Source organism: Hyperoodon ampullatus (assembly GCF_949752795.1).
Source record: "Hyperoodon ampullatus genome assembly, chromosome: 15".
Taxonomy (NCBI): domain Eukaryota; kingdom Metazoa; phylum Chordata; class Mammalia; order Artiodactyla; family Ziphiidae; genus Hyperoodon; species Hyperoodon ampullatus.
In genome coordinates this window covers 50,909,521-51,053,699 of record NC_136928.1, presented here as the reverse complement: position 1 = coordinate 51,053,699, position 144,179 = coordinate 50,909,521, and the positions used below count along the sequence as shown (strand labels likewise).

At 47.2% G+C, this 144,179-nt stretch overlaps 1 protein-coding gene across 1 annotated transcript; it reads left to right on the top strand.

Annotated features, from left to right (window-relative positions):
• Window positions 1-41,655: 41,655 nt before the first annotated feature.
• EPAS1 (endothelial PAS domain protein 1) lies at window positions 41,656-127,952 on the top strand (the record flags this gene model as incomplete). Its single annotated transcript, XM_079720711.1, has 16 exons — window positions 41,656-41,762; window positions 89,965-90,155; window positions 98,658-98,809; window positions 99,231-99,315; window positions 102,735-102,853; window positions 102,957-103,162; window positions 112,904-113,010; window positions 119,309-119,456; window positions 120,107-120,321; window positions 121,404-121,606; window positions 122,159-122,269; window positions 123,708-124,192; window positions 125,108-125,234; window positions 125,418-125,535; window positions 125,775-125,948; window positions 127,709-127,952. 16 exons carry the CDS (start codon window positions 41,656-41,658, stop codon window positions 127,858-127,860), a joined length of 2,700 nt encoding a protein of 899 aa, XP_079576837.1. The 3' UTR covers window positions 127,861-127,952.
• Between the last annotated feature and the right edge of the window lie 16,227 nt (window positions 127,953-144,179).

Genomic DNA, 144,179 nt, shown 5'->3' with positions numbered 1-144,179 from the left:
TCACATTGAGGTGTCAGTGACTGATAACAATCAAGTATTAGTTAGCCTTTAGGCAGGACATCCCTTGCCTTCAAGGTGAGCTGGGGGCCTTCTGCCTCCATGCCCCATTCTATCGCTCCAGATAATAGCTGCCCCCTATAAGACCATCTGGATTCCTGGGAGGCGCTCTAGGCCTTCCAACCAGAAAAACAGGGCATTCCAGGGCCATAACTAGCTCTGGGCCTGGGAGCGGGGCAGTGTCCCTTTAATTTGCTGCTGGAATTGGGCAGCATCTGAGATCAAGACCTTTTGAAATATTTATCTGCTTGTTATTTATCTGGACAGGGTGCGGGGGAGAGCAGAGGTCCTGGGAACTATGCCCAGAGCCAGAGAGAGTACAGGGAAAACTTGCTAAATTTGTTTTAATAACTTTTACTGTCCTTTTTTTTTAATTATAAAAGTAACAAATGCTTACTAGAGAAAACCTGGAATATACAACAAAGTATAGAGAAGAAAACACATAACCCATAATCCCAGAGCCCAGAGCTATCCAATGTTAAGAGTTTGGCATATATCCATAGAGAACTCTTTTTTAAGAACACACACGTGCACTGTGTGTAATTATATATAGTGTTGCATCCTGTTCTCTTTCCTTAACATTATATCATGAGCACATTTCTATGTCATCAAAAATTCTTTTAAGACATAATTTGGAATGGCTCCATAACATTCCCTCATTGGCTGTCTCATAATTTATTTAACTGATTTCCTGTTGTTGGATATTTAGGTTATTTCCAAGTTTTCATTTTAATGAAGAATAATGAGACTAGCAACCGTCCACAGATCTCACATTTCTGATAGATTTTTAGTTTTATTTTGACCAGGAAGTCAACATAGTATAGAGAAAGGCACACTATTTTTTCTTTTCTTTTTCTTTAATTATTGAAGAAAAATTTGCATTAACATAAAAGTCACCATTTTAACCATTTTAAAGTGTGGAATTCAGTGGCTTTTAGTACATGCACAATGTTTTGCAACCATCACCACTATCTAATTCCAGAATATTCTCATCACCTTGTACCCATTACTCAGTCACTTCCCATCCCTGACTCTTCCCAACCTCTACGACCACTAATCTGCTTTCTACCTGTATGGATTAAAGCACACTATCCTTGTACTCAGAAATGCCATGATTCAAAGCCTGATTTACCCACTGACTAGGCTTGTGTCTGTAGAGAGGTTACTTACCCTTGTTCAGCCTCAGAATCCTCATATGTAAAAAACTGAGCTCTTGATGACTTAAATGAGATACAATAGGGGAAAGCTCATGGCACACAGTAGATGCTCACTAATTTAAAAACTAAAAATATCACAGCTGAAATGGACTTTTGGAAATAATGTAATACAACCTATTTATTGTACAGACGAGGAAACCAAGGCCAAGTGGGAGAAAGTAGCTGCATTCAAGCTTATGCTAGTTTGCATGTGTGTTTTAGACTGACAGTGCTCGGCTTTTTGTGAAAAATATAGTCCCCAGTTCCAATAATTACAGACAACCCTCAGGCCCAGAGGCCAGCAGCTTGCAGGGTTCCCCAGGGGTTCCAAAGCTGCTGGACTCAGACTAGTGTTGAGAACCCAGGCGGTACCATCGTCTCTTTTTGTGTTCCCAAAACACCTGCAAAGATGCTAAATAAACCAAAGATGGCAGCCTCAAAATATCACTCCACATATTACTTATTAGTTACAAGGGGAAAAAGGTAACTTTACAATGGAGAAACCTGGTTGAAACCACCTTAACAACGTGGTCAAGCTTGGCATCACTAAGCATGGGACAAACTGACGTCATGTGCCTCCTGATGTGATGTACTGAGAAGGACACAGTGTCATCCATGCAGTATTTTTACCCAAAATATCTGACCTTCTACTCATAAAGATATATAATCAGGCAAACCCAGAGACTGTCTCCAAACAACGGACCTGGGACCCTTCTTCACTGCCCTGTCATGGACAAAGAAGGCAGGGGACCCATTGAATAAAGGACACTAAAGATGTGTCTGACTCTGGATTAGATCATGGATTTTTTTTAAAAAGAGTCACAAAGGATATTATTATGATAACTGGGGAAGTTTGAATATGGACCATATGTTAGATACTATTATATCATGTGTAATTCCTTGAATGTGATGATCATATTATGTTTGCATAAGAATACAGCCTGTTCTAAGGATATACCTGCTGTAGTATTGAGGGATGAAGGATCATACGTTTGCAACTTATTCTCAAACATCTAGCAAAAAAGAAAGTGTGTATGTATATAAAGAGAAAGAGAGCGAAATAAAACAAATGTAAAATGCTAGCAATAGGTGGGTCTAGGTGAAGTTGGAATATGGGTATTCATCTTACTCTTCTCTCAACTTTCCTGGATTTAAAATTTTTCAACATGGTAAAGTTGGGAAAAATAAAAATTAAAAAATCATTTAATCTAGCCTGTAAAAAGGTACAAGTGAACTTTGCAGTGTGTTTTAAAAAATTGAGCCAGTACTTAAAAATTGAGGAATTTCACTTAAAATTTTTACTTCCAGTTTCTTTTAAAGAACTATCAAATCTGGTCACACTAAGCCCATTTTCTCAACAGGGCAGCAATTGGTGCTGCTGAGTGGTTTCCTTCTACTTTAAAGGGTCTCCCCATTCCAAGGACACATGCCTAGGCTCTTACGCTCCCTGACATTGACCAGGAAAGCCTTGATGCTGGGGAATTTGCACACCAAGGTGTACATGGGGAAGGAAGGGGTTCTGGACCAAAGCCCTCAGAAACCTACAGAGCAGGTTGGGTTGCCAACACAACCAATGAAACCAGGAGGCCCCTAACAGCATGATCACGGCCCTCCTCCCAGACAGATGATTCATGGAGGATGGGGGCTGAGCCTCCTCCTTCAGACCGGGGGCCCTCCCAGGGCTCTCTCCTCACCAAATGAGGGGTTTTCATGAGAGCAGAGACCATAGGCTTCTGCCTTTATGTTATTTCCAGAGAAATAAGGGCATGTAGCCTTGACAGCAGCACCCAACTAAAATCTCAACAGGTTGAGATTTTAGGAATCTCAACCACACCAACATCCATAATGACCACTCCTAATAAAATATATTGCTCCGAAGCCTGTGGGCTATTGGTAGCCAACCCATCACCATGGTGCCCATCGTCCTGGCCAACCAATCACAGATCAAAGCAGGCTGGGGCAAGAGCAACACCTCCTGTCCTCACAGAAGATTATGACACTTAATTGGCTAAGATGAATCTAATTAGGGGACACATATACATGCTTCATATGACCTCATCATAATAGGATAATGTCCTTGACACTGGTGGAAGAGAAAGAAAATCCCGATGCTGGTCTCAGCTTCACCACTGACTCACTCTGCAAGGTTGGGTGAGGCATTTAACCCCTCTGAGCCCTCACATACCTCATTGATCAATTGCAGATAATTGTCCCTGCCTTGCCTACTTCACAGGGATGTTGTGATAAGAGAATAATAGGTAGGAAGGTTTTGGAAAATAGGAGTACTGAGATGTATTTATTTACTATTTAGGGAATATTTTGTAATTTTTTCCCCCTAGAGACATTGTCCACACTCCAAGATCATCTAGTCCTTTTTTTTTTCTTTTTTGCCTTTTTTTTTTTTGCCATTGTCTCTCCTTACTCCAAACTTTTCTTTATTCCATCCTGGAGTTCCTGAAACTTTCAGGAATGGCTTTCCTTGAAGGCTGTAGCCCCAAAACATGTACAGATGAGGCCAGGACACTTGAGCCTCAGGCTTCCACAGGGGCAGGAGTGGGCCTACCTGTCTTTCCAGCCCATGACTCTGCCATGGACCAGGCACCAAGTGGGAGCATATTACATGTTTGTTGACTGAGTGAGTGAGTGACTCAGGGATGTAGGTGGGCCCTGCCTGAGGTGGGGAAGGAAGGAGGCAGGAAGGAGCCAGCAGCCATGCTCTACACAGCAGAGGGTAGAGAGGAAGGTTCTGGATTTGGGGCTGAAGGGCAGAGAGGCCTTCCACTCTGCTGTGTGGAGAAGCCTCTGGTTTGGGCAGCTTCTCTCCTCTCACACCTGCTGACCTGGGAGCCAGCTGAGCAGCATAGAGTGGGTTACTTATGGTCTGTAATCAGGCCATTAAGAAGCCCCTCACCTGCCCTGTGGCCTGATAGGAGGGGCTTCTGCAGCCACCACTCTTGAATTCACTGGGCGGAATGAAAAAAGCTTCACCTTAAAGCTGCTCAATTTCACTCTTCAGGTTTGTTGGAAATTTCTTTGGTGTGGGAAAGACGTGGACAGGAAGAAAGACTCTCAAGCCCACAAAGCACTCCAGCGACAAGTAAGGAGGTAAGAAACAGATGAGAAAATGAGTGGTCGGCGTGGGGCTCAGGGGTAGCACCAGGCACTGAGGGTGCTGAAAGAGGCTCTCCTAACCCAGCCCCCTCCCCAAGCCCCCACCCCTGAGCACATGGGGCTTCCTGCAGCATCAGAGAAGGAGGATAGAGCATTAGATGGTGGTTGTTTGAAATGAGCTTTTTTAAGAACAGTTTTTTGCATGTAGGTAAGCACACACTTGTGATAAGAGTGATTTTACTTTTAAGTTACTTTTTCTAAATCCTAGCCTTTTCTAAAAATTTTATTGAAATATAGTTGACTTACAATGTGTTAATTTCTTCTGTATAGCAAAGTGACTCAATTATACATATATATATTATTCTTCATATTCTTTTCGATTATGGTTTATCACAGGATATTGAATATAGTTCCCTGTGCTCTACAGTAGGACCTTGTTGTTTATCCATCCTATATATAATAGTTTGCATCTGCTAATCCCAAACTCCCAATATTTCCCTCCCCCACTGCCCTTCCCCCTTGTCAACCACAAGTCTGTTCCCTATGTCTGTGAGTCCGTTTCTGTTTCATAGATATGTTCATTTGTGTTGTATTTTAGATTCCTCATGTAAGTGTCTAAATCCTAATCTTAAATGCTTCAAAACAAGCAAAGGGGGCTTCCCTGGTGGTGCAGTGGTTGAGAGTCCGCCTGCCGATGCAGGGAACACGGGTTCATGCCCCGGTTCGGGAAGATCCCACATGCCGCGGAGCAGCTGGGCCCGTGAGCCATGGCCGCTGAGCCTGAGCGTCTGGAGCCTGTGCTCCGCAACGGGAGAGGCCACAACAGTGAGAGGCCCGCGTACCGCAAAAAAAAAAAAAAAAAAAAAAAAAAAAAAACAAGCAAAGAGTTGGGAAGAAGTAGTAAAAAAATGCAGGCTGTGTCGGTATGCATGCAAAATTATAAAATAAGTCCTTTACTCCTCAAATAATTACCATTCCCCCTTCTCCACCTGACCCGCTCTGATGGGATCTCTTCTCTGAGGCAATCCTATATCACCTATTCTGCTCCTCATGTGTGAAATGACTCTCTTTCTTCTTGTATTAGTTATTTCCTTCGTGTGACAAGTGTTTATTTATTGAGGACATGCCATGTGCCAGGCACGGGCTAGGGATACATTATGAACAAAACAGGTATAGAATATAAGCCTTATATGGCTTATATTCTGGTGGGAAAAGACAGGCACGTAAGGAAAGAAAGAAAACATCCTATTTTTATAACGTGTCAGATGGTGATGAGTACGATGGAGAAACGCAAAGTTGGAAAGGGGAGCAAAAGTGTGTGTGTACGGAGGATGGGGGCTGGGTTGGGGGGCCTCACTGAGGATGGGTTTGAGAAAGCCCTGAGGAGGTTGCAGAGTGAAACACTTGGCCATCTGGAGAAAGAGTGGTCCAGGCAAAGGCAACTACACGTGCAAAGCCTCCAAAGCAAGAAAGGCCAGCGGGAGCAGTGGGGGCCAGTGTGGCTGGAGTGGAGTGAAGTGGGGTGGGTTAGTGGGAGATGAGGTCAGAGCAGCCATAGGGAACCACATTGTGCAGTGCCCCAGAGGCCATCATAGGAACATTGGCTTTTATTTTTCTTAGAGGGTGAGTGGCTTGATGGACTCCATTTTAACAGGGTCACTTGTGCTCAGGAGAGACTGTAGGGGGCAGGGGGAGAGATGACAGCAGTTTGGACCAAAGTAGTTGTGTTGTAGCTGGTGAGACAAGGTCAGCTTCTGGATATGTTCCAAAGCAAAGTCCACAAGTCTTTGAACATGGATGTAAAAAAAAGAATGAAGTCGAGGATGACTCCAACCCTTTAGGACTGAGCAGCTGGAAGGGTGGGGTCATCATGAAGTGAGGGGGAAGACAAGAGGTCTGGTGGGAGTTGGGGAAGAGGAGGCTGGCTTTTGACATTTTGAGTTTGAGATTTCTATTAGACATCCAGGTGGGGATGTCAGGTAGGCAGTTGGATATGTGAGTGCAGTTTTGGGAAGTGGCCCAAGCCAAAGACTTAACTTTGATAGTCATCAAATTTATATTAAATGTGTTTGGGTAGGTCCATCAGGGCAAAACCTACATCTTATTAATCTTTGAATCCTCACCTCGCCTAGGAGTGGCTTGCCTCCCCATAGTAGAGACTCAGTAAATATTTATAGAATATGTGTCTGTGAAATATAGAATATTTGTCTGTGAAAGTAAAATCAGGATTGAGTTGTGAAAACAGTGGCACCCCCCTTCCATCCTGCACAGATAATGGTAAAACCCCAAGATCTAGAATGAGCTGATCCAGACATGAGCCCTTGTTCTGCTGCTTGTAACTGGGTAATCTTGGCCAAGTTATTTAACCTCCAAGTCAGTTTCTCATTTGTAAAGTGGGAGCAATCCTAATGATTATTTACCTGAAAGGATGGTTATGAAGATTAAAAATCATGAGTGTGAAATGTACAAGCACCTTATAGATGGGAGTTAGTTGTGAGAATCAGGCAAGGATTGGTAAAGACACAATACTGTTTCTTAGGCTTGTTGCTGTCTTCCTGTTTACCTGAAGAACTTTGAGTAGGGGCCCCCAGAAGCTGAGACTCAGAATGCAGTGAGCTGGTCTCTGCCTGGCCCCATACTCCTCACTGCTAAAGTTCAATTCAGTACCATTAAATTAAAACCATTATGATACCACCACACATTAGAATAAAACAAGACAAAAACAAAAAATGTAAATACCCATAAACCCTAATAATGCTAAGTGCTGGTAAGAGTTTGGAGCAATTGGAACCCTCATGTTTCTGGTGAGAATGCAGATGGCACAGCCACTTTGGAAAACAGTTTGGCAGTCTTGTATAAAGTTAACCATACACTTATATGATCCAGGAACTCTTTTCCTAGGTATTTACTAAGGAGAAACAAAAACCTATGTTCACATGAAAACCTGTGTGTAGGTGCTTACAGCAGCTTGATTCATAGTTGCCCCAAACTGGAAACAACCCAGATGTCCTGGTGAATGAACAAACTATGGTACATCCATAATATGGATGGAGTACTACTCAGCAACAGAAGGAACAAAGTATTGATTCACACAATAACATGGATGAGCCTTAAATGTATTTTGTAAGTGAAAGAATCCAGAGCCAAGAGGCTCCGTATCATATGAGTCTGTTTATATGACATTTCAGAAAAGTCAAAATGGTAGGGGCAGAGAACAGGATCAGTGGTTGCCAGAGTTTAGGAGGAGTTGATGACAGAAGTTGATGAGGGAACTTGGAGGTGACGGGACTGTTCTGTATCATGTGTTTGTGGTGGTAGATACACTATTCTATGCATTTTTCAAAACCCACAGCAGAGAATGTTATAAAAAGTGAATTTTACAGTATGTAAATTAAGAAAAAACCCAACCAGGACGTGGGGTGAACTCAAAATGAAATATAAATTGTAATAAATGAATGTAACTGTATTACAAATGATTAAGATCACCACACTGAAGGGGGTGGAGAAGAAAAGAACTAACCCACATAATTCTGGAAAACAGTACTTTGACTGGGTATCATAAGGCTAAAGAAAAAATAAACCACACAGATAATGTGGTTAGTCAATTTGTTTCTCACAGGGGTCTGCATTAGCAATTCTGAAAATGGATATACTTGGGGTGAACAAATAAGTAAACACATTATAGATAAGGAAAGCCTGTGTTGTCACTGTCAGAGAAAGAAGTTACAAACAAGGGAGAGTAAAGGCCCAAATGAACTCTGTGGTGTTGGACTGGATTCAGAGGTATCAGCACAAACTCACGTTTGTTTGTTTTTGTGGTATAGTACACATAACATTTACCATTTTAATCCTTTTTAAGTGTAAAATTCAGTGACATCATTAACTACATTCGTAATGTTGTGCAACCACGACCACTCTCCATTTCCAGAACTTTTCTTCAACCCAAACCGAAACGCTGTAACCATGAAATAATTCTCCATCACCCCCTCCCTCCAGTCGCTGTTAACCTCCATTATACTTTGTCTCTATGGATATGACTGTTCTAGGTACCTCGTGTGAGTGGAATCATACAATATTTGTTCTTCTGGGTCTTGTTTATTTCACTTAGCATATTGCTTTCTAGGTTCATCCATGTTGTAGCATTTATCAGAATTTCATTCCTTTTCAAGACTGAATCATGTTCCATTGTATATATATATCACATTTTGTTGATCCATTTATTTGTTGATGGGCACTTGTGGCTTTTTTTTTTTTGTAATATATGTACAGATAGATAGCTACAGAAAAAAACACACCTGGCACCCAGATCTTGGTTCCTAAATACCATTCTCCAATAAAAGGTGCCAGGCGTCTTTGGAGAAGTGGTTGATTCCAGGCCTGGGGCAGGGAAAATGCAAGATGAGCCTGAAGCATCTTGTGGAACCAGAGAGCAGGAAAATGCTTTTAAAAGGCTGGGAGCATGTTAAAAAAAAAAAAAAAAAAAAAAGGCACAGGAGCCAGCCTGAAGGAGTTCCCAATAGCCAAAGCTGAACAATTTGGGAAATAAAATTAATAATAATAATAATCCTATATTATCACCACATAACTATGCATGAATTCACTCTGATATGGATAAATAATCAAATAAATAGATAAATGGAAGTGAAAAATAGCCCCTCCTTTCAGAAGAATCCAACTAATAAATGTAGAAAGAATGAAGGAAATAGAAAAGTCACTATTAGAACGCCACAGTAATAGTTGTTGAAAACAGATGCTAAAATTAGTGGGCAAAAGTTCCAGGAGAAAGTGGATATTTGCATAATCCCAAAGTATCTATCGCGAGATATTTATCATTTACAAAGGGAAAAATCATAGTTTGACAATGGGACAACACAGCAGACACCCCCCTAACTAACTTGTCAAAGTTAACATCACCAGGAGTAAGATATGGACATAATGGAGCCCCTGATAGGTTACAGGGAAAAGAGCATATTGGTATTTCTGCCAAAAATGTATAACCCAATGTAAACATCAAAAGACCTCATACAGACCCAAATTGAGGGAAATTCTACAAAATGTCACCATCATGAAAGACAAAGAAAGACAGAAACTATCATACTCTGGACCAGGAGATGAAGGAAGCAGGAGGACTAAATGCATTGTGGGGCCCCAGACAAGATCCCAGAAGAGAAAGAGCACATTAGTGGAAAAACTAGTGAAAATCCAAATCAAGTCTGTAGTTTGGCTAATGGTCTTGTACCCATGTTGCTATCTTAGTTTTGATAGTTGTCCCGTGATGATGTGAATTAGTAACATTAGGAGAAACTGAGAGAAGGGAGTAGGGAGCTCTCCATACTATTTTTGCAACTTTTCTGAAGTCTAATTTGTTTTCGAAGTAAAATGTTTTCTTAAAAGGGAGGACTGAAAGCTTTCCTGCTCTCTATAGGTTTAGGCACATAAATACAATGGAATATTACTCAGCCATAAAAAAGAAATGAAATTGAGTTATTTCTAGTGAGGTGGATGGACCTAGAGTCTGTCATACAGAGTAAAGTAAGTCAGAAAGAGAAAAACAAATACCATATGCTAATGCATATATATGAAATCTAAAAAAAAAAAAATGGTACTGATGAACCTAGTTGCAGGGCAAGAATAAAGAGATAGACATAGAAAATGGACTTGAGGATGTGGGGTGGGAGGGCAAAGCTGGGGGGAAGTGGGAGTAGCATCGACATATATACACTACCGAATGTAAAATAGTTCGCTGGTGGGAAGCAGCAGCATAGCACAGGGAGGTCAGCTCGGTGCTTTGTGTCCACCTAGAGGGGTGGGACAGGGAGGATGGGAGGGAGGCTCAAGAGGGAGGGGATGTGGGGACATGTGTATGCATATGGCCGATTCGCTTTGTTGTGCAACAGAAACTAACAGTATTGTGAAGTAATTATACTCCGATAAAGAGCTATTAAAAAATTAAAAAACACAACCCCCCCAAAAAATACATCTAATGCGTTAGTAGAATGATACAAATGTATTAATTTATAAATTAATGATGATAGATACATTGATGGTGTGTGTGCCAACTTATTTACCTGATAGGAGTTTGTGGTTAAAAAGATTTGGAGGCCACTGTCCTTCAACCTGAGCAAAAAAGATGGCAGATACCTCGAGTGGTCAAAAGTCACAGAGACAGAAAACAGAGTGGTGGTTGCTGGGGGGTGGAAGGAGGGGGATGGGGAGTTCGTGTTTAATGGGTTCAGAGGTTCAGTTATGCAAAATGAAAAGCATTCTGGAGATGATGGTGGTGGTGATGATGATGGTGGTGGTTGCACAAAAACCTGAATGAACTTAATGCCACTGAACTGTACACTGAAAAAATGGTTAAGGTGGTACATTTTATGTAGTGTATATTTTACCATAATTAAAACCAAAACAAGGACTGCAGAGTTTATCACTCGGTTCTGCACTTTCTCGCTTCTACATATTTCTTGCATGTTAGGCTTTTCTTCCCAACAGGGCTTCCTGTGATCTGGAACACAGCTTGCTTTGAGAGGCAGAGCCCTGGGGCTGGGTATGAGTTCATGCTTAATCCACAGATATGGGTGGACAGCTGGGAAAGGTCAGAGTGCAAAGACGAAAATTCTGTTCGCTTGGGGAAAACTATGAACAAGGTTCCATTGAAAGTTATCTTAATCCCCCAGAGACAAGACAAGCCTGCCCTCAGATCTCTGAGGTCTGGTTCCTCGGGGCTCAGGAGTAACCTGGGAGTTGCACACTCGCCCTCCATCTTCCTTCCCCACCTCCCTGAGGGGTCGGGCCAATTATGTATGTTCCTTGGTTCTGTGGGATCTTCCTACAGGCTACATGCTCACCCATCTGTATCTATACATGCACCCATCTGTATAGGCAAGGTTATGCCATGGTAATAACAATCCCCAAATCTCAGTGGTTTAAGACATCAGATGTTTATTTCTTGCTTATTCTGCACGTCTAGCACAGGTTGGCTTGGGCTCTTCTCTGTGTTGTTGTCCCTCTGGGATCCAGGATGATACCGCCGTCACTGTCGGGAACACTGCAGTGACCATGGGTGCTAGCTCTTACAGCCTTTGCCTGGAAACGACCCAGGTCACTTTTGCTCATATTTCATTGTCTAAAGCATGTGGGATGGCCCAGCATGACTTAAAATCCTCCTGCAGGGAGAACATTAACTATTGGGAAAGAGTAATTAAGGCTACCACACTCACCAAGCCCCCCACTAGAGGAAGAAATTTGGGGGCTGGAGGAAACTCCATCCCCACCTCCATCCACACCCCACACACGCTGCCCTCCGAAAGAGCCCTCAGTGCCTCTGCCTCCTGCGGTTGAGGCTGCAAAGCCCAGTTAGTGGAGTCTGTCTGGGGTTTGGAGTTGGTCCTCTCCATGTCTGTTCATTTCCTATTCCATTCCCATGTTCAGGCTGGGTCTGCCCCTAGGGCTGCAAGGGTCCCACCCTCTCCTCCTGAGAGCAGATTCATGGTCATTGATGTGGAGCACATGTGGGTTGCCCACAGGGGCCACTGTGTGACTCATTGGCTTCCCAGAATCTAATCAGCCAACTGGTGATTGGTGATGCACCAGCCTATTTTCCCCTCTTCCCCTACAGGGAATCAGTGGCTGTAATCCTGGAAGATAAGGAGAATCCCTATCACTTGGTTGCATTTTTAAGGGCAGTAGTACCACTGATTTTTCTTCTCTTTTTTTTCTTTTTGAATAAAGTAATGTAATCTTTATTTAAGATTGCTCCCTTAGCAACAAAGAAAGATGTGGAAGTGTGTGATGAGTGTGTATCCATGTGTGTGCCTAATTTCTGTGACTTAGCTTGATTTCACCTTATGCTAATTTAACAAATTACTCAATTTCTATACAAATTCACAGCATTCCTAAAATAACCAATTCCCATTGTGCATTTAAAATACTAATTCTTTTCCAAAAATCTGATTTACACGCAACTTTTTGGGAGCATTGTTTCATTATAAAGCAAAGCCTTGCTGTGCTGATGTTTCTCAGCAAATTCCTAGAACTAGAGACAATATGGAAATGGAAGGTCTTGGATACAATTGGAATATTTGTGACTCACCCAAAACTTGCTTCCCTTTTCGGTTGGGGGATTTCTGGCAGGGAGGAGACAGATTCATTCATTTGTTTAACAAATATTTGTTTTGCTGAGTGGTTTCTAAGAGCTGAATACTCTAAGTAGTGTAGCAGATTCAAGGAAAGATTAGCACCCTTTACTCCCTGTGGCCTGAAGGTCATATTCATTTGCATGACATTCTCTGGTATGTCTTTCTGCCCAAAGACCAGAAATGGAAACTAAGCCCCGGAGAAGTCAGGCCTCTGGCCCTGCCCCACACGACCCTGGCTGAAACCGCCTCGGGTCCAGCTTCAGACTTACTCTACCAGACAAATCGCTGGGCAGATGTAAGCGGCAGTTGCCGCCCTGGCCCTGTGAACAATCCGTACACACCTCCCCTCAGAAGTCATCCTTAAAAGAGACAACTCCCTAGGGCTTCCCTGGTGGCGCAGTGGTTGAGAGTCCGCCTGACGATGCAGGGCACATGGGTTCGTGCCCCAGTCCGGGAAGATCCCACATGCCGTGGAGTGGCTACGGCCTGTGCTCCGCAAAGATACAACTCCCTCTACCAACCCTGTGGCCTGCGGGACCCAGCCCTGGCCCAAAGGGGCCAAATCAATCTGACACGGAGCATTGAAACTTGTGGGCTTCTCTATTTGCCTAAATTAATCCTTTGTTATTGTTTAGCATTAATGTCTTATTAAATCAGGGTGGACTGTAATTGGCCTGTGAGTGCTGGTAAAGGTAATGTCTTTGCAGAGCCAGGCAGAATCACTTTCTGGGTACAGAAGCCAGCACCTTGGTTTGCCTGGGCACGGTGGCAGCAGTGGTAGCTCAGAGCAGCTGTCAGGACCTGGGAGATCTGGTCAGTCACGCTGTCAGTCAGGTGGGACCGTTGTGATGGAGAGAAGCTGCTGGAAAAGGTCAGTCCCTTCTCAAGAGTGAAAGCACTTGTTGCCCCAAAGGGCAGACAATTCTAATACTCACGGGGGAAGACTAATAATACATTGAGAAATTTCTCTAAACCTGACCTGCCATTTGGTTTCAAGATCTCGCGTGTGGAACAGTTTTACAAAGGGGTAGATAAAACAACCTTGGCTCCTTGGAGGCTGATTTAAGGCCCCCAGAACTGCTGCAAGGACACTTGGGGAGATTATCTTAGAATGCCAGCGACAGCATGCCACAAGCAGAGCTCCAGCCTGGCAGAAGGCAGCTGTGGCTGGTGCAGAACTGTAAGTCAGGCAAACTGGTCGACTTGGGACTTTTCTGGGATTGTTTTTATCTCTCCCTGGGGAATTATTTCTCCAAACATAAACACCGCCAGGATCATTTGGGATTTTAAGGTGTGCTCTAACTAGCGCAGTCCCCTGCCTCTGGATAGGATGCCATTTATGCTATGTGGGGTTTTTTTTTTTTTTTTTATGCTTCCTTGCTTTTCCTTTGATCAGGGCCACCCTTTATCTGCTCATCTTCTTTAGAACGTCCCCCTGAGGAAATGTTGGTCCCTCCTCTGTTTTTGCACTTCGTTCACGTCTCCGTTCCAGACAGCACAGTATGGCAGTGGGGAACATAGAAGGCGGGACCTTGAACACGAGCATGGTGCCTGTTACAAGCGGATGCTCACAAAATGTGGCGGAATTAAATCAAATGCTCTGTCCCTGACCTGCCCAGGAGACTTAATGGCCTCCCTCAACTCCTTTCCAACTTCCCCAGCCAATTCCTAACCAAAATGCTTTACCCCGCATCTCAATCCTCTTTCCTTGGAAATAAATGACTAGTTCTCTGTACCTTCCTGGCTGCTTGCTCCCCACCCGTCATCCCTCCCCACAGAGGGGAACTGTGTGAATTGAGAAAAGAATTCAGAAGGAGGGCAGGTAATGGAGCTGACGCTTCCCCCTCTATCTGCTGAGTCTGTATTTCAGAATTTGGGTGGGGAAAACACGGGTGTTGTCTATGGACCTCCTCAAGCCCCATCAGGCCCAGAAAGAAACCACCCAGGCCTTTTCAAGAAGTGTCTCATGCCCTAGAGGCATATGGTAAGCTGGGCGCCCAGAGCCTAGCACCCCAATGTAAAGAGTAGCTGTTTGGGTCTTTAAATCCCTTCCCTGTTGTTCTATGTCCCTAGGGCCTCCTGACATGTATAGATGCCTGGCTGGGTCCCAGGAGCCGCGAAATGTTGAATTAGACACTGTGCCCTGCCCAGTGTAATTATCCAACTTAAAGCTGAGTCATCAGGCAACCCAGATGAAAAACTATGGCTCCTGACTCAGGCCCTCGCTCACTGTACCCACAGCCTTCTGAAGGAAATCTCTAAAGTTGGGGGGAAACAGTGAAGAGCCACCAGGGAGCTGGCCTAGATTCTAGGTGAGGCAGGAAGAAAGTCAGGGCCCCCCAGCACCTATTCTTCCTTCATAATTGGAGTTTCCCCCTGTCCTGCCCACCCCAATGTAGCTCTCTGCTCTGGCCCAATTCCCTGGAGATCAGGAGTACTGGCCAATACCTCCAGTTCACAGCAGACATTCACTTCGGCTGAATTCTGTGCCCAACCCCTAAAATGGTGACATATGGAGGGCCACCTGAACCTAAAAGATACACGTATTTTAAGGATTTAGGTCAGACTAAATTGTCCATTTTCTGAATTCATTGTGGAGGATTCCTTAGCCTTCTATTGCCCTGAGGAGTTGACACCTGACAACTTTCATGGAGCAGTAGTTGGATGAATATTCCTGTAAAGAAGTGCTGAAATTTCTGAGCCCAATGTGGGGCCCAAGTTAAATAATTCTAGGAAGTCACTCTATCTTCAACCAACTCCGTGACCCAGCTGACCAGGAAGTAAACAGCTCTGGGTGATTTTATAGCCCAGTAACCTCAAACCATCATTTCCATGGCTAGTGGATTGATCACTTAACAATCTTTTGGAATTTCAAAGTACTCTGGAAGCATCATTCACATTGCACAGACCTGTTCAATCAGAGAGTGGGAGACCGAGTGGGAGTCCCAGTGGGAGGAGCCAGGGCATTTAGCCTAGAGAAAGTAACACGCAGTCTATAAACATGGGAAGGGATGCCTTGTGGATAAAGGCCAAATATAGTACACCCCAAAGAGCAGAACTGTGTCTGGTGGATGCAGGTAGTGAGCTTCCAGCCGCTGGGCAAGTTCAAAGGGAGGCTGCATATGCATCAGTCAGAGGGGGTGTTTATGTACCCATGAGGGTTGGCTACCAAGTCACTTCCCACCTGTTGTGGACTGAATGGTTATGTCCCCCCAAATGCATATGTTGAAGCCCTGACTTTAATGTGATGATTATTATTTATTTATTTATTTATTTTTGCGGTATGTGGGCCTCTCACTGTTGTGGCCTCTCCCGTTGCGGAGCATAGGCTCCGGATGCACAGGCCCAGCGGCCATGGCTCACGGGCCCAGCCGCTCCGCGGCATGTGGGATCCTCCCAGATCGGGGCACGAACCCGTTTCCCCTGCATCGGCAGGCGGACTCCCAACCACTGCGCCACCAGGGAAGCCCTAATGTGATGATTATTAGGAGGTGGGGCCTTTGGGAGGTAATTAGGTTTAGAGAGGGTAGAGCTCCCATGATAGGATTAGTGCCATTATAAGAAGAGGAAGAGACACCAGAGCTTCCTCTTTCTGCCATGAAGCGAGAGGGTGGCCATTTACAAGCCAGGAAACGGGCACCCACCAAGAACTGGATCAGCCAGCACCTTGATCTTAGACTGCCCAGCCTCCAGAAATACGAGAGATAAATTTCTGTTGTTTAAGCCATACTGTCTATGGGTTTGTGTTATAGCAGCCCAAACTGACTAAGACATCACCAGAGAGTCATTGATTTCATGGAGATTCAAGAGATGGGGGTTGAGTTTACACCAACCTTGAGACCCTGTGAGTTGCTCAGAACATTATAAAAAAGAAAGAAAAGATTTCTCCCTTATCTCCTCAAAAACACAGGAAGAAAACTTTCTGTGGTTTGTAAACTTTCAATGGATTGTGGATGAATAGGAATCTGCAAACTTTCCATGTATTTTCCTGGGAACTGGAGGGTGCTATTTAGGGGTGCTGGGTTTCACCATATCCAAGGAGTCCATGAGCCTCCTCATAAATTCCCCACTCACTCAGAGACTGCAGTGACAGAAATAGACCTGAGTGATGACATTGGCTGGACCCCCTCCTGCAGGAGTCCACCTCTGAGGTGTCATTTTCTGTTCAGCAAACTCCTCCACCCTCTAATTCATGTGGCAACAATTGACCTCTAGCTCAGATGCAGAAAATAAAACATGCAGGAAGCCAAGGAAGTAGGCCTGCCCTTTCAGTGGGAAGAGAAGTTGGTTCCCTGTGTGGGGAGACTTGAAAGATCCTAAGAAAGTGCCTTGGCCTCCCACCCTACCCACACCTTAACCCCTCCCCGCCCCCCCCACACACAGATCTCTTCTTCCCACAGAGCTGTCATGGGTGCCTTGATCTCCCAACTGGTGAAACAGCAGTGCCGAGGCTGGGATCCAGGATATTCAGTAATTCAGCAAACCTCCAAATAATCATCCTGAAAAAGAAAATATGAATCTTGTTGCTCCTCTTTATGTTTATTTGATTTTGAATCTTGAGATATTTTAAAGTTACAGAAAAGTAAAAAGAATAATATAACCAGCACCCACATTTTCACCACCTAATTTAATTTAAGCTAAGATTTTTTTCACCTTTGCTTCCAATCATCTTTTTTTCTGTAAGGAATAAACATTTCAGATAGAGGCACGTGCCCTTCTATCCATGCCCCAAGCCCATTCTTACATTTCTGTTTAGTTTATGTAGCTTTCTGTTTATCTAAGTAAAAATAATGTAGTTCTAAAATTACAAAAGGACACCGGGACAGACACCGTGCTATTTCCAGGGCTAGGGGCCCCACTTAGGGGGTCCCTGGCGTCTGAGAGAGCGCGGCAGCGCCGTGGAGGCGTGGCCTGCGTGCCCAGCTGCTTGGATGGGCGGCGGGTCGACCCCAAGTTCTTTCTCAGGGCGGGATCGGACGGGGCCCCGAGGTGAGGCTGCTTCCTCTAAAACCCCGCCCAGGCTTCCGCTGCCGCGGCCTTGCTGCGAGCCTTTGTGCCCGTGCTGGGACCCGCCGGGCCAGCGTTGGTGGTGGTGGGGGGGCGGTGGGTGGAGGGGCTTTTCTGGGATGCAAGACTGGGCAGCCTGGCAGGGCGGCCCCGCCGAGGAAGCCTTGATTCTCTGAGTGGCACGTTCACCCCGGGCCCTGCCAAGTGCCCCGCTGGGCGGATGGGGGTGTCCGGTGCGGCGCCACGCTGGGGTCCAAACCAGGCCTTGGGGTTTGCCGTGGGAACCCGGGTGCACTCACTCCTTGGCCCCTTCCTTCCTTACATCTTTCTCCTAATCATCACAGCTCCTCTTCGTGGCAAGCTGTGTTGGGCGTCGGGATTACAAAGACAGTTTCTGCTTTCGTTCATTCATTCGCTCATTCACTGGTTCCGCGTATTAAGCGGCTGCGTGTGCCCGGCACCGTTCTAGGTACTGGGATGTACACTGGGAACAAAGTAAAGACCTTTACCTCCTGGAGCTTGCATTCTAGCAAACAGACAGACAATGAATAATGGATGTGATAAGGAAGTATATTATGCAAGAGATGATAAGGGCTATGGAAACAAAGAGTAGAAGGGGTGAGGAAGTCAATAATGGGGGGAGGGGCAGCTATCTGCAGGAAGAGCGTTCTAGGTGGAGGAAACAGGCAGTGTGAAGCCCAGAAGTGGGAGTCTCCCTGGTGGAGGGGGAGTTCTACAGAGATGGTTTTCTCCCTCATCCACCTGTGCCTCACCTGGACTCCCAGAGCTCAGCTGGAAGGAAAACAGTCCCCCAGAGGCAGGTCCAAGAACAAGGGACCATGTCTGTGCTCCAGCGGCTCCCCAGGATCTGCAGAATAACACTTACTCGCCTTGGGATGCCCACAGGTATCCTCTGTATCTGGACCTTGTTCCTCTCTCCAGTCCCATTTCCGCCCCTGCAGCTTGACCCAGGACTGGTGGTTCCCCGGGTGCACCGTGCTGCTTCAGGCCTGGGCATGTGGCATCTCCTGGAATGTGATCCACTTTCCTCCTACCTCTGTCCACCTGACAAGCCCTTACTCTTCCTTCAAGATTCTATTCAACATCACCTCCTCCATAGAGCCTTTTTTTTTTTTTTTCACTTCCCCTTGAATGTTCCAGCCCCATCCTCTGCTGTGTGACACCTGGCACAGACCTTGACTGGCAGGTGCCTGGCTGCATTGCAGTTATGGCCCTGTCTCCCTCACCGCTGTGTCCTCAGCCTTCAGCACCTGCCTGGCACAGAGTAGGTGCTCATAAAGCCATGTTGACTGACTGAGCAGTGCTTGGCTGCCTTGGTCCCCTGTGAGGGTCCCAGGGGGCCTAAGTTAAATATACTCTTGGATATTTAACAGACTGTATTCACAGCTGTGGGCTCCAGGGACTCAGATTTCCTGTGGGTGAGGGACTGGCAGGAGAAGGGCCCTCACTTCAACCACAGAAAATGGCTGGCTGAGGAGTATTGTTGTACGAGAGAATAGAAGAGGCCGCCCCTCTCCCTGACTCCACCCCTGCCCTGGGTGCCAGTCTACAGCTGGCTACACAACTCCTGGAAACCCTGGTCAAAAGTGTGCTTCCTCTCCAGCCCCTGGGAACTCTGAGTCCTCCTGGGGCAGCGGCACTTACAAAGGGTGCAGTGGACTGGCTGTCCAGCCACTCCTCAGCCCCCAAGTCCTGCCAGTCGTCCCTTGAATGTCCCTGTCCTTCTCTTCTCCCTCCCATGTCCACAGTCCTGATCCACTCCCCTGTCTTCACACTTGGGCCTGGAATGTCTCCTGGCTCATCGCCTTGTCTCCACCTCCTATCAGTTCCTACCCTCTCCCGCCAGTGTTAGGATCATCTTCAGAAATTTCTGTTTTCCAAGTCACCTCTCACTGTCCAAGGACAAAGTCTGGACACCCAAACCTGGTGTCCTGGATCCTCTGAAAATTGACCCCCAACTCACCTGTGTACACGTTTTCTTCCACCTCCCTTCACCAACCTCCTGCCAACAGTCTGCTCGCCACCCCTCCTCTCAAGTACCCGCCTAGCTCTGTGCCTCATTTGTCTTGAAGGCCCAGCCTCTCCACCCATCCAGCGCTAACAAATCTTTCCATATGTGAAGCCTTCTTAGACAGTCCTGGCGCAATGCAACTCTGAGCCCTGTATCACTTATGCTTACTACCTACAACAGTCATTTAGTAATCAGTTAGACAGTCGACCTTGAGAGCTTTGAAGGTCCCGTCAGTCATGCAGTTCTATTCTGACCATGTGTTTTTGCTGTTATTTTCCACAAATTTGTCTTCCTTCTTCACTTTTAGAGTAAGAGACTTGAAGACCAGACCTTGCCTTTGTCAGTCTGTATATTCTATGATATAGTAGTGCCCGGCACATGGCAGGAGACTCGTTACAGGTTTGCTGATGGAAAGTTTCCAGACCCCCATCCCCACATATGCCTGTCCTTGGTAGTTCCCCGTTCAGCCACCATACGTTGAGGCTGTCACACATGTGCCTTCTGAAGGGGAGCTGATAAATACATGCATATTGGGGGATTAGAGACTTAATATATTTGTCCCCCAAAGGGAATCTGCATTGCAAGAGGTGCCCAGAAAGAGCACTACTGGACCATCATTTAGCTCTAATGATGGAACAGCATTACCTGCGAGGGAGGAATGGTTGGCATGGGAACCTTTCTTGGAGCCATTCAACCAATACCCTTTTCCCCTACCTTCTTTGCCTGGGTGTTCTGCCTGCCAGTTCTAGACTGGGGAGTAGAAAGAGGAGAAAGGAACTATCCATTTACAAGGAAACTCACCTCTCACACCTTTACTCCATGCAAACCTGACCTCCCTAGATGTCATTCCTGAGAAGAGACCTCATGTGTGGGTTGTGTGGGCAGAGGGAAGCAGGTGTCATCCTTGTTCCTCTGTCTCTGGTCAGCAAGGCTGCCTGGGGCTCCTTGCCTGGAAGGAAGAGCTGGGCCAACAGGCCACTGGGGAGACAAATGTTACTCGAGTGAAGGAGAGCAGGACAGGCTGCCAGTGGCGCATAGAGTGCAGAATGGGAAAGATGGGTGTGGGGATAGGGGGAGAGGAAGGGAGGAATCTGTATTGATTCAACACCTATTGTGTGCCAGGCACTGTGCTAGTCACATTCACATCTGTTACCTCATCTAATCTTCCCAGCGATCTTGTGAGATAATTGTCATTAGCTTCATTCCCCAACACAGGAGTTTATTTCCTCTCACACCCTTTCTCCATTGTTCTTTTTCCTGTTTTGTTTTTTTTCTTTTCTGGTCATAAAGTAATTAGTGTTCATTATAGACATGGTATATGAAAATAATAAAAAAATACAAGAAAAAAAATCATCTGTCATGTAACAACAGATGATTGGCATTTATCTGTGTATATTACAGTTTTTAAAATTCATTTTAAACATGTGATATAACATAGTATATACAATTTTCTATTTTTTTATTGACCTGTATAACAGAAATATTTTCATGTCATTAAAATTCTAAAAAAGCATCTATAGTGTCTTCATGATGCCCCATTATATGGATATACAACTAGCTTTTTAACTTTTCCCCAACTGCTGGACATCTGTTTTTCTATCTTTTGAAATTATAAATAATAGTTCAATAACATCTTTGTACCAACATCTTTCTCTGAATTTCTGATTCTTTTTTAAGGATAGATTTGAAGAAGAGAAGTTATTGAGTCAAACTGTGTAATTGTGATTTTAAATAACAGTTTTATTTTCTGATTTTAAAAGTAACAGTTGTTTATTGTGAAAAATATAGATCGCATAAAGAAAGAAAATAACATCATCCACAACCTTTCAAATTACTATTATAACATTTTGATGTGATTGTTTCTCAGTCTTTTTTCCAATGACATACAACATAAGTGTAAATAAATATAGCTGCATAAAACTGGTATTACACAGTTTATGCAATGCTATATCTTACTTATGAGCAAGCATTGTATTATAATCATTATATTATTAATTATCTTTGAAAATATTATATTTAATAGCTGCACAATTCCACTTTAAGGATGCACCATACAAATCTAAGCATTCTTTTACTCATGGCCATTTAGATTTCTGTTTTCAAAAACTTCCTATTAATAACTCTGGTATGAATATCTGAACATCTGTGAATATTCACCTTTGACCTCATCTCTGATTATATCCTTCAAACAGATTTCTAGAAGCGAAATTACTAGGTCAAAGTGTATCAGCCTGGTCAAAGCCGCTGGTACTTATTGCCAAATTGTGTCCTAAAAAGCATTCCTAACAACCAAGCAGAGACTGTCCATCTTCACATGTCTGTCCATGAAATATTATTTTAGATTAAAACTGCAGTAGCTTTTTGTAAGCAAAATGTGCTTCACTTCTTTAATTTTCACTTTTATGAGTAATGATATTAAACATGTTTTGAAATGTTTATTAGCTACTCACAGTTCATTTTTTGGAATTATCTGTTCATGATCCCATTCGCTTATCGTTTTTGTCTTTGTGTATTTCTTGTTGTTTTAGATGAAATCTTTATATCTTAAGGATATGAATTTTATGCCTATTATATTCATTCATAAAGAATTTTCCAAATAAAGAAGAACATATGTCCATCTTTACAGATGAGTAAACCCAAATTCAATGAGGAAAGTGAATTATCCAAGGTCACCCAACTGGCAGTGGTCTAGTTGGGATTTGAACACAGGTCTTACTGACTCCAGAACTCTTGATCAGAAAAAAAATAAGAGGAGAGGAAATGGTAACAGTAACTGTGGAAACCTTAGTGGTGGTATTGAGTATGTTCTGTGGGATGAGTAGAAGTCAGCTGTTGGAAGGGTTGGGAACACGTATGGAGGAGAAGGAGGAACAAAGTGCTGGGGGACTTGGAAGCGAGGAAGGGGCTTGGCCTGGTGCCAGCTGTGCATCTTTCTATTCATTGCCTCCAAGCTTAGAAGAACATGCTCCTAGCATCCCTTATCCCTTCATAACCCTTCAGAGGACTCACTCCAGCATTTACCCGGATCGTCTCCAAATCCTTGCTCATCAGCACAACCTTTGGTTTGTCCTCACCTGTATGTTTCCAAGGCTTTGAGAAACTCCTTATTATCTCTTGCAATGATATTTAGAGATGGGAGGGGCCTTGGAGGCAACATCCTCAGCAGAGTCCAGAATCTGAGGACTTCTTTGATTCTCTCTTCTTACCCAGTTACATTCATTCCAACCGACATTTCTACCAATCCTTGCTGATTGGCAGGGAAAGAAAGGGGAAGAGGAGGGAGAAGAAGGAAAAACAGAGAAGATCGGACAACTGGTCTCCTGAGGATGGGTGCACATGGTCTCCCAACCAGTGTAGTAGCCCCTTGTCTTCCACGCAGCCCTCACCACCTCCGCCTTTCTGTTCACCTGGCACAGGGCCTGCACGGAGACGGGGCTCTCTAAGAGCCTGTGGGTGACTGAAGGGGACCCAGACTCTGCCGAAAGGGTATCTGCTTTCCTCCCTCCCCCAGGGAAGAACAGACGGAAAAGCAATAAATAAATGTGGTAGTTGAATCTTGCATTCTGGGATCAGACAGATGCCCTTTAGAGCGAGGTTAGAAGCAGGGAAGGGGGAAGTGCTATAGGAAGGAGGAAGAGGGGGAATCCCTTGTTACTTGCCCACTCCTCTCTCATAGCTCCATCTGGACCCATCCTTAGGGAGTTTGGAAATGCTTAAAATTTTACCTTGGCAGTCAACTGCACTCTGGGAACTGGAAGGAAACTTGAAGATTTTGAAGCCTTTGTGAAAGGGGTGATGGAAGGGTAGAGAGGCCACAGTATCCATGGTGGTGGGGAGAGAATTGTAAAGTTCTGCAGGATCTACAGAAAAGGATGAAGAGCACCAGAAATTATAAGTATATGGGTAACTTTAACAGAATAATCTTTCAGTTCTTAATTTCTTGAAAAGACAGTTGTCTAAAGCAAAACAAGAATGTATCATGGGACTTGTAACGTCGTCAAGAAATAAAGTATGTGAAAACAGTAGAACAAAAGATGGGGGAATAGTAAAAGGGAATTATACTGGTTTAAGTTCTTATATGTAATAAATTAAGGATGCATATTGTAATCCCTAGAACAAATACTTCAAGAATAAAATAAAGAGGTTTAGGTAAAAAGTCAAAGAAGAAAGTAAAATTGAATACCAAGTAATAAGTGGTTGACCTAAAAGAGGGCAAGAAAAAGGAACAAGGAACCAAGGGGACAAATAGAAAATAAATGATGGCACTTATTAATTGTAATATTAACCACAAAGAGAAGAAATTAGATGATCCCTGAGGGCTTTCCCAGCTTTCAGTGTCTCTGATTTTAGTTCACACCTCCATGTCAGCATCCAGTCATGGAACTGAGGCATAGTTAGTTAGGGTTACTTATGGCAGAACTGGGATGGGTGTGGAGTTAGCTGGTTCTATAATGGGCCCATCAAGTAGAGGAGACTGTGGTTATGGGTTCGCATTGCAATTAGAGTCGTAAGTTCAGGTGATGACTGGGGGGCGTGGTTGTAAATTTAGAGATGTTACTTCTACCAGGTGGGCCTGGGGTTAAGGCCGATTTAGAGTCTGCTTAGAGTTACTGCTGGATTTGGTTTGTTGGGCAGATCTGTAGGGCGGGAGAGGACATTAGACTGGGTGGGGATGGGCTGATCCAGCAGGGCTCCTGCAGTCTCTCACGGCAGTAATTCACGTTATTCAAGGCATATCCTTTCCCATAGTTAATAACCTTTTTCTCCCAGAACTTTTGTCTCCAGGACTTTTTCTCTCTTTCTTTTATAAATGCAGTATAGCATCCATTGATTCAAAAAACCTTTATTACCTGCTGCATATCAGGCCCCATTCTAGGTGCTGGGAGGGCAGCGTGAACAAGACAAAGTCCCCGACCCCAGCAGGCCAATATTCTGATGGTGGGAGACAAGAAAAAAACACAGTTCCAGAGAGTAAAACCAGGCCAGTAGGTCAGAGTGGCTTGGAAGTCTGGGAAGATCCTGTGATTGACGATAAGGAGGCAGGCTGTGAAGAACCAAGGGGGAGAAGGGATAGCATGGGCAGAGGTCTGGGGATGGGCGGAAGGAAGGCAGCATGGCGTGAGAGGTGGGCAAGAAAGGAGCTTGGAGAAGGAGCAGCAGCAAGCAGGAGCTTGGAGAATACAACCCAGCAGCAGAGAAGTAAGGCTCCTGGGTTGTATTCTACTTCTTTTTTTTTTTTTTTTTTTACATCTTTATTGGAGTATAATTGCTTTAAAATGGTGTGTTAGTTTCTGCTTTATAACAAAGTGAATCAGCTTTGCATATACCTATGTTCCCATATCCCCTCCCTCTTGCGTCTCCCTCCCTCCCACCCTCCCTATCCCACCCCTCTAGGTGGTCACAAAGCACCGAGCTGATCTCCCTGTGCTATGCGGCTGCTTCCCACTAGCTATCTATTTTACGTTTGGTAGTGTATGTATGTCCATGCCTCTCTCTCACTTTGTCCCAGCTTACCCTTCCCCCTCCCCATATCCTCAAGTCCATTCTCTAGTAGGTCTGTGTCTTTATTCCTCTCTTACCCCTAGGTTCTTCATGACTTTTTTTTTTCTTAGATTCCATATATATGTGTTAGCATACAGTATTTGTCTTTCTCTTTCTGACTTACTTCACTCTGTATGACAGACTCTAGGTCTATCCACCTCATTACAAATAGCTCAATTTCGTTTCTTTTTATGGCTGAGTAATATTCCATTGTATATATGTGCCACATCTTCTTTATCCATTCATCTGATGATGAACACTTAGGTTGTTTCCATCTCCTGGCTATTGTAAATAGAGCTGCAATGAACATTTTGGTACATGACTCTTTTTGAATTATTCTAATGGAAGCCATAGGAGGGTAGAAACAAGGGAGTGAATGGTCTCCTTTGAGATCTAAAAGATGACTCCAGCTGCTGTGTGAAGAACAGCCTGGAGCAGTGACAAGAGAAACCCAAACAAAAAGAAACAAAGGGCCGAGAGATAGGAGCCCTGGATTCCTCGACATGCTGTGCAGAGATGTTGGCTACTTCACTTGGTCTCTCTCCCGTGCTATCTGTCTGTAAAATGCCAATAGTGGTATCTATGCTATTTATGTCATCGTGACATGGAGATGGTGCTAGATCATTTAAAAAGTTACTTTTAAAGAACAAAGGGCTCCACAAAAGCAAAGCCTGTGGTATCTTCTTGGCCCCTCGGTATATTAGACACTCACTAAATTCAACTGATGAGGTGGGGTCTATATAATAGTAACTTGAGTTCATTTTCTGCGTGAACACTGTGGCTTCTGAGACTTCACTGGCACAGGGGCTGGTTAGTTAATTTGGTCCATGGGGCCAAATTCAACTGAGTAACCCCAATGCCAGCCAGATCCTTTCCCTCCATTCCCAGGCCATGACCTGATCAGACTGCTTTTAATGGGAAGTTACTGGTCACCACTCGCCCCACTGCTGGTGACCCTCCCCACTGCTGAGGCAGCCCCTGTGCAAGGAAACGAGAACGAGAGCGACACCTGGGACTGATGACCAGCTTGCAGCTGTCTTGCTGCTGAGTTGCTTCATTTTTCCTCCAAGGCACTTTCCCCTTAAGGAGAAGAGTGATAAGAATCTGGTGCTGGCTTCCTCACAGGGGGAAGTAAGATCAACAGAAACCCCTGGGGAAAGGTCAGAGTGTTAGTAGAGTTGTTGCTGCTGCTGCTGCTGAGAAATTACCTCTGTTGTTAGTGGATTGGGAAAGGACCTGTGACACACTGGGAAAAATCTTAGTGCTCCTCCAGCATGTCACCCTTTGCCCAGCCCTGCAGGCTGAGTTTGAATGAAAGGACATTTAAAAACACACACGCGCACACACACACACACACACACACACACACACACACACACCCATGTGCACAAAGAGAAAAACAAACAAACGCAAGAAGCCAGACTCCATCTGCACATACACTTTGGGTGATAGTTAGGTGACTTTTGTGCCTAAGGGTTGTATATGCATTAAAGTTCACTTAATCCTCAAACATCCTTCCAAGTGAGTATCATCATCCCCATTTTACAGATGAGGAAACTGATATTCAGAAAAGGTAATAAATTTGTCCAAGGCTATCAGGTGAGTTGCAGAGCTGGAAGTCCGCCCAGGTCAGCCTGATTCCAAGGCCTTGTGCGCCCCAGTCCTCAGACTTACAGTCCTAAAGCATTCATTGTACGTCTCCTTCATTCTTTCCACGAAGGCCAGCACTCCAGACATCCTGGGAACCCCTCAGGCCAGAGATGATCGAGGACAAGCTCAGACCTCTTGGGACTGGTTTGTCATTCAATCCATCAAGAGACAAATAATCAGCCAGCAAACATTAATTGAGGGCCTGGGTGAGAGGTCTGGCAGGGGAGGCAGAAGGTGTACAAGCCTGAGAATAATTCAAGAGCAAGACACAGCCACGTCTGTGCCCAGTGGAGGGGCAGTGCCGGCCACCGAGGAAGGAGCTGACCAGGGGCTGAGGGTGAGGCAGGTCAGATGGATGGAATAGGGCGGTGCCATGGGCTCAGCTGCCACTGTCGGGAAGCCAGAGGGCCTGAATGCTTCCCTTCCAGGGCCTGGGATCCCTCTGGGGCATAGAAGAAGGCCAAGAAAGGGCCATTGGGGGGGCCCAGCACCCACCTCTCCGCCTTGCTCAAGTGACCCAGGCCCAGACCCTGGACCCATTGTCCATTTTCCCCACAGAGCCATCCTCGGCATTGCCAGCTCCTGGCTGATGACTGGCTGAGTGACCGAGGCTGCCCAGGGCCTGGATGCAGGAACTGAGCTAGGAGAAGGGATTTCTTTCTGTGTGAGGGGAGGTCCCTGAGGAACAGAGAAACTCAGTGGGAAGGACAGATTCTCATGGAAAGGCTGTGTGGGGACAGCATAGTGCCCTCGAATGTGCGGGGCTGGGCTGATGGCTCCCCCAGGTGAAAAGGTGACGGGGTGTGAGGCTCAGCTGAGACGGGAGGCGGGCAGGGAGGCAGAAGAACCTGCCCTTCCTGTCAGCTTGGCCTCCCTGCCAGCTTCCCTCCCTCTCTCTCAACACTATTTTAAAAATGTAACCAGAGGCTTACCTTGTCCCTGCCCATCTGCTCCGGAGGAGGGGAGGCCGTTTACCTAAGCAGCCTTCTGCTAGTGGATGGGGAGGATGAAAGTGGGCCCTCCCCTCTTGAAGGAGGCTAATTTAGCAACAGCAAGGAGCAGGGGAGAGGGGTCTTTCCTGACTCAACTGATTTAAAATAATCCGATTTTAAACGATATCAAATAAAAACTAAGTGGTTTTTTTTGAATTTTATTTTATCTATTTTTAATACAGCAGGTTCTTATTAGTTACCTATTTTATACATATTAGTGTATATATGTCAATCCCAATCTCCCAATTCATCACACCACCACCCGCCCCCCTGCCACTTTCCCCCCTTGGTGTCCACACATTTGTTCTCTACATCTGTGTCTCTATTTCTGCCCTGCAAACCAGTTCATCTGTACCATTTTTCTAGGTTCCACATATATGCATTACTATACGATATTTGAAAAACTAAGTTTTTAAATGTACAGAATTTATAGTGTCCTAGTGTGCAAGATTGAGGTTATTGTTTTTTTGTTTGTTTTTACAAAGAATTAGAACACTTTAATTCTGGATGATTCTATTGTTTTAAGTGACAATGTGCTAAATTAATATTAGTTTTACTATTTTTTATTTCCCTATATATTTACAACTGACAGTAAAAGGGTTTTGAATGTTTTGACAAAAAATTTTAAAGGTGATGGAATGATCATAAGTTTTCCATTAATTATTAAGATCATTTTTGCTTGATTTCAGGTTGCATGATCAATTTTTACAGTCTCACACTATCATGCAAAGCAAAGACAGAATTTATTATTTTTAATTGAAGTATAGTTGATTTACCTGTTGTATTAGTTTCAGGTGTACAGCAAAGTGGTTCAGTTATACATACATATGTATCTATTTTTTTCAGATTCTTTTCCAATATAGGTTATTGTAAAATATTATGTATAGTTCCCTGTGCTATATAGTAGGTCCTTGTCGGTTATCTATTTTACATACAGTAGTGTGTATTTGTTCATCCCAGACTACTGATTTGTCCCTTCCCCCCTTCCCCTTTGGTAACCAAAAGTTTGTTTTCTATGTCTGTGGGTCTATTCCTGTTTTGTATATAAGTTCATTTGTATCTTTTTTTTTAGATTCCACATATAAGTGATATCGTATGGTATTTGTCTTTGTCTGGTTTACTTCACTTAATATGATAATCTCCAAGTCCATCCATGTTGCTGCAGATGGCATTAATTCATTCTTTTTATGGCTGAGTAATATTCCATTGTATAAATATACCACATATTCTTTATCCAGTCATCTGTGGATGGACATTTAGGTTGCTTCCATGTCTTAGCTATTGTAAATAGTGCTGCAGTGAACACTGGGGTGCATGTATCTTTTCTTTTTTTAAAAAATTTTTATTGGAGTACAGTTTATTTACAATATTGTGTTAGTTTCTGCGGTACAGAAAAGTGCATCAGTCATACATATACATATAGCCACTCTTTTTTAGATTCTTTTCCCATAGAGGTCATTACAGAGTATTGAGTAGAGTTCCCTGTGCTGTACGGTAGGTTCTTATTAGTTATCTATTTAGGTTGTTTTCTTTTTAATTGAGGTATAGTTAATTTACAATGTTGTGTTAGTTTCAAGTGTATAGCAAAGTGATTCAGTTTGCGGTCCATTTGTCCTGACATCTTCTCTTAAACTCCATAGAATCTTCTGGAGAAAAAAAGATATATTCATCAGGAAAGAGAAAGGAAGGAGAGGAAAGGAGAAGAAGAAAAGGAACAGGCACAGAAGGCAGGTGGGGGATGGGATTGCCCAGGGCAAGAAATTTAGTGGAAACTTGCAGGGCCCAGGGATTCCCTCTAAATCCACTCTTCCCAGCTCCAGGGATCTCTTCATGCTGCTTCCACCTAAATAAGTCGAGTTGGACTGTGGGGAAGAGTTCAATTTGCCTTTGACCCTATTTAACATCCCCAAGATGCCACGGCCTCCACAGCCACCTGTCCGTGCTTCCAGGGATACACATACAGACCAGGGTCCCCTCCCACGTCAGGGCTGTAATAATTGGCTCCTCGTTTAGAGAGGCATACTCAGGAGATTCTAGAATCCACAGGAATTTTGGTCTGATGCTAATGCCTATTGTGCAAAATTTCAGTACAAAGAGGGCATGAAGGTTTTGTAAAAAATTGGGCTGAACAAGAAAGATAAACTGTTCTTCCAAAGCACTGGAAGAAGTTACCTGGTAACCTGAGCCAAGGGCTGCCCAGGTCAAGGCATTCACACTCCGTTCCACAGATGCTCCTAGAGTTTGCAGAGAAATACTGACCACCGTACGTTGATGTCATTACGCCATGATGGCTACCTAATTATTGGGAACAAACGCGTGGTGGGAAAACTGGCATGTTATGGCTAAAAGGTGAGGGTCCCATCCCATTCCTCACCAGCACACGTGTCACTGTCATCCTCCAAAGGCCCTGTGAGGCACTAATTCATGTGTTCTGAGTACTCTACAAAACCAGTAATAGCTGATAATCTCAGATGGACAAAAATAACTAAACCTCCTCAAAGGGTCTTTTGTGTTGCTTCCATATGCCCTGCCCTTTGCTTTGAGAGTTGTAGAGAGGACTCAGTCCCTACCCTCAGCCCAGAATGCTCTCCTGCCACTTCTCTTTCTAGCAAATTCCTCGTCACCCTTTAAGATCCAGCCAAAATGTCACCTTCTCTGGAAGCTCTCCTTAACATCCCTCACCCCCAACCAGGCAGACAGGATCATTCCCCATTCTGAACTCCCAGAAAAACAGGGTTTTAACTTCTTAGCTGTGGTATTTCATCTGTTTACAAGTTGGTTTCCAGCAGTAGACTGTGAGCTTTAGAGGGGAGGACTGTGTTTTATTCATCATTCTAAGCTAGGTTTCAACCACATCGATGGGTATGAGCTGGATGCTCAATAAATGCTGAAGAATGGAAGAATGAATGAATGAATGAGATTAATTAATTAAACAAAGGTTAGAATACACACAGCCAAGGAGGGTGATGCCTCAAGTGCAATGGAATTTGAAGAGGGAATTTGGAAACTTGCACTTTGTGAACACTATCATTTTATTATGTTTTAAAACTTCTAAAACGCTTTCTACTCTTTTTTTTTTTTTTTTTTTTTGCGGTACGCGGGCCTCTCACTGCCGCGGCCTCTCCCGTTGCGGAGCACAGGCTCCGGACGCGCAGGCCTAGCGGCCATGGCTCACGGGCCTAGCCACTCCGCGGCATGTAGGATCTTCCCGGACCGGGGCACGAACCCGTGTCCCCTGCATCAGCAGGCGGACTCAACCACTGCGCCACCAGGGAAGCCCCCCTTTCTACTCTTAACAGGTAAAGTCAGTGTGGAATTGTCTATGGGTCTTTCCAGTACATTTCTAATTCTGGCCTTAATTATTAAACCTCAGGCAGATGAGCTTCTCTTTGTAATGCTCTCGTACACAATGAACTCTGGGCTCTCTGCCTTGGAGTCATTTACTTAGAGCTTTACCATCAGCATATTTCTAGGTCAGAAGGCATCTCTCTATTATAAATTGCTATCTGATCAGGAGCCTCTTTAATTTAGCCTAAGATAGAATAATTAAGAGGGCTAATCTGCTATGATATAAAAATAACAATTAAGCTAGGGCATGCCAAGCCGCATTGTCTAAAAGCTTTAGAACATCTGTGCCTCCTCTTCCTTCTATTGGGGTACATCATTGAGCACATTGATCACAGCGAGGCTTGCGACCCCAGCATTCAAGCACCAGAGACTACAATTTTCTGAGTGAGACCAAGAGAAAATCCTCAGAGTTTAAAATCTTAAGTATTTACAGGCACATTCTCAGCATTGCATCCCTGGTTTTCTTCAAAGGGCAAAGACAGAGGTATGCACTAGAGAGAAAGGAAACGTTTAAAATGAGGTTTGTGTGGGGAACTTATTTCTTGGCTTGGCACCTGGGGAGGTACACGTGCTTGTATATGTGTGTACGTGCGAGTGTAGTTGGAGGGCATGTTAATGTGTGCTTTAGAAGGTGCCCCTGAAGTTCTCCCCTCCAACACCAACACTACAGAAGGACCCAACACCGGACCCCAGAATCGTGCAGATAGAAAAGGCCTTTGCGCAGCCACTGGAAATCATAAAGGGGCAAACATTTCCCTCATTCTTTGTGTATCAATATATTTCAAAATCAAACTCCTGCAGCGTCCAGATCCCTTAAATGCCATGTAACTATCCTTCTCAATTAGCTTAGCTCCAAAGCCTCGGTTGTCTCTTGCTATCTCTAACTACTTCTTGGACCTGCAGGGGGTTTGCTGGGAACACGTGATGATGACTTGGAAGGAAAGCCATTTCTGAGGTTGTGAGGCCCTTTCCTCCCATTTTCCTTTTCTGAGATTTAAACCTGGAGAGTGGGCCAGACGTGACTATGATGTCTCTGTGTCTAAGCTCCCTCATAGACATGGCTGGTGCTCCGTTGTCTGCCACAGGAGTGCTCTGAGGATGGCAGGAGAACAAGGAGATCAAGAGAATGTGAGGCAAGAAGATGCTGGAGACCAACTCCTGCTAACTCACATTTTAGCAGAGCATCTGCCTAGACAAGATGCCCAGAATGGTTATCTTCCCATGTAGGAAACGGAAGCCCTGAGGATACAGTCTATGGCCTAACCCTGAGAAGCCCAGAGATGGCCTCACATCTCTGCCAGCCTAGGCTAGTGGGGAAGAGACCACCATGTAATTCAGTGATGCGTAGACTATCAAATGGCAGAGCTTAAAGAATTCTAAAGATCCAACCCTCTCACTTTATTATTTTATTTATTCATTTCTTTTTGGCTGCATTTGGTCTTCGTTGCTGCACACGGGCTTTCTCTAGTTGAGGTGAGCGGGGGCTACTCTTCGTTGAGGTGCGCGGGCTTCTCACTGCGGTGGCTTCTCTTGGTGCGGAGCATGGGCTCTAGGCACGTGGGCTTCAGTAGTTGTGGCACACGGGCTCAATAGTTGTGGCTCATGGGCTCTAGAGCACAGGCTCAGTAGCTGTGGTGCACGGGCTTAGTTGCTCCACGGCATGTGGGATCTTCCCGGACCAGGGCTCGAACCTGTGTCCCCTGCATTAGCAGGTGGATTCTTAACCACTGAGCCACCAGGGAAGCCCCCTCTCACTTTAAAGAAAAGGAAACTGAGGCCAGAGATAGAAAATTAGTTGTTCAAGGAACTCATACCAGTCTGTCAGTTCCTTGAGGAATGGAATATGTCTCTTTGCTCTTGGTATTACCAATGCCTAGCAGGGTGCCTGGCATACACTGAGCAGTCAAGAGATGCTGATCAAGTAAATACTGCATATGAATGAATAAGTGAATGAATGAATGAGTACATCAGCCAAGATTTTTAGCTGCACGTAACAGAAATGATCTCTAGTTAATTTGAGGAGAAATCGTTCATTAAAAAGTTCTGGGTACCTCACAAAATCTCTGGGAGGGTTGGAGAGCCAGCCTCAGAGGTACAGCAACCAGAAACAAAGCCTCAAACTGGAACCATAGTTGTCATTGCAGATGACTGTAGTTTGCACGAACTCATGACTCTGGATGCTGATGCCAGCACTGCTGGCATCAAGATGCTGTCACCAAGGTGACACCCACTTTGCAAGGTGCCTGCTTCCCTCAACCACTAGATTCAAAGTCTGGGCGGATGTGTCTGATTCAAAGAACCTGAGTCTCATGTCCATATCCTGAGTTCCAGGGAGGCCTAGGGCATCTGGTATTTTTACTTTCTGTAGTGAAAGGCAGGCTTTGCTTCACAAGGTAAATGAGGAACTCCCCAAACATAGAAAGATGCTACGGTTTAGATGCCAAGGGGCTAAGAAGAAAGAATGTCCATTACCATGAATGAATTAAGAAAACGTGTGGTGCACTTGGCTAACTCTGGCCTCTGTTTGCCCCGTTTGGCTGACTCTTGCTTTAAGATGTCCCTCCCTCTTGCAGCCTCCCTATCACTTATTTCTGGGAGTCCCTGGAGCATTTTCCACAAGTTCTCTCTGTTGCTGCCATTTTCTTCCTAGCCTTCTATAGCACTTCCTGTGATTTCCATAGTTAAGTCCTCCTTCAAAATTGGGTCAGTACCTTTGCCACTGCCTCCTGGGCCCACTTTCTTTTCCTGGGCCACCTCTTGACTCTCTTCCAATGAGTCTCCAACATTACTGTGGCTTTTGATGTCATCCACATGCACAGCCTTGAAGGGACCCAAAGACCCCTAAAACAGTTATGTTGAACAAGTGGGATTTTTTTTTTCTTTCTTCTTTTTTTTTTTTTTTTGCGGTACGCGGGCCTCTCACTGTTGTGGCCTCTCCCGTTGCGGAGCACAGGCTCCGGACGCGCAGGCTCAGCGGCCATGGCTCACGGGCCTAGCCGCTCCGCGGCATGTGGGATCTTCCTGGACCGGGGCCCGAACCCGTGTCCGCTGCATCGGCAGGAGGACCCTCAACCACTGCGCCACCAGGGAAGTCCACAAGTGGGATTTGTATGGTACAATTACAAGGTGACATTATTATTTTCTTCCATTAAACTTCTGATGGACTATTTAGTTCCTATTTTGAGTAAAACCTCCTTTAGGTCCGAAGACTTTTCCAGTCACTCTTAAGCAGTAAAGATGCTCATACTAAATAATAGTCTGAGTCCAGTGTAATAATAAAAACTCCAAGCTTCATCCCAAGTTAAAGCTCTGTCCTCCTCAGCTCAGACCTCCTTCAGCCTGGAAGTCTGTGTGGACGGAGGATAGATGGTGTCTGTTGCCTGCAACGTGGAATCTTGACTTAATAGATTCATTCGTTTGTCCATTCATACACTCATGTATTCATTTGGTCAGCATTTACTGAGTGCCCATTTTATGCCAGGTGCCCTGCTAGGTACTGAGGATACTAAGATATTCCTCACCTGGCACATTTACTCCCATCCCCCTACTACCTTACCTTTGTCTCTCTAGTATAGGAGGGAGGAAAAGTAGAGTAGGAAAGGGTTTTCTTTTTTTTTTTTTAACTAACATGGGTGTAATTCCCTGTGGCAGCTGTTTCCCTTTCGTTATCTTGGTGTGTTTGCTGGATATTCCCCGATGGTCCCCTCTAATTGCAGCCCTCATGGCTCCTGCAGCTGGCCACTTGTGATCTTCCCAGAGTTTCTTCCTCCAGTGGCACTTCCACTTTCTTCTGCTGAGATCTCCTTGAAGAAGTGCATTTGGACAGTATCCTCTTTAAAATCCTAGATGGTTAAGCCTGTGGATTCCACATCCAATCTGTAAACACTGGGCAAGGTAATAGACCTAGTGATGGCTGCCCAGATCCCCCTTCAGAAATGAAGGGCGTACTCCCCCAGGTGCTGTTGCCCAAGGTCATACCTCTTCCCCAAGAGCGGCCAGCACCAACGGCTGATCAGTGCAGAGGTATAAAGTCCTGGCCCCTCCACCTCACTGTAGGGCAACTCTGAAGGGCCATTCCAGCTTCAGAGGTTCCTGGGGCGGGGTGGGGGGATTGGATGAGGTCTTTGTTGAGGCTCCACTCCTCCCTCTGCCCAGTTCAGCTTCCTTCCCTTTCCTCCCACAGGTGCTGATTCCAAGACCACTCCCTAGTAAACCTCCCTCTATGCTCGCCTCCCCCTCACGCTGGCTTCCAGGGAATCCAACCTGCAACATGCACCATCGCCATGATGTAGGTGAGAGGCAGGAACTTCCGAACCCAGCCCTCCCCCTGGCTGCAACAGGCCACTTCGGCCAGCCTCTCACCCATAGGCAATCTCCTGTGTCCCTCAAGCTCTAGGGGACAGGTATCAACCTCAGTACATGGTCTCCAGGAAGCCCCAGTCACTAGACCTGGAGAGAGTGGTCAGGAGGGTCCTCCTTTCCTCCGTGGTACGGGAAGGGGGAATTCCATGACGTTGACAACTCTACCCTCAAGACCCAACGTCTAGTCCTCATCCATATCAATCCAGGCACTCCCCTGAGGTAAGCATTGGCTAAAGCGTGCAAAACCATCTTCAGAAAGCTCTTTCTCCGGGTCTGTATTTTGGAAGGAAGGGGAGTTGCTTCCTCTCGTCTTGGGACCTCAGTTGAAACTGAGCTAGAAAAAGTCCCATTTTAACAACCGGTGATAGGCCAAAGCCACACTACAGGAGTGGGGAGGGTGACTCTGACCCCCATTCTGTGTCATTCTTAGTTATGCAGGCTCCAGGGTAGTGCTGTTTGGCGACCAATATCATCATTTTTAGTGACAGTAGCACCTTCATTTCTGCTTGTGCCTTTTTCTAAGGTGGGGCTGGTATGTCCTTTCTATCGGCTGTTCCTCCCACGTATGTGTGGTTTGACCACCCTGGCGATGGCACCCACCAGCCTGGCAGATGGGCCAGTCTAGGTGGGGCTTCTCTGGGCCCTAGCTGCTTCCATGGCTGGGACTCTAGCTTTTTCTACTTTTTCACTCAGTCTCTCCACCCTCCCACCCTCCATCACCAAATTCTTACAGCACGTATTGTTTAGACTCTATGATTTTTCTCTCAATTCTTGTATTAAAAAAAATTTAAGAATATATAAATTGTATATATCAATTTAAAAATAGTTTTGGGGAGAAAACGGGAATCGTTACTACATTAAAAGATTCTTATTGATTTCAGAAGCCTTGAAAAGTGAGTAAATGTGTGTCTCATTATCTGGAAATGCAGGGTGTGCACAAATAGATTGTCCCCTCCTGGAGGGAAGGGAGCCACTGGTTCTTCCTCTTCCACCAGATTGATGCCCTGAAGCAGGATACATGGTAGCCATGGACCAATGACTCCTTTGCTACTAGTTTAAGGACAGCATGATAGACAGGACCTTTCATGGGCAAAAACCTCATCCCTAGACCTAGAAATGGAAGCCATTAGTCTCTAAGTCATTGATTAGCCAGACTTGAGATGTTGGGTAATCTGTGGTTCTTTAAAACTGGATCCTTCTTATCAATAAGCACTTAGGAATTCAAGTAGGAAAAAAAGCTTGACCCTTTCCTCCATAAAATTCACAGAACTCTTTTTGAAAGATGACAGATTCTGGATTGGGGGTGTCAAAAGTCACAACATTTAATGTTAGATATGGCATATGTCTGTGTGAACTATCCCATAGCTTTGGCCTGAAGCCAGACACGGGAGGGGTAGGGTATGGTTTTCTGGTGCTGGAGTTCAGTGACGGGAAGTGTGAGGATAGATTTTTGTCAAGTCACAACTTAAGAGTTGGTTTCGTTTGGAGGAAGTAACATGCAAGTGTTACTTGTTATTTCAACAGAGAAAGAGCCTGGCCTCTGTGATTGCCCTTCCTCCCATCTCTGCTCCCAAGCCTGCAGGCTCTCCCACCCACCAAACAACTAAATGGCCAGATGAGGGCCAGATGGGTAATCCTTGAGATAACATACCTGGTAGCACAACATACCTGGTAGCACCAGGACTAGTGCGGGGTCTTGCATGACCCTGAGAGCCTCTCTTGCCTCACCTGAGTTTCAGCCCTGATATATGATAATGCACTGAAAGTTGTAAAATACTAAAGAAATAGCCCAGCCTTCCAATATCTCTTCTCTTGGGAGATCCTACCATTCCAACATAATTTCCAACCACATCCTGGACCATACTGTTACTTTAACGGATTACTGAGGTCTTATTTCTTCCATCTGCACACTGCATCCCAGGTGCCTGCTATCTATCAAGTTTGTAACTTAACTCCTTGTGTCTATCCCATCCTCCTAGGGGTGTGCTCTATAGAGGAGAGGAAGCTAGAGACCCAGTCTTGTTCCTTGTTAAAACAAGATGGGTGTTTCCCTGCTGCCACAGCCTTTGTCACCAAGCAGTTCGGTCTATAGTTGGGAGAAGGTGGGAAGATTTGCTGGGAGATGGGCAGTTTGCTCCCATTTTAAGCAGCTTGGGTGCTTTGCCTAGCAGTGCCCTCTGCTGCCCTCTGTGGCCAAAACATCAAGGTCTCTAGAGACACTAAATCCTGGGATCCATCTCTCCCTGCCATCATCTTTTAAAGCTTTTCTCCTTTAGTTCTCCATGGGCTTTAAAAAGTAAAATGGGACACTCTAGCCACAAGCCTGCATCTGGTTTACACTCTCAGCTCCTTCCTGCAAAGGTTGTTGAACTGAATCCTAGAAGAAATCTTAAGAGGTCATTGGGCCCCTCAGCTCTGCAGGCTCCAATCCTTCTGAGAATTATATAGGCTTTTAGCGAAACTCTCACTGCCAAAATCCCAGATTCTGCAAAGTTACTCACTGGGATTTCCACAAAATCTGCGTGGTTGTTTACTTTAGCTTGGGACCTTTCGCTTAGAGGGCAAAAGTCCCGATTAGAAACATGGGCAGGCTGGCCATGAGAAGGATCTATGTTAATAGAGTTGATGTGTTCTTGACTGACACTTTACCTTTCCACTTTTTTTTTTTTTAACACCTAAGAAGTGAATTTCATAAGCTCAACCTTGCTGAAATGTTCTCTTTGGTTTGGAGGTGTTGCTTTGTGACTGGCGAGCACAGCTGAGGACTCAGAGGTTTCTCCTTGCACTGGCAGTGCGTGGCTTTCGGCACCTGAAAGCCATCAAAGCACCTGTTTCTTCTCCCACTCCAGTCCCAAGGGAGGTGAGTAAGCTTATTGCTAATTAACAGAGAACTGTGTCTCACAACTTTGAATTCTGCATTAAGACAAGTAAATGTGTCCATGAGGATCGGCTGGCTGGAGAAGCCCAATACAAAATCAACTCATTCCTGAAACCCACCAGCACCAAGAAAGGGTTCCCTAGAGGAATTTGCAATTTTTGTTTGAATTTCTTAACTGTCAGGCCTGATATTTGGTTTCAAAGTCTGTGTGCACAGTGCTCAGCCACCCTAGGAAAATGAGAAAATGTGCCTGGTTCCTCAGTTCTCCACTGCTTTTTTCGCCTATCCTTATTCTGCTTTCCAATGCCTTCCAAAGGCTCCTGAAAAATATCTCCACCCCTCTTACAGGATGCAAGGGAAAAACACGTTTATTTTGTATTTTGGTGGTGACACAGACTTATACCAAAAAATTCTTATGTATATTACTTTTTCTTGACATTTATTTTTGTATTATGGTTTTAAAAAAGCATAAATTTACCACCTTGACCATTTTTAAGCGTACAGTTCAGTACTGTTAAATATGTTCACATTGTTCATTGTCTAGAACTTTCTCATCTTGCAGAACACAAACTCTATGCCTATTAAACACGAATCCCTCACCCCACCCCCTTCTAGTTTTTTTGTTTTCTATGAATCTGACTAGTTTAGAAACTTCAAGAGTGGAATCACACGGTGTTTGTTTTTGTGATTGGCTTATTTCACTTAGTATAACAGTCCCGAAGGTTCATTACACGGATTATTTTTATATAAAATGTGGGGAAACTAAGGGGGGAAAAGGAACAGCAAGGCTTAGGGTCTCAGGGTGCCACCCACGCTTTCTCTTCAACTCATACCTGTGAAGCCTGCAGGGACCTTCTCAAATGAGCTTCAAAGATTAAAAGCCCCCGGTCCCTTCCAGAAATATCCCTGCTGGATCGGGGCCATGTAGGTAGGGAATAGGGTGGGATTCTTAGGAGAGCAGCTCAGCGAAGGACAGAGCAGAGGCTCCCTAGCGGGCGCGGGTCCATAACAGCGCTTAAAGATTAGCAGCTGGAACAATCCCTGGGCTCTAACGGCCTGCCCCTGGATCTCTACGATCTCCCCACACCCAGCACCTGCAGTCCCTTACCAGGGCTTCAATCGGACCGTGGAAATACACTGGGCAACCCTGAAATTCTGCGATTTGAGGACACGCTGTCAACTCTTATCCCAAGATTACATTGTAAAGCCAGACTGCCTTCTCCAATCCTGAACCGGCCCGGACCCGCGCGGCGGTGGCCAGGTGTTGGGAGCGGGATGCGGCAAGCTAGACCGCTCGAATGACCTCCTCTCCCGCATCCCCGCTAGCTCAGCACAACCCCGCAAGCAACCGACGTGCCAGCTGAAGGAAGAGAAGAGCAGAGACAGCACTAGCTCAGTTTCACTGCACTGTTTTCCGCGGACCCAAAGGCGCAGGGGCTCGGGCTTCCAGCCTCTCTCTTTCCGGACGGCAAAGCCAGCTCCGTTCTGCCGGAAAAAAAAGTGCATCGCCCAGGCCGAGAGCACAGCCGCTGGGGCCCTCGGAATTACCGTCACCGGGCCCAAGGGGACACGCAGCGGGGCGAAGGACGCAGGAGCGCTGCACCGCCGAGCGGCTCTGCGAAGCGCGGGACCCTCGGCGCTCCCCTGATCCCATGGCAGAGGTGGGAGGACGCCGGCGCACAGGGGCACTCCCGCTCCTGCAGCACTCCCGGAGACCGACTCCTAGCTGCCGCCTAGCCCCACTTAAGGTGCGCCTCCCCGGTGCGGAATCCCCCCTAGCTCCCCGCCACCCCGCAGACCTCATAAACAACTTCTGGAACCGCAGAGGGCGGAAGCGGGGCGGGCGGGCGGGCCGCAGCCGAGCGGAGCGCGGGGGCAGTGGGGCGGGCCGGGGTCAGGGCAGAGGCTGCGGCCGCGCTTCCCTATTGGCCGGGACGCCGTGGGCTGCCCGAGCGCGCGGCGCGGGCGGGGCGGGCGGGGGCGGGGCCCTCTGGCGCGCGCCCGCCCCCGCCCGCTGCGCCCGCGCCCCTCGCGCCCGCCCCACCCCCCCCGCGGGCCGCCGGAGTTTTTAAAGTGGGCTGGCGGCCCCGCGAGCCCGACATTCGCGAGCGGTCCGCCGCACAGCTCCGGCGCCCGTCGCCTCCCGCCCCAGCTTTCCTGAGGCGGCCGTACAATCCTCGGCAGTGTCCTGAGACTGTATGGTCATCTCAGCCTCCGCGTCCTCCCGGCCCCGGACTCTGCCAACTCCCGTCGTTTGAGCCACTTCTTCTTTTTTGAAAACCCAGAAGAGTGACTCCTGACTCCTTTTCGAAGGAAAAAGGAACCTCGGCCCCCTTCTCGCTGCCCTTCTTTTGCGTGTGACAGCCTCCTCCCACTCCTTTTCCCGACCCCGCCTCCGCGTGCAGGTTCCTCCCCTTCACCTTTCTCCAACCCCTCCCCCGCACCTAGCTAGCCGCCCGCAAACTTCCACCTGGCTGTGCGGGCGCTCGGGACCTGCGAGCACTCGGGACCTTTAACACAGGCGCGGGCCTCCGGGAGTGGGCTAGGGCCACAGCGAAGGTAGCGGCGGCAGCCCCCACCGGCCCTGGAGCTCAGGTGCTCAGCGTCTCAAAGGGCCCCCGCGACAATGACAGCTGACAAGGAGAAAAAAAGGTAAACGGGCGTCCGGAGCTGGTCCAGGGTGGGGGGTGGGAGTGGCGGGGCTTCGCGGGACCGGCGCGACCGCGAGCCGCTGGGAGAGGAGCGCGGAGCGGTCTTTGAGGCCGGGGGATTGATTTGGAAAGTTTGGCAGGGGAGGGCAGGTGCCCCGTCTGGGGACGCGCGGCTGCGGCTTCGCGATTGAGACTTCTGTGGCCCGAAGGAGTCGGGAATCTGCGCGGGCAGCGAAGCCAGGAGGCCGAGGGAGATGGCCCTAGAGGTCGGAGGTGCTCCCGGGGTACCTTCTAAAATCCATCCCCCAAACCCACCCCCGCACCAAACCCCCGCGGCCAGCATGTTGAAATGTTTCTTGGTTGACTTGGCTCAGGTCAACTTTCGACTTTCTCATGGCCCCCATGAGGGGCAGCACCCACTCCTCTCTTTTCCTCGGGACCCTTGGGGTTCTTCCAAACGAGCTCTGCCGGTGCTGCTCCCCAAACTGGCAAGGGGCTGGAGGCGGAGCGCGGCGCTGGGAAGGGCCCCGGCAGAGCGGCCAGGACGTAGCAAAGGACCCCACTCCAGGGTTCCAGACCCCACGGAAGATGGGAGAAGCCCCTTTCCTGCTCCCGCACCTTGCCTCGGCGGGAGAGTGGGTAGTGGGCTGGACTGCCTCGCGGAGGCAGGTGTCTTGGTGTGTGGGGAGGGGATGGCGACACTGGGCGCTCCCGGCATGTCCCGCTGTCTCTCTCCCAAGAGGACAGAGAAGGGCAGCCACGATCTGCCCGCCTGCCCTCGCCAGCCTCTCAGCACTAGCGGAGAGGCAACCTCACTGCCCTCTCCCGGCGAGGGTGAGAGCGCACGGCGTGGCGCGCAGACGTGGGAACCGCCTTGCCTCCCGCAGTCGTGCGTGGCTTGCCGCCTGACCCCCCTCTCCTCCCAACCTCCCTTCGTGCTGCCCCGTGGGTTGGAGCTTTCAGCCCCGTATTCGACGGCGGCTGGCGGGGCTGGTGTGCGGAGAACTGTAACCGAACGCGCGGCCGGCTGCAGGGCCAGAGCCGCGGGAGATCAGCTGCTGGGAGGCTGTGCGGTGGTTCGGGGATGGGGGACCCAGCCGCGATGGGCGGGGCTGACCGGCCTCGAGCCGGGGAGCCCGAAGAGCTCAGTGCTTGGGTCGATTTACTCTTGTTCCGACTTCCACTGTGGGAGCGGAGCCAGAAACCGTGTATCCTCTGGTCGAAAGCGGCGGTTCCCACCTCGGGGCACCGATAAGAATTTGATAAATAGGAGCGAATCGCGCCCGTTCTGGCCGAGCGCCCGGGCCCTTCGCTCCCGGATCGCTGGGGGGGAGGGGATTGAGCTCGGCTCCCGGGTTGCGGCCGCAGCTCCCCTCCCGCGTCACGGTGGCGCCCCCAGGCTTGAGACGGCTGAGGGAGCCTTGCCCTGGCCGTTCTGGGCCCTGAGACTGCAGCCGTCGCTCGTCCCCGGGGGCCTCGGAGCAGCCCTGGAGTCCTGTGTCTTTGAAGGGCAGCGAAGCAGGGAAGGGACTTGAAGATTCCAACGCATTTTGTTAAACCAGTATAGCCTGCCAATAATAATGACTGAACGATCAGAAGACAAAGTTATAGTCAACTCCTCTGCGCGCGCTGGGCTCTGGAGCCGGCGAGGGAACTTATTGTACATTTTACAACTGTGATGCCTATCGGTGAATGTTGCAATCGCGGAGGTGGGGCCTGATGGTAATCTTGACAGATGTGTGAAGTGTCAGCTTCTCCCGCGCGGCTTTGCGCGGGTCCTGTGCTATTATGTATGTTAATCGTCGCAAGAAACTTGGGAGCAGGGACAGAACTATTTCGACATACCTGGTTGTAGTGCCTCTTTCGTTAGAGATAGAGGGAGCCAGAATCGGAGCAGGAAAAAGTTGGGTAATCAGACTCCGAATTATTCGCTAGAGCGGCAGGTTTAAGAACCACTGTGGGGATTGCCTGTGAGATGCGTAGGAGGCTAGAGGCGGTGGCCCCGCGTGTCTACTTTCTGCGCCTTGCCTTTGGTTTTATGTCGCAGACTGGCAGGGCAAACTGTGTCCCTCACCAGCCGGAGTCCTAAGAGAGGTTGTCCAATTCCTGTTGGGCTAATTGTTTTGAGACATATTTACTTTTCTAGTCTGGCTCTGTTTGCTGGGGGCATGCTCCTTGCAGGACCAAGCTGTAATTCAAATATGTGAACCAATGCATTGAAAGTTGGTGTGTCATGTAAGTGGCGGTCCTTAGCTTTGCCAGAGTGCCTCACAAGTTCGGTGTGACACCTGCTATGGGCGCTTTCAGATTAGGATTCTGTGTATAGGTTCTTAAGATGTGATTCTTCTGGCTCTGCAGAGCCATTTCATCCCCCAAATTCCAGATTCATGGAACATTAGCAATGTTCCTTCTAACAACAGTCTTTCAAGAAGTGGACAGGATTATTTTGTTCCAGAATGTTCATGCATCGATGGAGATGTTAATGTTTAATAAAAAAGAGTTTGCTTTCTAAATGTTGGCTGGCCGACTGGGTTTCAGAGTGTGCTCTTTTAGCCGTGGTGGGCATTCCTAGTGACATCAGAGATGGCCAGAAACAAGCTTGCTAAGGGTGCTGCACTCACTCACTTTCTGCGCTCATCTGTCAGGAGTGAAGTGAAGGTCTCATTAATCAGGGTTCCTAGTTCTGTGAAGAGCTAGAAAGTGTCTGGGCTACTCAATTCCTGATAAAACAATTTCTGAGCCCCTTCCCTGGAAGAGAAAATAGTCTAGAAGTTCTTAGGTACATGGGGATTGGAGAGTGGTTTGGGTAAATATAAGTTGGATCTTTGGATAATCAGGGATCAAAGTCCATTCCCAAAGCCAGACCCAGCTCAGAGCTGCTTTCCAGAAAGCTTCGATTGCTTAGTGTGGGGCCTTCAGTTGGAGGAAGATCAGGAGTAGCAGATCAGATGTTTTCTATCTCTGTCTCCCCCTGCCAACTGGATGCAGTGGTTCATCTGCTAAAATGAAATCAAAGACCACCTGTTTTTCTATTTGGAAGGCAAAAATATTGCTGGACAGTTTTCCTCAATTTAAATATATTTACTATAAATATTCCTTCAACATTTGATGTCTCTTTCCAATTGCATTACCAGAATGCAGGTGTGATAAGGAATTGATGTAACACATTATAGGTTCAGGTGAATAAAATTTAATTCACACAGCTTTCATGAAGTTCAAAAGAATGCTGTGCCTACAGGTTTTTTTCAGCATTGCTGATGGGAAGCTTACAATTATTTTATGCAAGGACTGTTCTCCAGTGGAGCAAATTGCTTTATGAGGCAGAGAGCTACCTGTCAGCAGAGACCTTCAAGCAGCTACTATTGATAGATTGATTCCTGTATTGAATAAGTTGGCATTTTCACTAGGAGTGAAAACCATGAGACCAAAACTGTTTAATTCACTTTGAATGTAAGTCAGTCTGTGTCTCTCTCTCTCTCTCTCTCTCTCTCTCTGTGTGTGTGTGTGTGTGTAGGGTGATCCTCAACTTTCTAGGAATCTATTCTGTAAAATGTTTACAAATAGAAGGAACCAATTAGATAATTCTTAGTGCTCCAGGATTTCAGCCCAATACATTTGAAAATATTTGCTGTCATTAATTATCTCAAGATTTAGGCTTTTCTACTTCTCAGGAAATCTCTCCAGTGGTATTGGCTTTTTTTTTTGTATTTTCCTCAGTTCTGTCCCATACCAACATGTGTTTTCATTTTAGCCTAATGAATCTTCCCTATTGTATTTGGTACTGACCATCATTGATAGTTCATAGCAGGTAGGGCTTTTGCCAATATTGTAAAGTTAGCAATGTTTGCTCTCAGGGTCCCCAGTACCCTTTACCCCCACCCTCCCCAGTACCAATGTCTAGTTTCATGATGAAAACCAGCTCAGCTATTCACGATGTAAACCAATAAAGATAACAAATGTGTATCGAACACCTACTTCCTCTTTGGATAAAATGCTAAGAGATATTAAGAAATAAGGGAATGTGGTCCTGGTCTTCAAGTTGCTTAGTTTGTGGGGAGGGGAAGGACACACAAGGAAGCTTAACTAAAAATACAGTAGCTGGCAGCTTACCTGTCACTTTTCTGTTGAGATCAAATCTTTTGAAGCTAAAGATAAGAAGTTCTTTTTTCTTTTCTTTTTTTTTTTTTTTTTTTTGCAGTACGTGGGCCTCTCACTGCTGTGGCCTCTCCCGTTGCGGAGCACAGGCTCCGGACACGCAGGCGCAGCGGCCATGGCTCATGGGCCCAGCCGCTCCACGGCACATGCGATCTTCCCGGACCAGGGCACGAACCCACGTCCCCCGCATCGGCAGGCGGACTCTCAACCACTGTGCCACCAGGGAAGCCCAAGAAGTTCTTAATAGCATTTCAGTCAGTAACTACACATTTAAGCACAGACAATTATTGAAAAGTATTGTGTGTTGGGGAGTGGGAGAATGGGTTCCTGGTTTTCCCTGGAATCACACAGGGTAGGCCCTGATCACCAGCATGAAGACTGGCTCTGAGGGAGGTCAAACAGGGGGAGTCAGTGTTGAGGGTAATGAGAGTAATGAAAAGTGGGGGGGTTCGAGGGTATCCCTGTGGTGTTCTCTGACACCATAGACAGAAGGGCCCCCAAAGTTGAATGTTTACTCTTCTTTGTACACTTGCTTTGGTGAGGGGCATGGAGGGAGGCTAGGGATAGAGATTCTGGTCCCACTGAGGATAATTGTGGAGATAGCTATGATTCTAGGAAGACCAAGAAGGGAGAAGGAGTTTCTTAATCTGGGCTTTGTGAATGGGATTCAGAGGGGTGGTCCAGGAGCCTCTGAAATTGGCTGCTGGTATTATGGATAAAAGCATATTTTTCCCCAAGGGAAGTCAGTTCAGCTCTAATAGGCTTTCAAAAGTTCTGTGATCTGAAGGCAAGCCCTTGCTCTTGGATGTCTGATTTGGTGACTGACTTACCTTTTAGGATCTTACTGTTCAGGTCTCAGAGAGGTCCTACATTTCACTGCCAGTGTCTCTCCCTGTCTTGGAGATGGGGGAGGAGGTTGGTGTGTACATCTCGTAAAGATTCTGTAGTGCAGCTTAACCTTACCTGTACCCACCTGTCTGTCCACCCACATGTCTACCCTCAGTAATGGGAGGAAGGGGAACCGAGTGCCCTGCACAGGCTTAGTTCTGGTGTGGTTCATTCTTTTTAAAAATCTTTATTGGAGGGCTTCCCTGGTGGCGCAGTGGTTGAGAGTCTGCCTGCTGATGCAGGGGACACGGGTTCCTGCCCCGGTCCGGGAAGATCCCACATGCCGCGGAGCAGCTGGGCCCATGAGCCATGGCTGCTGAGTCTGCGCGTCCGGAGCCTGTGCTCCGCAACGCGAGAGGCCACAACAGTGAGTGGCCCGCGTACCACCAAAAAAAAAAAAAAAAAAAAAAAATTTTATTGGAGTACAGTTGCTTTGCAATGTTGTGTTAGTTTCTGCTGTACAGCAAAGTGAATCAGCTATACATATGTCCCCTCTTTTTTGGATTTCTTTCCCATTTAGGTCATCACAGAGCACTGAGTAGAGTTCCCTGTGCTATACAGTAGGTTCTCATTAGTTACCTGTTTTATACATAGTAGTATATATATGTCAATCTCAACCTCCCAGTTCATCCCACCCCTCCCTTCCCCCACCCCCTCCCCCAGTATCCATACATCCATTCTCTATGTGTGTGTCGCTACTTCTGCTTTGCAAATAAGTTCATCTGTATCATCTTTCTAGATTTCACATATAAGTGATATTATACGATATTCATTTTTTTCTTCTGACTTACTTCACTGTGTATGACAGCCTCTGGGTCCATCCATGTCTCTGCAAATTGCACACTTTCGTTCCTTTTTAATGACTGAGTAATATTACGTTGTATATATGTGTGGTGTGGTTCATTTTGTTACTGCTTCTTAAAATGGCCATGAAATCTTTTCCACGTGTTTTCCATCATTCTCAAACAATTATTGGAGGTCTTTTTAGGTACTAGGAATGTGTGTGTCCTTAATAGAAATTATATCTGTAATAGGACGAAACAAAAAAACTCAAACACTTAGTCTTATTTGTGTAAGCACTGTCCTCAGAACTCTCCATGGGTGAACTCTTTTAATCCTCATAACAAGCCGTGAGATAAGCCCTGTCATTATCCCCATTTCACTGATGGGAAAGCCAAAGTATAGAAACGTGAATTGCCAAAGGTCAAATAGGTAGTATGGGTGGAGCTGGGATTCGAATGGGGCAGAATGCCTCCAGAGCCTGTACTCTTTTTTGTTGTTGTTGTTAGTATGTTTTCTAAACTTTTGTTTATTTTTTAACATCTTTATTGGACTATAATTGCTTTACATTGTTGTGTTAGTTTCTGCTGTATAACAAAGTGAATCAACTATGCGTATACATATATCCCCATATCCCCTCCCTCTTGCGGCTCCCTCACACCCTCCCTATCCCACCCCTCTAGGTGGACACAAAGCACCGAGCTGATTTCCCCAGAGCCAGTACTCTTAACTAGTGATCCACAGTGCCTTACCTTACCTAAGATATCTATAAAGTATCTAGTACCATGCCCAACCCATGGAAAGTACTCTATAAATGATAACTGCTTTTGCTGATGTATTTATAAGTATTATAATTACTTTTCTCTTTTGTGACTCATCACTTGTATGGAACCTCACACGCAGACAGGGATTGAAGATATGAACGGTAGACTTGGAAGCCCTGGAAACTCTAATTTTTCATGGGTTTTCCTCCACTCTGGCAGGAGATGGTTCTCTACTGCCGCCAAGAAGTTCAAAGCTTTCCACCTCCCACTCTTAACAGGTGGCAAGACTTAAGTAATTCCTGTAACCTTCAGACTCCATTGTGCAGAAGAACTTGTTCGAAGCTCTTCCTCTGTGGCTTCTGGAGAGCCATCTCCAAATCAAGTTGCACAAGACTGCCTCTGGCCCTTTTTTGATCTTTTGAAATTGTGAGCACAGGAAGGAGAGAATGGATGGGAAAATAAAGAATAGCTGTGATCATTGCAATATAGTATGGTGCATTTTTTTTAGAGTCCTTCTCTGATGAGCCCCAAGCTTTCACAGCCATCACACCATTGGCCTCTGCACTGTGAACCTCGAAGGGCTTGTTGAGTTTTCCCACTGCTGTAGAACACAATTGCATGAACATATCATAACGGAGAGAGAAGCAAGCCATATTGGCAATTGCACATCACTGTATGTGTGGTGGCCATGCATGGCGTGCCAGTATCTGTGATTTTCAAGTAGAGGTTGGTGCAGTTTGTCACCAATGGTCTGGTCCCGCTATGGAAAGCCACAGAACTGATCTGCAAGTATGAGATCAAGAAGAGTGACGGGGCCCTGTGAGCTCTCTGGAGCCAAGCAGACAGGTGTGTGGAATGGACCAGAATGTTATCTGCCTCTAAGTGGTCTTGTTTTTTCCTATATTCTCAAGAGTACCGGTTTGCTTGACCTCCTTAGACTGTTTCCAGGGGCCAGCTGTACATCAGCAAACTTATAATATGGCATGACCATCAGAGCCTTTACATGTTCCCAGGAGACACATTTTCCCCCCTTCACTTGGAAAAATTCTATAGTTTTAAAGTTACAAGTAACTTCTATGTGAGATAATGACTCTGGGAAGCAGGTCCTTTTCTCACGTGGAAAGATATTTCAGAAAAGGTGGTTTGTCAGTAAGGAAAATTACCCCATTAAAAAATATTTATTGATTTGCCATGCCCCCATCTGGCGTTTTCCCAATTTTACAAAGCCAAGGAAGTGGATTGTTAGAAATCTCTTCTTATATTCCTCCAGTGACTTTCTGCATCCCATATCCATGGTACCTTCGAAGAAAAAACTCAAACCTGAGAGGTTAGTGCTAGGAATCATAACAGATGAGTGATTTTATTGGATGAAGCTGTATAATAAAGCACACGAGTGGGAAAATGACTCCATTTTCTGTACTCACACTTGTAATGTTGGAGGTTAACTAACCCCCATTGCTGTGTTGGCTGCCCACAGATGCTGGGGATACAGCTGATATGATAGTCTTTTTAGAAGTTCATGAATTCTGTAACAGCTTTAGTTGACTCTTTTGGTCTCATTTTCAATCTGAGTCTCCCTGCTCTTGACCTATGAGTGTGGGGAGTCAGTGTCTCACTATGAATAAGGGGACACACGGCCTCAATCTGTGTTCAGAAGCATTTTATAAATCCTTTAAAAATACATTGGTTAAAGTGTATGATTTTTTTTTGGTAATAATCATTTAAATCACTGTGCTGGGTATCTAGTAGTACAGTTTTCTCTCTCTCTCTCTCTCTCTCTTTGTCTCTTGATGCTGTATTTGTATTAACAAATATGTATATTTTACCCTTGATACAAGTTTTTCATATTGTTACCACTTTGAATAAGATTTGTCTTGACTGCCTCTGGGTAGAGGGCAGGGGGAAGGAAGGGTAACACATTATCCTGATTTTATGTTTGAGAAATTGAGCTGTGAAAAGAAGCAAACCATGTCACCTGCAGTGAAAGCTACAACTGGACCCAGGTGTCCTCTTGGGCACCTGTTATAAGCTAATGAAGGAGCATGAGCACAAAGGCGGTGACTCAAACTTCAAAGCTAACTACTCTCATTACTAATGAGTAATTACAGCAAATATCTACAGGCCTCCTTCCTACCTTTACAGCTTCCTGTTGCTGGAAGCACTTTGGAGTATTGAGTAAGATTGTCCTGGAAAATACATCATACGCAGTTGCAGGAAATGGCTTTATGTGCACACACAAAATCAGCTGCTTGTCTCTGTTTATGAATTCCATGTGGAAACAGCAGAAGATTGTGCCTGTGAGGAGCTGTTTGAGGGCCCATTCTTCAGAACTTCAAAACAAAATTTAAAAAATCAATTCTGGATGGTCAAATATATGGGGAAATGGGACTCTGTGATATTTCTACAGAGTGTTCTAGAAATAATAGGACCGTGCAAGTAAAGCACAGATCATTTGATAACCACTCTTTTATGAGTGGTTTTATAACCTCTACACTATTTTTCTGAATGAAAATACTCATGTTTAATTGAGTATGTCACAGTATATAAAATATGCCATGTGGAGAATTCAGGGAGCTAGAATATCATTCACTCTGTGAAGATTCCAGGCTAAACTCCAATAATGCTCCTTCCCTCTATATTTGGTTTAAGAAACACTCCAGTGAAATTGCTTTCTTCAGTGTTTGTAAACCACCGTAACCTTGTGTTTCTCTCCTGTGTTTCCAAGAGTTCTCAGATACTATTTTAGCATGGCAGCCTTCACTCCAGCACTGGCTGAGGTTGATGAAGCTAATTTTGGTGCCCAGGGTAAAGAGAGAGAGAAGTCATCTCCAGAGCCAAAAGGAGTTTTCTGGTGCCTGGGTTCAGAGTTGCATGGTGTTACTGGACACACCACATTTCACCCTTAGAACCTTTATTTGTGTGCTTGCACAACAAATGTTTATCCAGATATTAAGATAAGAAAAGTATGAAGGTCACATTTTGCTGGTGACAAGGGAGCTTCTATAAATGTAACCATATCACCATGCCACAGGAGTCTGTCTTTTCTTCTATACCAGGGATTTAGGGGAATTAGTGGTAGTGGGGCATGGGAGCCAGCCCCTTCACAATTTTTTGGCTTCCTTGCCTTCGCTCTGCATGTCCTGGCACAGCTGACACAGCCCCTCCCATTTGGTGAGGTTCTTTGGGGTGGTCAAGAAGTCAGGGGGAAATCCTGGTCCACTGTGTGGCTGCCCCACTTTCTGGTGCTTTCTGATATTCTCTGGAAATTAGCACCCCCATGCATTTCCCTGCTATCTGACTGGCTGGGAAGCAGCCTGGCCGCTAAAATAGCTTTCCTAGCCTCTCAGAACAGGTTTGCATGGTGCTGATACTGCCCCTATTTTAGGCAGGGTTGTCATGTCCTTGGAGCACAGAGAGTCTTCAGGGTGGGGAAGGGGTTCCTTCTGTGGATTTGAGTGTTTCTCTTGAAGGTCTCCAAAGATTAGCTAGACACATTCAAAACCTGAATGAGGACATGGATCCTTGGTCCAGCTTTCTTCCCAAGGGCAGCCTCCACAGCTGTGGGAATTCATCTCATTGACAATAAGGGACCCCACTCCAGCCCTCTCACCCCATTCACCATCACCCAGTGTGCTTCCTGAACCCCAGATGTGCCAGTCTCCTCGCTCTGCCGCAAGGGCTGGTTCACTCCACGTCCCAGGTCTCCTTCCCACCTCTGCTCCCTCAGCCCAGTCCCTCCATCTAGAATGCTCTCCTGACTTCTCTTTGTACTCAAGTATCTCCCGCTTTCCTAGCATAAGCCCGAGTCCCCCAAGTCCTACAGAACCTTCTGCAGTAGTTCCCACACCAGCACCTCCCCCTCCACTCCTTTCTAGCTCTTGGCGACTTAGGCGAGAGAGCCCGCCTGATTATATTTCCTTGTTATCTAATGACATTTCACGTGTTCTTGTCTTTCCAGCAACATTACATGTTGCTCAAGGGCAAGGATGTCTAATTTTCTAATGTGCCTTGTAAACACCGTGCATATTTTGAGTCCCCAAAATCATGCTTAATTAAAAAAATCATACAATTGCTTAATGTCTCTTGGTTCACTTGGAAAGCCTGGCTCTTGGGCTCTGCTTTTCTTCTTCATGTAGATTTGAGCCCTTTATTTATTTTCCTTTTTTAAAAAAAAAAAAAAGAAGAAGAGAGAGGAAAAAGAAAAAAATACCCACAAGACCATAGGCAGGTCCGGTTGATACATGATTTTACATCAAATGCAAACATTAGGCTAGTATTGTGAAGTCAGTGCTTCACTTCAAGATTGCCCCATGCACCAAGGCAAGTACCAGCCAAACAACAAAGTACTTACTTGCTCTAGGTTAAAGTTTAAAAAAGCCAGGTGGGAAAGTGTGTGTAGGGGAGTACCCACTCTCAGTTTAGAAATCATCTTCCCTACGGGGCCTTCCTGATTCGCAGCACACTGGTTACCCCTGCATTTGTATGGTCTTCGGTCTGTCTTATTACTTGTATGATGCTCTTACAATTTGCTTTTGTGTGTGTGTGTGTGTGTGTGTGTGTCTGTCCCTGATCACCACATAAGTGGTAAGCCCTTCAGGAGCAGAAACCCAGTTATCTTTTTCTGTTCTTTCTTCTCACAGCACTAAGAACAGAGGCCCACATTTGGTGCCCAGTAATTGTTTGTAGACTCAGTAATTCGATCTATGTCATGAACTTTGGGCTTAGTGCAGTGGGTTAGAGATTTAGGCAGAAACCTTTGCTCAGATCAACTTACCCATCCTCCTTGGTCACCCACCATACACATAGTGAAGTTTGTGTGGATACTGTCATGACCGTGTACAAGCATTCTAGGTTACCTACTAAATTCAGGCGCCATGCCATGTAGTGAGGTTACAAAGAGGCATTAGAGTCTAGTCCCCTGCACTCAGGAGGCTTAGAGTCTAGTTGGTGAGTCAAGGAATTCCTAAAATGATTTGTTTAAAACAATGCAAGATGGTTTATGTTAATGGTTGTCTTAGCCCCATCTTTACGATGTTGCTGTCTTGTTAGGAAGTCAGAACTAGCTCAGATAAAACATTGAGCAAACTGTGGAAGATGGGTAGTAATTGAGTGCGAATAAGGGCAAACAGATCTTGTGTGTTGTGAATAGTTTCAGGAAAGGAACTGATCAGCATAGATTAGAGGGAGGCTTAATGGAGAAGCATGAAGAGGTAGGTCTTGAAGATTAGGCAGAATTTGGATAGGCAGATGGGTTTGGGGCATTCCAGCGGGGGTGAACAGCTGGAGTAAAATGAGGTAGGAATAATGAGGGTGTACAGGCCAGTGCTGGGGAGCCGGCTCCTTCCAGAGCTGAATCTGGAGCTGTGTTAAAAGATGGGAGATGGAGGACCAAGCCCAGGCTGGTGTTGGGAAGTTGAGGACATCATGATTCCTCTTTGAGTCATGATGTGATGGAATCTTAGGGCTGCCTTGGGGCCACAGGAGCAGTGCCTGCTTCTCTTGGGAGTTATTTGGACTGGGAGCTGCTCAGGGCATGTCTGTTATCTTCCAGCTGGCTCTAGTGTAAACACCAAAGGGTGGTTGGACGGTGGGGTAGGGTAGTTATACCCACAGCAGGTATAACCTTTCTCCTGGAGGTATTTAGAAGCATTTGAGGTCATGGCTGGACACTTGCGAGCAGGGACTTGGCAGAGATCCTGAATCCCTGAAGAAGTTCCTACACCAGGGCCCAGCAGAGGCCAAGCAAGTCACTTTAGTGCACCCTGTCCAATGGTACTTCAAGGGAGGCCGCTACTGTTGATAGCTCTTGTCTTGGAATTTAATGTCATTGTCGCAGTTGCGTGTCCTGTCTCTTCTTCCTTTTCCAGCCCCTCAGTAATTCGTAAATGGTTGTCGAACTGGGAAATTGCTCCCCCTCCCAGGGAGGATTGCTTTATTCAGTGATGTGCTCATATTTAACACCTACTCTGTGCAGGCTGCTGAAATCTGGGCCTGAGCCCAGGAAGGGCCCTCTGGAGCCAGGTGGATGGGGGCTTCCTCCCCCGGGACTGCAGGTGGTGGAGAGCCACAGAGCTCAGTGCAGCCAGCCCAGACACAGGGGCTGTCTGGGGCCTTGGGCAGTCCCTGGGAAGTGGCCTCAGGGATGTCCTGAGAAACCCCATAGGCCAGGAAGTGGTGTTTACCTTAATCTAGCTAGAGCTAGAATTCCAGTCTAGCATCCACCTGTCCACAGCTCCAGATAGGCCCTCGGAAGGGAGAGGAGGGTGATCTAACCCAGCTAATCTGTGAGGACACCATTAGGGTAGGAAACCTGTGAACTTACCATGTCTATTCCTCTCTGTTTTTTTTTCTTTTCTCTTCCTTTCCAAAGTAAAAGTACTTTTGAAAATAACAATTTTGCCTCTGCGAAACTCCTAGCAAACTGTTTGCCCCACCTGAGTCAGTTCGGTGATGGGACCTGGGCACACTTGGTGGTGGTGTGGTCACAGAAGCCACTGGCCAGCGTTGGGCCTTGAGAAATCCTGGTGACCAGAGCACCCGGGCAGAAAGGAGTCTCAGATGACCCTGAACGGTGATTCATTCTTTCCTGAGCCATTCATCTGAGCACATTTGAACCATTTTCCACACTCAGATCAACATAAGCCTTGGGACGCTGGCCCACCTGCAGCTCCTTGTATGGGTCCAAATGTTACAAGGGTAATGACGTAACAATTCTCCTGGAGTTAGATTTTCTGGGCCAAGGCAGAGTACATGTTTATTTTGGAAAGGGACAAACTTTCACCCACTTGAATTCCTTTGCCTCCAAAATTAGTGTCAGGGGATGACCACAGCATTCCATATTTCTTACCCTTTGCTTTGCCAAACAGATTGTAAATGCCCCTAGGGCCACTTTTTACTTCTTTTGTGTCCCTGGCAAAGCCAGCCTCCATAGGAGGTTCAGAGGAGCTCTCAAAAATCTCTAGGACTCTGAGAGACTGTTCTAGATCTTTTTCAGACTTGTGTGACCTAGAAAGGTAACTTAACCTCTCTCTGTTTCCTATTCCTAAATGGGGGTTAGATACACTAACTGCTTTCTACGAGTACTGTTATTATAAGTTTGATATGAGCTAGAGTTTCAGTAAAACCATGCATTTTAAGAGCGTATTGCACTTTGAAAATAATTTTTGCAGCCAGTATCTCAATAGAAAGACCTTTGAAGAGTATAAAGTACAGACCATTAAGGCAGCGTTATTAACAAGAACAGCAATATAACCATTTGGCACATCACTACCTGTTGGAGCAATTTGACTGCAATTGGGAGGGAATCTTAGCAGACGCTGAAAGCTGAAAGGAGATGCTAGCTCTCCAGCCTTTAACTGCTGCTACCCACAACTGCCCCCAGGGTTATGTGCTCTTGCCAATCATGATTTTCAAGTTTGAGTTGTATTTCTCCCATCTCCTGAGATGGGAGGAAATCTGATAACACCAAGAGACCAAGGAAACTTCCAGGACTCCTGAAAAATGGTCTGACAGTGGATGTGCCCCTTTCCGTGCGTGGCCTGTTCTCCCCCTCACCTGTGGAGACGAGGGTCCATGGCTGCTGCCATCCTGTTACAAGTGGGGATTTGCCCTTCGATTCAGCACCCCCAGATCTCTAGACCTAAAGAGCTGTATCTGCACCACCGCTGCTCGGGTCCCACTTGTTGCTGTGTTTCTCACAAGCAAAACCTAACTAACTATGGGCCCCCAAAGGGACTAAGTGCTGGGCCCAAGGTGTTCAGAAGGTCAGGCAGCTTGTTGGGAGATGTAGAAATGAGGGGCACACTGAGGCCTCAAGAGGCCTGGGCTTCCTGGTCTTGCTGGCAGTGGGAAGAGGCTTTGGGTATGAAGAGCTTGGCTCTGCCACATAGTGACAGTGAAACTTGGCAGGTCACTCCATTCTGGCCTCAGATCTGTCACCTGCAGCATCCCTGACTTCTCTTGTGCCTGAGCTGGCCCTTCCCTCAGCCCCATCTCGAGGCTGAACAGCTGCTGGGGCCTTAGGGCTCAGCTTAAATATCACCTCCTCAGGGAAGTCTATCCCCACCTCCCTCAGTTAACTGCCAGCCCTCCAACCCTCTTCTCCATTTTTTTTTTTTTGAAAGACAGCATTCCCCACATGCTGTCATTCACTTGTCTGCTTATTATCTGTTGCTGCCTCCTAGTTTGTAAGCTTCTTGAGGGCGGGGGCCGTGCTGCCTTGCTTGCCACCATACCCGCAGTGTTTGGGGCAGTGCTGGGCACCTATGAGGTGCTCCTTAAATATTTGTTAAGTAGGGCTTCCCTGGTGGTGCAGTGGTTGAGAGTGTGCCTGCCGATGCAGGGGACGCGGGTTCGTGCCCCGGTCCGGGAAGATTCCCCATGCCGCGGAGCGGCTGGGCCTGTGAGCCATGGCTGCTGAGCCTGCGCGTCCGGAGCCTGTGTTCCTCAACGGGAGAGGCCACAACAGTGAGAGGCCCACCTAACGCCAAAAAAAAAAAAAAAAAAAAAAAAAAATTTGTTAAGTGAAATAATTATTCTAGGGTTGCCGGGTCTTTGTCCTCCTCAACCTGGCATTATCATTTCTTGCGTTTGTTCAGTCAGTGCTTAATTTTTTCCCAAAACTCATGATGTAGGTTAAAGTAGTTGTCATTCTCACCATATAGATGAAACAAGCGAGGCACAAAAATGTGATCGCAAAGTCAGAGAGCAGAAGAGCCCATGTTAGCAGATCCCTGACCCCAGCCTCTCTCCACTGGCTGGTGCTGTCTCTCTGGGCACGTTATTTTTCTGTCGTGGTGATGTTATTGTTTGTCTTGTTTGGCAGTGTTTACACCAGAGGAGTAGGGGCCATTGTGTGTTGGTGGCGACTGGAAATACACAGCAGAGTCCCAGGAGAATGCCACTGTCGGTCCTCACCACAATTAGCAATTGTCGGGCCAGGGGCAGTGACTGGGTGGGAGTTGTTCCCTACGTGGCTGGTTCTGTGTGTTAAAATACCACTGCCTGCTCCTGACAGAGGCAAAAGAGAGTGGGGGGGAGTGGGGGGACCTCAGTCCTATTTCTGCCCAGTCCTGTCCATCCCACTACTTACAGCTAGGGCCTTTCTGCTTGGGAAATGTCCTGTTGTATGTCTAGCAGAATTCCTGTGGCCTGGTGGAAAGGAAACAGGAGTGCTAACCAGCTGGGTGACCTCTGGGCCTCAGTTTCTCCATCTTTAAAATGGGCTAGTAGGTGGGAACCAGTTCCATTGTGAAATGAAGTCCAGGTGGAACCTGGTCCCAACTCTTGTTTCCAGGTGCTTCCTTAGGGAAGGAAGATGGGAGGTTAAAGGTGATCAGTGGAGATTTGGAGAAAGCATCTCCAATTCCCCTGTAATTTCCCCCTCTCCAAGAGGAGGTTCTGTTAAAGTGGAGAGGGGCAGAGACTTGCGAGTCATTACTGGACATGGCATGATGCCAGAGAGCAGGGGCTGGACCCACTTCACTGACAGCAGCAGGACTGGCTCCCCACCCCCCGTTAAGGAGAAAGTGGGTTGAGGTGGGACAGAATGTGTGCTGCCCAGCAGTTTCTACAAAAGGGAGCAGTTGGGGCTTCCCTGGTGGTGCGGTGGTTGAGAGTCCGCCTGCCGATGCAGGGGACGCGGGTTCGCGCCCCGGTCCAGGAGGATCCCACATGCCGCGGAGCGGCTGGGCCCGTGAGCCATGGCCGCTGAGCTTGCGCGTCCGGAGCCTGTGCTCCGCAACGGGAGAGGCCACAACAGTGAGAGGCCTGCGTACCGCAAAAAAAAAAAAAAAAAAAAAAAAAGGGAGCAGTTGTGTTACCAGGCAGGGCCGTGTCTCATCTCCTAATGCCAGGGAAGAAGGAGGCAGGCTTCTCGGGTGAGTGAGAGCATCCTTAACCAGGAGACCTGGCTCCCCACTCTGATAGCATCATGCTGCAGCCGTCATGCACTCCCTCTGAGCCTCGGTTTCTACAGCTGTCAGATGGCTGGTGTAATCCCTGCCCTGCCAGTTGGATTGGGGCTTGGAAAATATAAACTACTGCAAAAGAAGGGGTTATGACTTCTGTGATTCACATATAAATGTGTGTGTGTGTGCATATAAATAAACATATCCGGGGTGCTCAGGGTTGATACTGACCTGAGATGATGGACACAAGCTAGCTGAAAGTACTGAGTCCTTCAGTCTGAGGCAGTGAGAGAGAGAACTGAGTTAGAAAGCTGGTGGCCTTGAGAGGAACAGGCCTGGAAATTGCTGAATGGAGTCATGTTGTGTTTGGGGGGAGGAGGAAAGCGATGTGGGACAGAGGTGAGTCATGGTGCGTGAGTGCTGGGGAGTCACCTTGAACTTGGGCCAAAAAAATAGAAATATTGGGACTTGGGTTTATCTGCCTTACATCAGGTACATCAAGTTCTGGATGGCTGCCCACTGGCCAGAGACCTGAGGTGGCCGGCTCTCCCTTGCCGCCCTGGAGGCTTTCTGCTGGCTTCAGCCCTGCTGAGCAAGGTCCACTTGTCCACTGGAGTTCACACAGACTCCTTGCCAGGCCTGCCCAGAATCCTGTCTCCTCTGACTTCCTGTTCTCTTGCATAATATTTCCTTGCTTCTTGAATGGCTGCCCCCAGTGCGGGGGCAGCTCCCTGACGCTGGTGGCTGGAGAGCAGGATGTGGAGGGAGGATAGGGATGTGCAAACGTCACCCAGGGATGCCTGGGCCTGAGGGAGGAGGGTGGTGCTCCCCAAATTGCTTGGAGGGAGATTTTAGCATAAGGGTAGTTAGGGAGACTATGCAAGAGTATGTGTGCATACACCCCCCCACCCCCTGTCCAGACCCTATAAGTTGTCTCTCCTGTAAAATTATTATTATTATTATTATTATTTTTGTTTTTGCGGTACGCGGGCCTCTCACTGTTGCGGCCTCTCCCGTTGCGGAGCACAGGCTCCGGACGCGCAGGCTCAGCGGCCGTGGCTCACGGACCTAGCCGCTCCGCGGCATGTGGGATCTTCCCGGACCGGGGCATGAACCCCGCGTCCCCTGCATCAGCAGGCAGACTCTCAACCACTGCGCCACCAGGGAAGCCCTAAAATGATTTTTAAAGTAGTTGTTTTCTTCTGATTATAAAAAGTATACATGTTCCTGTAAAAAAAAGTCATGGTACAGAAAGGCATCAAGATAAAACTAAAAATCACCAAAATTCCACCATCCAGAGATAACCACTGTTAACACTTTGACGAACATACTTTCTTCTATAGAGTCACTATGGACATGTAATTGCAGAGTATAATCATACTATATACTGTTGTGGAAAATGCATTTTTCATACAGCAACTTATCAATATTCTCTCTTGCTATCACGGTATATAGATTTAATACAGCTGTATTTAGTTCCACTTACAGATGTATCATAACACAACTCCGATTCATTGACACATCCTGGTTCAGAAAACAAGCTCTAACCAGCCCAGAGATGTTTGCAAACTAAGAAAGTAGCATCTCTTGGTTACGCCTGACCAATGTGTCAGCTCTGGTGTCCCAGAAATAACTACAAATTTAAAGTTTTTATATCCACATAGGCCTTTCTCTAGGCTTAGAGTAATTCATGAGATTACATAGAAGAGGCTGCGGCGATGAGGGCTGTCAGGGCTGGGTATCACTTTGGGTAAGATCATCTCCCAGTGTGGCCCATGTGTCTGCTCTGAGCCAGGAGCCACTAGCTAGAAGAACAAGTTTTTCTTCAGTGATGTCGTTCCTGTGCCCAAGATTTCAAATATGCATCATTTAAAATTTTAATTGGTTATCACCCTCCCCAAGTTTTGTGACACAATCCGTATTTTGTAAAAGGCACCCTTCCTTCTTTACACAATAGTGTATTCATGATATTGAAAACTTTAATGCATATACAGTATCATTCAGAGTTGTGACAGAAGATAAAAACAAAAAATTTTTTTAGCTGAGGTAGATGCTATTAATACGTTTCTATCCCATACCTGAAAGCTGTATATGTTTAAGAGTTGTGGTGAGCTTTTTGTCTTCCTTTGCTGATCCTGGTTGGAAGTGTGGCATTATATTTACAGCAAACTTCAGCATAACGATGACTCCTGTTCGTTTGGGAATCTGTTGTCTACACAGCATTTGTTTGTTTCCTATGAATCATTTTTAAACCGGATTGGATATTTCTTTGATTTAATCAGGAGTTTTTAGTATGAGGCTGGGCTCATTGTCTGTGGTTGGAAATTGCTTGTTAGGTTTACTTTTGGGTCAAGACATTGTTTGCTAGAGCTCTCTGTTGCAGACATTTCTTCTAAATCAAAACACTTGATACTGCTAGTCAGTTTAAATATATTTACTTAAAACTTTGCAGGCATTGTTTAAAACAAAAATTTGCAACAAAATTTAGCACCAATAAAATCCAAGTATCTTACCCCATTTTGTTTATAGTTGTGTGCTCTCCAGGCAAACAATCTATTACAACAATTTGTGTAATTATAGTCTCTCCTTCAATTTATTCACCCAGGATTCCTTTTTTGAGAATTACTGGCCAAACTGTTATTACATCAGATTCTTTGATTGTACTTCTTTGGGATGGGGATAAGAGTTAGAGAGAGGAAATAACATAATGTTTGTCTGCCTTGCAACATTTTCGGTACGTGGACATTTAGCAAGTCCGTTTTTTAATTGCTCCCTTTCTTGGTCATTACCTGATTTTGGTGGGGCCTTTGTCATGTGTGCACATTTGGGAAGTGCGGAGGGACAGTAAGATGGAATTGGTCCTCAGAATTATGAAACAGGACTTTGTTGAAGTTGATACTCCTGTACAATGAACATGGAGCAGCTGTTGGCATGGCAACCCCTACGTGGAAAAGTGCACGCCGCTTGCAGATGACTTTTGCAGTACTCAGTGTTAATCTGATAAATGGCTTTTTTAATAGTAGTTTGTGGGCTAATGGAAAGGTCGAAGCAAACCTTCATTAACGGGAAGGAGGATGGGGATTTTGAAGCCTCTGAGTGAACACATCGGAGAGTCACAGCCAAATCTCCATTTTCAGCTGTGTCTCCTTTTCACATCAGATGTGCTCATAACATGGCAAGCCAAAGTAAATTGAGAATACTGTTTGTCTTGAAAGGGTGTTGCTGCCATAATCAGTTTAGATTTTCAAGCATGCAGAGGTTTTAGAGTCCTTTTTGTTCAGGACATTTACTTTGGTGAGAATTTAGTAGTACTGTAGATGTAGAAGGTTTATATCGTGATATCTTTTTCCTTTTGTGGCCATGGTGGGGTGAGAGTGGTTAACTACTCTTTTGTTTATTGTGGTAAAGTATATATAAAATGTAAAATTTACCATTTTAACCATTTTTAAGTGTTCAATTCATTAAGTATATTCACAGTGTTGCACAGGCAATACCACTATCCATCTCAAGAACTTTTCCATCATCCCAAATTGGGAAGTCTATATCCATTAAAAAATAACTCCCATTTCTCCCTCTCCCAAGCTACTAGTAACCACTATTCTATTTTTCTCTATGAATTTGACTATTTTAGGTACCTTGTAAGTGGAATCATACAATATTTGTCCTTTTTTGTCTTGCTTATTTCACTTTTCATAGTGTTTTCAAGTTTCATTCGTGTTGTAGCATGTCAGAATTTCATTCCTTTTTAAAAATAGATCTTTATTAGAGTATAATGGCTTCACAATACCATGTTAGTTTCTGTTGCACGACAAAGCAAATCAGCCATATGCATACATATGTCCCTGTATCCCCTCCCTCTTGAGCCTCCCTCCCATCCTTCCTATCCCACCCCTCTAGGCCATTGCAAAGCACCGAGCTGATCTCCCTGTGCTATGCTGCTGCTTCTGAAAATGGTACTCATTCCTTCTTAAGGCTGAATAATATGTATGTATATACCTATGTGTATGTATATACCACATTTGGTTTATTCTTCCATAAATGGAATTTGATTTGTTTCTACCTTCGGCTGTTGTGTATAATGCTGCTAGGAATGTGGGCATACAAATATCTGTTTGAGTCCCTGCTTTCAGTTGTTTTGGGTATACACCTAAGAGTGGAATTGCCGGATTGTGTGGTAATTTTATTTATTTATTTATTTACTTACTTACTTACTTACTTACTTACTTATTACTTACTTACCTGCGCCGAGTCTTAGCTGCTGCATGCATGTTCCTCGATGCTGCATGTGGGCTCTTTAGTTGCAGCATGCAAACTCTTAGTTGTGGCATGCGAACTCCTAGTTGCAGCATGTGGGATTCAGTTCCCTGACCAGGGATCAAACCCCGGCTCCCTGCACTGGGAACACAGAGTCCTAGCCACTGGACCACCAGGGAAGTCCCAATTTTATGTTTAATTTTTTACAGAACTGCCTTAGTGTCTTCCACAACAGCTGTACCATTTTACCTTCCCACCAGGGTTCCAGTTTCTTCACATCCTTGCCATTTTTTCTGTTTTTGTTGTTGTTATTGTTGTTTTCACATGAAAGCCATCCTAGTGGATGTGAAGTGGTATTTCACTGTGGTTCTAATTTGCATTTCCCTAATGATTTGCAGTTTATTTGTCTTTATAAATACATTGCCACATGCGTGATGGCCTGTGGGGATGGACATCATTGCACCATTGTTTATACCTGTGAGGCACATGAAACTGTCCGTGCAGTGATGTTTGCTGGGGGTGAGAGAGGAGGGAGGGAGGGGAGCACCGTGCGATTATTATGTACGGCCACCTCGGTGGACCTGTTGTCAAAGTTTGTACTGTGGAACAAGTGAAACAATTTTAAAATAGAGGTCTTTGACACCTGAAACTAATAGAAAATTGTAGGTCACTTATACTTCAATACAAAAAAAATAGGGCTTTGGGACTGAAGGAACGGCAGCTCTTTGGATGAGGTTTAACTAAGACAAGCCTGCTGTGTGTGATCCTTCCTGCTTTAGCATGTTGTGTTGGCATAAGTAGCCCTCATCCCTGAGAATATCATTGTTGTCATCAGCTCCAGAGACCTGAGCCCATCCTCCTTCCTCTCCTTGGGGAGGAAATCCCCCAGACATCTTGCCACAGGCTTGCTTAGGTCTTTGAACCACGCCACTGTCTAATTTCTCCACCTGAAACAACATGCACACCCCTGCTCTTCCCCACCCCATAGGTTCTTGTGCTGGCAGCTTATATTTTGACAAGAAAGGGAAAGAAATTAGAATTTATTGAGCACCTGTGGTAAGCCTGGCACTTTGCTGGACAGTGTGTAGCAGGTGAAAGACCTGACTTCTGTCCTTAAAATAAGTACTACAGGTCTTACCATTTAGTATGGGATTCTACAGTAGGGCTTCCAAACTTTAGCAGGCATCAGAACCACGTGGAGGCTCATTAAAACTCAGATTGCTGGGCCTCATACCCAGAATTTCTTATTCAGGAGGTCTGGGGTGGGGCCTAAGATTTTGCCTTTCCATCAAGTTTCCAGGTGACGTTGATGCTGCTGGCCTGAGGACCACACTCTGAGAACAACTGCTTTACATGGACCCTATGAAATAGAAATTATTCCCATTTACAGATAAAGAGCTGAGTTGTAGAGAGGCAAAGTGACTTTTCTCAGATCCTATAGACAGAGCGCCAAAGCCCAGATTTGAAGCTGGGGGCTCTCACTCCAAAGCCTCTGCTCTTCCCATGATATCAGGAGTGGTAGATGCACAGCCCTTGAGCATCCCTCATCTAATCCACCCCTGGGGACAGGCAGTATTAATCGATCACAGGACCTCTGAACCCAGAGGTGGCCTTGGAATCCTTCCTACTCTGCTCCTGATAGCCATACCTACCAGTCCGTGGGAGCTGAAATGAGTTATTGTACCAACAAATACATCCTCCCTAAAATAGAGACATTACCAAAAAGCAATCTATTAACATCTAAAAAGAGCCCTAACCTGAGCTCAAGTCTGCTCTGCTTAGGAAGGAAGCGGTTGGTGGATTGGGAGCTATGGGAAGCATAGCTGTCCCAAACTGTGCTGGGACCTCGTGGGTCATCAGCTAGATTCTTCATTCAGCACCCAGGCAGGGCAGGACTAGGGGCCCTTACCCTTAAGAAGTTCTCAATCTAGATGACGTTAATAAGGCGATTTTTTTAAAGCTGCCATTATTTTTCTAATTTATATCTACTACATGTTATTCTAAAAATTAGTTATTCCATTATTTGGCACTAAGTTCAGTGATGAATAGAAAATAGTGCTCAATAAATACTTAAGAAAGATAAAGTAGGTGCCAGAGACAGCTGTGTCCTCGCCTGATGAAGTCTTCTAACAAACGGACAGCAGAAATAAGTAAGATTGAACAGGATAACACCTTGAATTTAAATAGCTTCTCTGACTTCCAAAGTCACCCACAGATTTGAAATGAGAGATTGGTAGAAAACTGATTAAACTGGTCAAGGGAATAATTAATTTTCTCCTCTAAAAATTGTGAATTATATGAGGCATCACCATTGTTATATCCCTTGGACACTTGTTTATATATTTTCCAAAGGGAGTTAATGGGCAACAAAGCAGAGTTTTATAGAGGTTAAGAGTCTCCTAAACTATGTATGTGAGTGACCCATGGAAGCTGATTGTGTCAGGTGTGATTCTCCTGTCTTCTAGAATAATCCATCACTATCTTTCATGTTTCTGCTAGCCCACACAATGTCTGACCCTCACCACCACTAACAACAGATATTTAGTCTGTTGCTAGTGTGTGTTCAGGGAGATCTCATCTCACCTGCTGTTTTTTAAAAGCAAGGGCAGGATGAATTAAGTTTTTATACGTCTAGAGTGCCCCGCTCTAGACGTATAAAAGTACTTAGCAAGGCCTATGTTAGTAGATACTCAACAAATATTCATCATCTGAAAATACTACAGATCTCTTTTTAAAAACCTTGGGAAAAAGAAACAGTGTAATTAATGTTCATATGCATACATGTAAGGCGCGCTTGTGTGTGCATCTACCCTATATATCTGAAACGAGAGGGAGCAGGTGTCTGGGTGTTTGTGTGCATGTAGTTTTCTAAGTGATTTGCATTTCAGATCTGAATTGCGCACATTGACGATTAGAGGTTGAGAGGAAGATTAGAGATGAAGTCATCTGTGCCAGGGTTGAAAAGTGCATGAATAGGGAAGGTGTATGTTGGAGGTGGGGAAAAATAACCCTGAGAACAAACTGGTCCAGGGCTGTCTCTGGCCAAGCCAGCACACAATGACAGGGAGCATTTATATTTATTGCCTTGAAGGGCCTTCCTGGGTTTTGCCTTCTGGATTGTTTTGAGAGGAAAGACTTTATGGTATTTAGCATCCCCACCTTTGTATAGAAAACTCAACTCTCTCTGCACATTCCTAATGCCTGTGTTTCTATATGAGCATGCTTATAGTCATGCTCTTTTTTTTTCTTTTTTAATGAGACTTCCTGTGTAGCCCAACTGGCAAAAGGAGGAAGGAATATTTCATCCAACAATATGTCCAGAGACAAGAAAACTTTCCAAGATGCTCTGTGGGTCTTTGATGAAGCTATTTATGGGGTTGGAAGTCAGTCTCATGCAGACACACAAGGACGACTCAACTGGCCACTGAAAGCAATGACCATGGCCATGCAGGTCAAATGAAATAGATTAGTAAGTACAGGTTATTTAATGGTTAAAAAACTTGAACATAGGGCCTCCAGAGGAAAAAAAGAGGTTCCTTCATGATGTCCCCTGTTCTGGCTGAATAGTATACATGCCTTGAGAAATCCACCTTGGTTTGGGAATAGCACATAGATATTGTGCTCAAAAAAGGAGTGGCATCATCTCTGACCACTTCGGTTGTGATGATGCCTTGTGGTGGGCAAGACTGAGGCTGGTTAGAATGAAAAATGGTCATCTTTGGGCAGCTTCTGGATGACAAGATTTTTTCCAGGGTAAGTTTTAAAGCCATGTATTAAATCCAGCTATGTAAGTGGGAAACTAACTGCACCTTATAAAAGGCTTTACATGCGAGGCAGAGTCCTCCATTTGGAGCCTATTTTGTTAAATGGCAAAGGGTAGGGAAATCCAAAACCCATTAACATTTCTGCTCTGCCCTGGGAATGTATTTAGCTGGAGCCAGTCTCGCAGTCTGTATGTACACCTGTCCTGCCTAGTGTGGGTAGAGACTTTAGCTATAGTGTTAGATTGGGGAATTCCCCATTGACAGAGAAGTTGTTTAATAGCTTAGGTATGTTCTGTAGCTCATATAACATTGAAAGAGAAGACAAAAGATCCAGTTAATCCTTAGGGTCAAGTGGACCTTTCCAGATGGAGCAGAGAAGCCCCCCCTAAGGACAGGCCCCTGGGAAGAACCTACTTCCCTACCAGAAAGCACAGAGAAGAAGGCTTCCTTAGACCTGTTTGACCCAGTGCTCTCCAATGGGCAGTGCTTCTGGATGTTCTAAGTCAGAGTCTTCAATGATAAAGGGTTTTAAAATAAGCATTGTATTATATTAGAATATTAATGTTTCTTGACATTTTTAGATAGTTATTTGAGGGGGAGGGTTCTGTTTTGCCCCATCCATTGGAGATGGGAGAGGAGCATATAAGACAGAGCATAAAGAAAAATCCTGCTGATGTGGGTGTTTCCTTGGGGTGAGGCACTGGAAGAGGCACCAAGGGTGTGCTTCCTTCATGGTTAAAGCCCTAATAGTCTCAATGTAAGAATGTCCCATAGGCAGGTGAAGGATGATGTGATTCACTCGGGTGGTGACCTCCTACCAGTTTATCTAAGAATCCAGGTGAATCAGATCAGTAGGGGGTAATTGTGCAGTCACTGGTCAGCCTTCTGTTGCTCAGCAAGAGAATTCTGGCCTGTGGACCAGTGGAATCAGGCAGGCGTTGGAGGAGGATTCCATAACCATCTTCTCTGTTCTGCCATCGTTACAGAAAAGCTCCATCAGGATGTACACCTTCACTTCCAGAATGTTTTATTTACAGTTAACCATAGCTGCTGCCTGGGAGAAAAACTTAAAACTTTAGTAGCATAATCGTTTTCAGAATTTGTGTTAGGGCCTTTGACTTTTAAGACAAGGACACCAAATATAGAAGAAACAGAAAATAGCTATGTATAAGGTTAATAAAAGCCCCTCACCTCCACCCCATTTAAATCCTGAAGAGGGAAAATAGCTGAGCTGTAGTGATTATTTCCAGCAAAGAAAACTATAATTATGGGGCCCAGTTAGTCTTCATAAGGGTCAGCCTTGGAATAGCATGGATGCTATTTTGAATATTTGAGAAAAGGGTGACATTCAATGTGAAATGGAAATGCTTCTGCGCTGCTGGGATTGGGCTAGCTCCCTCCAGGCTTCAGTTGCCCCTTGGGATAGCCCATTTTCCTCTCCTTGGTGGGTTTGGGATACACTTGAAACTCGTAGTCATTGCTGGGACTCCCACCAGCAGCTCCTGGGAGAAGCCGGGGGAGTGGCGAATCTGCTTTTCACATTGGCTTGCAGTCCCAGCTACCTAATATCAGGGGAAATAACACTTAGGTATGTGGATGAAGTCTTCTGTACAGAGTGAAAGAATAAGGGAATAAAAACCATGAATAGGCTGTGGAAAGGAGTGGCTGGGTCACCTGCCTGGGGGGATGAACCTCCCACAGGACTTCATGGTTGTGCAAGAGTTGGGCAACATTTGGCCAGGGTGGAGAGGCCTTGGCAAAGGCATTTGCACTCCTAATAGATTCCTATCTCCTCCATGGGGCAAACAAGTATTAAAGTTCTGCACAGCCCTTTAGGAGGAAGAAATCGATTGCCTTCTCTAGCCTAGCATACTTGATTTGTATTTTCTTGGAGTTTTATTCAACAAACACCCACTGTAGCAAAGGCACTGGGCTGGAGACCCTAGAGCATCAAGAGAAAATGAGGCATTTCTGTTTCTGCCCATAGGAGCTACAGTTTAGTGGGGGCTGGGTAAGGGGAGGACAAGCATAGAGGCGATCGCAGCCAAGGCAGGAGGTGATGAATGCCATGACGGGGAAGCGGGGCATGTGGTTTCAGGGCTTCTGCAGAGGAGAAGTGGGATACAGTGGTGTTGAGCATAGCCCTGGAGCCAGATAGCCTGCATTCAAGCCCTGGATCTGGCCTTATTTGTTGAGGCATCTGGGATAAGTTCCTTAAACACTCTGTACCTCTGTTCCCTCAACTGCAAAGTGGGAGTCATTATAGTACTGTCAGAGGGTATGTTTTAATGCTCATAAAGTTGGTCTTAGCTCTAAGACTAGAAAGGAGGGCCTGTGCTGACCTTAAGTTAGTGACTGACAACCTCCAGGCCTCAGTTTCCTCATCTGTACATTAAAGGGACTGGGTTGGACTGGATAAATGCTAATATTTTATTTATTCTAAAATTCTTTTATTCTGCAATTGTGTGTACATTAAGTGCCTGCTGTGTACCCAGTACTGTGTTAAGCACGGTGGGAAAGAGAAAAGGTAGAATATGTGCTCCCAGCCCTCAGGAAGCTATAATCTACATGAGGAGAGGACATTAATATTCAGGATAGTTTTGGAGAATTAGAGAATATTAGAAATTAAAAACTTGGTCTTATGGGTATGAGAGAATAGAAATAGAGAGCTTCGAGTGGACCAGAATAGTCAAGAGATTTGACAGCAACCATCAGTCCAATATATAGAACTACAAAGGCTGTAGACAAGAGCTCAGACTTGTTCACCAAATCCCAGGATTCTGAAGCTTGGGACATTGCATTAATATTTAAGTTAAAGTTGAACCGTAGGGGCTTCCCTTGTGGTGCAGTGGTTAAGAATCCGCCTGCCAATGCAGGGGCCATGGGTTCGAGCCCTGATCTGGGAAGATCCCACATGCCCCAGAGCAACTAAGCCCGTGCTCCACAACTACTGAAGCCTGCACGTCTAGAGCCTGTGCTCCACAACAAGAGAAGCCACTGCAACGAGAAGCCCGTGCACCGCAACGAAGAGTAGCCCCCGCTTGCCACAACTAGAGAAAAGCCCGCGCAGCAATGAAGACCCAACACAGCCAAAAATAAATTAATTAAAAAAAAAAAGTTAAACTGTAGAAAGACAACAGTTATCTATTTAGGATTTAGACGGAGTAAGATCTATAAAACTCCTTGCTTAAAGCAATAATATGGTCTGAAACTATAAAGAGGCACACCCTGGTTTTCCATGTATTCCTGGATGGTCATTCTGGTAGAACCTATAGTGTTAGTTCACTTGCACGCCTCAGAGTTGAACAGCCTGGGCATCTGGCGGTGTTCTCAGCCCCTTCTCTAGAGGACAGCACACAGAGGTGGCCCTGCAGAGCCCTCCAGCCACAGCTTTGGTAGAGCTTAGTATTCCTCATGCCTCCCTATCAAGGACAAGTTCTGCTCCTAAGGTTCCACACCCTCCCCCTTAGGGACTCTAGGCCCTCTCTCTCCAGCAGTGTTTGCACTTAGGTTTTGAGAAACCCGCCTCCTGCAGCCCTACTATCTCAGTTTCTCAAGGTAGATGTGCAGATTAGACCATTAGTGACCCTGGCCTACACAGGTGACAGACAGGTAACAATAGTTAGCAGATTGATGGGTGCCAAAAGACTGGTATAGACAGTAAGTTTACCCTGTCTAGGAAACTGGGGACACCTCCTGGAAGGGGTGAACCAGGGGCTTGAGTGGGCCTTGGAGAATGAGTGGAGGCCAGGTCAAGTTGGCAGATAAGGTGGGTAGAGGCACCAGGTATGTCCCTTTCCCCCACCAGTGTCCCCCCCCCAACTACTCCTCGCTAAACAAACATGGGAGGTGGCAAAGCCAGTTAGGTGTGGGGGAAGGAAACGAACTAGAAAGGACAGATGAGGCACAAGCATGATCTCCCTGGCCTCAACCAGTCACTGAGAATTCCTGCTCATCACCCAAGCGGTCAGCGATGGCCTGGCTTGATAGGCCAGTTCATGACATCCTGGCTTCAGATGAGCAGACCACAAACCCTCACAGAGCTCTCGGCCAAATTTCCTTCAGAGTAGGGCACCCAGAAATCCTGTGATACATGTCAGCACCCTCTGTGAAGGCATGAGTACATATCGTATTTGCCATCAAAAACACACCTCCACACAGGCACCCACCAAGGTAGGGATGACAGATGGGGTCATGGAGGTTCAGAAGGGTGAATGGTGCAGTGACTTGCTGTTATAGCCCTTTGGAGAAAATCGGAGATGAAAACAGTTTGGAACTTGGGTCTGCTTTCTAGGACAGTTTTCCAAGCACCTTTCTTCTCTCCCAAATTGTACGCTCTCTCATTCTCCCTCTTCCGCTCATTTACTTTCATAAAAAAGTTATTTTTTCCCAAATAAGCAAGATGGAATCAAACTTTGCAACCTCCAAATGTATGAAATAAACATTATTCCTAATGAGCCTCTGGGAAAGTGCTCACCTTTGAACTTGGCCAAGGATTACAGAGGAAAGAAAATGTCTTAAGAACTTGATAGAGTGTTAGAGCTTCCTGGATTTTTTAAGTCAAGTTACATATTACATTTCTTTTCCTTAATAAGGGCAGTTCCAGAAATCCTTCCTGGATGATTAGACCATGTCCAAAAGCGGAGACCTACACTACTGACGCTGGTTTGGGGATTGTCATCTGGGTGCTAGGCAACAACAGGATGGGAGGCACCGTTTCCAGAATGCTCCTACTTGCCTAGGTCTCAGCCCCTACTCTCTGGGTCCTTGCCAGGGAGGAGAGGAGCATGTCGGCTGTCCTAGGGTGAGGTAAGGGGAGGCCTGGAACAGAGCAGGGAGATGTTCCGGGAACCCAGTAGCTAAAAGGTGATAGGGCCGAGGAGGACTCCCACTAAGACGAGCTTTTTTTCTGGACACCTTGCCTGTTCATTGGCCTGTGCTCATCTCTATTTCAGTTTCTAAGAAAATAATAAGAGTTCTGTTAAAAAAAAAAACAATTTTTCTAAGGATAAAACACCACTGGCTATCTCTATAGTCTCTGCCTGCCTCACATGGACTATTGGACATTTTAATTTCCCTAGCTATTCCCTCACAAGCCAAGCAGTTCATCTATAGACATCAAGGTGCATCATTCACAGAAGGACTTATATCCAATTAGGAATGTGTAACTGCAGAACATATTCTGCTTGAGGTCCCAGAACATTTGTGCTGCCCTGGGTTTGTTGTAACACGTAGAAGATATTTTGTTTCCCTTTTCTTGAAACTTTTCCTCCAAGTTTCCATCTTCATGCTTTTAATCATGACCAATAAGCTCCGTGCTCCCTCATCCCTGTGATGGCATGAGCTGCACCAGACACCCCTAGTCCCACAGAGGTCGACAGTACCAGGGCTTTATAAACAGAGCCCAGCAATGTGGATGTCTGTTGCTGAGCTGTTACTGCTTCATGGCAGAGGCTGCCTTTCTCTGCACCCCAGCCCCCAGTCCCTGCACACGGGGAAGTTTAGTACACAGACCCTGAATTGAAAATACCGCCATGAACAGGCTGCCTCCTGTCCTGCACCTGCTTAGTGCAGCTTATCTTTTAAAATAAGCCATCCTGCAAAGAGGAGTTTCCCTTAGTGGCCTTGGGGTTTGTTGGAGGTTCTCTAGAATCGGCAACTTAGCTGTGACCTCAGAAGCCTTGGCTCTGGCTAGGCAAGGTCTTTGCGCCAAAACAGGCTCAGTGCCCATGGAGATAATCACCTCCTGTAATATCCACACAATCCTCTCATTGTCAAAGCACAAGGAATGCAAAAATAGAGGAAATGCCACAACAGGGTTGCCCCATGGTTCAGCTAACCCAGGCTTCTGCTTCTGGCTGAGGGCACCCTGGGACACCTCGGGAGGGACAGTCCCACCCGTTGTTCTGGGTCGGCCCTGATTGGTTAAGGCCCATGCTCCTAACACCTGAGCCGAGCGCCTCTTTACCAGGCCTCACCAGGCCTGATTCTGCACCATCTTCTTGGGAACCCCTTCACCCGCTCTGTCCTGGCTCACTCCTGTTGTCCTTAATATCTCCCTGAGAAGCCCTCTGTAGTCTCCCTTTCTCCTCGCCTTGGTCAGGGCACCCGCTGTGCTGCCAGAGCTCTGGTTACTGACTTCTGCAGCAACAGTTTCAATCCTACACGCCAGGCATGATTCTAAGCACACTGCGTGTGTGTAGCACTTATTCCACACAAGAGCCCAGGTGGCAGGGACTTTGAGAGGAGCTGTTTTACAGGACACCGAGGTTTAGAGAAACCTAAGTGACTTGCCCTGGGTCACAGAGGAAGCGTCTGAGCTCCCAAGCCCAGGTGGTCCATCTGGCCCATGCCCTGGCCTGCTTGTCCATCTCCCTCACTAGGCTGTCAGCTCGTTGTGGGCAGGGACCTGTCTTTCCTCTGTATCCCCCAGTGCCGAGTGGACACTCAATAAATGTTAACTTAATGAAAGCAAAATTTCACCAAACATAAATGCCAGATGGGATTTAAATTCCAAAGAGCCAAACTTCTTGCCAAAAGGCTAAAATGCAGAGGAGTACTTGCTCTTTGAGCTCAGTGATGGTGCCTTTTTTTTTTTTTTTTTGCAATACGCGGGCCTCTCACTGTTGTGGCCTCTCCCGTTGCGGAGCACAGGCTCTGGACGCGCAGGCTCAGCGGCCATGGCTCACGGGCCCAGCCACTCTGCGGCACGTGGGATCTTCCCGGACCGGGGCACAAACCCGTGTCCCCTGCATTGGCAGGCGGACTCTCAACCACTGCGCCACCAGGGAAACCCTGATGGCACCTTTTTAAAACGCTGGTTGCTTTAGGACTTTCTTATACATGCCACAAAGTTGGGGGATGTAGTGTGTATAGGACAGATGGGTTTGTCACAATCTCGAAGGCGATCAGAAGTCACTCCAATGAAACCAGAGCTGCATCTGGCATTTTTTAAATAATTAGAAACAACCAAGCAGGAACACAGAAAAGAGCATTTCTTAGCTGATTCTGGAGAAATGAACCTTATCCTCCTTTGCACCGGCAGCAGGATTTGCAGTGTCCCAGGCACAGCTGAGACACAAGTCATGAGAACCACCACCAGGGTTGCACAGCGCCCCTCTACTCAGGTCTCCCCACATGGGGTCTAATCTTCTAAATGGTTTAATCAAGCCCACTGTGGCCTTTGAGGCTACAGGGACTTTGGGGCTGTTTTTTCCCTGGGCTTAAAGTCTTTCTCTGCTGCTGACTCACATGTTAATTATTGCTTTCCGCAGAATTAGCAGCGCTGCCCCACTCGCCTGCCTGGATGTTATGCGGCTGTGCAGCCCCCGGCCCTTTCCCGAGCAGTCAGGGGGCCAGCGTCCCAAACACAGAAACCAGCCTTTGCTTTAGAGTCTGTGGGGAAAGGGCTGCTGAGGGTGCTCTGCTTGGCCCAGGATTCTGAGGGTTAACCTCCCAGTCTTTTGACCAAAATCTCCTGAAAAGTATAGGCAAGAGTTTCAGTTCCCTGTCACCTGTCAGTGTTAATGGACAGAACTGGTGCTTCACAGAAATAATATCGACTTATTTTCTCTTTGACTGCTGGGCTGGATAATGAAGTAAAAATGACATTATCTCTAATAAAAGTGATTTGCAGCAATCACTGATAGAATCTCAGTACCAGAGATTTGCCATTAGCAGGTTAGTCAGATAAGGGGAGCAGCTGGGTTCTGTTAACCCCCTCCTGGTCTGGGATGTGTGTGTGTGTGTGTGTGTGTGTGTGTGTGTGTGTATGTGTGTGAGGGGGTGGGGTTGAGATTAGGGGACTAGATTTTTAAACATTGACGTTTTAGCTAATGGTTTATTCCAAAGTGTGGGTTATTCTCCAACCCTACTTGCTTACCTTTAGGGTTGTATTGGGTTTTTTAATTGTTTGGTTCTTTTCCCTTAGGATTTTTGGGTTTGGTAGCTTTCTTTCTTTTTCTTTTCTTGGGTTGGCCCATTTTCTCGCCTCCATGTTACATCACCGAAGGGGTGGAACCCTGGCCAAGCCCTGGCATCCTCCTTGCCAGAATTCTGACTCCCAGAAGGTCATCTACACATATGACATGAGGGCTTTGGGCAATGGGTGGTATTGGGCAACAGACTGTTCTGTTGTGTCAGGGAGGTGGAGTCAGAGGCAGAAACCTCCCTGGTCTCATCTGGAGGGTAGGGAAGAGGAGGGAGAGGAGGGGAAGGGGGGGAGTAGGGAAGGAGGGGGCTACCGCTGTCCACGCTTGTTCACCAGTGTCAGTGAAAGCTGACTGGCATCTGGCTCACTGAACACCCCCTGTGATGTGGACAGCAGGCACAGCCAGCAGCTTCATATGAAAACATCCTTAGGGTATGGGGATCTGTTTCCCAGGAACAGCAAGGAGTCATCGGATATTAGGTAACCTAGTGATGAATGCAGCCACCATCACACCTCTTTATTAACCCACTTTCTACCCAGAAAGCAGCAAAGCATTATAACTCTACAATCCTAATCCCACTGCTAGGGGATCACGGCTGGTTTAGCCTTCATCCAGCTCACCGTGTGTATCTGAAAGAGCTAGACGAAATTGTTATCGTTGGGGTAAGATGCAGTGCCAGCCTCTGTCAATACACAAGCAGCTTGAAATTTTGCCTCTGCCCTCAGAGAAGATCCTTGAGATGAGGAATACTAAGGTGACGCTACCTTGCAGTTAAGTGAAACAGCTCAGTTCTCCAGGCATTCAGGGCAGGGATGAGATGGGGAGATCAGTGTGGGCTGGGTAGTGTGATCAGGAAAACCTCTGATGGTGGTGGGCCTATGTTGGTTCTGAAAGTATAGGGTTTGGAATGTAGGAAAGGAAGGATCACATTTCAGATGGGAGAAAAATAGCTGGGTGGCAGGTGGGGAGCTGAGTTATGGGTGGTGGTGCAGAGTGTAGTCTGGCTGGGGCAGGGGGTGTGCTGCAGACTTGTGGCGACTAGGGTTGGAAAGCAAAGCTGGGGCTGGTAGACCTTGAGGGGCATCTAGAGCTTGAACTTCATCGTGAGGACAGTAGGGAGCCACTCCTCTTTTTTTAAATAGCGGAATGACATGCTGAAATGGTTCGGGGGAAAAGGGGGGTGTGCTGGTGTGCTGTTCCTCTCTCTGAGGCCTGATTGGAAGTGTATTCTTCTTGATTAGGGGTCAAGGAGGTGAGGGGCAAGGCGAAACAGCCAGAGGACGGGGGCTAAAGTCTGAAAATAAACGCAACACCACTGGAGCCAGGGGAGGCGTGCACCCTTGGTCAAGTTTGTTTTTCATCCCGTGGGTAGTGTTTGAGTTACTATTCAGCAGGAATGCCTTGCTGAGGTCTCTGTGGGCTGAGCCGAGGCTCCAGCTTGTGGTGGCCCAAGGGTTGCTGCCATATTTAGAGCTCTTAACAAAGGGACTTGTTTCCCCTGGCTCTTCTCCCAAGGAAGAGGGGTTCTCATATTTGCTGTCCCATGTGGCAAAAACACAGCCAGCAGAAGAGGGATCCAGGCTGGGTTCTACGCTGCCCACCACCTGGTACCTCAGCCACTAACTAGTCAGTGGGGTAGGCAGTTACCTGATCATCAGCTTTATTTCCCAGTTCTTTTGTTGTTGACAGCCCTCCTCTGTGCTTGGCATCTTGTGGTCACTCGGCCATGTGTGTTGAGTGAAGGCATCCTCCCCACTCTGACTTTTCCCATCTGGCACCCTCCCCTCCAGCCCGTCTCCTGAACACCGGCACCCCGGCTCATTCCCCAGCAGTGTCTTTGTTCTCATTCCTCCTGCCCTCGTGATTGCCCCCGCCGTAACTGCCCCTCCTTCGAATGCCCCCTCCGGTGCCGGGTTCCCCCCATGTCCAGCCTTGCAGACTTTCTTTGCTCAAACTCCCGTGGCATCCACTGACCACTGGGCCAGTCCTTTGGGACTTGACTCTTCACTTCTCTGCAAGCTCCCTGAGGTCAGGAGTGGTCGTTCCATCTTTCACTCTATTGCTCACAGCCCCAGCACATGAAAAGAGATTAACAAATATTTGTGGAATGAGTGGAGAGAAAAAGCTATTGCTGGGGGAAAAAAAAGCCACAACCCTGTTTCCCAGATTGCTCAATATTATCATTTGAGAGCATGATAGTAATACGGGGAAGATTTTTTGGCATTTCCCATGGTTTTTGATGACTTCTCTACCAAAAAATGGAGCATAGCTTCTTTTTTTTTTTTTTTTTTTTTTTTTTTTTTTTTGCGGTACGCGGGCCTCTCACTGTTGTGGCCTCTCCCGCTGCGGAGCACAGGCTCTGGACGCGCAGGCTCAGCGGCCATGGCTCACGGGCCCAGCCGCTCCGCGGCACGCGGGATCTTCCCGGACCGGGGCACGAACCCGTGTCCCCTGCATCGGCAGGCGGACCCTCAACCACTGCGCCACCAGGGAAGCCCGAGCATAGCTTCTTAAATGTGTGTGAACATCTCACTTCACATTGTAGTATGACAGGGCAGAAATGGGACAAAGCAAAGGCTTGACATGTGACCATATAAACAGGCTGAAAATTGTGGTTCTAAAGGAGAGAAAGGGTCTCTGAGTTCTCTCTGGGTTCCTTTCTCTCTCCTTTCATTTTGCCTTGGCCTTTGCTTGCTTTCTTCATTCTGTAGACAGGGAGGCTAGAAGGGGTTGTGGGATGGGGGGAGGAATGAGAGATCCCATTCAGACCCCCGCCTTCTCTTGCTGTTCTGAAATGCTTTAAAGACCAGGCACCAGAAGTTCTGGCATCCAATTGGGATTAGTAAGGCAGATCCTATGGGTGTTTCACTGTTAACCTATGATCAGGCATCCGTCCTGATGAAAAGGCTAAACAAATGTTGTTTCCTTTGAAATTAAAGTGTCTAAAATAAAGAAGAGAGAACTGACCCTTAAAATCATGTTCAGTACTTGAGAAGAGTTCCCTCTGACAACTGTCTATTCCAGTTTGGGCTTTTTACATTTTTTTCAGCCAGAATGTCTGACGACACTGCCAGGGGAATTTCTGCCCCCTCCTTCCTGAATATACCCAGCGCTGGCCCCTGAGGCAGCCCGGCTCTGTTTTCTCATGGCGCAGTGACTCTTTCTGGCAACTGCACATAGTTTCTCCAACGTTATCACTCCCCCCCCGCCCCCCCAGCCCTTGGTTGCCTTTTGAGGAGCAATTGTTTGGGCAACTCGGTGTAAAGCAGGGGGTTGATTTTAGTTCCGTGTGGTGTGGAGGGGGACTGGGGGACAGGAGGCCTTCTCCTTTGCCTCCCCTGCGGCACCCTGGCCCCCACGAGGGCGCCAGCGCAGGGGTCCTGTCCCCCTCACGCCCGCTCATGAAAGATCCTGCTTTCACCAGGCTCTGGACTCACCATTCATCCTCTCTGCCGACAAGATTTGAGGGGCTATCTCGAGGTGACGCTGGGGGCTGCACCTCAGGGACGGCATCTTAATGACTTGACTTGGCGGGCGTTAGAACAGCCCCATTCAGAGTGAGTTCACTCCCTGTGCAGTTGGCTCACTCGGCCTCTGTCCATAGATGTTCTCTTGTTCACGCTGCGTGAGGAAATGGAGATTTCCAAGTGGGAAGCAGACTTCCCAGCGCTTTAACTCTTCCCTGAGGGGGAGAGGAGCTGCAGAGAACGAAACACAGTCTCAGCTGACCCAGCTGCAGCTCCCGGGAGAGGAGCAAGGTTTTTATCTCACGTCTCCAGGGCTGGGGGTGGAGGCCAAGGCACCAGGGATCACATTTTCTTTCCTCCCTGAGAAGGAAAGGAGAAGAGTAAAGGGCACACTTGAATTGTCCTTACAGTCAAGCAGCAAATATTTACTTAGTTTGTCTGCCCTGGTCCAAGGTCCCATGAAGGATGCACAGAAGGAGAAGATGTTGTGTCTGTGCCCCACCCCACCAAGGCACCAAGGTACTTACAGTCTAGTTATAGCAGCAGGAGGTTTGCATAGAAAAGCCAGCAAGACCCTTTAATGAGGGCCAGTGAGAAATTTGGGCAGGAGGCGCCTTGGAGAAGGGAGTAAAGGTGGCCAGGGAAGTGGCTGGGGGAAGTAGGGCTGGAACTGGCCCCAAGGCATGGAGTTTAAAGAGATAAGAAGGGATGAGATGATAGCGGTGGGGAAGATGTGAAGGGAGAGAGAGGCACCAAAGTAGGGCTTAGTGAAATCCCATAAAGAGATATAAAGAGTAAGATGCTTCCTGGCAGAAGAGGAGACCTGACTTGTTAGACTTTGGGTGGCTGTGGATGGATAAGGACAGCATCTGAGTAGCACTGACCCAGCCAGATGTTGGTATCTCCCTCATGTCCTTGGTCTCCAGATCGCATGTGTCCCCCGGTCTCCTTCTGTTTAAACTGTGGACACAGACCAGTAGAATCAACATCATCTAGGAGGCTGTTAGAAATGCAGAACCTTAGGCCCCAGCCCAGACCTACTGAGTCAGAAACTGCATTGTAACAGGATCCTGGGGTGATTCGTGGGCGGAGTCAAGTTTGAAAAGTTCTAGACTGTGTGACCCCACTGGCAACTGTCAGCAGCGCTAGTTCAGGCCCCAACTTTGATTCAAAGAGCTGGGGAAACACACACACAAAAACATCTTTGAGTGTCTCTGAACTACAGCTCTTCCCAGATGGAAATCTTTTTTTCTAATTAGGAATTGGATTAGAATTTTTATGTCTTCCATTGTTTGTTTGTTTGTTTTGTAATTTATTTTTTGGCTGCATTGGGTCTTCGTTGCTGTGCGCAGGCTTCTCATTGCGGTGGCTTCTCTCGTTGTGGAGCATGGGCTCTAGGTGCATGGGCTTCTGTACTTGTGGCAGGCAGGCTCAGTAGTTGTGGAGCGCGGGCTTAGTTGCTCTGCGGCACGTGGGATCTTCCTGGACCAGGGCTCGAACCCGTGTCCCCTACATTGGCAGGCGGATTCTTAGCCACTGCACCACCAGGGAAGTCCTAGATTTTTATGAATGATCTAGAACAGCAAGCGACTCTGAAGAATTCACAGAACAGAAATCATTTAAGTGGTTTTTATCTAATGTCTCCAACTTGTACCACTTTGTACTAATTATGCTTTAGAGGACTCCAGAAGAACAGATGATGGGGTCCTTTCCCTCCAGAATAGGTGGTCTAGTTAGGGGGACAAAAGCTACAGAAGTAGAGTGAGTGGAGAACAACACAGGGCTGGATGGTGCAGCACAGAGTCTCTGGACTGGGATGCGGAGAGGTCAGCGCAGGTGAGGCCTTCCTGGTGAAAATGGACGGTGGGAGGTCCTGGAAGATGAGTGCAGTTAGGTCGAGGGGTGAAGAGTGTGTCCTCCAGGAAAGGTGTGGCGAGGAGCAGAGCAGGCGCTAGGTCTTAGCCACCAAGGGGACAGTAAGCTGCTCCCCACTCCCTCTAGAGAAAGTGCTTGCCTCATGCTGGGAAATCCACTTTACATCTGGCGCAGGGCACTTTTTTCTTTATCCTTCTGCTGTGCAATTTCTTTGTCAGTTCTCTTGGCTGAAGGCAGTGTTGTAGGAACAGGATGGCTGCATAGGCAGAATGGCTTGAGCCAAACCATAGATTGTGCTGTTGGAAGCTTGTGGGATCCAGAGGAAGTAGGCTGCTGACGGATAGAAGCCTTAAGGAAAACCCTAAATCAGATCGGGTACCAGCTTGGGTGTGGGGAAACAGCCTCATGCCCAGGGAAGTGGCACCAAGGAAAAGAGTCCAGTGAGAGTGAAACCTGTAACCTGTGGTATCTGTAGATGCTGAGAGCAGAGTAGGAACTTGTTTCCTTTGTGAGACAGACATCTCCAGGCGGAGACAAATGATCCCGCTGGGCCCGGTTTGTCATCGTGGGTCTGACCTAGGACAAGAGGGTGGCCAGGATGTCCCCTCTGCTGCTTCCCAGACCAAGAGCTCATCCAATTAAGTATCCTTAGAGGGTTTCACCCCCGATACACCCGGCTCAGCTAAACCTTTTGAACTTGCAAGAGAGATCTGCTTATGGGCATTTTGGGGAAGGTTCCCTGATGGCCGTCAAGAGTATAGGATTTAGGGTCAAATGGTAGGTTTGAGTGCTGGCTCCATCACTGGGCGACACCAGGCATGTCACTAACATCCTTGGAGTCTGTTTCGTCATGTGTGAAATAGGGATGGTACATTCCTACCTCCCCAGATTGTTTCAGGATTAAGTCAGAGGCAGTGTGGTGAAGAGTTCTTTATCAAATGACAAGCACTGCGTGTGGTTCTTTCTTAGCTGTAGCAGCAGCAGCCCTTCAGCTGGCTGAGGTTAATTAGTCCCTCAGCTGGAGTCTGCACAGCGGAGGGGTTCGAGCAGTAGCGGGCATCAGAGGCCGGAGGGAACAGTGGGGAGCCAGGCAAATGCTCCTTGTGGACACACGCTTTCCTCCCCTCTTCATGGGGAGTCTTCTCTATCAGTGCACTAGACATGCTGAGATCGGGGTAGGTGGAAAGAAAACCTTATTTTTACACTGGGGCATGAGGTCCTGCTGACCGACAAGAGTGGCCCTCTTCGCAGCACTGGATTCTCCAGGTTCAGTACAATTGGTCATCTTTCTTCAGACGTTTTAACCTGGACACTGCATGAGGGGAAGAGGAAGCCCGAGAGAGCCGGTCAGAGGGCAGGGAAAGTTGCTGAGACAGTACGCACACCCTGCTTTCCTTCCCCGGGTATCTCCCTCTGCAGCACTTCCTCTGGGGCTCCACATTCAGTAATGGTGGCCATGATCCTGAAGATGCTGTTACCAAATTCATTTCCTCAACTTTCAGAGGCGATCATGGTGAGGAAGCCACGGGGAGCTGGCGGCAAGCTGGATATGTGTCATCTTGTGTTATAAAAATAAAGGGGCTTCCCTGGTGGCGCAGTGGTTGAGAGTCTGCCTGCCGATGCAGGGGACACGGGTTCGTGCCCCGGTCCGGGAGGATCCCACATGCCGCGGAGCGGCTGGGCCCGTGAGCCATGGCCGCTGAGCCTGCGCATCCGGAGCCTGTGCTCTGCAATGGGAGAGGCCGCAACAGTGAGAGGCCCGCGTACCGCAAAAAAATAAAATAAAATAAAATAACTAAATTAAAGGGCCTTCCCTGGTGGCGCAGTGGTTGACAGTCCGCTTGCCGATGCAGGGGACACAGGTTCGTGCCCCGGTCTGGGAGGATCCCACATGCCGCAGAGCGGCTGGGCCCGTGAGCCATGGCCACTGGGCCTGCGCGTCCGGAACCTGTGCTCTGCAGCGGGAGAGGCCACAACAGTGAGAGGTCCATGTACTGCAAAAAAAAAAAAAAAAAAAAAAAATTAATTAATTAAGAAGCAACACCTGATACAAAGGTAGTTATCATAGTGTAATTTATAACAGCTGGAAATAAGAAACTATTTCTGAACATCTGTCAAGTGCATTGTGATCCACCCATACAATATGATATTGCTGGCTGTTAGGAATATTTCTAAAGGGTTCTCTAAAATGTGATAAATGTTAAGTAACAAGCATAAATCCAGTGAGAGCTCAGTTTTTTTCTTTATACCTTTCTGTATTTTCAAAATTGCCTGCACTAAATATGCATTACCCTTATTCCACCAAAGTCTTTTTAAAAAGTGATATCTTAAACTAGGTTATGAGATGGTAGTGCATAATGAAGGTCTATTTCCAATTGTGTGACACATCTAGTGCTGCTTGGCAATGGGCTCTCTGTTCACGTGTCCTTGAAAAAGTCAGAGCTCAGGGGTTTGGTTCCAGCTCCACACATTCCCATTACCTTTCTGAGCCTCAATTTTCCTCATCTCTAAAATGGGAATAACGGTACCTGCTCTTTGTATCCTACTGGGCGAGATTTACAGATTAACATCTAAAGTGCTTTATAAGGTGTAGTGAGTGGTACAAATGTAAAGCCTTATTACTCACTAATATGTTGAATAGAGAACCTCGCTAAGGTTTGGGCTTGTGAAGCTCAGCATAGACACAGATCGTCACTGTCACTCCTGTGCATGCACGCTTTTCCCAGCTGGGCTGGAGACTGCACATGTCCTCAGATGACGTAAGGAGCTGGGTTATCTGGAGCCCCAGATGGGCTATACCTATGGGGCTGCTTGGTAATTGGGTCTGCTGCTCTCTTCCCCAAGGCTGCCTGGGGCCTAGAAGGCCACCAGATAAGCATCTCCAGTGGGGCCCGAGCAGATCTGACCATTAGAGGGCCATGTTGGGTGGGCCCCAGACATTACTGTCAGCTCTGAATGCAGTCCAGGCCCTGTCTTCAGGGGCACAGACCACCAGAGTGGGTCAGGGAGCTGGGGGCTTAGCCTCAGGGGAGGGGAGATGGGGAGGTTGAGAAATGAGACACTTCCCAGGATTCCTCCTTCAGGGCAGGGCTGAGTGAAAATATCTGTTCTTGTTTTAGCCACTCCAGCCCTGACCTCTTCTTTGTATCCCTTCTTTTAGGGCTTTTGATACACTAGTCTGGAGTATTAGTCTTATCTCTCAGTTGGGCTGTGCTCTCTTTCAGGGCAGAGACCAGGCCTCTCACAGAGGTATGCATATTGAAGTGTATTGATGCCTTTCCCCCTTGTGGAGTTCTGTCTGATCTGCCCAGTTTCTCCTGAATTTGCTAATGTAATTTCTTCCATTTTGATTGGCTAACTTTGATGCCCTTTCCTCTCGTATATAATATATAATCTATATAATAGATTCCCCTATGCATCACTACTGTCTTCGGCAAACATCAGAATATCCCAGAAAGTTGGCCAACACCACCCTCTCTTAAAATATTTTGCCACTCCTTTGGAATTGCCTTCAAAGCCAAAGACCATTCTTTTCAATACCTTCAATTGTGGCAAGGCCTTATCTTTGAGGGCATATTTTATTCTTTCAAACAACTGAGACCCATCCACAGCCAAGTCTGGTGACTAAAGGGGGTGGCTACACAGGATAATGTCATTTGGGGTTTAAAATGATGTATGTTCTATGAAGTATTATGATTGATTTTCTTGTGTGATTCTGAGGTTCTTTCTAAAGGACCTCCCAAAATACTTAGAGCAGTGGCCATTTCACCAGAATAAAGTTTGTACCTTCTCCCAAGGTGGCTATTTTGAGGGGTTGTTGCCTTTTATGTGGCCTCGATTCAAGTCTGTCTCCTTACTTTCACCTCCCTCTTTCTGTCAGTCATAGCCTCTGGGACAGTGATGGCCACATGAGCTCCTAGATAAATAACTGTTTGGTTTATGATGGTGACTCCAAATTAGCTGAGTGTGGACACAGTGCATGGTAGGGGGAGAGATGTGGTTAGGTTTAAGAAGTAGATCTGGGTTTCAGTCCTCCAAAGACAGGTGATCACAGGCTCAGAAACCTTCTAAGCCCTCCAGGTGATTCTTCTGCAGGCTAAAGTTGAGATCCATTGCTCTGCAAAATTGGGACCAATACCACTGCATAATTTAAATAAGGATCAGATGAGAATGTTTATGAAATGCACCTAGCCCCAGTGATCAGTAAATATCTGTTTCCTTTTCCTTCCACCAACAAAACAAAACAAAACAAAACAAAACACACAAAAAACAGCCTTTTTATTTTAAAGCTGACTGCTTTGCAACAGTGGTTCCCAGCCCTGACTGCACAGGAGAATCACATGGGAAGCTTCAAAACCCCTTAATAGGCTGCACCGCAGGCCTATTAAATAGGACTCTCTGGGGGTAGGTGTAGAACCCAGGCATCAGTTTTTTGAGGCTTCTCTGATGATTGCTGTGAGCAGCCAAGATTGAGAAGCACCAGCTTTGGTTCTGCTCTAATTTATTTATTTATTTAAATTTATTTATTTTATTTATTTTTGACTGTGTTGGGTCTTTGTTGCTGTGCACAGGCTTTCTCTAGTTGCGGCGAGCCGGGGCTACTCCTCCTTGCGGTGCGTGGGCTTCTCATTGTGGTGGCTTCTCTTGTTGCGGAGCACGGGCTCTAGGCACGCGGGCTTCAGTAGTTGTGGCTCGCGGGCTCTAGAGCGCAGGCTCAGTAGTTGTGGCGCACGGGCTTAGTTGCTCCGCGGCATGTGGGACCTTCCTAGACCAGGGCTCGAATCTGCGTCCCCTGCATTGGCAGGTGGATTCTTAACCACTGCGCCACCAGGGAAGTCCTGTTCTGTAATTTAATCCATGAAGCAGTCAATCCCTAGGTGTAGGGCAGCCACTCGTCCTGATCTCTGGGACCTGAAGCTGGCGTGTTCCTTCCTTCAGGCAGCCCTCGTGCAGCAGTGGCACAGCCTCAGTGAAGGGTCACAAAAGCTCCCTCCCCATTGCATTTGACCTTCATTTCATCCATTTACAGCCTTCTGCGAATTGGCACCAGCTTAGAATTTCACCACCAGCCAATAGACTGATCCAAGCTGGTTTAATTAGCTTCAGTCTTTCTCCTTAACCTGCTGAAATCCATTCTGCTTCTAAGCCTTCGAACCTTATAGGGAACAGGTGTATTGTTTTGATACCCTGATGGCCCACAGGCATTAGGCATGGGAGCCCTAAAAGTAAAGATCAGGAGACTATGGCTAATTAAGCAAGCAACCCCATTGGTGCAGTGGGTGACATCTTGGGGGCCGCAAGGCAGGCTGACCAAGAGCTGATAATGGTTCCATTACTGACTTAAGTAGGGATCTCTAAGCCAGGCTTAGAGCAATAACCCCAAATCTGAGGAGAAAATTTTAAGATAATGAAGCTCTGGGCAAAGTGGTTTTTCCCTGGTTGAGTTATAGCATGTGCATGCTGAAGCTTTAGGACCGTCAGTTTTGTCTTATTTTTTGATTGGCTGCCCGGTCCCTAAGTTGTTTTTTTCCCTTAGTTGGGATCAAGTGTTTCAGAATTTGAGTTTTTAACTTGGGGAGAATACATATAAATTTGTGTATAGGAAATGTCCCCCCAAAATGAGAGAAACTGCTTGTTCTCCACCTGTAGCTTGGAGAGAGACATTCATGCAGGCTGGAACTGCAGCTTTTTTTTAATGGAGCACTGTAGAGTCCCTTCAGATGGCACTGCACCACACTCCCAGCCTTGCGTGATGCAGGCTGCATGCTGCACTGATTCCCCTTCTTCCTACTCACACTCCATTTGAGCTCGGGTATTGGTTCTTAAGCCTACACTTAAGGTTCCAGGTCTTTTTCCGAGGTGAGTGGGTGCTCACCTAAGGGCAGCATCTCCCCCTTGCCCCACCATGGAGTCTTTATGTCACTGTATCTTTTCCAAATCGTCACCCTTCTCGTCTTCCTGTAGTGTACATGGACATCCAGTTGGTGGGAAGGTATCTAACACAGCCTGGTCCATGTTGAAAGTAGACAATAAATAGCAATTTCCTTGCTGCCAGGGGAGAACCTTTGATCTTGGACCCAGAAGAACTCGGTTTGAGACAATGTCTCTTAGCAAGTCACTCTGCCTCTCTAAATCTCCACTTCTTCATCTATTACATGGGGATAGGAGTTTCTGTCTCTCAGGGGTTTTGTGAGACTCACATGAGATAAAGTGTAAAAAATGTGCTTTCTGCACCCCTCAAACACTGTAAGGTATTGCCACTTGTCCTTCTAGGATCAGCTGGCCTCCTGCCTCACTGGGTAGCCTGCCCTGACCTTGTTTGCTGACATCAGCTTGTTTCTTATCTTAACCACCTATCGTGCTTATTGCCTGTGTTTATTTCTCTGGTTCATGGGCATGTTTCAAGTTGTTGGCTCCCCAAACAGACTGCGTACTCCTCGAGATCAAGGAATGTGCACCTCCTCCACAAGGTCCAGAACGGAGCTCAGTAAACACTTCTGGGTCCACCCAAGACACAGTCAGCCAGGGCCACGTTCATGTGGTGTGTTCCGTATACCATGTATTGTGTGGGAACCCCCTGTGGTCTCAGGAGGACCTCCAAGAAAGACAGGAGCAGGGACTTTGTAGAAAGAGCAATTGGAATAAGAAATACATTTCTGAGTCTTTTCTGATGATCCGGAAAACTTAGATAAAATATCTTTTTACAAAAAGCCAGAGAATTCTAATATGCCCATGTCTAGAATTATCATTAAAAACAAATTCTGGTCTATTGCAGTGAATTCTAACACCCATCTAGGGAGAGAAAATAAGGCACAGGTACTTTAGGAAATGAAGCCTTGTTGACCTAAGAAGGGTCAGCTGCATGACCCAACAAACTGATCAAAATCAGCCTGACCAACAAATACACCTGCAGCCCTGAGACAGCGTTGACTTGGCAATGAGCAGCTGTAGGGCCAAAGTCTGACCGTGACTAATGCTCAGATTAGCCTGGCAGTGGGATCATTACTATCTGTCTTGAGGGTTTCATTGGTGGAGAGCTTTCTAGTACTTCCAACCCTTCTACCCTCATCTCATTTGATCCTGACAAAGAAGACATGAGCTGGCTCCCGTTTCAGAGATGAGGCAATCAGGGCACTGAGAATGCATTTTCTCGTTCAACATCAGATAGCTAGATAGTATGTGGCCAGCATGTTAAAACACCAGTCCTCCTAACTTCCCGTGCCCTGCTCTGTTGGCTTGAGAGGCCCAACCTGTGGTAGATGGGGTGAGGAAGTCAACTGGGTGCATCACTTAGGACAAGGCAGGTCTCACCTTTACACTTAGCATTAATTATTCTTGTTCTTCCGTGTTGCTAATTCAATATGGCAGCATTACACATGTTTGTCTGTTCTTCCCAGAGTCAACGTTAGACAGATATCTCTGGGCTGTGTCAAGGTTAACTAGATAATCCAATTAAAGTCATGCTGGTCCCAGAGCACAACTGCAAAAACAAGGTAGCTAAAGTGGAGCTCAGACTTTTAAACCAAGAGACTGCATGAGATTCTCAACCTTTCTTTTTCTAAACGTTAAGATGTTGCTGTTTATTCCTTGCTAAAGCCACTACCTCCTACTGTTAAGCAGTAGAAAGAGTATGTATTGGCCTGAGAAGAGATGGGTTCTAGCCCTAGCTCTGCCACTAATTAGCAGAACTGCCCTAAGTAAGTAATTTAACCTGGTCGGGCCACAGTTCCCAGATCTGTGAAATGGGGACAACAGCAGTGCCTGCCTTGCCCATGTCATATGCAGGGGGTGAGGATGGAATTAGACAGGGAGCACCCACGTGTCTCAGGACTTCTAAGTGTCTGCTCACTGACTGTACATCCTCCAAGAGCTTATGTAGGCACTTGCTTTGTGACCTTGAGAAGTTACAGATGATGTCTGAGCCTCAGTTCCCACGTGTGTAAATATGCTCACAATACCTACCATAATTGTGTTGTTAAGAGGATTATAATGAGGTAATATATGTAAGGTTCTCGGTGCAGCACCCGACACAAAAGTGGGTGTCAATAAACATTTGTGTGGCCAAGAGAACGTAGTAGGAGCCAAATCTCAAAGGCCATTGGCAGACAGAGCACCGACTCCAGACGGCCTTTTCCTTCCCTGGCTCTTCCTCTCTGTCTGCTCTTCCACTTCAAAGAAGGGGCAATGGCAAAGGGAAGCGCTGTGCGTGCAGACATTGATGTAAATGTCACATCGATGTAAATGTGCTGGTGTCTCTTTCACCCAGGAGGCCTTCTCTAGAGGCCCCTAATGGCTGGTGATGCGTTGATGATGCTTCTGTTGGGGAGCACGACGGTTGTGCTGGAGAGTGGAATCCAGTGTCCTAAAGACGCTGGCTCTCATGACACGCAGGTGTGATGGGTACATTTGTAGCATCCTGTCCCCTTCTCACCCTCCCTTCCTGGGCCAGGATGCGTGCAAACCTCGAACAACTGCTTTCGCTCCACAATCAGAGGTCAGGATTAAAATGCAAATGAGAGGGACTAGTATACAAACTGCCACTACAGGCTGGAGCAAGAGCAGGATGATCCTAAGGGCAGGTTCTGAAGGCGTGGGGTGCAGGGACGAGAGTTCTGAGAGCTGGAAGTCAGGGGCAGAGGAGGAAACGTGAGTTGGGTAAAGGAAACAGAAAAGGGAGATAGGACAAGAAAAACAATTTCACTCATTTCACAATTTTTCTGAAGGTTCTTCCTGACCATCAACAGCTGTTGGAGTTTCCTCCTGCAGTCTGAGTCTATGATGCTTGATCCATCCAAGGAGCTGGTTGTTTTGTTTTTCTAAAATGAAGCATGTGGTAAAGTCAAAACAGTGCCTCTGCCCCACATCTTGGCGGTTTGAGAGGTGGTGTGTCAACATTCCGGGAATCCCAAAATACTGAATTTTCAGTCCAGATAACAGGCTGCAAAGCCAAACAAAAGGAGAAGCAGCCCCTGGTTTTGGAAGTCTCAGGAGAGAGGATAGACAGAGCAAGCTGGAGCGGGTTAGGTGAGGCCTTGAGAGCCGTGAACTGCATTGGACACCTTTCAAAAAAAAATAAAGATGAACTTGTTTATTAAACAAGCAATATAGTTTTTTTTTTTTTATAGAAACATAAGAAAATACAGAGAAGCACTAAGAAAAAAATTCCTCCTAACGTCACTGACCTGACACTGTAACAATTTTGAGGCTAGGGAGGCAGGACATCATTGACGGAGAAGAGCCTGGATTCCAGGGCCCAGCTGCCCCGTGCAAAGCCCCACTTCCCCATTTACCTGCGGAGAGGCTGCAGGTGAATTACAGCAGTCTCCCCTTATCCACAGTTTCACTTTCTATGGTTTCAGTTCCCCACAGTCAACCCCAGTCTGAATATATTAAATGGAAAATTCTAGAAATAAGCAATTCATAGGTTTTAAGTCTCATGCCATTCTGAATAACATGATGAAGTGTCCCACCATCCCATTCAGGACATGAATCATCCCTTTGTCCAGTGTATTTGCGCTGTATACGCTACCTGCCCATTAAGTATAGGAAAAAACATAGTACAGGTAGGGTTCGGTTGTATCCAGGGGGTCAGGCAATCCACTGGGAGGCTTGGCATGAATCCCCCGTGGGTAAAGGGGGACCACTGTACTTAGTCTCTATGGACCCGTTTCCTCATCTGTAAATTAGGGGTAATAATAACAACTACTTCCAAGGGCAGTTGTGAGAATTACAGAAGGCAGCGCAGTAGTGCTTAAGACCGTCCCTGGAACATAATAAGTACCATATACGTGACAGCTGTAAGAATAACAGTTATTAGTATTTTATTATATTTCTAGATTTCTTCCTATATAAGAAGTGTTATGTATAATACATTTCCATGAAAATAGGATTATACTGTACTCTTTTGTAACATTTTTACTCTCACGATTATCTTTTCATGAATATATTTGTTACTGATATTAGCTACCATTGACTGCTTACCATTGGGATAGGCCTGGCACTAAAGACTTTACAGAAGTTGGGGGCTTCCCTGGTGGCGCAGTGGTTAAGAATCCACCTGCCAACGCAGGGGGCATGGCCTCGAGCCCTGGTCTGGGAAGATCCCACATGCCATGGAGCAACTAAACCCATGCACCACAACTACTGAGCCTGTGCTCTAGAGCCTGCGAGCCACAACTACTGAGCCTGCGTGCCACAACTATTGAAGCCCACGCACCTAGAGCCCATGCTCCACCAACAAGAGAAGCCACCGCGATGAGAAGCCCATGCAGCGCAACGAAGAGTAGCCCCCGCTCGCCGCGACTAGAGAAAGCCCGTGAACAGCAATGAAGACCCAACACAGCCAAAAATAAATGAATGAAAAATAAATAAATTTATATTAAAAAAAAGATTTTACAGAAGTTATCATATTTGATCCTCACATTAACTCTGTGGGGCAAGTACTGTATTACCACTTTACAGATGAGAAAACTGAGGCTAATCAGGTTAAATAATATAAACATACAGAGCTGGCGAGTGGCCCTCTGTCCTGCAAGGAGAAGGAAGATAAGGCCTGCTGGTAGCCTGTCCTGGCAGGATTAAAGAGGAATCGTGTTTGTGCTCAGTCCTTTTTAACCCTCAGCAGGTGTCCACGTCGGGACATCAGACTGACGGGTGTCTGGCTGACTGTTCTTGGGCTCTAGTGGCATTTTCGATTTTTACAGTAGAAATCACTCTCTGATACGAAATGGGATCTAAGGTCCAGTTCTGGGCTTCATTGTCTCTAAGAGCATTTTATCCAGAAGCAGATCTTCGTCTGGTTCTCCAGAGGCTTTGACACAGCCATCTGGGCCACTGGCCACAGCTTCCTCACCCTTCCCTCTCCGTCCCTGGGCATTCACCTCAGTCCCCAGATAGCCCTGGACCAGGTCCCAGGCATTGCCAGTGGATTGATTCAATTGGCAAGGCTTTGCTCAAACCCCACCCACGTGAAGCCCTGTCGTGGACTCCGTGGCGCGCAGGAGGGGAAGGCGGCTGAGAAGACACGAGACGCGTGAAGGCAGAGCTGACAGTACAGAGCTGACTCTCGGCAGCTCAGGTGACTGGCGTGAGCCCGCGTCAGCTCATCGGGAGGGTCTGGCCGTGCCGTGGGTGGGGAGTCCCGGGGATGTCGTGACCAGGGGTGTGATGGGATGACAGTGACGTGCTAGAGACTAACCCCTGCCTCTCCATGTAGGAGTAGCTCGGAGAGGAGGAAGGAGAAGTCCCGAGATGCTGCCAGGTGCCGGCGGAGCAAGGAGACGGAGGTCTTCTACGAGCTGGCCCACGAGCTGCCCCTGCCTCACAGCGTGAGCTCCCACCTGGACAAGGCCTCCATCATGCGGCTGGCCATCAGCTTCCTGCGTACACACAAGCTCCTGTCCTCAGGTGAGGCTGCGGGCCCCCGGGCTCCTTCCCCACGTGTCCTCGCATGCAGGAGGCGCCACTGGGCCAGAGTTGGAAGATCTTCCTCCCCAGGAACGCCCACTCTGCAAACCTTCCACCCACAGAAACGCCGTCATTGGCGCTTTGTTCTCTTTCGTTGAACATCTTTCCAGCAGTGGCCTTTGCAGTGAATACAGCCATGGGCTGAAGAGCAAGGGCAGGACCAGGGGAGTGCTTGGAAGCTGAGGGGACAGAGAGGGCTGGGAGAATGAGAGCAGCTTTTGCTGGCTCCCCAGTTCCCGTGCTCTGGCTGTCAGACCCACACTCCAGTCTAGGGTGAATGAATCCTTAGGAAGCATCTTAGTGCTTATCCGCCGGCCACTTTCTCCAGAAGCAGAGGTGTGCCCATAGGATCTTTCCCTCTTACTAGCCAGGGTGCCAGGCAAAGTATTCAGTGTCTCTGCTCTTAGTTTCCTCATCTGTTAAAAGGGGTTAAAATACTTACTGCGTGGGGTGTCTTTAAGCATTAACTGAGAGAACATCTGTAAGGTACCAGACCCAGCCACGCTACTCACCGGGGAGCCCCTGACAGGTAACAGTCTCCCCTCAGAACCAACTAATTCTCACCTCCCCTGATAATCTCTGCAAGTCTCAAGTTCACAAAACTTTTTTTTTTTTTTTTCCCTCAGAGCTCACCTTCTTCAAAATACCATTTCCTGTTAGTCCTGACCAGAAAGAGGTGGCCTGGGGATTCTGCCAGTGTCAGGTCTGATGCGACAGTCCCCTCTAGTCTGCCAGTTTCTTAACACAACCAGGCAGCGGGCAGTGCCCCTCCGCACCCCACCTGGCTGTGGCACTGCAGGTGGCAGCATCCAAGGTGATGAGCGGAGGAGGGAGGGCAAGGGAAGGTTCTCTTGTGCTGGCTTTTCAGTGTTCCTGAGTGAGCCGTGTGCCTTGGAGTGGGGTTGACTCTGCCATCCTGTTATGAAGTGGCTATTCTGGGAAAGAAACCCAGAGCAGAGGGAATCTACTGTGAGGCGGGGAGGCCAGACCGGCATGTGCTATTCTGGGCCCTGGAGTACAGGAAGGATATGGGGGGAAGACTTTCAGAAAGTAGGATAACCGCTCAGTGGGTCCAAGGGTTGGAGGGCTAACCCTGGACTGCAAATCTAAAGAGTCTCAAGAAAGAGCAGACAGGAGGGAGAGAACCCAGGGCGAAAACTTGCTCTATAAATACTTTGAAAGAAACAGTGCAAGGCAATGGCAGACTTGTCCTCCTAGATGCTACAGGAAGAGGGAACTATGGGCTGAAGTATAAGAAAGGCTTGGAGATGCCATCACAGGACACGTGTGTACTTTTTTCCGGACACAGGTGAGGGCAGTGTCTGGCAGTGTTGGAATCATCTTTACATCTGCACAGAGTAGGGAGTGGAGGACTTCATGACTAAATGGAGACCCCTTCCCCACACCCAGAAGCATCTCAACTTCCCTGTTACAATACTTGGGATTCTCCTCTTAGACACCGATTTCTTTGAGTTTGTCGCTGCTTCCTTCCACCACCACCACCCCTGTTCCTCCACCAGCAGGGAGCCCCGAAAGGAATACATTAATCCTGGGACATCTCTGTGACTGATTTGGACTTGCAGGATGTTTCTCCTCATTTCACAGATGATGAGAAGTGAGGCACAGCAAAGTTAAGGTTGCTCCAAGTCACACACTTAGCACCTGGAGTTCAAGTCCTTTTGAATCCATGGGAAGAGAGACATGGAGGGCAGGAGCATTCTGCAAACCTGGTCAGGCAAAGATGTCAATGAGGGCTGAGGACTGGGGGAAGGGGAGGGTTCTCCCTTGGAGGAGGAATCAAAGTTAAACAGAGGCACCAGGGGCTAGCCCTGAGCACTGGGGTCTGCAGGAGGTCCTCACACCCTCAGTGACTGTTTCTACCCTTGCTCTTGGTGCACGGCCTTCGTTTCCGAGCTCTCCCATGCATAACCGTCCCCCTCAGTGGTTCGGGGTTGGCTTGGACGGGACACACATTGGAGGCTCTGAGCACATCTGCCTGCATGTGTGCTGGCGTGAACCCCCTGTGTGCCAGATATGCCCAGGGAGATAGGACCAGAGTGGCCACAGTGAGACATCAACACATCCCCTCCCAGGGCGGTTGCAAGTGTGGAAGCAAAGTGCCTGTGCTCTGGCTGGGCTTGGCCCTGGACTGACCAGAGCCCTCAGCGTGTCAGCTCTGGTCCTCTCGGTCCCGAGGAAAGAAATGACAGAAAAGGATAAAAAGTGTCCACATTTGGCCATCTGGTCTGGGCGTCCTTGAAGGAGCAGTTCTCATAAAACATGCTTCACCTGGGGGAGGAGGAGATGGATGGCTTTCTGTACCTTCTCTTCCAGGCCGCTGCCACGCATTCTTTAGACCAATTGTTGTTATCGTTTTTAGGAATTGTATGCGAGACAGGATCTTGTTCTTTTTAAATCACATTTTGCTTCTTCAAAACATGCAATGCAGCGAAAAGGAGTACAGGATTTGTGGACAGTTGGACCTGCCCTGGAACCTCAGTCGGGCTGCCTTCCTTCTCTGCAGCCTTGTGAAAACCTCTTGACTACCTTTGAGCTTTACTTTCTCATCTGCACAAAGAGGATACCAGTACTTACCGTGGACATTGGATATGAAAGCCCTTTTCCTCTTGCCTGCCACATATGGGCCATCAGTAAGTTATAGCTTAAGAGATAAAACTTACTATGAACAAGCAAATTGATTTATAATAAGAGTAGTCTTCTGGAAAAAATGATGTAAATGAAAACCCAGTGTAAACCCTTACTGTCCTCTTACCACCTTCTAGCAATTTCTAGCAAAATGCAGAGTTGCCAAGCTTTCCCAAGTCAAAACAAACCACAGATCCATTATTGAAGCATTTCTAACAAAGGTGAGTGGCGATGTTGGCTCACTTTATGATAGGAAATAGCTGGTTGCATACCTCAGAGTTCAAAAGGCTAAAAAAGACCAGGTTTTGCTTTAGAAAAGTTTCTTCTTTACTTAGTAACACGTTTCCCTTTGATTTTCACAGTAGGCTGTTCTGTGTGGGAATGTTGGAGAGGAAACCTCAGTGCTGAGAAATTCAGGCTGGGAGTCTGGGCGGCCGATTGAGATTTGTATCACAGGAAGCAAACTGAAACAATAGCTTTATGATATTAGCTTCCACGCTGGGCCGAGAACAGAACACACTCTGACGGGAACATCAGTGGAAATACCACTTGATTGTCTTAAATCCTCTTTCAAGAGGAGCTCCGCAAACTGTAACCAGATGAGGTTCTCTCCTGCATTCAGACGGCCTTAAACAGTGGTAGATATGCAGAGCTGGCTTTTCACTATAAAATTGATTTTTGGCTTCCCCCATACTCATATGAGGTAAAATCAAATTCATTTTACATGAGAGCTAGAGGTCAATGTGCAGCAAGCTTTCTAAGACAAATGTCAGGTTTATTATTAATTCACTGGCATTTGCTTAGTGAAGACATCAGTCTTAATAAGAGATTATGATTTTCTCTTCTCTAGACTACTAAGGGAAAGACATTAAAATGTGGGACAAGTGATTTTAGTTTTTTGCCATGACCTTTTCATGCAGGAAAGAGTGAGACCAGAGGGAAAATTGTGGAGGCAGATATGGTTTCTGGTGCCCTCTTAGGCACCCCCGTTCGGACTTCTTTTCCCAGGCTTTCACCTCTATTTTTTTTTTTTTTTTTTTTTTTTTACTGTCTCACCCCCTTGCCTCACTCACCCTCCAAACCAAGGCCTTTTTCTTTCCTGTTTGGTGAAGAGCTGAGAGGCTGATTCATGCTAGGATGTTAATGGCTGAGAGCAGCTAATCGTACAGTCTCTTCTAGAGATGCTTTGTTCAGATCATTCCCTTAACTTAAACCAAAAAAGTCTGGTCAATCAGCAGGTACGTACTGACCCCAGCCCGGCACGACATCTTATGAAGGGTAACACAGAGAAGTGAGATAGGATAGTAAGTTCTGCACAGAATAAAGGAATGAATTTCTAATGGTGGACTTTCAGAGCCCTTTGGGAGGCCTGCAAGGTCAGATAAAACACAGTGCCTTCTGCCAAAGATGTGAGGGTAGCCCAAGCCTACTACCAGGCAATGGTGGAGTTTAAAGGTGGGGCTAATGACCCAGTAAGTGATTCAAAAATAGTTTCCTCATGGCTTGACTGGGTCTGCTTTTGCAGTCAGCACACCCAGGGCCGGGCGTAGTTGTGGGTCTGTGGGCCGGAGGGAAGAATTGGTGTAAAAGGAAAGCCCTTTCATTGATAACTACCCGGTGACACATCTGCACCGGGGGATCACATCGGGGTGGTTTGAAGACCAGTCAAAACACTCCTGGAACTTCTCAGACTTAGGAACAGAGGTAAAATAACCCTGGTGGAATAAAAATGCACCCTGAGCAGCAGCCCTGGGACGATCTGGTCCCAGAGGTCCGGTCAGGAGCCCTGCCACCCTGCCCGCTTGCCCCAGACGCCCAGCTGCTGCTGCTCCTCGGGTCCCGTCCCCCCTCCACCCCCCGCGTGGTGCTGCCTGAAGGAAATGCACGGTGCTCCGGAAAAAGTGCTCCGAAACCTCAGCCCGCGCATATCCTGGCTGTGGGGAGTCATCAAAGCCTGTTTACCGGGCTATTTTTAGCATTAAAGAACCTTGTTGTGCTCCTGGGCCCAGCATGCTGCATCTCGGCAGAGTGCCTCTGAGCTGCATGACCCACCTCTCTTCTTTGGGGTCAGACCCTGAAGGGTCCTGGGAAGCAAGGAACTGAGGCCTGGAGCCCAAGGCAATTTAAAGACCCTGCTGAGGGTTTATGGAGCACCTACTGTGGGTTCCTCTTTATTCGGCACCAAGGATTTCTTCTGGATTGTTGTGCAGCCTTACGGCGGTTCATCTTTCTCTTCCCCACCAGTCTGTGGATTCCCTGAGGGAAAGGATGCTCTTACACCTGACCTTCCCTAGGACAGGACTGAGCATCTAGTAAGCGTCACTTGTTGACAGATGACCTGACTGATTTCCTGCTTCGTGCCCAGCATGGGGCAGACGTGTAGCAGGAGCGCAATAACTATGTAGTGAATGAAGGAATTTTCTATGTGCTTAGCACCGAGTCAGAGATTAATGATCCAATCAGAAGATGTGATGCTCCCAAGAAGGGGCAGGGGAGAAGGCGGAGCCGTCTTCAGCCAGATGATGTGCCTGAGCCCCTGGCCCCTCGGGTGAAGGGTTGCCTCTGGCCCCGCAGTTTCCACCCTCAGCTCCAAGCTGACAGCACGCTGGCCAGGTTCCTTCTGAAGCCCCCAGGAGTATAGGCAGGTGCTACGGCAGCAAAGCCTTCCACAGACAAAAGAGGTCTTGCTGTCCCAGGGTTCCTGGGGGCCAGCCTGCTGGCTTCCTGGCCCCCCAGCCGTTGTGACTTCAGTTCCAAGATGTTCTGTTTCCATTCGTGGGCCCTGTGCACCCCTCTCCCTCCCTCCTGGAGGCCAGCTGGCCAGCTGCTACAGCCAATTTCGCCACCTCCTGGAAGCAAGTGTACTGGGCAAGGATGGAAACCAGTTAGGCTGTGTCGGAACTGTTAAAAAACAGGAAATTTTAAGCAGAACTATTTCCTCTGGGCCTAGTTAACCCAAATAGGGTTGTCTTGGGATTACTCCAGATTTTGAAGTCAGTGTTGCCACTGAGATCAAAGACATTGAAGAGAAGAAAATCTCAGTAGGCCAGAAATCACAGGGCTGGCCTCTGCTGTCTGGAGAAGGTGCTCACCTCTCTGGTGTGATTTTTAACAGTGCTGAAAACCTCTCCTCACCCATCCCCCAAATAGGTCACCACCTGCCAAACTTGGTTGATTTTCCCGGCATTAGGGTCACTCGTAGGACCTTGAGTTAAGGCAGTGATTCTCCACCTGCGGTCTTGGGGCCACCAGCATCCACATCACGTGAGAACTTGTTAGAAAAGCACATTCTCAGACCCCAACCTGAGACCTGCCGACTCAGGAACTCTGGTCAGGGGGCACATCCAGGGTGGCTCCATGACTCTGTGTGACCTGTGCGGTCCCGCACAGAAGGGCCCTGGGCATGGTTTAATGTTTCAACAAGAGGCCCCACATTCTTACTTTGCACTGGGCTTGGAAATCCTTGTTTTAGCAAGTTCTCTTGGTGGTTCCGGTGCACGCTCCAATCTGAAAGCACTGAGTCAAGTCATGGTCTCTCCTGAAGCCCTTGTTTAAATATAGGTGTTAACCCAGAGCACGAACATTGGCCGAGGCACCACCCACACCTGGAACTTTGGTTCACTATCATCAGTTCAGCTAACCAGTTAGATGGCAGGCGCCCGAAGCAGGGATCAAGTGTGGGTAGGTGTGTGGTAAAAAGGCCATTCCCAGACAGTCTCCCCTCCCATAGGCTAGCCACCTGAATCAGGTTATGAAGAGGAAAGAATGTCCCTCATTTCGTTCTACCATTTTAGCAAAACAGAGGGAAGTCACTAGGCTACTACTCTGTATGGCCCAACTCTTGGCTCTAAAGGCTGGCCTGTCCCTGGGCAGCATGAGTGACCTAGGCACATTCACCGATCCTGTGTCCTGAAGGTGGATGGTCCACAGTGGTGCCACTGAGGCCCCTTGGTAGGAACATCTCCTAATTTGGATTTGTTCTTCTTGAGGAATAACAGCATATGGCCCAGAGCTTAAATTTAGGAGCTCAAGGGAAAAGAGAAAAGAGAACCAAATAAATCCAGTGCCCTTGCAGAAAGGCCCTTGAACCTCATTTCACAGCATCCATGTGTCCCTTGCCAAGTGGCCCCTAAATGCATTGCATTTTACATTCCCTAGAACAGTCTCAGTTTGAAAGACTCCTTTTTTTTAGTTAAGCGAATGTTAACGTTTATAAGTGACAAATTATTCTCTAATCCTCTTGTTCTGTAAATTAAGGGAGGCATACTGGACTTGATGTTTGTACTGGCTGAATACAAATTTTTATAAGTAAATGTATATTTGGAGTTAAATAATGAGCTAGGAGAAGCAGGGCTGAAATAAAGTTTGTGGTCTGAGCCATAAGAGCCAAGGGTCTGGGGCCTGAGAGCTTTATTTGCTGGGACAAGAGCTGAGTCTGCCTTTTGCACATAGCAGAGGTATACTTCATAGGCCAGGGTTCCTCAAAGCCCTTGGCTGGGGAGTGGACGCCTTCCCAGGTTGCCCCTAGCAACCACCTCTGCAGCCTGCCACCAGCACAGCAGCAGCCGCCTCACGTGGCTTCACACCTCTGGTCCTCACTCCAAACCGCCTTGCACGCCACTGCCAGATGAATCTCCCCAAAGCAGTGGTCTGAGATGCCACTGCTCCAGGCCACTGGACCCACCTCATGAGGCCAGTCGATAAGTCTGGGAAATGGACCCTCCTCTTCAGCCAGGTGAACCTGTCCTCCGTCCCTGGAGGGAGCGTTCTCCAGGCTCTGCCACCTCCATGCTTTCCAGTGTCGGTCCAACCCACTAGGCCCAGAAAGCCTTCCTTTCATTTAACAGAGTGAGGTCCCTGTTTTTCATACATGTCTTCAAATGCCCTTCTTTAAACAGTTGTCTCTGACCACCCCACGGCAACCCCCCTCTTCCTATGAACGCTTCAGCACTTACTGTCTATATGCCTCTTGGGTGCCCGATTCTGTCAACCTGAAGTTTTTACTTAGATTTGTGTCTCTGTGTGCCACACAGCCCCCGTCCAGGTTTTGAGCAATCTGAAGGCAGTGACAGTGTCATGGAGGGGGAGAAGGGAGAGAATCATGATAGTTCATACGTTTTAGGCATTTTACATACGTATTTAATCCTTACAACTCAAAGAGATGGGAATTATTATCTCTATTTAGCTGATGAGGAAACTAATATTCAAAGAGGTTGTTACTTACTCAGAGTCATAATAGCCCAATAGGAGGAATAGTCCAAAGCCTATGAATGGTTGCGAGTGTGGCTTCTGTATTCAGCTGCCTGAGTCCACTAGCTACAACCTCTATAACTTTGGGCAAATGACTTAACCTCTCCAGGCCTCATCTGTAAGATGAGACAAAAAAAATAGTACTTTTACACCACAGGTGTCTTGAAGATTATATAGCATGCTCAGTGCAGTACCTGATATGCTGTCATTGTTCAGCATCCATTAGGGAAAATTATTGTTCTGACTACTCCTGTAACTGCCTTTGCATCTGTGACCACTACTGCTGCCACTGCCACTGGTACCACAAGTATGCGGCCACAACAACCGTACTGCCCGCAAAGCTCCTGTCAGGGTGTCCTCTGTGCAGTGGTGTTCATCAAATGCCTGCTGCTTGAGCCTGTGGTGGACACTTAGATGGTTGGCAGTGTGCGTTTCCAGAAAAATCCACTTAATGCCTTTGAGCCATCCCTGGCAGACATCCGTCCATGCCAGTCCCATCTGCTTTAACACATTGATGCAAGCTGTCCAACCCCTGTCTCTTTCCAGTTTGCTCTGAAAGTGAGCCTGAAGCTGAGGCTGACCAGCAGATGGACAACTTGTACCTGAAAGCCTTGGAGGGCTTCATTGCCGTCGTGACCCAAGATGGCGACATGATCTTTCTGTCAGAAAACATCAGCAAGTTCATGGGACTCACACAGGTGACACCCTCCTCTGGCTCTTTCAGAAAGGGAAAGCATTTCCACTTGGGGGTAGAAATTAGTGGAAGGTTCTGATCACATCCCTCCTGACCTCTCCTTGCATATGCCCACCCTGCTTCTCTCTGATTTCAAGCCTCAAACCTCAGGAACACACTGAGAACCCCTGGCATTGGGCTTAGCATTGCTGATGGCCACCCTGGTGGACAGCTCTGCCGACTGGATTAACAGAGCCACCCTTGTGAACCACATCCGTCATGAAGTCTGTTACACCGGTGTGTCTGTGGACCTGTGGAGTGGAACATGAGAAGACCTGATTTAGCCTCCTCCCTCTCTCCAAATGTGAAAAGGGGGCCCCGCTTCCTCTTGGAGACTTCTTCTTCAGTGTTAGGAATAATGAAGCCCAACCTTGTTTTTGAAACAGGTGGAGCTAACAGGGCACAGTATCTTTGACTTCACTCATCCCTGTGACCATGAGGAGATCCGTGAGAACCTGAGTCTCAAAAATGGTAACGTATTCTTCACTGCGTTTCTTTCCTTTTCACACCACCTGGGAGGGGATCTGCCTTACCTTTGTCTACAAATGTAGGATGGTTGGAACATGGCCATCATGACCTAAAAAAAACTGACATCCATAAAAAACCCAGCAGAGCCTAGGAGATGAGATCGAGGGCCCTGGAAGGACCCAGTACTCAGAAGGGTCTCTTGCTGGCTCTTCCTGGGGCCTGACGTCACACTCCTAGGGCACTCCTTAAGGTTAGGACACTGTCTCCAGAAGGTTTCATCACCTGAGCATCCAGCATCTCTGCCAAATGACACCACCCAAACCAATCAGCTCATCTGTGCCAAAATGTTCATGGGAACTGTTGTGATTGTCTCTAAGACAGTTGTGTAACAGACTGCCCCAAACATAGTGGCTTAAACAGTACTTTTATTAGCTCTCATGAGTCTGCGGGTTCTGTGGGTGGTTCTTTTGCTCCATGTGATGTCAGGAGGCTGGACTTGGGGGGATGACCAGAGGGCTCACCCACACCTCTGGGACCTTGTGGCCGGTAGCTGGAGGCTGGGGCTCGGCTGGGATGAGGGCATGGCTGGACCTCCCTCTCACTCTGGAAGGTATTGGAGCCTCTCCCTCTCTACATGGGGTCTCTAGGGTAGCCAGACTTCTTACACGGCGGCTCAGGGCTCCCCCAAAGTGCAAAAGTAGAAGCGGCCAGGCTCTCCGAAGGCTTATTCCCGAAACTGGTACAGCACCACTCTGCCTTGTCCTGCTGTTAGAGTGAGTTACAGGCCAGCCCCATTCACTGTGGGAGGGAACTACAGGAGGCCCTGAATACTGGGAGATGTGGCTCATTGGGGCCACCTTTAGAGACTAGCTACCCCGGGAGCCAAGGAAGGAATCTGGCCTCCTGGTGATAAGAAATGGGACAGGTAGTTTTTGATGGAGAAGAGATTTATAAGGTCTCGTGCACTGCACCCTTCCTGTGGGGCCTCCAGCAGATGCTAGTGGATTGAAGGGCCTATACGAGCAGAAAGCACTTTGCAGTGACAATCAGAGCTTGCTGCTTCATCTCTTGTAACTGGGGACAGTCAGGCAAAAGCACAGATGGGCATATTGTCAAGTGGACTGAAGCTTTGAGAAGAAGGGGACTTAATGACTTTCGAGGTCCCTTCTGAACCTGAGAGTCGATCTCTGCCCTGGGCAGATTGTGCCCGAGTCTAGACATCCCCTTTTCTATCCCTCACCTGCCACTGCCATGGGGTGAGTGCTTGTCCAACCTGAATGACAGAGGCAGTGGTATCAAGCCTGCAAGGTTTTGCTCTTATTACCACACATGCTGCAAAAGCAGACACTTCATTGGCCCACTTCTACCCTTGTTACAGACCGAGCCTGCAAAGCGCAGGGTTACCACCACCTCTGCCCACCCCACCACGGCCTCCCCGCCCAGCGCCTCTGCTCTCCCTCCCGAAGGCCACCTGGCTCCGGGCGTGCACAGGCTGGGGAGCACTCTGGGCTGTTCACTGTCTTCTCTGTGCCGCTGAGAAACTCTTGTTTGGTTCTGTGAGGAAGGGGCTGCCAGAGCTTCTGAATCCCTTTCTAAAACAGGTGCTAGAAGCCCGAAAAAACCAAAAAGTCTCTATTTCTTCTCTGCTCTGGAAACCCTTGGGCCCTTGGGTTCTCAGTCTTAGTTCAACCTCTGACCCTAGTCTCAATCTGACCATGTGATCTGAACCGAGTCACTTCATTGCTCTGTTCCTGGGAGTCTTTCTCTTCAAAGTGACAGTATTGGACCAGGCAAAGTCTAGGACCTTCCAGCTCCCAAGTGCCATGATTCAGCAGAACTCTACTCTTTTGATCCGAGTAGAACTTTAGATCTCTTGGTCTCTGTGTTGAGGACTTGGGATCCAAATCAGTGAATCAGCAAAGCCTTTGAAGGTGCCGACCTGAATGATCTGTAAGCACAGGGTTAGTGCGAGCGCCCAGAGAAAGATAAGGCTGCAAGGCTGGTGTGGAAGGCTTTGAAGGCCAGGAATTGGGCCTCGGTCCTCTTCCTTGTAGACAGAGGGGAGCTGGTGGAAGTTTTTGGGCAGAGGTGGAGTAATCTGTTTGGAGCTGTGTTTAGAAATATTAACCAAATGGCAGGATGGGGAAGACTCAGAAGTTAACAGGTCAGGAGGCCATGGCCCTAACCCATGTCACAGCCACAAATGAGTCCTTCCAGCCCACTTCTCAGCACCTGAGCTGGTGCTGGTGCTGTGACCAGGCCCCAAGATACAGGAATGTCTCATGATGTGCAAACCCCACTTGTGGGAATTAGAATTGTAGGAAGAAACATAATTGATTATGGGAGAGATGGTTTTTTAATCATGATGGAGGAATATTCTCTCTTTAAAAAAAAAAAAAAGATTCACCATCTGGTCTGTTACTTAGTAGGCTCTCCTAGGGTTGTTGAAGATAAATTCAAAGGTGCCACAATTCATTCAACACACAGTGATTTGGGGCTGTGTCACCCAAATAAGTCACAGCCCCCTGGGGGTTCAGGTGCAGAAGCTGGTGGCCATGCCAGAGGGAGGGGTGTGATTATTTGAAACAAGGCTCTAGTCTGTTCTGAGATGCTGGGCAGGGGGCAGGAGTGTCCCTTGGAAGGTCCAGGATGGCAGAATTTAGACATGGACAGGGGGGCTCAGCTGGCAGTTACTGCATTCATCACTTTTTTTTTCTTTTTTAAACAAAAAGTGGGAGAGGTTCTGAATGGCAGGCTATTTGGAGACTCTAAGAAAGGAAGCAATCTTGTTTGTCTTGGTGATTTATTTAATTCTGGCTGGGAAAGGATATGATCTGTGTTGAGTTAATCCTCAAGGTGAACTTGCTCCCCACAGGAGATTTGGACCAGCAGTCTCTCTTGAGCCTTGACCTGTGTCACCTTAGGGAGAAAGCAAATGGTACAGCATCCTGAATGCAGCCATTGCAGGTTGAAACTAGGGCACTGGAGGGACAGGAATGAAAAAAAGACAGGGGTGTCTAAGGGACATTTCCAACCCGAGAGGCTTATCCCCTTGGAGTAATTGTGGTCTCGCCCAGACTGTCCCTTGGAATTCCATCTCTGGAACCTGGACCCGCCCCAGGAGAGGTTTGCTGAGATCACGGCCGATGGTCACTCATCGCCTGGCCGCTCTGGAGTGCGAGGTGCAGTGGGAGATAACACACTGGAACAGCCTCGACCCTTCAGCAGTGGGAGACAGGCTGGAGATGAGCGAGCCTTGGCCCACAGCCAGGGTGGCACGGAGCATTCAGGGCAGGCTGCACGTGCTCAGAGAGCCGCTCCTCAGGGAACACACACACACGCACGTGTTGCCCTGAAAAACTGCCCCCCCTCTGAATACAAACACGAAACTTCAGCTGGCTCCCCTACCCTTCTCTATCCAGGTTCTGGTTTTGGGAAGAAAAGCAAAGACATGTCCACAGAGCGGGACTTCTTCATGAGGATGAAGTGCACAGTCACCAACAGAGGCCGCACCGTCAACCTCAAGTCAGCCACCTGGAAGGTAGGACGTCAGGCCTGGGTTGGAGTACCGAGTGCGCCCCCCCACCCCCAACCCCGCCCCTGGCTCTCGGCTCCACGTCTGACCCTCCGCGGCTGGTCTCCAGGTCCTGCACTGCACGGGCCAGGTGAAGGTCTACAACAACTGCCCCCCTCACAGCAGTCTCTGCGGCTGCAAGGAGCCGCTGCTGTCCTGCCTCATCATCATGTGTGAGCCCATCCAGCACCCGTCCCACATGGACATCCCCCTGGACAGCAAGACCTTCCTAAGCCGCCACAGCATGGACATGAAGTTCACCTACTGTGACGACAGGTGGGGCCCGGTGGGGTGCGCGTGCGTGTGTGTGTGTGTGTGTGTGTGTGCGTGCCTGTGGTCGGGGTGTGGGTCTGTGGCATTAATGTTGTATTGCTGGGTGCAGGTCACTGTTTCATCCCATCAGTGCCACCAAGGGGTTCCTCATACCATATTGGGCTGTCCCCTGTTGTCACAGCAGAGCTGATCTGGGGTGCAGCTGCTGTCATGGTGGGTCGCGGTAGTGTGTACACATTCCTCCACATACGTGTCAGCCTCCTAGGAAATCTCCAGGCCACTCTCCCTCCCCAGGAGATGAGGGTCTAGAGATCTCCATTAGCACCCCCAATTCAGAGGCCAGCTGGGAGCTTTGGTTTCTGGCCTGGAAGCTGCCCTACGGCCACGTGGCCCCTGTGTGTTCTTTTCAATGAATGAGCTCTTTCCTCGGCCTTTGCTCCTCCTGTGTCACCTCCATTCCAGCCGCTGTCCAGTCTACTTGGGAAGGCTTTTCAAGGAAGGGAACTAAGCCAGACCCTAACCCCCAAAGCCAGGCCTAACTGGAGATTCTCTTATGAGAGAACGTAGTGGTGGTTAAGAGCCTTGATTCAGTGAGATGGCCTAAGTTCCAATCCAATAGGAAGCGTTCGGTGTTAGCTGTGGTCCTCACCTAAATTGCTTCATTAGAGTAGTTGAAAGAGCACCTAAGACTGCACATGTAATCCATGTCACTCTAGTTTCAGCTTGAGGAGAGGCTCGAAACAGATGGGGAAGAGGCTTGGGTTGTTGTGGAAGGGGCGGGAGGGATAGCTCTGACTCCCTGCTGCCTGTCCTCTGCCCTCCCCTCTGTGCCTGGGCATTGGGAACATGGGCGGATCGGGAGGTGGAAGGAGGAAGACAGGGAAGGATAGATGCCGTGGGCAGTGGCTGCCATCAGAGAGGGAAGGACAGGCCAGGAGCAGGGGCTGGGCCGGGCAGGCCTGGCTCGAGGAGCCGCCACTGCAGTCTGCTGACTAGTGCATGACCAGAGGTGGCCTTCAGGGATCTCACCACCTGACCCCAGATTTCAGCAGTGTCCAGCGTTACCACGTTTGTCCAGAGTCACAGTTTTTGTGGCAGCTCTTTGCTGCTCCAACCTCTCCCCTCTCCCCTTCTAGGGTTTCTCCAGAAACCCTGAGAGCTCAGCTTCCCCTTCTCTATAATGCAGATGAGAATACTGTCTGCACCTGTTTCACAGGATCAGTGTACGATGAGATGATGGCTATGGAAGCGCTTTGAAAACCACAAACCCCGTAACTGATGGGAGGCTTTTTGTTCCTGCTGATGTCTTGCTCCCTGTTTTTGCCCTCCCCCAAAGCTAGTCTCCCCACTAACCTCAAGGGGCCAAGACTACTTCTGGAGGCATGTAGAGGCTGGGAGCCTGGAAGAAGGAGAGACCACTAGCAGGAAACTGCCTCACCTTCCCAGCCAGCAGGAAGCCAAAGACCCCAGGAGAGAGCTCCTGCTCAGCGGCCCCCAGGCCTGCCCACCTTTCTGTCTTCTGCTGCATGTCCCATGGGTGTCTGGATTTCTTCATGGGTGCGGCCCTACTTTCCAGGCTCAGCTGAGTTTCTCTCCCCTGATTCTAGACTGACCTGGTGTTGGCTGGTGCCACTCCAGGTTTAAGAACTTTTGTAAAAGTGTCCTTGAGTCACTCCTGTCCCCAGAGTGCTGGATTCAAGGCTCTTGGAGGTAGTGCGTAGTTCCAGATGTAGAAAGAAGCGCTCTAACCTCATAGGGAGAAAATGTCACATGTGAAGACTTGTGTCCTGAAACTTTGATACAGTCAGCATTTATCATGGCTGTTCATATTGTCATTATTGTGATACAAGGATAATTAGAGAGATTATTCCAAAGGCAGGCACCTGAGAAATCCATGCTGTGTGTAACGTTGTTTCTCAGAGGTAGTCTTTGTATTCCAAGAACCATCCTGGGCAGAAGATACAGTTTTGTAATGTGCACCCATCTCCGTAATCTTCTGAGACAAGAGAAATCCTGCCGCGTAGCCCGCGTGTCTCCAGCTTCGAGGTGGGGTGGGGCGGTGCGGTGCTCCGCATGCCTTAGCCTTAGAGCGGCTGGAGCAGTGCTGACAGTGAAAGCTGCGTGTGAAGCACAGCCCTAATGTGACCCCAGAAGCACTGGGAACACCCTCCTGTCCTAGAAAATAACTCCTCATCCCTAGATAACAGAAAAGAAGGATTTTTTTTTTTTAAACTTAAGACTTTGACCCTTGTTAATGTGAAGGGAAAAAAAATCCTCTGGAAAGGGTAACTTGAAGTTATCCCTCATTCATTATCTTGTTTTGAATGAATTTCAGGTCGTTTCTTGAAAGCATCTAACCTTTGAGTAAAAGGAAGAGGGGACAATAACATGAGCAATTGGGTGCCTAAGAGTGGAGGAGGCCCTCTTCCCAGAAAGGGGAGGGGCCCTGCACTGACTTCTTGGTTTGGTTCAGGGCTGGTAGACAGAGTTGATCCTGGCTTGACGGAACCTGTGATTTAGGGCTTTGTGACTCGGAGTGTGGAGGGTGATATTGCTTATAAGGTTTGCTAGACACAGTGCACTTTCAGCAGAATCTTGCCTTTCAAGAACCTAATTACATGGCCCAAACTCTGAATTCAGAGGTGCTGGAAAGATGGATGCAGAGGCATCTAAAGACACAGGATGCTGTGCCACACAGAAGTTGTGTTTAACGGATTAGCAGATTAGTTAACAAGGGCACAGACATGGCTTAGACAGTTTATAAAGTGACTATTTTAAGTCCTTAATACCTATGTGTTATTTCTCAATTGCCTTGATGAAGACTAGGATTTTTTGGTTTTGTTTACACTTTTTGTACTGGGATGGGGAAGGATATACACATATTCATTCTCTCTCTCTCTCTCTCTCTCTCTCACACACACACACACACACACACACACACACACACACACACACACACACATATATACCTCTTCCAAGATCAATGCTTCAAAAACCAACACTTATATATCATAGCGGGGTGGGGTGGGGGGCATTCCATTTTAATCAGGGAATTCACTAGATTTAATGACATCTGGCACACATGAGGGGCTGCGATTTCCCATAAAGGGGATTTTTCCCAATGGGAAAGTTAGGAAGAATCTGATGAAAATGTACGGCAAGTAGAACCCACAAAATCACTTTTGAGGCTGTTTGGTACTTTTTCTTAGATGTATTGAGACCATAGACATAAACAAACAAAAAAAGAGAAGGATCATGGAGAAAAAGACAGGGGAGAACAGAGGAAAGGGGGGAGAGACAAATAAAATAGAAAAGAGTACTCTAATCTTGTGTTTAAGTCTCAGGTTTCCAAAATCAACTGAACCTGAAACAACTTATTCTGAAACATCTGAAGTTGAATAAAGGAATGCAGATGATTCAAAATGCATTCATCCTGCTCCTCTTAACAAAGGGTGAGAGGACCATGTCAAGTCCTGTATTAATGATCTGAAACAGCAAATATTGTTAGAAGTGAATTCTGTAACAATTTATATGTCAGTCACACTTATGTGTATATACAGTCAATTGCTCTAGATAGGGGGAGTAAAGTTGAGTAGCAGGTTTAAAGAAGAATATCCTGATTATCAGTGTAATGGATGATCTCGTCTCCATTTACGATTCAAATAGAGGTGTTATACTCTGTCTCCTAAAATGAGCAGCCAATTAATGAACTGTTATTTATTGAGCATCTGCTGTATATCTAACCCAGTGCCAGAGACTAATTATATCAAAGAAGAAAAGAGATGATTCCTGATCTCCAAGAGTTTGGAGTTAGAGACATGAGCAACTTAATGAACCATTCACCCAAAAGGAAGACAAAAATTGTTCTCAAGTAGTTTAACTTTAAAACGGGGGTGGTTCTGGGACTTCCCTGGTGGCACAGTGGTTAAGAATCAGCCTACCAATGCAGGGGACACAGGTTCAATCCCTGGTCTAGGAAGATCCCACATGCTGCAGAGAAACCAAGCCCATGTGCCACAACTACTGAGCCTATGTTCTAGAGCCCGCGAGCCACAACTACTGAGTCTGTGCACCGCAACTACTGAGCCCATGCGCCGCAACTACTGAAGTCCGCACGCTCTAGGGCCCGTGTGCTGCAACTACTGAGCCCGCATGCTGCAACTACTGAAGCCTGTGCGCCTAGAGCCCATGCTCCACAACAAGAGAAGCCACCACAATGAGAAGCCCGCGCACCACAGCAAAGAGTAGCCCCCGCTCATCACAACTAGAGAAAGCCCGCACGCAGCAACGAAGACCCAGTGCAGCCAAAAAATAAATTAAAGTTAAAATTAAAAAAAATAAAATGGGGTGGTTCTTAAATTCACATGGAGGCGCCATCTAGTGGACAAAGAGAATAACTGAAAGAAGCCAAGCCATCAAGGAGAGTGGGGCAAATCTATAATGCATATAATCCCACTGTGATTTTGTGTGTTTTATGAGTCTTCCTGTATGTTAGAAATAAATTATAAAAGCAAATTATGTGGATGAGAGAAGTATCACTGGGGGAAAAGTTACCATAACAGTAAAAATTTTAAATTAACAAAGAGGGTCCTGTAATTTTTACAGATAAAGAATTTGAGGGCAACCCTGTTTTGTCATTGGGTTAAGGCAGCGTAGGATGTAATAATATCAGGAGTTACAGTTTGATAAGATGCCTGCATTTCAAATTCTGTGGATCAAATCTGTGATGAATTCTTTTTATACGAAGAAGTTGGCAATAGTGATGATGATAAAAGTGAGGAGATAGTTGAGGACTGTGAAGAGGCTGTCAATAAAATTATAGACAGCCATGAGTTGTAAAACACACACACATCAAAACACCTGAAAAGCAACAGTATTAAAGTCTGAGAAGAAAATAGACTGACTTCGGGCAAATTAATAGTAAAAGATTATATACTTTCATTGTGTACTGAGATACATTTAACAAATTATTTTACTTTTTTTTAGAGGATAGGTGGCATCTTTAATTCAAAGTGGTCTTTCAGACTGATATATTACATGTCATTTTTAGTTTCATATTTAGTGTATTCTAAATATTTTTGCAGACATACACAGTAGTCTTTCTTTACCTATCTTGTGTAAGATGGTATAGTATATTTCTTTAAATCCTTGAGTTAGAAGAAACTTTAAATGCTCTCCTTGTGCATCTGTATCTTCTCCAAACGACGATGTTCTGAAATCAGCCCTAAGAAAGTTTGAACATATTTATGAGAAATGCTTGTATATCATCCTGTCTAATCCTGCTTGAAATACTCCTTGGAAGAGGCAGCTTTACAAATCCTCTTTGGAATTTATTTCGAAGTGTAATATTACATACCTCACAATTCAAAAACTATTCCTCTGCATGATCTGCTTCTCTCCTGCCACAATTCAAGGCAAATTTCCCCTTCTTGCTTGTGGGTTTCAAGGTAATGAAAGGCAGCTGCGGCATTTGGTGGCACTCAGGGTCAGTCCAGGATTGAGCCAGGGCTACCCTCCTATGTATACTATGAATAAATTCACCCCACCTGGAACACGTAACACTGATAGGATGGAAATTCATTATCCATTAACTATGGAGCTGGTTGTATAGATATTCACTTAACCGTGTACTACTGGAGGAAAACACAAGGCAAAAGTATTGTTGTTTAAAGCCAAGAAAATCTGGATAGAAATATATTAAAACAAATGTCATTGAACTCTGTGTTAGTGAATAGTTTGGGTATTATTGGGGGAATGCAGTTTCAAAGCTAAAAACACATACAGAAACCAAAATGAGGTGAGTCAAGTGTTGCCTAGGAGAGGGCATTGCCAGAAGGCAGGAACGAAAGAAAGCAGACCTTAATAAAAGGATGGTTTTATTAGCAAATGCATTCTTTGGAAAACAAATAGGTGGTTAGGAAGTACTTACAACTTTTATCCTCTCAAATAGTTTAAATGCTCTCTAACCGTCCACGATTAGTTTACTGAGTGAATCCTGTACTCCTAGGGAACAGGGGTAAAAACTGCAGCCAGACCTTGTCTGACTCCAGGCTTGGCGTGTGAAGTAGGGAGCTTGCTGCCTCGTCCCTCGTGGGCGGGCACGTGATGGAGCCGGCTGAGGCCTGCGCTCCATTCCTTCTGCCTAGGAGGCTACACGGCACTGACACTGCAGCCCAGCCGGAGAGTCCATTTCTTCCTAGAGCTCAGCCACAGGTAGTCCATGTTGAAAAGGGCCTCGCCACATTTTTAAGGGTAAAGAGCAATGGACGAGCAGTAACTGTCATCTTACATTGTGAGGCAGACCTGACTCTGAAATCCAGGGCCCAGCTGTCTGACCCACATACTTCCTTGGGGCGACAGTAACTTCAGATTGTAACCACCTTGTTTTCCCCTCTACATTCTCTAGTTTCTTTTTTTCTTTCTTCCTTCTGCCTCGGCCTCCTGGGGCTGCCTATCAACGTCTACATTTCTCTCCTCACCTCATCCTTGAGCTGGTTCTTTTCCTACTTTATTATTAAACAGGGACCTCTGTGCTTCTCATTTCTGAAGTCTACTGAATTAAGTCCTTTTATATTTTCTTCCCCTTTACAAAGAGAACAGCACTACTGAGTTGACTTTTGAAATTTATGGGTGACTCCAAACTGATTTTATTTTTTTCTCCAGAGAGTCAGGGCCCCTTAATTAGAATGAAAGAAAGAAAGAAAAAAATAGTTCCCCTGCCCCTGGTGAAGAGAGCAGATGAAATGGTGTTATCACAGCCCAGCTCCCGAGGCTTCCCTGGGACAGAGGGAAATGAGCAGGGAGGGCCCTTGTGTGCCGTGGAGGCCAACCCTATAAACAAACCGGGTTCGTTAGCCTCCCCGCTGGCGTCGGCATGCCTGCAGATTGAGGGCAACGACCATTAGCTTTGAGTTGGGGTTTCCTGGTTTTGTGAAGTCTGACCAGTCGAATGTTCTTCAATTGTGTTTGGGGTATGTGTATTTCCCAGTTTTTATAGTCGTCTGTTTAAAGGCATGAAGGAGGAGACGTTAAATATTTATTTTAGTTGACAAGATAAATGAAGGCTGCTACTGGGAAGAGAGCTGGCAATTCTGAAATCGAGGTTTGTTTGTCCACTTCCAAAACATGCCCATTGTGTGCCTCTGAATGGATGGTACATTAATTAGATTAAGAAATATTTTATTTGAGGCTGATTATAATAAACATTTACTTTGAGCATTTTAAAAGATTCTAATCTTGAAAGAAAGTATAATCTCTTCATGGAGTAGAGTCAGATCTTTCCCAGAACAGCCTCATTTTTGAGGGTCTCTAGGAAACTCTAGACCTAGTTCAGGAACAGAAGTAGTTTACCTGGCACATTGGTGAGCCTGTAAATGGCCAGCCCGTTGTCAGCACAGCCCACCGGTGCAATTCTGATTCCCAGGCTAAGGCTGAAAGGCATGGGACCCATCAGAAAAGCTACGTGGGCATAGGAAAGGACGGGCCAGCACTGTGCGGCCGTCTCCTTGTTCTCCCTGAATCTCCACCTTGGCTAAGGTGCCATGAATGACAGCCCTGGAGGTAGGCTGCCGAGGAACATGTCTGTTGCTGATGAGTTCAGAGACCTCTCTGCTCGGGGCCAAGTGAGGGGACAGATCCTCCTGGTCTGAGACCAACTGGCTGGTGCAGGTGAGCTGCTGGAATCTCACTGGAGAAACCTCCGCTGGGCTAAGTCAACTGAGACCTAAGCTTCTCAGCTCTGTTGTGTTGCCCGTTGTTTGACAAAGGCTTTAACCCCCAAGTCTCACCTAGGCAGAGAATTTGCCTCTTCTCTGCCCACTTCAACACCAGACACACCTTATGGAATGGAGAAAGGATGGATTGAACATCATGAGGGCTGTGCTGAAGGCTGTGTGTGTGCATCACCATGCACTGAGACAGGTGACCATGCTCTAGGAAGAAAAGTGGACCATTAGTGCCCAGGTTCCTTAGCAGTGCTGGGCTAGACAGGGCTCTGATTGTACCTTAGGCCCCCAAAGACTATCCATCCACTGGTCGGCTACTCTAGAATTTACTGAGCACCCGTTGTAGCAGAGGCCAAAGGAGAATGTGGTCCCTGAGCTCGGGACTTGGCAGCCTAGGATGTGGAGAGAAGCATACATAACTCCTTGTGACATTGTGTTTGCCTGTTAGGACTCGATGAGAAGGGGAACCTGGAGAAAGCTCCAGGGCCAAGGCGAGACCTCGAGCTGGCCCTGTCATCATCAGGGCTCGGAGGAGAGAAGGCCTCAAGGCTCTGCGGCAAGCGTGGGTTTGCCAGAGGGGGGAACTGCGAGGAGAGGGGTCTACCGGGGAGGGGGGACCCGCCACGCTGCCGATCAGCTGCAAATCAGACTGCTTGGAAGATGGAGACAAGACCCTGGGGGCTTAGAAGTTAGGTGGAGTTTATTTACTCTGGATGTGGTTGGTCCTAGGTAAGCTGGGGATGCTTACGTAGAGGGGTGACAGAATGGAAATAATATTTTAGGATGATTTCGTCTGACCTGTGCAAAACCCGTATGGAGCGGGAGAGAAGAGTAGAGACAGGAGACCAAGGAGCCACGGCTTCTGCTTTCCTCTCCACACTGTTCCTCTCCAGCGTGGACAGGTGACAGGGCTGTGCCCCCGGAGTCATGTATTCCAAAATAGAGCTTGTAATGGTGAGGATATAGCATCACTTCTCGCTCGTGATAGGCTAAGTAAACAAGACAGTGAGCCGGTTAGAAAAAATGTGAGAGAACAAAGATGATGAGAAATAATGTTTAGGTATGATGTGGGAAAGCAGTTAATCTTGTGGTTCTTGGGCAGGGCTTTGTTTATTTTAATGATTCCAGCACAGAGCAGAGGGTCCTCAGAGAGTTGATTCTTCACGGTTCTCCACATTTGCCTTTTCTCTGCCCACTTCCTATCTAAGGCAGACACCCTACATGGAAGCTGCCTATTTATCAGAGTGTAACGAAGAGGCACATTTCTAGGACTATGATTTTGTATCTGTTCCTCTTGGCACCTCCTGCCCTCCCTCCTTTCCTTGAGATAGAAAGAGCAAGTAGAACCCATGAAGGCAAACCTGACGTCTAGGAGGTATCTGAGGTCACCAGGCACGACCTGAGGGGAGAAGGTTTAAGCGCAGACAGGGCTCTACCTGCCTGGGTCCCTCCTCAATCCTTGGCTAACACACATGCAGAGGCCACCTCCGTGCTTTTCCCAACTTGGGACCACATAATTTTCACTTTTCATTTATATCGCCCTCTGCTAGAATAAGCTGGAATAGTCAGGATGTTCCCATTTTTGTTCTTGCTCTGTCCCCGGACACTTGTGTAGATATCAAGCAAACTGTCTACCCTCTCTGCATCTCTGCTCCCTTGTCTGCAAAAACTGTGGGTAGGGGGCAATGAGAGCCCCTTCCAGTGGTCACTGGAGCAAGGCACATGTGTCTGTTTGGGGATGGGAGGTAGGGAGCCCCTGAACAGGTGCTTTTCCTTCCTCCCAGACACAATCCAGGAAGGGCAGGAAGAGTGGAGGTTCGGTAGACCCACAGTTGCAGGTTGACCACCATGTTTGTTGTTGTTGTTGTTGTTTGCTTGGATGAATGGTACGACCGGGATGTTGGGAGTGTGTTTCATTGAATGTGTGCATTTGAATTACCTTCTACATATAGGTCCTTGAGCCCCTGCTCATATTCATATGGTCTTTCTCTTCCCCCTTGCTTTTTAAAAAAAAATTTAGAATCACAGAACTGGTTGGTTACCACCCTGAAGAGCTGCTTGGCCGCTCAGCCTACGAGTTCTACCATGCACTGGACTCAGAGAACATGACCAAAAGTCACCAGAACTGTAAGTTCCAGGAATGCCCTATATGTCTGTGGAATCTGGCCTTGAGTGGGGTGTGACTGGTGAGAAAGGAGAAGATCCAGTTGCTTCCTTCACAGAGCCATCATCTCGTGTGGCAGACAAGACTCATGCCCTCAGGATGGTTAGAGAACCAAGGCTGCCACCATCCTGTGTGACATGCTCATGCAAATTAGGAAAAGGGCACTTTTGGTAGGGGACACACAAACACACCAAGGCATACAGCCTGGAGAGTGGAAGGTGGGCTGAATCTCAGTCCCTACTTACCACCTCACTGAGCACACTTATGCAGTTCACAGTCTGCTTAACCTATGCAACAGCCCCGTAGAGTGTAATACAAGACAGCATGTAATCAACTTGGGTTATGCGCTATAGAAACATGTACATCCATTCAAAGAAGAGGGCTGGGAGAGTTCAGGAAAAGAGAAGACAGGGCACTTGAGTTGGACCTTGAAGGATGGGAGAGCATTGGTCTAAACAGAGGTAGAGGTTGCACGATACCAACCTAATAGACGTGTTGAGGCGAGCCTTGGTTTTCCAAGAGCTTGCTTGCTGAATCAAGAGAACACAGCTGGGGAAAGCTGTCCAGGCAACCCAGTAATGGCATGTGGAAATTGTGCCTTGCAGCTTGAAAGAAAACCTGAATTATGAAAGGATTCTAGAACAGGGCTGTCCAATAGAACTTTCTACAATGGAAATGTTCTTCATCTGCATAGTCCATAGGTGACCTATGCTGTATATTAAATATGTCTAGTGCAACTGAGGAACTGAATTTTTTAAATTTAGTTTTAATTAAAGTAGCCACACTTGGCTAGTGGCTACCATACTGGACAGGGCAGTTCTAGTGCATTTCAGTTGACTGTGTTCCCAATTAAGGCTTCCCATTTGCAGGTGATCCAAGACAATTTTCTTGAATCCATACAGCCCATCAGCATGCAAGGACTATGGGTTTATAAGCCTATACCTGGCCTACTGGGGGAAAAAGAAATTGATAGGATTGATCCCTGCCCTAAGGGATCTCATTTCTGCGGAAGAAGGAGGGCTTTGGGCTCCGTGGGATCATGGTGGTTCATACCTTCCGCCTCAGTATCTAGCATAGTGTTTGGTACAGTACAGGCACTAAATGAATGACACACCCAAGGGCAAAAAAAAACATATTTGGGAAAGAATGCTTCAAAATAAGTGCCCCCAGTGCAGATCAGGGTGCTGAGAGGATTACAGAAGGATTTCAAATGGATAAGTCTGAGAAGATTCCCAGTGGCCCTTTTGGTCTTGGACTCCAAGGATTAGCTGTGGCCTTGGAATGGCAATGAAGAAAATGGAAGTGCAGTTATTTGTCTGTTGTTCCTAAATCCGTCCATCCATCTATCCCAAGGTTAGGACACCTGAAGTTCAGATCAGCAGGCCATAAGCTGTATAGAAGCACAGTTAATATTCTCTTAAGGAATGAGGTCTTCTCTTTCTAATTGGTTTCTTTGCTTCGTCCTCATGGCTTTTGGGTTTGATCCAACAGTGCAACAGGGCCCCTAATGATATCTCAAAGAAGTTTCTCATTGTGTTCTCCAGCAAAAAAAACAAACAATCCAGCTTCCCCATTCAGAGACCCAGGGATGCGGGAGGGAGGTGGAGGTACTTTTGTGTGCCCGTGGATGTGGCCCAGCTCTAGCCTGCCCCAGCTTTGAAACTGCAGGACGTGGCTCCAGCCTCCGCTCTGGGACTCCCCATGCTTTTCTGGCCCATGGTGGTTTCAGCTCCCAAAGTCATCCTGGTACTGGGACTCAGGGACCTGGCTCTGGCCCAGCTTACCCACTGATTCCCAGTGCCTGGCTTTCTGGGGCTTCCCTCCTTTAGATGTAAAACTGGGGAAAAGCCTAGCCTTCCTTGTCAGCCAAGGGTGAGTCAGAGTAGAGGACAATAGCAAAAGTTTCTGGAAATTCTTGCAGGACAGTATTGTACTTTACCTTCTGGGGTGGGAAAGTAGAGGAAACTGTTGTCAAAGAGAACAAAAATGATGGCTTCTCACTAGGCCTATGAAAATGATTTTTTTTCCTTCTCTTAGAAAATCTTTGATCCTTAAAACAGAGCTGGGGTAAAAAATTGTCATATTAGTTTTCTGCTGCATCCAGGGGAAATATGGTGCAGATTTATTGAATCTGTGGTTTTAAGCATTAGGCACACTTAAAGGTAATTCACAACCCAAATGGAAATCACAGGTTCCCTTCTTCCCCTGATGGAGCCAAGTAAAGCAGCTCTGAGCTCAGAGGCCTCTACTCAGCCAGCCTGAATCCAGCAAAGGGAGATCTTCATGGGGTGGAAATTGGGTTAATGCCAGCTAAACAGAGGCATCTATTTCTGTTTCTCTTTCCCTCTCTTTTTTTCTCTCTCAGTCCTTCTCAATCTCAATCTCTCTCTCCCTCCCTCCCTCCCTCCCCCTCCCTCCCTCTCCCTCCCTCTCTCTCCCCCCTCTCCCTCTCCCCCCTCACACTCACTCTCACTCTCTCCCTCTCTCCCCTTCTCTCCCCCCTCCCCCCTCTCCCTCCCTCCCTCTCCCTCCCTCCCTCCCTCCCTCTCTCTCTCACTCTCACTCTCACACTCACTCTCTCCCTCTCTCCCCCTCTCCCCCCTCCCCCCTCCCCCCTCTCTCCCTCCCTCCCTCTCCCTCTCCCTCCTCCCTCCCTCTCTCTCTCTCTCTCTCACTCTCAACACTCACTCTCACACTCACTCTCACTCTCTCCCTCTCTCCCCTTCTCTCCCCCCTCCCCCCTCCCTCCCCCCTCTCCCTCCCTCCCTCCCTCCCTCCCTCCCTCTCTCTCTCACTCTCACTCTCACACTCACTCTCTCCCTCTCTCCCCTTCTCTCCCCCTCTCCCCCCTCCCCCCTCTCTCCCTCCCTCCCTCTCCCTCTCCCTCTCCCTCTCCCTCCTCCCTCCCTCTCTCTCTCTCTCTCTCTCACTCTCAACACTCACTCTCACACTCACTCTCACTCTCTCCCTCTCTCTCCCTCTCCCCCTCTCTCCCTCTGTCTTTCTTGTTGGGTTTATGCAGATAAAGTTGCACCACAGACCCACACTCATACTGTGGAATAATTGGAGGCCCAGGCTTGAGGCTCATCCAGGTTTACACACCAGCATCCCGAATTTATGCACGTATGTGTGTCTTAGCCTGTGAAGGTTTACCGTTGAAATTACTGGGGAAGCTCAGACCTCAAACCAAATTTAAATAATTGAAAGCCATCATTTCCAAATGGGTTAGTAATTTATACATTGTTACCCTCAGAAGGTAAGGGTTTGGGGGAAGGGGGGTTGGTTTCTCTTTGTTGTGTGAGGACATTATGTGCTCTTAGGAAAACAAGATTAAAGGCCATAAAAAGCCTATCTACCAAGTAGCAGGCCCCTCACCCAGGCTGGCATTAATGAGCAGATGATTAGAAAGCTGGCGTAATTATATTCTACTGACAGAGCAGGCCCTCGCCTGCAATCGCTAGAAATGCAGTTAAAAACCTTTGCTCACTGCACTGTTTAATCAAAAAGAATAAGATCCCTGAATCTTGTCTGCATTAAGAATAAGTTAATAAGTTAATGAATAAGTTAACTCCAGGCACTTGAAATTGTGCAAGAATCATGTCTCTCGGGCATGGGAGCCTCAGTGGGGTAGATAAAGGGAGATGAGGGAGGACAGAGTTATTTCTTTGGCCAAAGGGTCCATTGATGGTTCAGGACAGCAGCAACCACCAATTCAGTCTTCCCAGTGAAGTGTCGCCCGGGGGCGTGTAGTAGGAGGGCCCTGTACTGCGGGCCACAGGCTGTCGAGTAACCCAGACTGTTGTCCTGTGTGAGGTAAAGCAGGTCACAATCCCTCTGGCCTTAGTTCCCTCATGTTAAAAAAAGATGGTGTCTGTCTTCCCTACAGCACAGGATTTTATTAAAAAGATTAGACAATGATGATATGACCACTTTGGAAAATAACTTGGCCGTATCTTATAAAGGAAACATGTACTTACCCTATGACCCAGCCATTGCACCCCTAGCTGCACTCACACTGTATGTCCATACAAAGATTTGTACACAAATGTTTATAGCACCTTTATTCATTATAACCCCAAACTGAAAACAATGCAAACATCCATTGACAGGTGAATGGATAAATTAGTTATGGTATCTCCATGCAGCGGAATATTACTTAGCAATGAAAAGCAAACCAGGAATACTACAACATGAGGGCTCTGGGAAACATGCTGGGTGAAAAGAAGGCAGACACGAAAGAGCTCTGGTATGATCCCACTTACGTGTGAATGGAGAGAAGATCATTTCTATGTATAGTGACGGAAAACAGATCAGTGGCTGCCTGGGACCAGGGGTGGCAATGGGGATTGACTGTCAAGAGGTATAAGAAATTTGGGAGGTTGGATGATGGAAAGTTCTATACCTTTGATTGTGGTGACTGTTACAAGGGTCTGTACAGTCGGCAAAACTCATTGATCTGTGCTTAAAATGGGTGCATTTTTTACTGAAGGTAAATTAAACCTCACCAAAGTTGACTTTTTTTAAATGCAAACAAAGCCAAAAAGACTTAGGACCCTTTAATTTGGACTATAAGCCTGTGGACTGTTTCCACTGAGGGGGCCTTTCAGCAAATCACGCTAAGCCTGTTTCTTCAGATGGAAAACAGGAATAATAATAGATACCTCGTGGTGTCACTGTACAGTGAACGAGGTGAGGCTAACGCTAATCCTGTGGATGCTTTGTGTGCCAGGCACTGTTCCAATTCCTTTGCAGAAATGAATTTATCTTACGAGATGGTTTTGAACCCTGCAAAGCACGATACACATGTAAGTTATGTGTAGTATGGTTACAGTGCTTCCTGTAGCTTGGAGGTGCTTGTTAATTTCTGAACAGGAGGAAATGTGCCAAGAAAAACATAAATGTGAAGGATTACAAGCATGGTTAGTACGAACTGAGCTGCATTCCTCAACCACACAGTGTGGTGAATGGGGAGTGATTCCTGAGCCTACACGGAAAAGTAGGGAGGTTTGTGATGTTTACAGAGAGTCTGCATGTTCTCCCACAGGGCCCCTTGTGACATTACCTACAGACGTGTCCTGTAGACGTGACAGGGCCTGGGCCCTGTACGTGTTAGTCACTTTGGAGCAGAGGGGCTTTTCCTAAGACAGCATTTGTCAGTGACGTCAGCCACATTTTTGTACCTGATAAACCAGGCAGACTTGGTCCTCAGTACAAACGGCTCTGGGACACTGGGGACTAATAATTATTATCATTACTGTTATTATTATCAATACCCCATTTTGCAGATGAGGAAAACCGAAACCAAGATTTCCTCATCCTGCCAGCATGCTTCTGTGATTTGGGGGTTTCTGAGACTGGGATTCAGAAGAATGAATTCCCAAGAAAGAAAGTAAATGGGCAGTTCAGAAAGCTATCAGAAATCCTAACATTAGTAAACTTTCATTTAAAGGGACTTGATTCTTTTTTTAATGGGAGCAGGTAGAGCATTCTGGACTGGGGAAGAGGACAATCTGGGATGCAGGGCCCTTTCCCCGATGTTTTTATAGAGTAAAACAAATGTTAAATGAACATTTAGAGCATTCTGGAAGAGGAAAGAAGTCATACGCAGGCAGCCTAGCTGGGCAGCTGGGAGGACTTACCAGGGCTTGGACGAGGCTGTGTGTAGAGGCTGGCGGGGGGCTTGCTGCTGCCTTTGCTGTGGGTCACAAACTTGCTGTGGCCCCAAAGGCGGCAGGTCTGACGGATGACCTGGAACAATCAAGGATATCTGGGGGTTTCTTTAAACTGCTTTTATTCACAAGCAGAGTACCGATGGTGGGCCTGCTACCAGTGGCTGCCCGAGGACAGGCGTTCTCCACGCTGCTTGGAAGCACCCTGCCGCCTGTAGTGTGAGGCAGAGGAGGCTCGCCCGTTCCCTGCGTGCCCATTTGGATCCAGAGGGCACCCCGTGGAGAGGCTTCCTCTCGTTGACCTTGGGGGGGGGGGAGGAAGGGCAGGTGCTGCTCTTGGTTTCTGCTCCCAGCTGAGCCAGGGGTGAGCCAGCTTGTCAAGGGCTTGGCGGTGGCCACTCCCTCACAGCCAGCCTAGGGAAGTCAGTTAACCTCTCTGGTTACTTTCCTCATGTTTAACAGGAAGAGTTGGGCGAGATGCTCTAAGCTCCCATCCAGCTCATTCTCCCCCATCTTTCCCCTGCACGCTGCCCTCCCCATGGGGTCTCCCTCCCCCACCTCCTGACCTCAGGCCCCATTTCTCCTCCCCTAGTGTGCACCAAGGGTCAGGTGGTGAGTGGCCAGTACCGGATGCTTGCGAAGCACGGGGGCTACGTGTGGCTGGAGACTCAGGGGACGGTCATCTACAACCCTCGCAACCTGCAGCCCCAGTGCATCATGTGTGTGAACTACGTCCTGAGGTGAGCCTGTGAGGGCCGGGGGGGCACAGGCTGGGGTGCAGGGTGCTCCCGAGACTGAGGACACAGCCCAGGAATGCCAAGCCTTTCAGAACCCGGCACCACATCGGCGAGCTCTTTTGCAGTGGGCGTCCTGGGGACGGTGGAACGCTGGGATTTCCCCTTTACAGGCTTTTTCTGCCCCTTCCCCCTTTGTCTGTCATCTGTCATGCCTCTGACCCACGTGGGGAGGCAGCTAGAACACAGTCGTCACTTAAGTGCTTTCTGAATGGGAACCAAGGGAAGAGAACCACGGTTACTTTTTGGGAGAAGATGTAACACCTCTGCTCGGTAGCACCTGGGAAGAAAGCTAGAGAAAGTCATTGCTGGGGTGCAACAAAAGCAAAAGCCTTCAAGTCTCATGCATACCACGCAGCCCACGTACACTATTAACACAGCATCCAAGACAGATAGATACTCAGCGGGTGCCCTCCGCGTCGCTAGCTCCACGACTCCAAACTTCCAGTGCACGGTTCTTTACGGAATGCCAACCCACTGTCCATACCCGTGTTTTTGTCTGAGAGGCTTAGCTATCAGGACTTCCACGTGTCTGGAGAGTAAAAGGGTTTTGCTGGCAAGTGTGGACGGTCTGAAGCTCGCTCTTGTCCCACCAGTGAGATAGAGAAGAACGACGTGGTGTTCTCCATGGACCAGACGGAGTCCCCGTTCAAGCCGCACCTGATGACCATGAATAGCATCTTTGACAACAGTGGCAAGGTGGCTGTGTCTGAGAAGAGCAACTTCCTGTTCACCAAGCTGAAGGAAGAGCCCGAGGAGCTGGCCCAGCTCGCACCCACCGCAGGAGATGCCATCATTTCTCTGGATTTCGGTGGGTGCTTCTTAGCTGAGCCAGGGCCTGTCGAACCCTCCTGGGGTGGGGGGAGGCCTCCCTGGCCACAACTTTTCCTTAAGCAGAGCTGCCACGTGCCTTCCCCAAGTCTTGCTGATCATCCGTTGGTGGCCAGACCCTATGCTGGGCATGTGCACTCCCCGCAGCATAAGACCGTCCTCTTTCTGACCTGGTAAAGCGCTGAGCGGGGTGGAGGGGAGGACGTTTTGGTAGATTCTCCACCGTGGGGAGGGGGGAGCCTGAGACGAGAGAGTGGGGCAGCGAGGGATCTGCTCCGAGGCCACGGGCCTCTTTCCACAGGGTGGGCAGATCTCCACCTGAGCCTTGAAGGACAGATTGCTTGCTTAGGCAGAGGCCTGCTAGGTTGAAATAATGTTGGGAGAAATCCTTCCAGAAACGTGGATGGAGAAAAGATTCAGGCCCGGGAGTAAGCCCTCGAATGCACTTCTTTAAACGTTTGCCTGTCCCAAGGGGATGCGAGCCCTGGTGGCCCCAGCGGAGTCGGTGGCTCTTGCCCCGTGCTCTGAAGGCGGGAAGCCCCTTCTTCCCCATGCTGCAACCCACAGTCACCCCCCCAGCCTTGCTGTGGCCGCTCAAGGAACAGCTACACCTCCCTGTGCTTGCTCTGGACTGGCTCAGCCCCGTAAGGTGTGTTGTGAGAGGCCACCGGGGAACAGTGATCTCAGAGAATCACAGAGAGCAGCCCTGGGACAAGGAGTCACGCAGCTTCCCAGTTTCGTGGCAGTAATGAGGCAAATTGCCCAGTTTTCATAACCTCCTCCTCTACGTTCTGGATTGCCCTTCAGGGAAGAGTGGCTCCTAATACATTTAGTCTCTGAAAATTAAAGGCTCCAGGAGGGTGTTCCCATTAAAGGGAGTCTGCACGTTGAACCCCAGTTGAAGGCCCCTTTGTCCCAGCGAAGCCTCAGCACACGGGGGGCCGAGCCCCAGGCACGCCGCAGGCACGTTTAGGATCACTTGTGCATCCTTCATGCTTCCTCTGCCCTGGGGTGAGCCCAGCAGTTGGGGGTGCGAACCAAGCCAGGCCCTTGTCTCCATAGGGAGCCAGAACTTTGAGGAGTCCTCAGCCTATGGCAAGGCCATCCTGCCGCCAGGCCAGCAGTGGGCCGGAGAGCCCAGGAGCCACGGCGCCCACACTGAGGCCGGGAGCCTGCCTGCCTTCACCGTGCCCCAGGCAGCCGCCGCTGGGAGCACCACCCCCAGTGCCGCCAGCAGCAGCAGAAGCAGCAGTAGCTGCTCCACGGTGAGCGCCCCCTGGGGTTGAGGCCATGGAGAGGGTGGGCTCCTCCTCTGGCTGCTGCCAGATGGCTGAGTGGACAGGCCAGACCCAAGTCCTGCCCTCCTCCTACTCAGTTATACTGGAGCCCCCTAGGGGGGCTGTGATACTTACTTGCCACGCGTTAGAGCTGTGCGCTTGCTCTCAGTACCCATCCCCCCATCTATGTGATAAGGTCCTTGAAGACGGGCCGAGTGGCACACAGCTGTGAGCCCCGAGCTCAGTCCCCATGCGGGGCAGTAACCATCCTGCTGGGGGCACAGAGCCACACAGTTTGCAGAGCCTGGCCAGCCATGCCTCTATCCTGTTTGCTGTTCAAGACAGCCTCATTTTATGACGAGGAGACTGAACTCAGAGAGGTACACACAGCTCCTAGGGGCGTGGCTTCTTTACAAATTCTTATTCCGTGGAATAGAGTTGAATCTGTGGGTCCAGAAACGTATTTCTCCTTCTACCTTGGACTTCTGGGGAAACCAGTGCCGTAGCCTTGACTTGGTCACCTTCCTTCCTGGCCCCCAGCCCAGCAGCCCTGGAGACTATTATCCATCTCTGGAGGATGATCTGAAGATTGAAGCAATCGAAAAGCTCTTTGCCATGGATACAGAGGCGAAAGACCAGTGCAGCACCCAGGTAGGTGGCCGTGGGGAAGATTGGAGTGGCGGGCCAGGCCTACCAGCTGCTGGTGGTGAAGGCTGAAGTCTCTTCTTGCAGCCTCAGCCCTTTGTTGCAAAGACTAGTGGGAATGCTTGGCCAAGGCCACAGTCCCTTAACTGGGTGAGGGTGCAGGGCAACGGAGCCTGTGGTCGTCTGCTTCTCGCACTTCTGCCCTCTGCTCTACCCGTGTCAAAGCCAGCTCTTCTACTTTTAACTCTCGATATATCATGTCCTACTAACTTGGATATTTCTTAATGCTTATGAAAATGAAAACTACAACTGAACCTTTCTTTAAGGATCCCTGCATTTAAAAAGCATACCCAGATGTATACGACTTTTGTAAGCATAGGGAACAATTATTCCCCTTACAAACATTTCCATTTTAGGATTCTTTGAAATACCTTATTTTAAATGCATTTTAAAATGACATCTGAATGACAAATTTTTATTTACACGTAACTTTTCAGAAACTTATTACAAAAGGCCAAACGTCTTGTAAAACCTGTGTAAACAGGCTAGGGTGTGGGTGGACGGGTATGTGGGTCACAAAACCCAAAGGAAAATCATTCATCCCCATTTGTCTTAGTCTGGGTTACTCATCCAGATTTCTACCTTGCCTCCTCAGTTTGCAAAACTTTCCCTATTTCTACCCTGCACTTTCTTCTCTGAACTCCTATAGGATTTATTACTTAGTATTTGGTTATCACTGTCTGCTTCTGCTCTTTAACCATTTCAGGCGGTTGTAATCAGCTGCATCCTCCCAGTGAGGGCTGAAACATTTATTTTTCTGGGTCTGCTTGTGAGAATTCCCTACGGTGCCCATCATGGTAGTGGGAACCTGCGGGTCCATGTCTGAGTCCTTGTTGATCAGAATGACGGTCCCACAGGTAGCACTGGGCCATGGTTGCCCTATGAGCATTCCACCAATACACCCTGGGCAAGTGAGGTGATGAAGACAAAGCTGCCCGTGGCCCCCTGGGAGCCATCGTGCTCACCGGAGTGGGCAGGGATGGCTTCGTGGAAGAGGTGGTGCCTGCCCAGCGTGTGGGAGTGAAGGCGGGGTTTGGACTGGGAGACAGGAGAGCATTTTGGGCTGGATGGGGATGGTGGCACCAGGGAGTGTGTGGAAGGATGCCTGAGTGGAGACTCAAATGACCGGGGATTGGTGGCACAGGCTGACCAAGGGAGAAAATGCACGGGAAGCTGCTGGCACCTGCCGGGAGACAGTGCAGACTCAACGGACACATCTGAGTTTTCTTCTCCTGGGCCCTGAAGGCCTCAGCACGGTCAGGCCATGCAGGAGGAAGGCCTCTGGCAGGGGTGGGGTGGGGAGGACGAGGGGCTAAGATGGAACAGTATCCCTGAGGCAGCGCCAGCTGCTGAGCTGCTTTGCCTGTGGTCTGTGTCTCCTCAGACGGACTTCAATGAGCTGGACCTGGAGACCCTGGCACCCTACATCCCCATGGACGGGGAGGACTTCCAGCTCAGTCCCATCTGCCCCGAGGAGAGCCTCTTGCCAGAGACACCCCAGTCCACCCCCCAGCACTCCTTCAGTACCATGTCGAACATCTTCCAGCCACTGGCCCCGATGGCCTCTCACAGCCCCTTCCTCCTGGACAAGTATCAGCTGGAAAGCAAGAAGATAGAGCCCGAGCAGCGGCCTGTGTCCTTCATCTTCTCCGACGGTGGGAGCAAGGTGTCCCTACCACCGTGCTGTGGCCAGACCTGCACCCCTCTCTCCTCCATGGGGGGCAGATCCAACACACAGTGGCCCCCTGATCCGCCATTACACTTGGGGCGCACGAAGTGGCCCGGCGAAGATCAGCACGTGGAGTCCTTGAGGGCCTCACCCTTGGGGCCCCCCATCACTGCACCCCATCTCTCCATGTTCAAGAAGAGGTAAGTGGCAGAGACCCTTAGCTGCTTCAGCAAAGGCTGTGCTGTACAGGGAGGGGACAGACAGGTGCCCCGAAAGGCACCCCCGCCCCATCACCAATTCCCACTCCACAGGGGTCTGATACTCCACTCAGCCCTTCTCAGAACTTTGAGAGCTTGGGCTTTAGGGGACTCGCCCCTAGGTATGTGAGGCCTCGAGTGGGACACGTTTTATCAGGGCTGGAGGACACCACGAGGGGCCTGCGGCCAGGGAGAGAAGGACCTCGTCCAGGGCCCTGAGCACCAGTGGCTCTCCGGACCACCCCTCAGAGCATCTCGTTTTATGCAGAGCTTGTGAGCTGAGCCGCACAATACCCACACACACAACACAGAGGGGTGGTTCCTTGGCTCAGCCGTGGAAGCCTGGTTGCCCATGCCTTTCCCCTGCCGGGGTCCAGCACACCCTCCCCATCCTGCCTTTCCCCAGCTCCTCCCCGTCTCCCCCCCCAAGTCCCTTCCACCCACTGGGAGCTCACCTCAAGCTCCCAGGGCCCATTGCTTAGGCTTCCTCGGGGCCCTTACCTTCTACAGAGCCCCCTCCCTGGTTCTCGGTGGGGGGCAGTCCAGGCGCGACGGGGCAGCAGCAGCCCTCCCAAAGACTGCTGTCACAGAGCTGGGCGGCTGCAAACCAGGACTGGAGGCTGCCCGGGTATGGGCCGGCACGTGTGGAGGGAGGTGCAGGTGCCCTGAACCCTCAGCATCTCACCAGGTAGAGGGCACTGCGGAAGGAAGGAGAGCCTGGGCCTCAGGCCCACCACCCCGCCTCCAGGACTCTGCCCTTGGGGTCTTGGAGCCGCCACGCCATGAGTGTTCGTTCTGGGAGGGCCCTGGGTGTGTGGGGCTCCAGACTCCCTCACGCCCATCTCTTGGGCTTGGCAGGTCTGCAAAGGGCTTCGGGCCTCAGGGCCCAGACGTGATGAGCCCGGCCATGGTCGCCCTCTCCAACAAGCTGAAGCTGAAGCGACAGCTAGAATACGAGGAGCAAGCCTTCCAAGACATGAGTGGGGTGAGCGCTGCCCTTGGGGAGGCCGGCTGGGAGTGGGGGCTGAGCACAGAGATCCAGGCTGGTGCGGAGGGCCCTCCCGGGCCGGCTGACTGGGCAGAGGGAGCGCTGCCCACCTCACCCTGACGCAGTTTGAGGACCTGGGTCTCTGGCCTCTCCCCTCAACCTCTGCACTTCCACGCCCAGGGGGATCCACCAGGCAGCAGCACTTCACATTTGATGTGGAAAAGGATGAAGAGTCTCAGGGGCGGTGGGAACTGCCCTCCGATGCCGGACAAGCTGCCGAGCGCAAACATCCCCAGTGGTGAGCACAGGCCTGGGGGAAGGCGTCTGCCGGTGGAGGGGCTCGGAGTGCACCCTGGCTCCCCACTCCCTCCCCGCCTGCCCCTCCGAGCCTTGCTAGGACAGGGGGGTGTCTCCACCCCCCCTTCCCACTCTGGCCTGGGTGACGCCGTCAGAAATCTCTGGGCTCCTTGCGTGAAGGAAGAGGGACGTTGTGGGTGTCATGGTCTCTCCCCTCACTGTCTGACATTGGCCTTTCAGATGAGTTCGTCCGAAATCCCATGAGGGGCGGGAGCCAGCCCCTGAGACACTTAACACCGCCACAGCTGCCATCTGCCGTGAGCCCCGGGGAGCCTGTCAAGAGTGGGTTCCCCCCGCATTGTTACACCCCCCAGTATCAGGACTACAGCCTACCAGCGGCTCACAAGGTGTCAGGTGGGTGTGCTCAGGAATGGGGGCACTGTGCCAGGGCCTGCTGGGTTTGGGAGGGTGTGGGCCAGGGGACGGACAAGGCAGCGGGTCTCAGCTCAGCACCAGGATGAACTTGCTCATGACAGGCAGCTGCCTTGAGAAGGGTGAGCCCTCTTTTCCCCCCAAGTACTGCAGCAGGGGCTGGAAGGCCACGTGTCCACAGGGCTCGAGAAGGAACCCTCCACTCACCAGGTGACACCCGGGGCTCTTCCACCTTAAGAGCCCCCGAGCCTATCTGCCTTTTGCTCAGTTCTTCACATTACCGCCTGCCGGGGGCATCGCTCTGAGCTCAGGCAGGAGCTGAGCTGAGGACGTGCTGCTGGGAGGGGGGCCAGGCTGGTCTGGGAAGAGTCACCCTACTGGACCTTGCCTTCTGGGAGGACTGGCCACCTTAGTCTGTTACCATCTTGTGAAATGTAGATGTCACGGAAAGGTTGCTATTTAAACATGAACATAACTTGTAGTTCGGGTGAAACATGCTGGACCCCTGCCCTAAAAAAGAGAAATTTCCTCAGCTATATGGTTTGGGACAAACTGCTGCTCAGTGCTTCAGAGCTTTAGAGTCACAAGACAGGCCTGGGCTAAAAATTCTGCTCGTTACCAGCTGGAGTAAGGACGGAGCAAGCCACACATTTAAATGAGAGGCCTGCATGCCAAGTGTAGAGTTCGTGGATACGTTTGCGTTAAGTTGGAGCCAGCGTTATCATCCTTGCTGTGCACCCAGGAGTTTCCTTGAGTGGAAACTCATCCTTTTCAGGGGAAAATAATATTCTTGTCGTTTCTTAGGGTGAGTCAAAGAAGGGGGGATTAGAAAGGGCTGGTGAGCAAGTATCCGTTGCTACTGTGGTGCTGCAGAGGTGTGAGACCCGCCCCGTCCAGGAGGGAGCAAGGTTGAGTGCGGGAGGCAGGCATGGGGGGCTGGGAGGGGGGCCAGGGATGAGGTGCTACGGCTACGCCAGGGGAAGGGAGGGCAGGCACCTCGCGTCACTGGGGCCGATGAAGGGCTTCCAGGGCCGCCTCCAGAACCCGGGCCTGCTCTTCCCAGGAAGTGGCGTTTCGGGTGCTGGGAGTCTCCCCTTCTCTTCCTTCTCAGCAGGAGAGAAAGAGGGGCTGCCAAGGGTGGGGATCCTGAAACTGGAAGTCAGGCCTTTGAAGGACCCGTGTGTGTGTGTGTGCACACATGTAGATATGCATGTGTGTACATTTTGTGTATGTGCATGTAAATGTGTGTGTGCAAGTGCGTGCAGGCACCAGCTGGTTCAGAGCTCCCCCTCTCTCCGTTCAGCCTTCCGGCTGCCAGTGCACAGTGGGCACGGGTCAGTTGGCAACCCCGAGCCTTACCCAGGCGCTGGCTCACGCCTCCACCTCCCAGGCCAGGAAGCCCTCGTGGGCGCTCCTTCCATCCAACCTCCCTGTCCCCTCAACATTCCCTGCTCTGTCTGCACTGCACACACTCCGTTGCTTGGGTCTCAGCCCCTCTCACCTGATGGGATGGAGACGACATGCTTTCTGCTGGGTCCCTGCTCTCTGCATGGGCTGGGTCACTAGGGAAAGACAGACAACATTGAAGAAAGTGAAATGAGGGCTGCCGCCGAGTCACGAAAACTGGAAATGCCCCTTGCTCTCCCGACACGTCTCATCCATGCTGGGCTCTTATGGAATAGACCCTTTTCCAAATGTTTGATTTAGGGTTTTGAAAATAAGGGCACTAACTCTTCTTTCAGGCATGACAAGCCGGCTGCTCGGACCCTCGTTTGAGCCCTACCTGCTGCCGGAATTGACCAGATATGACTGTGAGGTGAACGTTCCTGTCCCAGGAAGCTCCACGCTCCTCCAAGGAGGGGACCTCCTCAGAGCCCTGGACCAGGCCACCTGAGCCAGGGCCACCCACTGACAGGCACCCCTTCCCATGCCGTCCCACCAGCTTCACGGTCTCCGTCTGTTTTTTTGCAACTAGATATTTCTAACACCAACACACTTTTTACAAGATATACTTACCTGGCAAACTTGCCCAGGTCACCAAGTAGTGAGTGGCCTTTTTCTGAAGATGCTCACTTTATTATTCATATTTTTAAAATACAATTGTTTTACCTGCTATGTTTTGCTCTGTCAATGGAAATGTTCTTAAATTTTATAAGATTGTTCTTTCCCCAACTTCAGTTACTTCTAATTTATATTATTCACGGGTCTCTCTGTCTCTCTCTCTCTCTCACACACACAATATTCATACTAACAAGTTTGGTGTATGTTTGTTTGTTCTCCTTTAGGGAAAGCTTTGGCTTCATTTAACTAAAAGGATTTTGTTGTTGTTGCCAAAGAGAAACAAAATAATTTTGCTTTCGAAGCTTGATTTGTGGCCTCTATCTCTCAGCCCTCCTCCTTTTGTAAAACTAATCGCTGTATTGTAAATTTCAGTCTTTTTTTTTTTTTAAGCCAACTCTTTGCTCTAATTTTGATACAACTTTTGGGGGAAAAAAATGTGAAGGGTGAACTCCATTGTATGTGGTGGTTATCTGTGAAAGTTACACAGTATGGCTTTTCCTAAACTGGTGTTTTTCCCCTGCATTTGGTGGAGTTTTTTAAATTATTATTATTCAAAAACATAACTGAGTTTTTTAAAAAGAAAATTTATATCTGGGTTAAGTGTTTATCATATATATGGGTACTTTGTAATATCTAAAAACTTAGAAATGGAATCCTGCTCACAAAATCACTTTAAGATCTTTTTTAAGCTGTTAATCTTTTTCCTGGTGTTGCTGACACTGCAGAATTGTACAGAACTCCACAGGCCTGTACTAACCCTGCTCAAGGTCTCCCTCTGTTGCCTTTTTGCTTTCGGGACATGCCGTAGGCGTGACACACAATCCAGAAAGTGGAATCATTCTGTGGGAGCACTGCAAGCTGTCTTCTCCTCATGTTCTGTATGTATTATGTATGTATGTATGTATTATTATTACTGCCAAGAGGGTCTGACAGCACGTCAGGGGTGGGGGGGTAGGGACAAATAGGGGAAGCGCTTTAAACTCTTCTTCAGGTTTCATTGCCAGCCCTTCAAGTGCGCTGAGCTATGTGACTCTAATGGTCTTTCATGGGGCACATTTGGGTATTTCCAGAACTACCATGAGATGATTTAGATGGGAATTCATGAAAGAAAGTGAGGATTTGGAAATGGTATAGGGACCCAGTCCACATCCTCCCAGCTCACCACCTTGGAGCCCATGGAGCTGGACTGAGGGAATGCACAAAGGGGGGCTTCTGGTCCTGACCAGCTGCATCCTCATGCCCCTTCCTCAGCCACGCCATCAGATCGCCCTACACGGCCGAGGTGCAGCAGGCAGCCCCCCGGGGACAGCCCCTGGCCCTCCTTGAGGTCTGTCTGTCCCCAGAAGTGATGTGTCTAGGGTAGGAAGTACTGAAAACAGTGTTCTCAGAGCGTCTTATAACTCACCAGGTAAGAGGGACGATGCCATGTGTCTTCGAAATAGCAATCACGTGAAACTTTTCCGTCATGGGTACAATGAAGAAGTTTCTAGAAACACACAAAGCAAAATACAGCAAGCCAAGAATTTGGTAGGGCTGGATGGACTTACTGCCCAAAACGAAATAAAATTTAAATTTCAAAAGAAAAATTACCTAGTCGCTGTGTTGCCAAAAATGTTACTTGAGCACCACAGCCCTGCCTCACGTACGGCAGGCGGCAGAACTTGAAGGGTTACGGACACGTAAGCGCTGGTGTTTGGTTTTCTCTGTGTGTTTGCCTCAGCACGAAGGGCATTTTACCCTTGCAGTTGTACTAAAACACTCTGAAAAATATTCCAAACTTCATATTAACTTTATCTATCAACATAATGATTTCGTGAACATTATTATAAATGTCAAATTCCTACTGACAGCGTTGTTACTATACGGGAGCTTAACTTTATAAGGAAATGTATTTTGACACCTGCTATCTTATTAAAGTCTTCTGATCCTACCACTGCTGGTGGCTCTTGTTTCCTGTGGGTTTCTCATGGGCTACACTGATGTAAAGTGACTTATTTATTTATTAAACAGTTTACAGAAAACGAACATGGGCCCTGATCTTTGTGAGATGACTGAGGCCAGCTGATTGATAGGAATCTGGAGAATGGAAGAAAAGGCTAATGTTAAAACTCGGCAACTAAGACCAGGAAGCCATGCTGCATGGTCCATATTTCTGCAGGCCTCTTTTTCTATGTTCTGTGAGGGACCCGAGGAAAGAAGTCAGGGTTCCTGTCTTCAGAAAATTATAGGAAGCAGTCTGAAAACTCTGCCGCCTACGTGTATTCACACGCCGCACTTTGGGATGAATGCTCTCAGGGGAAAGGAGCAGCCTGAGCTCTGGGGCTCAGAGGGGACCTCAGTTTGGAGGTGGCAGGGCTCACGTGGGCCCTCCCAGCTAGAATGGGCATGGGAAGGGCCAAGATAACCTCAGACGGCGACAGAGCCCGGCAATAGCCCCAACTGGACAGGGGCGTGATGGGTTCCCTAACTCAAATTTTACTTTTCCAAGTCATGGCCCGCTTGGAAAGAGGCACCATCTCCACGGTGGGATGGGGGGAGGGACCCAGCAGTGGCCTCTGCTCAAAATGGTCAGTCCTAGAATCAGCGTTCCCGGGTCACACACTTTGTTCCCCTAAGAGTTCAGTCCACGTGGTGTGGTTTCACACTTACCTTGTTAGCTCACTCAATCCTCGGGCTGAGCAATCCATGAGCACCCATTTCACAGATGAAACTGAGGGTCATATTAAGTGGCTTAGGCAAGTCACACCCTGCTAACAGAAGAAAGAAATGTAAACATAGTGTTGGCTGTGCTTTCTCCTCTCACACCGACCGTGCCTGCTGGGAGGTATAGTTCATGGCAGGGCTCTGTTTTCATTTCCAAATAGACCATTCCTGTCATTATTACTTTAACCTGTAGACCTCCCTCTGGTTCTGTGCTTACTCATCTCTTCTCTTCCCAACTGCCTGGATCTTCAGATTGGATTTTCTGGGCTCTGCCCGCCATCTTGGACTTCCTGAGAACATCATCTCTTCTTTTTCTGAAGCTCTTCCATGAATGACATATTTTAGCTCGTCCTTCAGGAGCAGAGTTGCCTCAAAGCATTGGCAAGCTCAGGACTCAGACCTGGGTGGGTGTTATCCTGACCCCCCAACAATTTAAGTGGGCTGTGGGTCTATGAGGTGTCCTTAGACGAGGCCACTGAACAACCACCTGAAAGCCATGATTGTGTCCTCCAGCCCTTGGGGGTGCAGGGCAGCTCCAAGCTCCTCTTGCTTGCAAGTGCAGCAAGCTGGGGTGGGGGGACACTGAGGCCACTGTCCCTGATGGATTAGAGGAACTCAGCCCCTCCAAAGCACTCAAGCACAAGATACGGGCCGCACCCAAGTCACCCTGCTTCCTTTACGTTTTGTCTCTAGCAATCGGGTGAAGACTCTGATTTAAAAGCTCCTGATTTCAGATTTCACTTTCCAAAATGCAGGTGGCCACTCTGCCGTACACCTGGAACTAACAACAGTGTAAATCAACTATACTTCAATTAAAAAATAATTTTTAAAAAATCCAGGTGGCTTAGGAGTAGGTATGAGCCTGCATGGCCAGGTGTGCAGGGGCAGCGGCCTGTGTAGAATTAGCAATCGATCAGCCGTTGGGGTTCCTCCTGACTCTGGATATGTTCTCCTCCAGGCGGGCAAACCTTGGTGGGACGTGGCACCTTCCCAGAGCTTGCTTTGCTTGGCAGCCTCCAGATGAGAAGTCTGTCTTTTGCGGGGGTGGGGACACTCAGACCCAGAGCTGAGAAAGGAGACAGCCCCACCTGGTGGAGTTCCCTCTGATCCATGTAGGGCAAGATTTACCCGCTCCTGAAGCATGGGCTCTGATGAACGTTTCAAATTGGGCAGGGGGGGTGAACTGTGGGTTTTCCTGGAGATACAATGCAGAGCCATTTCCTTCATAACATACAAGATTCAACCACCTACAGCCCTGCTTTCCTGGCCCCTGCGCATCCTCTGCTTTACGTGAAAAAACTTTTATCGGGAGGCCTGCATAAGAGTGACCAGGTTAGCTGGGCTGTTCCTCTCTCGAGTCAGGAGAGTCCCCAGTAAGACAGAACTGGATGTATTTTCCCAGATGGACTCAAGATGCTGAGAAGGACCTGGAAATGACGTAGCCCAACCCTGTCATTTATTTTTTCAACCTCTTAATTCTAGAGATGAGAATACTGAGGCCCAGGGAGACAAAGTGGCAGGGCTGGGAGCAGAACCCAGGCCAGCATCACGGGGACTGAGCCTGAACTCACCATAAGTGAAAGGGGCCACGTCCTTGGCCCATGACATCAGGTCTTGATTTCTCAGCCAGTGCACAGGCCCTTCCCACACACGGCCCTTCCCACCACCACCTCACAGGCCTGGGCCTTGTCTCTTCCCTCGGGGCACTTTCAGTTCTTCTAAAATGATCATGATCACAGCGTCACCCCATTTCTTCAAAATATTCCTTTGAATTCAGTGGCCCCCGTGGGAACTGCTTGGCCTCTCTGTGACCTCGGTGAAAACTAAACCAACTCCTTCACTTCTAGACTGACTCTTCTTGGCCTCCCAGGCCCCAGGAGAAAAGGGTTTTGAAGCACTTCTCAAATAAAAACCACCCTGGATAACTCAGACGCCCGCACAAGCTGGTGTATAGTGTTGGAGGCCCACAGCCCACATTTTCCCAGGCAGTCCCAGTCACAGATACCGTGTTTCAATGTCACCCAGGTGCGCTTGTACTTGGGCCAAGGACCCCCATCTTGGGTTCAGAAAGCGGGAACCTTATGGATACAAATGAGCCCTCAGTTGCTTTAGGGTGGACCCCAGGTCCTGGGGAAGTTCAGAGGAGGCCAGGACAGATCAACCTGGGCCTCAGGGGTGGAAAATCCTCCCAACCAGCCCTGGGATGGAAGAGGATGCAGAGGGAGGCGGGGTGGGGGCGGGTTATTCTAGATGTGGATGGACGAGGGGGACAAAGGCATGAGGCCAGAATGAGCAGCACGTGCAGAAAACCCGGGGGATCAGGCGGGGTCAGGAGCTGGGATGGAAGGAGAGGGCGGCCTGGCCACTCACAGCACAGGCCTGGAGTCAGACAGACCAGGGTTCAAATCCTGGCTCTGCTGCTTCTAGCTGTGTAACCTTGGGGAAGCCCCTTCATGTCCGATGGCCCGTGTCTGCTTTCCTGTGAAAGGACCATGATAAGTCCCTACCTCAGAGAGTCGAGGCTGGAGATATTAATTTGGGGATTGACGGTAGGTAAACTGTACTTAAATCCCTGAGATTGGATGAACTATACCTAGGAGGTAAGAGCATAGACAAACAGTAGAGCCCTAAGATAGAGCCCTAAGATAGAGCCCTGGGCCATGGCAGCGCTGGTAGAAGTCAGCGAGAGGAGGAGCCAGCAAAGAGGCTGGTGGGAACAGCAACATCTAGGGAAAAAACCAGGATTTCAGTATCCCAGAAGCCAAGAGAGGAGGGTGTTTTAAGAAGTAGGAATAGTTAACTGGATCACATACTAGACTGAAAGGCCAGGTAAAGTGAGGAGGAAATAATGGCTCTGGGGTTTGGCAACATGGAGATCATCATTGACCTTGACTAGAGAGGTTTTGGTGGAGAGCTAAGGACGGAGGTGTGATGGGAGTGGATTGAGGCATGAGCAGGCTGGGGTGAGGGCACAGAGACCACAGCAATACACAACTTCTTCAAGAAGTTTCCCTGTGAAAAGAATGAAATGATGCCATTTGCAGCAACATGGATGGACCTAGAGATTATCATACTAAGTGAAGTAAGTCATACAGAGAAAGACAAATATTATGATATCACTTATATGTGGAATTTAAAAAATGTACAAATGAACTTATTTAGGAAATAGCAACAGATTCACAGATATAGAAAACAAATTTATGGTTACCAAAGGGGAAAGGAGGGGAGGAATAAATTAGGAGCGTGGGATTAACAGATACACACAACTATACATAAAATAGATAAGCAACAAGGACCTACTGTCTAGCACAGGAAAGTATATCCAATATCCTTGATAAACCATAATGGAAAAGAATATGAAAAAGAATGTGTATATTTGTATAACTGAATCACTTTGCTGTACAGCAGAAATTAACACAACATTGTAAATCAACTATACTTCAATAAAATAAATTAAAAAAAAAAAAATTTTCCCCATGAAGGGAAGCAGGGAAATGGAGTAGGGATGGAGGAAGGGGTCAGGGGAAGTTTTTTTAAAAAACATTTAATGAACTTTTGTTTTAGAATAATTATAGATTTACAGAAAAGTTGCAAAAATATTAGAGTTCCTGCACTGAGCTCCCTCTATTGCTAACTTAACTGTGGCACGTACGTCACAACTAAGGAAGCAATATTGGTATGCTTTTATTATCTAGAGTCTGTACTTTATTCAGACTTCTTTAGTTTTTACCTAACATCTTTTTTTCTGTTCCAGGATCCCAAGAGACCACATTACGTCTAATTGTCATGTCTCCTTAGGCTTCCCTAAACGGTGACAGTTTTCATAGTCCATCATAATAGTTATTCACACCTTCTGAGTTGTTGATGACCTTGACAGTTTTGAGGAGTGCTGATCAGATATTCTTAAAGAACAGCATCTTTCAATTTGGATTTCCTGATGGTTTTCTTGTGGTTAGACAGAGGTTATGGGTTTGGGGGAGGAAGACCAGAGGTAAAGTGCCACTGTCATCACCTCATATCAAGGGTGCATACTATCAATGTGGCTTATCACTGTTGATGTTAATCTTTATCATCATTTTTATTTTTATTTATTATCTTGGCTGAGGGAGTGTTTGTCAGGTTTTTCCACTGTAAAGTTACTGATTTTTTAGGGGAAATTTTTTTTGAAGCTGAGCAATATTAGGGAATGTTTCTATTGTGACAGCAGAGAGGAATGTTTCTAAGAGAATGACTATTATGATGGACCATGAAAACGAAATTGTGTGAGAAGGAAAGAAAAAATATGAAGAGATTGATGGCCAATGAAAAAAAAGGTAGGTTCAGTGAATTAGAGGTCTAAATGAGGTCAAAGAGGGGTCAGAGTGAGGTGTAGAAAGAGGGGACCACGCAGACAGTCATTGTCAGAGGAGGGGAAGCTTTTTTTTTTTTTTCCTGCGGCTCTGTGGCCTACACAGCCCTGGAGGTCCTCACGAGCAAGAAGCACAGTGGGCAGCAGGCTGACCCGTGGAGCCTGTGAGCACCACCTCATGGGCTCCAGTACCCCTAGGGAGGGGAGGGGAGTGGTGGGGTGGGGAGGGGGCATGCCCTGGGAAGCCCATGCCCCCGGAGGTGTCATCCTCTACACCATGGTGACCGGGAAGCTGCCCTTCAAGGAGCGCCAGCCCCACCACATGCTGTACCTGATGCGCCGGGGCCCCACCTTACGGCCAGGCCTGTCCCCAGGTGAGCGCCTCCACCCTGTGTCCCTCCCCTGTCCCAGCCCGCACCCAGGTGGGCAGCGAGAGAGAGCTGGGTCCGGAGAGGGGGAAATGGGTTGGTGGCCCCGCTAAGCTTGAACCCTGCACTAGACCAGGGCAGGCCGCCTCACCTCTCTCTGCCTGTCTCCCCACGTGTGAAATACGGGCACCCTATGGCCGTTTATTTATACTTACGTATGACCCAGCAATACTACTTCTAGATATTTATCTTAAAGAAGTGAAAATTTTTTTTTATTATTAGTTTCTGCTTTATAACAAAGTGAATCAGTCATACATATACATCTGTTCCCACATCCCTTCCCTCTTGCGTCTCCCTCCCTCCCACCCTCCCTATCCCACCCCTCCAGGCGGTCACAAAGCACCGAGCTGATCTCCCTGTGCTATGCGGCTGCTTCCCACTATCTATCTACCTTACGTTTGGTAGTGTATATATGTCCATGCCTCTCTTTCGCTTTGTCACAGCTTACCCTTCCCCCTCCCCATATCCTCAAGTCCATTCTCAAGTAGGTCTGTGTTTTTATTCCTGTTTTACCCCTAGGTTCTTCATGACATTTTTTTTCTTAAATTCCATATATATGTGTTAGCATACGGTATTTGTCTTTCTCTTTCTGAGTTACTTCACTCTGTATGACAGACTCTAGGTCTATCCACCTCATTACAAATAGCTCAGTTTCGTTTCTTTTTATGGCTGAGTAATATTCCATTGTATATATGTGCCACATCTTCTTTATCCATTCATCCGATGATGGACACTTAGGTTGTTTCCATCTCTGGGCTATTGTGAATAGAGCTGCAATGAACATTTTGGTACATGTCTCTTTTTGAATTATGGTTTTCTCAGGGTATATGCCTAGTAGTGGGATTGCTGGGTCACATGGTAGGACATGATACTATACATAGAGAATCCTAAAGATGCTACCAGAAAACTACTAGAGCTAATCAATGAATTTGGTAAAGTAGCAGGATACAAAATTAATGCACAGAAATCTCTGGCATTCCTTTACACTAATGATGAAAAATCTGAAAGTGAAATCAAGAAAACAGTCCCATTTACCATTGCAACAAAAAGAATAAAATATCTAGGAATAAACCTACCTAAGGAGACAAAAGACCTGTATGCAGAAAATTATAAGAAGTGAAATTTTTTAATTCACACAAAATCTGCCCACTGATATTTATAGCAGCATTATTTGTAATCACCAAGAACTGGAAACAACCTGAATGTCCTTCAACGGAGGTATGGATTAAAAAAAAAAAAAACCCTGTATTTCATTGATATGATGGAATACCACTCAGCAATGAACGTTAACAAATTTGATTCAAGCGGCAACATGGATGAATTGCAAAGGTATTGTGTTGAGTGAAAGAAGCCAGTATCAAAAGGCTCATTCTATGTAATTCCATTTATATGACATTCTGGAAAAGGCCAAAAATATAGGAAGAGAGAACAGATCATTTCTTGCCAGGGCCTAGGGGTGGGAGAAGTTTGAATATAAAGGGAGAACAGAGGGAATCTTTGGAATATCGGAATTGTTCTATACCCTGTCTGTAGTGGTGGTTATGAGAATTCACACATGGGCAAAAATCACAGAACTGTACATCAGACAAAGAATCTTACTGTATGTAAATTTCTTTTTTTTTTAAATAAAAGCAAAATTTGATATTTCAGAGGCAGCTAAAATAACACTGAGGAGAAAGTCTGAGGAAGTAGGGTAGACAGGATGCTGCCAGGGCTATGAGGTGGATGTTACGGTGACACGGAGCATAAGGGTGAAGGAGAGACATGAGCTGAGAACTGAAATCACTGAAAGCCAAGGTTGAGAGCCGTGAGGCGAAGCAAGAGTCCAGTGCCATGAGCGGGAGGCAAAAGGGAGGAGAAGGGGTTTGGAAGCAGCATGGCGAAGCTAGGAGGAGCCCTCTGCCTCCAGGCCCTGCCCGACACCTGCCTGTAGGAGAGAGAATCCAGCCCCTTCATGAGGGCTGGTGGGACAGGGGCCCTCAGGCGAGAGCCGGGCCCCAGTTAAAGAGGAAAGTGATGACATGTTCAGAGAAGACAGGGGACCTAGGAGGTGGCTGATGTCAGACTGAGCTCCAGAGAGTGCATGGCAGGATCTCAGGGCGGGAAGGGATGGGAGATGGAGAGAATGATGGATGAGCAGGTCTGGGGACAAGGGCCTGGTGGTAACACGTGGCCTGGAGGCCCTGGTCTGCCACAGGTGACTGAGGGGAAGAGAGTGGGAGAGATGGTGTATCCTCCTGAGGGCCTCTTCAGGGTTCAAGCCAGCAGGCTGGGGTCTGACCCCTCCCGTAGCCTCAGGGGCAGGGCAGGGAGGCACACAGCTTCTCCGCCATGTCTGCGGAGGTGGCTAGGCTCTCCTCATCTCCCGCAGCACCCAGGGACCATCGTAGGGATGCACTCATTCAACGTAAGGTGGGCTTGTTGCTTTCTAAGGCAGGTGTGAGGGTGCAGGGGGCGGCCCCCTCCCTTTCTGCCTGTGGGGACCTTGGTTTTAAACCCTGTGGGTGGGCCCAGCACTTGCAGGAACAAAGGAAGGCAGTGCGGTTGGAGGACCCAGTGGCCTGAAACAAAGTGATGTTTTCTCGTCCTCATTAGCCTGGTGGAGGCGAGGGCAGCTGAGCATGAACATTGACATCGTTTGGGGGCCTTGCTTAAAGGCCAAGGCAGGACTCCAACTAAAGATTCAAATCTGGACGAGAGAGCTGGCTCAGATTGGGGCAGGTTGGCTGGGACGGTGTGGGAAATCCAGGGCTTGTGCATCTGCTCCTGCTGCAGCTTAAAACGTGGACTGGCAGCTGTGCTGACCAGGGTGGCCTCTGCCGAGGGGTGGGGGGTGGGGGTGGGGTACATGCCACCACCCCACTCACCGAGGACCCATGGGTTAGGCACCAACCTTGCTGAGCTGATAGTTCTACAATAGCGTGAGGAGGCAGCAACTGCAATATATTCTGTCCCTCTCTGAGCACCATACTCTAATAGAGATATAGATCAACAGGAATTTGTTCAAAGAAGGACAACTAAAATGGTGATGGGACTTGCAGCATAGCACAACAATAGACTGGAGAAGTTGGGACAGTTTATCCTAGAGATTTGGGGGAGCTCAAAAGACCACCTTCAAATATCTGGAGGAGGGTTTCCCTGGTGGCGCAGTGGTTGAGAATCTGCCTGCTAATGCAGGGGATACGGGTTCGAGCCCTGGTCTGGGAGGATCCCATATGCCGCGGAGCGACTAGGCCCGTGAGCCGCAACTACTGAGCCTGCGCGTTTGGAGCCTGTGCTCCGCAACAAGAGAGGCCACGGTAGTGAGAGGCCCGTGCACCGCGATGAAGAGTGGCCCCCGCTTGCCACAACTAGAGAAAGCCCTCACACAGAAACGAAGACCCAGCGCAGCAAAAATAAATATATAAATTAATAAACTCCTACCCCCAACATCTAAAAAAAAAAAAACTATAAAAAAAATATCTGGAGAAGAGTTTTTCTGGGTGGCCCCACTGGACAGAACTAGGCCTGTAGGTTCAGAAAAACAGTTCAGCTCAATGCAAGTACACTCAAGAGTACACCTCACTCCTCTCCTCATGTGTCAGCATTTGCTTGCTCAGTATAACAGGAAATAACATCTATACTCCGATCACCCAAGAAAGTTATTTACCAATTAATGCCAGGGAAGGCTATCTGGCAAAGATAAAGAAAAATCATAATTTCACATCTTTGTTCAGGTCTTTGTGTAAATAAAGGCTGGCCATCAGACATAGATGGCCCCATGGAACCCGAGATGGGCAGAGGGAAACTGGCGCTGCCCCTTAAGTGTTATCCTGGCACTGCCCCTTAAGTGTTATCTCCTGTCTGGGCAGGAGAAAGTTAGTAATGGGGGAAGCAGGTGCAGGGCAAATGGTAATTCTCTGTGCTATCTTTGCAATTTTTCTGTAAGCCTAAAACTATTTTTTTATTTAATTAATTGAAAAATGATGCCAGATAAAAACAAAGAAATACAGGAGGAAACAAAGAGAAAAAAAAGGATAAATAAATCTAAGTGAATACTGACTGTTAAAACAATAACAATGATAATATATTGTGGGGTTTTAAATAAATGTGAAATTAATGTATGTGAAAGCAATAGTATAAGAGGTGGGAAAGGGTAAACGGAGTAAAATGACTTTTAGTTTCTGCATTGTCTAGGAAGTAGTAAATGTACTAATTTATATTAGACTTTAATAAGTCAAGGATGTGTGTTGTAAAATAATGTGTAATTAACAAGCTAAAAGAGCAGGGAAATGGAATCTTTAAAAAATATGAGGTTATTCTAAAAGAAGACAAAAAAGGATAGAAAAAATGAACATAGGATAAGTGGGACAAATAGAAAACAAATAAGATGCTAGATCAGCTTGGTGCTCTGTGATGACCTAGATGGGTGGGATGGGGAAGGGGGGAGGGAGGTCCAAGAGGGAGGGGACCTATATACATATACATATATGTATATGTATACATATAGCTGATTCACTTCATTGTACAGCAGAAACTGACACAACATTGTAAAGCAATTATACTCCAATTAAAAAAAAAGATGCTAGATTTAAATCTAAATATATCAGTAATTACATAAAATATAAGTAGGTTAAACATTTCAATTAAATTAAAAATATCAGGCTGGGTTTAAAAAATAAATATAAGCAGCTTACAGGACACATGACTTCTAAATAAGAATACAGATAGGAGAATACAAAAGGACAAAAAAAAAGGTAAACACTAAAAAAAAGCTGGTGTAGCATACTAGTATTAGCTAGGTAGACTTTAAGGAAGAAACATTACTAAAATGAAGAGGGACATTTCATAATAATAAAAGTGTCAATGAAACAGAAAGATAATTCTATATTTGTATGCACCTAATAGGCTTAAGAAATTGATACCACTACAAGGAAAAGTAGAAAATCTATCATCATAGTTGGGGATTTTAACACACCACTCTCAGTGACTAACAGAACAAGCAGGAAAAAAGTAAAGATAACCCACAAAATGGGAGAAAATATTTGTAAATTATATATTTGATAAGGGACTAATTTCAGCATATATAAAGCATATTTACAATTCAATAATTAAAAGAAAACTAACCCAATTTAAAATGGGCCAAAGACTGCACACATTTCTCCAAAGAAGATATACAAATGGCCTATAAGCATATAAAAAAGATGCTCAAGGTCTTTAGTGATTAGGGAAATGTAAATAAGAACCACGATGAGATACCACTTCATACACCACTAGGATGGCTAAAATCTAAAAGACAATAACAAGTGTTGATGAAGCTGTGGAGAAATTGCAACCCTCATAGATTTCTGGTAGAAATGTAAAATGATACAGCCCTTCACAAAACAATCTGGCAGTTCCTCAAAAATTTAAACACAGAATTACCATATGACCCTGCAATTCCAGTCCTAGGTATATACCTCAGAAAACTGAAAACATATGGTTACAGAAAAACTTATACACAAATGTTTATAGCAGCATTATTCCTAACAGCCAAAAAGTAGAAACAACCCAAACGTCTATCAACTGATGAATACGTAAACAGTATGTATATAATGCAATATTATTCAGCCATATAAAGTAATGAAGCACTGATATGTGCTACAGCATGGAAACACCATTCTGAGTGAAAGATGCCAAACGCAAAAGGCCATATATTATCTGATTCAACTTATATGCAATGTTCAGAAGAGGTAAATCCATAGATACAGAAAGTAAATTAGTGGTTACCAAGGGCTGGAAGAAGGGGAAAATGGGGAAGGTTTCTTTTTGGGGTGATGAAACGTTCTGAAATTTGTGACAATGGCTGCATAATTTTGTTAATATATTGAAAACCACTGAATTGTACACTTTAAACGGGTGAATATTATGGTATGTGAATTATATCGCAATAAGAAGTAGATAAGGGTAGATAAGTAGATAAGGGTATAAAAGATTGAAATACACAGTTAAGAAGACCTAATTGACATATGCAGAACTCTGTGCCCAAAAACTAGAGAACAGACATTCTTTAAAGTGCACACAGTCTTCCTAAAATTACTAAAATGGCTAAGTTACTAAAATTAGCCATGTACTAGAGGGCACAGTATTAGTACTAAGCAAGCCTTAACACATTTCAAAGGTTAAAATGACTCAGAGTATATTCCCTGACCACAGTGAAATTAAACTAGAAATCAGTAACCGAATGCAAGTTTAAGAATCACATGTTGAATTTTAAGCAATACATTTCTGAATTACCCATGGGTCAAAAAAATCACATTGGAAATTAGACCATATTTTAAGTATGAATGAAAGCAATGTGTCAAAGCTTCTGGGATTCAGTTAAAGCCATGCTTACAGGGAAATGCATAGATTATATTAGAAAAGAAGAGGGACGGAAACCAATGATATAAGTATTTATATCAAGAATTTAGGAAACAAACAGCAAACTAAGCCTAATAGAAAAAAGAAATAAAGAAAAAACATGAGAGAAAAACTTAATGAAATAGAAAACAAGTGTAAAACAGAGAAAAATCAACAAAGCTAAGGTTGTATTAATCTTTGAAAAGATTAATAAAATTTATAAACACCTAGCAAGATGTATCAGGAAAAAGATATAGTAGGTATAAATTACTAATATCAGAAAATAAAAGATTATAAAGGAATATTAGAAAAAACTTTGCCATTAAACCAGATGAAATAGACTAACTTCTTGAAAATTCAAAATTATTTACACAAGAAGTGATAGAAAATATGAATAATTCCATACTTATTAAAGAAACTGAATCCTTAAATAAAACTTTCCCACTAAGAAAATTTCAGTCCCAGATGGCTTGACCATTAAATCCTCCCAGATGTCTGAAGAAAATTAACCTTTCTCGGGACTTCCCTGGTGGTGCAGTGGTTAAGACTCCGCACTCCCAATGCAGGGGGCCAGGTTTCAATCCCTGGTTGGGGAACTAGATCCCACATGCATGCCGCAACTAAGAGTTTGCATGCCACAACTAAGGAGCCCACCTGCCGCAACTAAGGAGCCCATGTGCCGCAACTAAGGAGCCTACCTGACGCAACTAAGACCCAGCGCAACCAAATAAAAATATATTAAAAAAAAAGAAAATTACCCTTTCTCAAACACATTTAGCAAATAGAGGGAATGCTTTGAACTCATTTCTGAGGCCAACATACCCTTGATACCAAAGCCTGACAAACATTTAACAAAAAAGACAACTTACAGAAGGCCACTCTCTCTCATGAACATCAATTCAAATACCTTCAACAAAATATTATCCAATCAAACCCAGTAATATATGGGAAGGAAACTGCACTGTGAGCAAGCTGGGTTTATTACAGGAATACAAGGCTAATTTATCACTGAAAAACTGATGTACCTTAACATTTTAACTGAATAAAGAAAAACTCAATAGATGTAGAAAAGGTATTTGATAAAATTTGAAATGCATTATTAGGAAAAGAAAAGAATTCAGCATACTAGGAATAAAGAGTAACTTCCTCAATCTGATAAAGGGTTTTAATTAAAAGACTTACTACAAACATTATACTTAATGGTGAAATCAATACTAATAGTAAAAGCTTTCCCCCTGAGAGAAACAAGATAAAAGAGGCCAACTATCATCACTTCTATTCAACATTATACTAGGGGACCTAACCAGTGTAATCAACAATAAAAATAAATAAAAGTATGAGGATTAGAAAGAAAAACCAGAACAAAACTCTGTCATTATTTACAGTCTACATGATGGTGTATATTAAAATGTAAATGGATCTTCAGATAAACCATTATGGTTTATTAGTGAATTTAGCAAGATTACTAAATTCAAAGACAATATACGAAAATCAACTATTTTTATTTATCAACAACTGAAAAGTTACATTTTTAGGGACTTCCCTGGTGGTGCAGTGGTTAAGAATCTGCCTGCCAATGCAGGGGACACGGGTTTGATCCCTGGTCCAGGAAGATCCCACATGCTGCGGAGCAACTAAGCCTGTGAGCCACAACTACTGAGCTTGCGTGTGGCAACTACTGGAGTCCGCGTGCCTAGAGCCCATGCTCTGCAAAAAGAGAAGTCACCGCAATGAGAAGCCCGCACACCACAACAAAGAGCAGTCCCCGCTCGCCACAACTAGAGAAAGCCCACACGCAGCAACAAGGACCCAGTGCAGCCAAAAAAAAAAAAAAGTTACATTTTTAAATGACAATATGTACTAAATCAATAAAAAATAAAATGTCCAAGAACAGATATAAAAGATGTACATGAGTGCTAAATATAAAACTTCAAAAAATATTGAGAAAAATAAAATACTAAAATAAATTAAGGGCTATCCCATGTTCATGGATTGGAAAAGTGAATATATTTAAGATGTCAATTTTTGTCAAATTTAGTTATATATTAAATGCAGACCCAATCAGAATACTAGAATTTAGTTTACGTGTATATGTGTGTCTGTAGTCTGAGAAACATATTCTGAAATTTATATGGAAATGCTAAGACCAAGGGTATCCCAAAACAATACTGAAGAACAAAGTTGGAAGACTTATACTACTGGATATCAAAACTTATTTTAAAACCACAAAAATTATGACAGGGTGGTATTATGTAAGGATAGACAAATAGACCAATAAAAACAGAAAAGACAGTCCAGAAATTGACCCACTCA